This window comes from Dendrobates tinctorius, unplaced genomic scaffold (genome assembly GCF_039654945.1).
Source record: "Dendrobates tinctorius isolate UK_male_01 unplaced genomic scaffold, ASM3965494v1 ptg000051l, whole genome shotgun sequence".
Taxonomy (NCBI): domain Eukaryota; kingdom Metazoa; phylum Chordata; class Amphibia; order Anura; family Dendrobatidae; genus Dendrobates; species Dendrobates tinctorius.
Genome location: NW_027361719.1, coordinates 7,264,622 through 7,408,800, shown reverse-complemented (window position 1 = coordinate 7,408,800; position 144,179 = coordinate 7,264,622). Strand labels below are relative to the sequence as shown.

At 43.5% G+C, this 144,179-nt stretch overlaps 1 protein-coding gene and 1 long non-coding RNA gene across 2 annotated transcripts; both read right to left on the bottom strand.

The window, feature by feature from the left end:
- Nucleotides 1-2,387: 2,387 nt before the first annotated feature.
- LOC141091270 (uncharacterized) lies at nucleotides 2,388-33,525 on the bottom strand. The gene is made up of 2 exons (XR_012232469.1): nucleotides 33,478-33,525; nucleotides 2,388-4,099 (listed from the first exon to the last, which is right to left on the bottom strand). It is a non-coding gene; the product is annotated as an uncharacterized lncRNA (long non-coding RNA).
- A 34,535-nt stretch (nucleotides 33,526-68,060) lies between these two features.
- On the bottom strand, nucleotides 68,061-122,482 carry BIN2 (bridging integrator 2). The gene is made up of 11 exons (XM_073576730.1): nucleotides 122,227-122,482; nucleotides 94,420-94,500; nucleotides 94,192-94,246; nucleotides 92,353-92,447; nucleotides 88,969-89,064; nucleotides 88,376-88,483; nucleotides 87,786-87,871; nucleotides 81,392-81,467; nucleotides 74,403-74,485; nucleotides 69,436-70,688; nucleotides 68,061-68,367 (listed from the first exon to the last, which is right to left on the bottom strand). The coding sequence occupies exons 1-11, from the start codon at nucleotides 122,302-122,304 to the stop codon at nucleotides 68,336-68,338; spliced, it is 2,043 nt and encodes a 680-aa protein (XP_073432831.1). The 5' UTR covers nucleotides 122,305-122,482; the 3' UTR covers nucleotides 68,061-68,335.
- Nucleotides 122,483-144,179: the final 21,697 nt, after the last annotated feature.

Genomic DNA, 144,179 nt, shown 5'->3' with positions numbered 1-144,179 from the left:
GTGGTGAGCTGTGAAAATAAAAGATCACATTTTTTCCCAAAAATTATATTTTAACCCCCAATTTTTTTCACAAGAGTAATTGGAGAAATTGGACCCCAAAAGTTGTTGTACATATTTTCCTGAGTACCCTGATACCCCATATGAGGGAGAAAACTGCTGTTTAGATGCACATCAAGTCCCAGAAGGGAAAGAGAGAGGTTTTGGAATGCAGACGTTGATGGAATGGTCTGTGGGCGTCATGTCACATTTGCAGAGCCCCTGATGTGCCTAAATGGTGGAAATCCCCCACAAGTAGCCCCATTTTGGAAACTAGACCCCCCAAAGAATGTATCTACATGTGTGGTGAACACCTTGAACCCCCCAGGTGCTTCACAAAAAATTAGAAAGTTGAGTTATGAAAATTAAAAAATCATTTTTTCCACAAAAATGTTATTTTAGCCCCAATTTTTTTTCACATGGGCAACAGGAGAAATTGGACCCCCAAAACTGTTTCTCCTGAGTACACTGATAATCCATATTTGGATGAAAACTACTATTTGGGCACACGTCTGGGCTCGGAAGGGAAGAACGTTTTGGAATTCAGACTTTGATGGAATGGTCAGCGAGGGTCATATCAAATTTGCAGAGTCCCTGATGTGCCTAAACAGTAGAAACCCCCGACAAGTGACCCTATATTGGAATCCATTTAGTATTTTCCTGGTATGTGAATTTTATAATGTGGTGGCATATACATAAATTGTGTAGCGTGCATCAGGTTGTCATTCGTGAGTTGTGTAGTGTACGTCAGTTTGGCATACGTGAGTTGTGTAGTTTACGTAAGATTGGCGTATGTGAGTAGTGTAAGTTGGAACTGAACTTTGTAGTCCATGAATGTGTGGTACAGTCTGAAGCATTTATTTTATACACAGGCCAGGTTTGTCGGAGCAGGTGTCGCATTGTCAAAGTATCCTTGCATATCTCCCTTTTGAAACAGACTAGGCACCTTTTTTCGACCTTCCTTTCTTTGCAGTTTGAGAGACCTCACTTGCAAAATGTTGGCTTGGTACAATACGAGCACCTTCAGTTCCAGAAGTACTGAGGCACACTCCTTTGTGACTGTCAAATATCAAGGCCTTATTCACTAACTCCTGGAACTGCAAGTATGATTGATGTAACAGTCTGGCCTACACATCGTCGTAGCACGAAGGCGTTGCACATTTCCATCTGTATGATGTGCACACCCAGCTTCTTTTTACCAAACCTTGGACATTCTCATGGCACTGTACGGCTGGAGGACTTTATCAGAGAGATCAACTCCCCCCATGTTGAGTGTGGTTTATTGACTTGTGTATTGGTACCTCATACAATGGTAGGGGTGCTGCCATCACTATGTATAGTGGTCAAGAAAAGGAGATCCCTCTTATCCTTGTATCCTTGTACTTTGCTCTCGCCCTTTCTGAGCAGCTACCCAATTAGAGACTTAGGGAGTGCGCTCTGATTTTTGCGCACAGTACCGCAGGCTGCGGTAGCTCGATCAGGGAGGGACTTGAAGAGTGGGATGCTGGTATAAATGTTATCTATGTAGAGATGATAACCTTGATCCAGCAGTGGGTGCACCAAATACCATACAATTTTCCCACTTACACCCAGTACAGATGCGCATTCTGGGGATTCAATCCGAGAGTCCTTCCCTTCATAAACCCTAAACTTGTGGGTGTATCCTGAGGAACTCTCACACAGTTTGTACAGCTGGGGAACATACACCTCAGAAAACTTGTTGCTGAAGTGCTCAATGACTGCCGAACTTTGAAAAGTCGGCCAAAGTTGGGGTAATCTCTGAGAGGACATTGTATATTATCATTGTGGTGCAAAAATTTGTGGATGGCTTCAAAACGTTTTTGGGTCGTGGTCTTGCAGAACACTGGAGTGTTATACAAAACGTCAACACTCAAATATTGTAAACTGTAGTGGTTTGTTTGCAGGGGTTAAAGAAATATATATATATAGTGCAATTTAAATGCATAACATTTATAGATTGTGATGGATACAACTTTAGGGCTCGTTCCGATGAGCATATTTTACGTATGTGTGCGTTCTGTTAAATCAGATGGCACACGGACCAATGTTATTCAATGGGGTTGTTCAAGTGACAGATTTTCACAAGCACCGATTATTTGTGTGAGAAAAAAGTCACGACATTCAGTATTCTCTTCTGTATTTGTCCATTCAAGTCTATGAGTGCACAAGTAAAATCAGACCCTATACTGATCATCAGCATAGCATTCGACTTTTACTGATAAATTCTTAACATAATTTACTAATGCCAATACGGATGACAAGCCAACGATTTTTTCAAGCGCTCATCTGAGCTGAGCCTTAGTCTGGCTTTAGACATCTATAACACCAAATTTTCCAGGCAGCAAAACGTTTTATTTCTTGTAGGTCTGTAATACCACATTTGCTTTAATAGAAAATTAGTGACTGTAAACATTAAAATTGGCAGAGCTGTTAGTGTAGCATACATTTTAGGGATCACCTGAGCATCTTATTACAGTATAAATATGAAAAACATATAAAATAAAATGCAAGGGCCCATGTATGATAGGTTGGTTTTTCAAACTATGTAGCATGACTGCATTTTGCAATATGCAGTATTTTGGTTTATTGTGTTTTAGGTTTTAGTTTCAGATGGAACACAATGTTTGTTGCTTTAAAACCACTTCATGCTGTAAATTATGACATTGTTCTTGACACATGAACACTTAGAAAGACATATACAGTGGCATGTAAAAATTTGGGCACCCCTGGTCAAAATTACTGTTATAGTGAACAGTTGCAAATGGGCACCCTGCATGATTAGTACCTAGTAGCACTCCCTTTGGAAAAGTATCACAGCTTGTAAGCACTTTTTGTAGCCAGACAAGAGTCTTTCATTTCTTGTCTGAGGGATTTTCGTCCATTCTTCCTTGGAAAATTCTTCCATCTGTGAGATTTCTGGGTTGTCTTGCATGCACTGCTATTTTGAGGTCTAGCCACAGATTTTCAGTGATGTTCAGATCAGGGAACTGTGAGGGCCATTGTAAAACCTTCAGCTTGCACCTTTTGTGGAAGTCTATTGTTGATTTTGACACGTGTTTAGCACCATTACCCATTTGTACAAGCCACCCTCTTTTCAACTTCAGCTTTTTTTACAGATGGTATTATGTTTGCATCAAGAGTTTGTTTAAATTTTGTTGAATCCATTCTTCCCTCTACTCATAAAATGTTCCCTGTGCAATTGGCTGCAACACAGCCCCAAAGCATGATTTATTGACCACTATGACTAATGGTTGGTGATATGTTCTTTTCCTGATATTCTGTGCCCTTTTTTCTCCACACATACCTTAGACTATTGTGGCCAAAGAGTTCCAGTTTAACCTCATTGGTCCAGAGTACTTGTTTCCAAAATGCATCAGGCTTGTTTAGATGTTCTTTTGCATACTTCTGATGCTGAATTTTATCGTGAGGACGCAGGAGAGGCTTTCTTCTGATAACTCTTCCATGCAAGCTATATTTTTGCAGGTGTCTCTGAAGAGTAGAACAAGGTACCACAACTCCAGTTTGCTAAATTTTTCCGTATGTTTTTTTCAGTCAACTGGAGGTTATGATTTGTCTCTCTAGCAATCCTACGAGCAGTTCTCACTGAAATTTTGCTTGGTTTACCAGACCTTCTCTTAAACTCCACTGTTCCTGTTAATTGCTATTTCTTAATTATATTTTAAACTGAGGAAAGGGCACCTTGAAAGCGCTTTGCTATCTTCTTATAGTCTTCTCCTGCTTTGTGGGTCTCCACCATTTTCATTTTCAGAGTTCTAGGCAGCTCTTAGAAGAACTCATGGCTGCTGTTTTTGTCACAAGGTTTGAGGAGGCTGTTTTTTAAAAACTGGAAAATTTGCATCACCTAGCCTTTCCGAACGATAACAGTGAAAAAAACATAACCCTAACAGGCTAATTAAGGTCTGAAACCTTGGTCAAAGCAATCTGAGCTCAGAAATCTCCAAGTTCCCAAACTTTTGCATCAGTCCACTTTCCTTCTTGTAATTTTTAAAATGAAACAAATGACAGTATTTTTCTTTTTTGCCTGAAATACAAAGAAAATGTATCACCCTTAACTTTAGTCCTTCTAGAGATCATTTCATCTTCAACTTGCTTAACTGTTCACAATAACAGTAATTTTGACCAAGAGTGCCCAAACTTTTACATGCTACTGTATGTCACTCGTATTAAAGCAGCAGCATTTTTTTTTTATTTTACCACTGGAGTGGTGCCGCTAATCTGAAGTCCCTGCCCCTAGTATTCTATATACCAGCCGCCATCATCTTCTGTTATTGCCGCTGCTAAGCGAAGAGCTTGTGACAGTTCCCTCTGACTTCTGGTCAGTCAGAAGTTGCAGTCACAGAATTGTGGTGCGGGACCGGTGCTGCACCAAGAAGAGATAAAGATGGCGGCTTATAAGTATAATACTAGGGTCATGGTACATATAATAATGGCACCACTATAGTGCTGACATGGAAAAACCACTGGAGTGATGCTTTACCCCCTTAATGACCCTCGATACACACTAAAACAGTGGCCGCAAAGGGGTCTTATTCCCTCATCGCCGTTTTAAAATGAAATCGGCTGACATGTACTGGAAAAGTTGCAATACCAATACGTCATAAGTCCTAAAGGGGTTAGAGTCAAAATTAGCATTGTTACTAGGGGGTTAAAAAAGCTTAGCTTTATTAACATTATTAATAAAATTATTTGAATTGTCATTATTAATTGTGTATGCTAATTACGCAGGCTGTTAATAAAACAAACCATCAAATCATAATAACATATGTCAGCATTTAGTGCTGCATCCAGAAAAGTATAGGAAGGGAATGGGACAAGACAACATAGCAACAATCCTTAATATGGCCACACCCAGACTCGGACTGACCCAGGGGAGAACAGGAATATCCCCTGATGGACCCCCATGCAGGAGTGGGCCACCACCCTCTTATATGAGCAGTACTTGGCACAATACACTTGATTCACTATATACATAGGCACCATCCTATTAATTTTACAATCTACTCAGTTTATTGCTATAGAAATTTGTGAATGAGGATAAAGTGATATTTGCATGCAGCTGGGGTTGATGTTACTGGTGGGCCCTCGGCACCCCAGTCCAACACTGGCCACACCTTTTAACTTACTTTATTACAGTTTTCAGCATAAATGAGTACACCACCTTTGAAAAGTAAAATTTTAATGAATATCTCACTGAACACAAGAACAATTTTCAAAATTTTGACAAGACATGAGTTTCTTAGAATTTTTTTAACGAATAACACGAAAGTATGGTTAATAATATAACTTTCATTATTAAAGCTTCAATTTTACTAAAATTAGTTGATGCAAAAATTGATACACTCCAGATAAAAACTCTTAATCTAATATTTTGTTTGACTTCCTTTCATGTTTTAAATGTCCTTTAGTCTATGGGCCCACGTAGTGTTTTAAAACGCACAGGTTGGTCACACTCTTCAAACATAGTGTTTGACAAGTGTGACCAGGTTTTTACTATTGAGGCCGCCTATGCAGCATCAATAGTAAAAGATAGAATGTTAAAAATGAATAAAAAATAAAAAATCGGGGTATATTTACCTTCCGACGTCCTGCGCTGCCATCCCGGGCCTCAGCGTTCCCAGCAATGCCTTGCGAGACCTGTGATGACGTTGGTCTCGCGTTACTATAGCGATCTCGCGAGACCGCGAGAGTCACGTGAGACTACGTCATCACGGAACCTTGCCACAAGGCATTACTGGGAACGCTTAGGCCGGGAATACAGCGCGGGACGTCGGAAGGTAAATATACCCCGATTTTTTATTTTTTATTCTTTTTTTTACAGGGATATGGTACCCAGGGCCTGGAGGACAGTCTCCTCTCCTCCACAGCGTGGGTACCAACCGCACATGAGACGCTTAACTTCGTGCATGGTGGGCATAGCCACATGCGGGAAGTAAGCGATTCTCATGCATTCCTATGGGTGCGGAATCGCGGCAATTCTTTGCGATTCCGCACAAAAGAATGATCATGCTGCGATTTTTTCCACGATGCGATTCCGCCGCGGAAAAAAGTGCAGCATTAGCACAGCATGTGCGGAATGCCATAGGAATGCATGGGGGGCGGTCTGTACACGATTTTTAAACGTTTTCGCGCCGAAAATCGAGGCAAAAACGCTTAAAAATCGCATCGTGGGCACACAGCCTTAAAGTCTCCTTTAAAGTCTTCTAGGCATGTAATGAACAAGTTGCGACAGATTGAAAAATCTATCTTTTCCATTCTTCATGACCTCTTTTTGAGCCTCGATGCTGGATGGAGAGTGAGGCTCAACCAGTCTCTTCAGAATTCCCCATAGGAATTTGATTGGTTTACGATCAGGAAATATACACTACACTCTACCCCGGTGTTAACTTCGGTGATCGGCCTAGATTTCACTGTGAGATGGTTGCATTTCCATCTTTGTTACATTTTTGTATCACTTTTTGTTACAGTATTCTGATAATAAATATCAGAATAAATATTAATTCTTCACAGACTCCAAAAATTACTGACAAAGACTAGTACTACAAAAGTACACAAATAGTAGGGCTAAACAATATGTAGATAACAGAACAATACACAGCGGTAATACCAAGACTAAACAAATAATGTTAATAATGTTCAAAAAAATGTATGAAATGGCAAATAACAATGTGTAAACTACTGACGTAACTAATGTGCAAATATGCAGGTAAAAAATAGAGATGTCATACAGTGTGCAAATAAATGAGATATACCAATACATGCTAACCCATGCTACAATGGCAAAAAAAGAGTGATCCTAGAGATCATTATTTTTATATATGCCATATTGCGTTGTGTTTGAGAATTATTTTTTCTATTTTCTCTTTTGGGATTAATAATTTCTCCATTTAGCATGTGATATTATCAACATATAGTTGATCTATTTTTCTGTAACTTTCTATGGACATGACATTATATATTGAGTGGGATGTACATTATTGTATATTGTATATCTGACTTTCCTTGATAAAATTAATTGGTGTGTGCAGATTCACCTCATTACAACATTGGGAGAGTTATTCTAATTATTGGATAGTATCCATGGTTGATAGGACATATGTTTCTGATAAAAAGAGTCCTGTCTGGTGTTTAAAGTGTATTACCTCTCCTCCCCCTCCTTTCACCCTCTAATAACCCCTATTTTCACTATCACAATTATGGGATTATCCATTTTTCTCGCCGCTGGTCCTATTCCAGCAGCAAGTGTTGATGTGCAACGCATACTGTGCTCCATGAAAAAATGTTCCCATTATTAGGAAGTTGGTCTCCCATACTGTTTGCTTATGCAGTGAATGCAAGGGCTGCCAAAAATTTGGAGGCACTCCAATGCCCCTTGGAAGAGACGTGGAGGAGGCTCCTCATAAATAAATATTCCCATTAGAAAAGAGCGGGTCTCCTATAATTGTAATGCCCATGCACTAAGTGTATGGGCTGACAAACATTTACCCCTGGGGGGTATGCATGAACATACTGTATAGCCATTTTTTTTACGGCCATCATAAACACCCTTTAAAAAAATTATGTGGGTGTTGCATCACGGACCACGGTCATCCTGGTGATATGGTGGTGGAGGATGAGGATAAGGAGAAGGACAAGAGAAAATCGCCAAAATCAGGAAGCGTATACCCATGTCTGGGTGTGAAGAAGTGAATGGGAATAGACCTCCCAAAAAAAGACACTGGATTTAAGTTTATGTTACTCTGCTATCATTCGGTGATGTTCAGAAGGCTGGCCCAATCCAGCCCTTGTTCATTTTTATAAGAGTCAGCCTGTCAACATTTTCAGATTCGCTTATCAGTTATAATAATTCCACCAGCAGCACTAAAAACCCGCTCTGACAAAACGCTAGCGGGAGGGAAGGCCAGAGCCTCCAAGGCATAGAGAACCAGTTCATGCCATGTGTCCAGCTTGGATACCCAATAATTATAAGGCACAGAGGAAACATGGAGGACGTTGGTATGGCCAGCAATGTACTCCCGCAGCATCTTCTGAAACTTTGCACTCCTTGTGAGAGTACCCTGCGCCTCAGGGCCTGTGTGATGGGGGAGTCTGAAAAAACTCTCCCAGAACTTTCACAGTGCTCCCCTGCCTCTGCTGGATTGTAGTTGTGTCTCTCTCGCCTGTACTCCTTGGTTGTCCAATGAACTGTGACCTCTGCCGCCAGCGTTTTCAGATGGAAATTATTTTAATAATTCCGCAACAAGGGCCTTCTGGTGCTGCCCCATTTTAGTAGACCTGTCTGCCCCAGGAATAAGAGATAAAAAGTTCTCCTTGTAGCGTGGGTCTAGAAGTGTCACCAACCAGTAGCGACTGTCACCCAAAATTTTGGGAACGTGAGGGTCATGGGAAAGGCAGCGTAAAACATAAAGCATAAACTCAGCCATGCGTGCCAGACTGCTAACAGGCAAGACATCCGTGTCCTCACCAGGAGGATGACTGACCATGCTGTCCTCCTCCTCCATGTTCTCAGGCCATCCATGCTGAAGAGATGGTATGACAGTTGTGCAGGTAGTACCGTCTATAGTGCATGAAACTAGCTCTTGTTCTTCCTTCTCCTCTTCTTCATTGTCACCTAATCCACATTGGGATGACATGAGGCTGGGCTGTGTGTAATTAACCCATATGGTTTCTTGCTCCATTTCATCGTGCTCTGCCTACAATGCATCCTCTTTTATTGTGAGCAGAGAGCGTTTCAGAACACAGAGAAGATCTTGGTGGAGTCCACAAAGTTTTGGAGGATGGGACATATGTCTGAAATCCATGTCCACACCTGAGGTCTTATGTGTGGAGTCTGAACTGAATACCGACGGTCTTATTGACTATTGATGCTGGTAGTTAAAACTGCCCTCTTCTGCTCACAAATCCTTTCCAACATCTGCAGTGTAGAGTTCCAAAGCATGGGGACATCACACACCAGTCGGTGAACCAGAAGCAAGCACGGCAAGGGCGACGGAAGCTGTAACTGAGTTTCTAAAATGGGCACATTGGTGGCGTACTTTGACAAGCAGATCCGGCAGCTCCGGGTAGGTTTTGAGAAACCGCTGAACCACAAAGTAAAGCACATGGGCCAGGCATGGCACTTGTGTCAGTTCGCCTCTCCTCAGAGCTGCCACTCGGTTCCGACCATTGTCACACACTACCATGCGTGGCTGTAGGTTCATCAGTGTCAGCCACAGATCTGCCTGCTCTTTCAGAGCTGTTCACAACTCTTCAGCATTTTGCGGTTTGTCACCTAAGCATATTAGCTTTAGCACAGACTGTTGCCTCTTGGCTGAGGCAGTGCTGCAGTACTTCCAGCTTGTGACTGATGTGGTCATTTTGGAGATGGAAAGCTGAAGAGGAGGAGTAGGATGAGGTGCAGGAGCTGTAGACTGTGGGGTCAGACTTGATTGACCTAGGGCCCGCAATCCTCGGTGTCGGTTGGACGTGTTCCATCCCAAGGTCCGACTTGGTCCTGACTTCCACTGTTAACTCAGTGTGCCATCAGCGAGATGTACTGTCCCTGCCCACATGGACTTGTTCACGTGTCCATGTTTAGGTAGACTTTCCCTTTAGCTGCACTGATGAGGGCACGGCTAATGTTGTGGGTCACGTGCTTGTGTAATGTGAGGAAGGCACACCGGGAGAAAGAGTTGCAGCTGGGGACCGAGTACTGAGGGACGGCCGTCGTCTTCCGCTTGCGGAAAGATTCCTTCTCTATGAGCCTAAAACGCAACATTTCGAGCACAAGCTATCGCAAAATGTGTGAATTTAGTAGTGTGGCCTGTGGGGTGTTGGCTGCGTATTTGTGCTTGCGTTCCAAGGACTGGGGTATGGACAACTGAATGCTGTGCTAGGACAAGAATGTGGACTTGCTTGCTGATGGTGCTAGTTGAGTGTGTGCAACGACAGATGCAGGGCTGGAGGCATCTTCGAACAACAGAAGAAGCAGTGGTGTCACCTGCAGACACTGTTCCTGAACCCTGGGGTTCGGCGCACAAAGTTGGGTGCTTGCTGTCATGTGCCTGATCATGCTAGTGGTGGTTAGGCTGGTAGTTTTGCTACCCCTGCTGATGCTGGCCTGGCAGGTGGTGCACATGGCCTTTTTGGGGTTATTGGCAGATTCTTTAAAAAGCAACCAGACTCGGGAAGACCTAACAGTTGGACTGGCAACTTCCGTCGTGTTGGTGTTACAGGGAACGGTTGCTCGCCTTCTGTCTGCGGCCGCCACACTGCTTCTTCCTGATTGTTGCGGTGCTACACCTCCCTCTCCCTGTGTGCTGCTCTCCTCGCTCTGCGTGTCCTCCTGCCAGCTTGGGTCAGTTACTATATCATCCACCACCTCATCTTCCACTTCCACACCCTGGTCCTCCTCCTGACTTTCTGGCAATTGTGTCTCATCCTCGTCCACCTCTTGTGACACTTTCCCACTGTTGTCTTCGTGTGACCATGGCTGCTCAAATATTTGGGCATCGCTACATGCAAACTCCTCTTGCCCCACTTCAGGTGGACCATGCGAGAGGTACCCTAATCTATAAATGAAAAAGGGAACAGCTCTTTGGAGTGTTCAAGTGTGGATCAGTTGTCTCCGGGCACTCGGCATGGTGGGAGTAAGGAGGATCAGGGTGAGGAATATGCTGTCCAGACTCCCGGCTACTGAGACTTGACTGTGTGGAAGACAGGGTGGTGGTGGTAGTGACTGGAAGCATTATCCACTATCCAACCAACAAACTTTTGACACAGCTCTGGGTTCAATAGTGGTGTGCTGCGGTTCCCTAATAATTGGGACAGGGAGGTTGGGCAAGAAGATGTGGGTGTTTGTTGTGGCACAATTTCAGCTTGCCCACGGCCTCGGCCTCAACCTCTGCATGCACCATCACCATCACATCCAGTTCATCATCCCTTGCCACGCGCTTTGCCCATTTAAAATGGAGGACGATATTTTCCACGTTCACTTCAAATGGCTGAATTTGGAACAAACTTACATGTTTTAAATAGCTAGCATGTAGGTAACTATTTTTATCAGTAAACTGATGTCAATAACTTCGCTAACACACTACAACAAAATTTAAAGGGAGGCCAGAAATGGCAGAATTTTGTGTGCACTTTTTATCTCTGATCCGTGTGATGGACAAACCACAGTTTTACATAGATGGATTTTTAGCGCTGTAATATGGAAAGGATCTGGCTCTATTCTGCAGTGTCAACAATCAAATGAAGCAGAAAAACGGTGTTCTCTGGATTGCTTTTTAAGGCCAGGGTCACACTTGCGAGAAACTTGCACGAGTCTCGCGTCTCAATACCTCGCACTGCCGCCGGCACTCGGACCGGAGAGCTCAACTACATAGAAATACATGCAGCCGCACACTCTGGTCTGAGTGCCGGCAGCAGTGACGGGTATTGAGACGCGAGACTCGTGCAAGTTTCTCGCAAGTGTGACCCCGGCCTAAGAAAATAATCAGGATTAAGATCCAAAAAAAAAATTATTCCTGGCCCCTGATACCTGGGGCTATGTCTAGAAATATCTGTAATAGCAGGCAGCAGCAGACAGAACTGGAATGGACCCTCTTGCTATATGCACTGCAGTCTGCCACATACACTGTCTGCCTGCCTAGCACTGATATCTATGCAGCTGGATTAGTCCTGAGAAGGACTTTTAGTTGAGATGGATATGTGTCTAATGTATTGTGATATACCTATACTAGCTAAGACACAAGCAAATCTCTCCCTAGTTCAGCAGCAAGTCTCCCTACACTGCTTGATTCCGTAGTAGACTGTGACGAGCATGGTGGCGCAAATTCTTATATAGACCTGATGATGCTGTGTGGCCAGCCAATCACTGTAACACCACAACCAACATGGCTGCGGCATTACAGTATGTGGCAGACAATCCCTGCATGTTCATTGGCTCTCTAAAGAACACCAAACATGCAGGGCAGGGACCTGAGCTCCCGCCGAGCAACCCCGGAAATACTCGGCGGGCTCTGAGCATCTCGGGCAGTGAGATGCTCGGACGAGAAATCATTAGTGGCAAGCATGCTCGCTCATCACCAGTTAAAATGTAATAACAGGAGATCAAAAGATCATAGGTCATATCTACACCAAAATAGTATCAATAAAAATGTCAGCACAACACGCAAAAAATAAGCCCTCAAGCAGCTCCAAATCACAAAAATGGAGACGCTATGGGTCTTGGAAAATAGCGACTATATTTTTTTTTTACAAACTATGGCCAATAATACACTGCTATTGCCATAAAATAGAAAGGATAACAGAAACCCCATCAGAAGCTCTAAAATGTAGCCTGAACATAATCTTCTACATAGAACAAATCCGTAACGTAGCACACAGTATATACTATATATATATATATACACTCACTGGCCACTTTATTAGGTACACCATGCTAGTAACGGGTTGGACCCCCTTTTGCCTTCAGAACTGCCTCAATTCTTCGTGGCAGAGATTCAACAAGGTGCTGGAAGCATTCCTCAGAGATTTTGGACCATATTGACATGATGGCATCACACAGTTGGCGCAGATTTGTCGGCTGCACATCCCTGATGCGAATCTCCCGTTCCACCACATCCCAAAGATGCTCTATTGGATTGAGATCTGGTGACTGAGGAGGCCATTTGAGTACAGTGAACTCATTGTCATGTTCAAGAAACCAATCTGAGATGATTCGAGCTTTATGACATGGCGCATTATCCTGCTGAAAGTAGCCATCAGATGCCTGTTCTTAGCTGAGAGGAGTGGTACCCAGTGTGGTCTTCTGCTGCTGTAGCCCATCTGCCTCAAAGTTCGACGCACTGTGCGTTCAGAGATGCTCTTCTGCCTACCTTGGTTGTAACGGGTGGCAATTTGAGTCACTGTTGCCTTTCTATCAGCTCGAACCAGTATGCCCATTCTCCTCTGACCTCTGGCATCAACAAGGCATTTCCGGCCACAGAACTGCCGCTCACTGGATTTTTTTTCTTTTTCGGACCATTCTCTGTAAACCCTAGAGATGGTTGTGCGTGAAAATCCCAGTAGATCAGCAGTTTCTGAAATACTCAGACCAGCCCTTCTGGCACCAACAATCATGCCACGTTCAAAGGCACTCAAATCACCTTTCTTCCCCATACTGATGCTCGGTTTGAACTGCAGGAGATTGTCTTGACCATGTCTACATGCCTAAATGCACTGAGTTGCCGCCATGTGATTGGCTGATTAGAAATTAAGTCTTAACACACAGTTGGACAGGTGTACCTAATAAAGTGGCCAGTGAGTGTATATATATATATATAGCAAAACAACACATAGACCAGCTAACCTCCGAGCTATGGATAGTAAATACCTGTTTCCTCTGTGTTGCACGGACCAAGACTGGGAACAAGTCCAACAATGTAGAAATCAAGGCAGAAAAGTCCAGCAAGCGGAAACTTCAGGTGGTATAATAAAATCCAAGAATTTTTATTGCAGATAATTTAATTTAGGAGGCGCTGTTGTGACTATGAATGCTGGTCTTTACAAGAAACTCAACCTGCAGGATTTGGAGGATATAAGTACTTATATTGAGTTGAGACAGGATCCTACATCAGATTTCAATAAAAAAATGAATGTCTTGTTACATAAAGGGCTAGGAACGAGTGCCATTACAAACAAAATTATGAAGTATCTGTATGTAGAGAATCCCAGTATTCCAGTTTATCACTCACTTCCTAAGGTTCATAAGGAAATTTTTCCTCTACCTATGAGACCTATAGTCTCTGGTATAAGTTCCTTTAATGAAAGGCTTGGAGAATGGCTGGATCATTTTTTGAAACCTCTAGTCCCATTGACACCTAGTTTTCTTGGGGATTACAGGGATTTTGTTGGAGTCTTGGAGAAAATACAGTGGCAGAATAATTATGTTTGGTTGTTATGTGATGTTGTGGGACTTTATCCCTCTATCCCACATCATATAGCTTTGAGATGCATTAGGTACTATTTACATCGGTACAGCTCATATGATACAAACATTCAAAATTTTATTATTTCTGCAATAGAGTTTCTCCTTGAACACAACTATTTTTCATTTAACAATAGATTTTTCTTACAAACTCAGGGCGTTAGCATGGGAGCATGCTTTTCCCCGTCCCTTGCTAATATAGTCATGGCCACATGGGAGGAAAATTTAATTTTTTGTGATGATAACCCTTATAAATATGGTATTGTCTAACTAGGAAGATATATTGATGATTTGATGTTTATTTGGGATAAAAATGTTTTGGGAGATACTTTTATTAGTGATTTTTCCAACTATCTAGATACCAATGACTACAATCTTAAATTTACCAGCTCAGTACATAATTTTTCGGCCAATTTTCTGGACTTGACTCTAAGGGTACTGTCACACTTAGTGATGTACCAGCGATTCCGACCAGCGATATGACGCAGTCAGGATCGCTGGTACATCGCTAAGTGGTCGCTAGTGAGCTGCCACACAGGCAGATCTCACCAGCGACATCGCAGGGGACGGGGGTCGCTACTTACCTGTCAGACGAGGCGATCCTGCATCCTCCCAGCCGTGTCCACGCGTCGCTCATCTCTCCACAGGAAGCGCCGCAGGAAGCTGACGACGAGAAACAGTCCTGGATGTTCTCGCGCGATCAGCGATGAGCAGCGGGGGAGCCAGTCGTAGGTAAGTATCAGACCCAGAGATATTGCTAGCAATATCGCTATAACGTCACTAGTTATAGCGATATTGCTAGTGATATCTCTTAGTGTGACAGTACCTTAACAGGTGATTTGATCACACATCAGATTAATATTTCATCATACAGAAAAAATACGTATTGTAATAGTATTCTAGCGGCTAATTCCAATCATCCCAAACGGATGATTGCGGATTTAGCCTGCACCAGACTAAGTGAACGAGGTTATCCCAGTTATTATCTGGAAAGAGCAAGAAAACTGGTATATAATATGGATAGAGCCCATTTGTTGTACTCTAAAAATAAAAAGACAAAATGCAATAATATTGGTAATGGTTCAAATAAAGTTACTTTTACTACATCTTTTAGTCCTTAGTATCATAATATTGTTGCGATTATTAAGAAATATCTGCCCATTCTGTGTCAAGATAAAATTTTAAAAACACTGGTAGATAGTGAATCTATTTTGTTTGTTGCCAAACGTGCCCCCATTCTAAAGGTACTGTCACACTTATCGATGTACCAGCGATCCCGACCAGCGATATGACGCGGTCAGGATCGCTGGTACATCACTAAGTGGTCGCTAGAGAGCTGCCACACAGGCAGATCTCACCAGCGACATCGCAGAGGATGGGGGTCGCTACTTACCTGTCAAACTAGGCAATCCTGTGTCCTCCCGCCCGGCTCCACACTCGTCGCTCGTCTCTCCACAGGAAGCGCCGCAGGAAGCTGACGACGAGAAACAGTCCTGGACGTTCTTGCGCGATCAGCGATAACCAGCGGGGGAGCGGGTCGGAGGTAAGTATCACACACAGCGATGTCGCTAGCAATATCGTTATAACGTCACAAGTTATAGCGATATTGCTAGCGATATCGCTTAGTGTGACAGTACCTTTAGTTCACTTTTATCTTCTAGCCTTTTCAGGGATCCCTTGTCCCTTAACTCACAGGATACCAACTGGTTAAAAACCAAAGGTTTTTTCTATGGGTGTGGAGCTAATGTTTGCAAATGTTGCAAGCATGCTAAAAAATCTAAAACATTTATGTCTATGCACAATAATAACATTTTTGATATTTTTTCATATATTAATTGTAATACCAGCAATGTTATCTATTTAATTAATTGTGAAATTTGCAACAAACAGTATGTAGGTTGCGCTATGAATACATTAAAAAAAAGGATCAGAAAACATCTTTCTGATGCAGTTAATTTGCCACCAGCAGAAGCCTCTGTAGTTTCCCGACATTTTTCACAAATACATGGGGGTGATGTCAAGGGTTTTTCTATTATAGGCATTGAACAGGTTAAAAAACCAGAAAGAGGGGGGAATTATCACAAAAAAATTCTTGCAAGAGAAAGCAAATGGATGTTTCTTTTAGATACAAGGTTACCGCATGGATTCAATAATAGAATGGATCTAGCAATACATCATGCTTTTCCAAGTAGTGCTATTATATCTCAGTCATAATGTTTTCATTATATAACACCGTTGTATTAATGTAATAATGTGTGTTTTTAATTATTTCTTTATCCTGGTCAGATAACTTTGTTAGCGCAGGTACTGTTCACATTGATGCTTTTTTTCTCTACTTGTTTCCGGAAGCTATAGAGTTAACATTGAAGGATGTTATCCATACCTGTTACTACTTCTTGATTATGAGGTTAAGAAATGTTTTTTCTACTTAAGAATGTTGTAGTATTTCAGAAGCAGTTTGAGACCGTGAAGAAGGCGGCAGTTGTTACCCCCGAAACGCGTAGTCTGTTCAGCATTATGTCTGCATCTTGTTACTGAACTCTGGATTTTTTATATTATCTGCAATAAAAATTCTTGGATTTTATTATACCACCTGAAGTTTCCGCTTGCTGGACTTTTCTGCCTTTATTTCTATATATACGTACAGTTGTGGCCAAAAGTATTGACACCCCTGCAATTCTGTCAGATAATACTCACTTTCTTCCTGAAAATGATTGCAATCACAAATTCTTTGTTATTATTATCTTCATTTAATTTGTCTTAAATGAAAAACCAAAAAGAATTGTCCTAAAGCCAAATTGGATATAATTCCACACCAAACATAAAAAAGAGGGTGGACAAAAGTATTGGCACTGTTCGAAAAATCATGTGATGCTTCTCTAATTTGTGTAATTAACAGCACCTGTAACTTACCTGTGGTACCTAACAGGTGTTGGCAATAACTAAATCACACTTGCAGCCAGTTGACATGGATTAAAGTTGACTCAACCTCTGTCCTGTGTCCTTGTGTGTACCACATTGAGCATGGAGAAAAGAAAGAAGACCAAAGAACTGTCTGAGGACTTGAGAAACCAAATTGTGAGGAAGCATGAGCAATATCAAGGCTACAAGTCCATCTCCAAAGACCTGAATGTTCCTGTGTCTACCGTGCGCAGTGTCATCAAGAAGTTTAAAGCCCATGGCACTGTGGCTAACCTCCCTAGATGTGGACGGAAAAGAAAGATTGACAAGAGATTTCAACGCAAGATTGTGCGGATGTTGGATAAAGAACCTCGACTAACATCCAAACAAGTTCAAGCTGCCCTGCAGTCCGAGGGTACAACAGTGTCAACCCGTACTATCCGTCGGTGTCTGAATGAAAAGGCTACTGCATGGTAGGAGACCCAGGAAGACCCCACTTCTTACCCCGAGACATAAGAAAGCCAGGCTGGAGTTTGCCAAAACTTACCTGAAAAAGCCTAAAACATTTTGGAAGAATGTTCTCTGGTCAGATGAGATAAAAGTAGAGCTTTTTGGGCAAAGGCATCAACATAGAGTTTACAGGAGAAAAAAAGGCATTCAAAGAAGAGAACACGGTCCCTACAGTCAAACATGGCAGAGGTTCCCTGATGTTTTGGGGTTGTTTTGCTGCCTCTGGCACTGGACTGCTTGACCGTGTGCATGGCATTATGAAGTCTGAAGACTACCAACAAATTTTGCAGCATAATGTAGGGCCCAGTGTGAGAAAGCTGGGGCTCCCTCAGAGGTCATGGGTCTTCCAGCAGGACAATGACCCAAAACACACTTCAAAAAGCACTAGAAAATGGTTTGAAAGAAAGCACTGGAGACTTCTAAGGTGGCCAGCAATGAGTCCAGACCTGAATCCCATAGAGCACCTGTGGAGAGATCAAAAAATGGCAGTTTAGAGAAGGCACCCTTCAAATATCAGGGACCTGGAGCAGTTTGCCAAAGAAGAATGGTCTAAAATTCCAGCAGAGCTTTGTAAGAAACTCATTGATGGTTACCGGAAGTGGTTGGTCGCAGTTATTTTGGCTAAAGGTTGTGCAACCAAGTATTAGGCTGAGGGTGCCAATACTTTTGTCTGGCCCATTTTTGGAGTTTTGTGTGAAATGATCAATGTTTTGTTTTTTGCCTCATTCTCTTTTGTGTTTTTTTCATGTAAGAGAAATTAAATGAAGATAATAATACCAAAGAATTTGTGATTGCAATCATTTTCAGGAAGAAACTGAGTATTATCTGACAAAATTTCAGGGGTGTCAATACTTTTGGCCACAAATGTGTATATACCGGGTGAGTCATAAAGGACGGACGTTTTTAAACTAATCATAAAATCGTTAAATATTTATTAAATATAAATGTATTCACAGATTTGGTTACGTATACTAATAGCATTTGACAAATTCAAGTGTGGAAAACAACATCTGCCATGTGGTGGCCATTATCAGTGATGCATTTCCAAAGGCGTTCTTGGAAGTTGGCATCAACACGTTCCAACACAACTCTGTCGATTTGGGCAACTTCCACTCGAATAGCTTCCTTCAGTTCTTGTAATGATCGAGGCTTAAGCTTGTATACACATGATTTGAGGTGACCCCATAAGTAATAATCGCACATGGACAGGTCTGGGGACCTAGGAGGCCAATTAATATCGCCAAACCTGGAAATGATGCGACCAGGGAAGAGAGGGCGAAGAACGTTCATTGTTGCTCCGGCTGTGTGGGCCGTTGCCCCATCTTGTTGAAACCACACACTAGAGATGGGGATATGTTGCCGTCGTAACTCAGGAACAAAGAAGTTATTTATCATGGCGATATAACGTTGTGAGTTCACGGTAACAGTATTGCCATTATCGCCTTCGAAAAAGTACGGACCGATCACGCCATATTTGCCCATAGCGCACCACACCGTTACCTTAGGGCTGTGCAGCGGTACGTGCCGTTCGTGGAGCCCCCGGTGGTCGTTTGTTCATTAGTGTACCTCGTGTACGGAGTGCTTCAACCCAACGTAGGATAGTGTTACGAGCGGGAACAGCTTGATTTCTGTGAATATTGAAATGACGCCGAAACTCACGCTGAACGGCTGTGATACACTCATTATTCTTGACAAAACTGTCGTACGCAAAAACGCGATGTTCTATCGTCCACGGCACCATAGCTTAAACTGAAACTAAAATAAAAACAATGCTTTCACCTCACAAACATAACCCCGCCTCCCGCACATCTCTACCTCCACCTGGTGGTGAGTTATAGCCACTTCAAATACATCCGTCCTTTATGACTCACCCGGTATATATACTAAATAATATATAGTATTATTCTAAAGCATAAAGAAAAGCAGTATTTAACCCCTTTCCTACATTAGACATACTATTTCGTCCATGTGACCTGGGAACTAAGTCTCAAGCACAGAATAGTACGTCTAGCGCGATCAGCGGCACTCACGGGGGGAGCGCTGCTGATCGCGGCCGGGTGTCAGCTGATTATCACAACTTACACCCGGCACTATGTGTCAGGGGCGGTCATGGACCGCCGCCGACACATTAACCCCCGGCACACTGCGATCAAACATGATCGCAGTGTACCGGCGGCATAGGAGAGAAGCGCGCAGGGAGGGGGCTCCCTCCGTGCTTCCCTGAGACCCCAGCAGCAGCGCGATGTGCAGCGCTGCTGGAGGGGCCTCCTTCCCTGCAGGTCCCCGGATCCAATATGGCGGCGGGGAACTTCGGAGGCCTGCAGGGAGCTGGCTTCCTCACTGCCTGCAGAGCATAGGCATGAGGAAGCCTGTGTAGCGCCTGTGTCAGATCGCTGATCTGTCACAGCGATCTGTTATGAGTTCATTTTCCCCTTCACCATTGAGGTCTGATGAACTCCCTCTTCTGGTGAAGGAAGGTAGTGAGGCTGATTACCAAGCACCTGAGCTGGGAGAGGATGACAGGGCGACGGGGATCTCTGACTGGATATAAGGCAGCCGACGCCCTTCTGCCTCGCTGGTGATTTCTCTGTGGAATTCTAGGAGACCAGTCTGATTCCTGCTCCTCAAAAGCTAAGTTTTCTGCTTTGCCTTTTTGCATTTGTGTTTTGGTTTTAGTTTGCCTTGTTTTTCTGGATTCTGCCATTCCCTGCTGGGGTGAGATGAATTCCTTTTAGTCGGTTTGCTCTGTCTTCAGAAAATACCTGAGTACTGACATAGTCTTTTTGAAGCCTAGTGTCTTCAGGGCCTTTTTCCGTCAGTCTGTTGGCTCTTATTTTGATAGGGTTTTTCGCGGATTGCAGACAGCAGCCTTCCTATCCTGTCCTATCTAGTTAGCTTGGGCCCCATCATTTGCTCAGTCTATCTTTCTATCTGTGTTAGTGTTTTTTCTTCTTGCTTCACCGTCATTATATGTTGGGGGCTGCCTATTGCTTTGGGGTCTGCTCTGGGGCAGTTTAGATTTCCCTTTCTGTCTTTAGGCTAGGCAGTTCTCCTGCTGTGATCGAGGGATCTAGGGCATCGTAGGAACCCCCCACGGCTACTGCTAGTTGCTGTTGATAGGTTCAGGGGTCTGCAATCCGACAGCTGCCAACTTCTCTGGTTTTCTGGACTTAGCTAACATTTCTGTTTTTGCCTCCTACGGTGACTCATTCATAACAGCGATCTGTGATGTGACAGATCAGGGATCTGTCACATGACAGTGATGTCCCCCCTGTGACAATGTAATAAAGTTATGAAAAACTGTAAAAATAATTTATAAAAAAATCGCTAAATAAATAAAAAAAAAATTCCCTAATAAATTCATTTTTTGAAAATAAAAAAAATAAATAAAAGTACACATATTTGGCATCGCCGCGTCCGTAACGACCTGCCCTATAAAACTGTCCCACTAGTTAACCCCTTTATTGAACCCCTTAAAAAATAAAAATAAAAAACGAAGCAAAAAATAATGCTTTATCATCATACCGCCAAACAAAAAGTGCAATAACGCACAATCAAAAAGACGGATATAAATAGCCATGGTACCGCTGAAAACGTCATCTTGTCCCGCAAAAAACAAAACACCACACAGCGTTATCTGCAAAAAAATAAAAAAGTTATAGCTCGCAGGATAAAGCAATGCAAAAATAATTATTTTTTATATAAAATTGTTTTCATTGCAAAAAAACGCCAAAACATAAAGACATAAATGAGGTATCGCTATAACCGTAGTGACCTGAAGAATAAAACCGCTTTATCAATTTTACCGCACGTGGAATGGTGTAAACGCACCCCCCAAAAGAAATTAATGAAACGCTGGTTTTTGTTCATTCTGCATCCCAAAAATCGGAATAAAAACGATCAAAAAATGTCACGTGTCCAAAAATAGTACCAATAAAAGCGTCAACTCGTCCCCCAAAAAATAAGACCTCACATGACTCGGTGGGTCAAAATATGGAAAAATTATAACTCTCAAAATGTGATGATGCATAAACTATTTTTACAATAAAAAGCGCCTTTTAGCGTATGACAGCTGCCAAACATAAAAACCAGCTATAAATAGTAAATCAAACCCCCCGTTATCACCCCCTTAGTTAGGAAAAAATAATAAAATAAAAAGTATTTATTTCCTTTTTCCCATTAGGGCTAGGGTTAGGGATAGGGTTAGGGCTAGGTTTAGGGCTAGGGTTAGGGGTGTGTTGGGGTTAGGGTTGGAGTTAGAATTGGGGGGTTTCCACTGTTTTGGCACATCAGGGGCTTTCCAAACGCGACATGGCGTCCGATCTCAATTCCAGCCAAAAAAGTCAATTGGCGCTGCTTCCCTTCCGAGCTCTGCCATGCGCCCAAATAGTGGTTTACCCCCACATGTGGGGTATCAGCGTACTCACGACAAATTGCACAATAACTTTTGGGGTCCTGTTAAACTTGGGAAACTAAAAATTGAGGGTGAAAAGATCATTTTTGTGGAAAAAATATGATTTTTTAATTGTACGGCTGCACGTTATAAACTTCTGTGAAGCCCTTGGGGGTTCAAAGTGCTCACAGATAAGTTCCTTGGGGGGTCTAGTTTCCAAAATCGGGTCAATTGTGGGGGTTTTCCTCTGTTTAGGTACATCACGGGCTCTCCAAATGTGACATGGCATCCGATCTGAATTCCAGCCAATTTTGCAGTGAAAAAGTCAAATGGTGCTCCTTCCCTTCTGAGCTCTGCCATGCACCCAAACAGTGGTTCCCCCCCACATATCAGGTATCAGTGTACTCAGGACAAATTGCACAATAACTTTTCCAGTCCAATTTCTCCTGTTACCCTTGGTAAAATAAAAGAATTGAACCTGAAGTAATTTTTTTTGTGAAAAAAAGTTAAATGTTCATTTTTTTTTAAACATTCAAAAATTTCCTGTGAACCACCTGAAGGGTTAATAAACTTCTTGAATCTGGTTTTGAGCACCTTGGGGGGTGCAGTTTTTAGAATGGTGTCACTTTTGGGTATTTTTTATCATATAGACCCCTCAAAGTGACTTCAAATGTGATGTGGTCCGTAAAAATAAAATGGTGTAAAAATGAGAAATCGCTGGTCAACTTTTAACCCTTATAACTTACTAATTTTGGTTCCCAAATTGTGCTGATATAAAGTAAACATGTGGGAAATGTTACTTATTAATTTTTTTGCATGCCATATCTCTGTGATTTAAGAGCATAAAAATTCAAAGTTGGAAAATTGCGAAATTTTCAAAATTTTCACCAAATTTCCATTTTTTTCACAAATAAATGCAAGTTATATGAATGAAATTTTACCACTAACATGAAGTACAATATGTCATGAGAAAGCCTTGTAAGAATCACTGGGATCTATGGAAGCGTTCTTGAGTTATTACCTCATAAAGGGACAGTAGTCAGAATTGTAAAAATTGGCCGGGCATTAACATGCAATCCACCCTTGGGAGTAAAGGGGTTAAGAGACAAGCTCTAAGAATAGAAGATCAGAATATGGAGAACATGTGCAGTGTTTATCCTCTAAAATAAATATTCTTTCTAAGGCTGTGTGCACACACTGCGGGATCTGCTGCGGATTGATCTGCGCAGATTTTCAAAATCCGCAGATAAATCCGCAGGTCTGCGGTTTATCTGCGGATTATCCTGTGGTTTTGCCCTGCAGTTTCACCATCTCCACAATGGAGAAGATGGTAAACCGCTGCGGAATCCGCAGAAAGAATTGACATGTCAATTCTTTCTGTGGTTTAGAAACCGCAGAAAATCCGCGTGGAAAATTCTGCAGCATCTGCACTGCGGTTTCCATTTCCCATAGGGAATAATGGTACTGTACACAGCAGCAGTCTCAATCTAATTTTGTAGATACTGCTCTCCCAGTTGTGCAGGGGATGGTAATTCTCTATGGAAACCTTAATCTGACCCTTGACCCAACTTTGGATAACTCCACAGAGAAAGCCTCACTATCATCCGCAGCAATTAAGATGTACCTTTCTTCAGCTTCAGTTATGTGATCCATGGCACCTTTCACATTCATCTGCTAGAGACTACTCCTTTTTTCCTTATTCTCACAACACATGTAGTCAAATCGATTATATCTTGGTGTAGCACCATGCATTACAATGGCAACCAGAAACAGATATTGCCAGCATCCTTTGGTCTGACCATGCCCCCATGTTTTGTTCGTTTTCTATCTCATCACTCTCCAAACCAATCTGGTCTTGGAAGTTAACCTTTTTTTTATTAGACCCAACATACACTCAAAAAATAATAAACATTATCAACAATTTCACACAAAATCACAACACATATACCACATCACAAACAATAAAATGTGAAGATCTAAGGCTATGTGCACACACTGCGGATTCACCAGCGGATTTTTCCGTGCGGATCCGCAAGTAAAACCGCAGGTAAATTGATCTGTGGTTTTCCTGCGGATTGGCCAGCGGTTTTCCCCTGCGGTTTGACACCTGGACAATGGAATAGGTGGCAAACCGCAGCGGAATCCGCAGAAAGAATTGACTTGTCAATTCTTTCTGCGGACTCAAAACTGCAGTTTTTCTCCAGTGAAAAAACTGCAGCATGTGCACTGTGGATTGTAAATCCCATAGACTTACATGGTACTGTGCACTGTCTGCGTAACTGCTGCGGATCCGCACAGGCCAAATCCGCTGCAGATCCGCAGCAGAATCCGCACATACCCTAAAAGTTGCTCTTAGAGAATATTTTATTAAACATGGTTCATGTGTTTGGGAAAATAAACATACTGAAAAGGAACGTGTTTCAATACGCCTCTGCACCATGCAAATATCTCATGGCGCTAGCGGGGATCTCACCGAGGTCACCACAGTTCAGTCCTGCTGGGAAAGCAGAAGCTCATTCACAATTATCCATGCCCCCCGAAGAAACTAAGTAGCGTAACGCGCATTGGGGTCCCACAGTCCACATTACAGCAAGGTTCGTCTCTGACTTTACATGTTTACATTTTGTCAGGACTCTAATGTCAGGACCCTGTCAGCGTCGGCAAACTGCCACGCAGAGCAGGGTGACTTACCCACACTATGGGAGAGCGCGGGGTCCAATACTGTAGTGATGGTTCAAGCAGACAGGACCTGTGGCACTGAAAATAGCAAGGAGTCCCAGGACCTACTATCATGTGACTGCAGGGGGCGGGGCTTAGCGTCCTACTGCTGTAGATGATGTAATGTACCTACTGCAGGGAAACTATAGTAGAGGAGAGGAAAACGCAGGTCAGACAAGCGAGGGTTCGTACACGGAGAGGGCTGTGCGGTACCAGAGGGACGAGCAGAGAATAGTCGAGTAACAGGCAGAAGGTCATACATAGAGAGGTAGCGCAGTACAAGAGGGACAGACAGAACTCGTAACAGGGACAGAACTGGATCAAAACCAAACAAGCAACAAGTTATCAGGCACAAGTCACACGTACGCTCGAGGTCAACTAACTCAGCCGAGGGCAGGAGTATAACTGACACCGGACCTAGGTCAAGTGAGCATTAAATAGCCGCCCTCTGCCAGAGAGAGGCAGAAACAATTAACCCCTGTCTGACCAGGATGGGCCAAAGACAAACCCCATCCTGGATCATGACAGTACCCTCCTCTCAACGGGGGGCCACTGGACTCCCGGGTCTCTCAGGATACTTGGCGTGAAAGGCCCGGACCAACCGATCCGCATGAATCGATCAAGCAGGAACCCACGACTGGTCTTCAGGACCGTAGCCTTTCCAATGTACAAGATATTGAAGGGCCCGATGGACCAACCTAGAGTCAACAATACGTTCCACCTCGTACTCAGACTGCCCGTCTACCAAAACGGGTGGCGGGGAAGACGATGATCCCTCCCCACTGGACCCCGCAGGTTTCAAAAGGGCCCTATGAAAAACATTGGGGATACGTAGAGATGGCGGGAGACGCAACCGAAAAGCCACCAGGTTAACCGCTTTGGTAATTTCATAGGGACCAATAAATTTAGGACCAAGCTTCGCAGAGGGGACCTTGAGTCTTATATTCCTGGTAGATAACTATAACTTATCCCCAACCTGGAACACCGGCCCCACGGACCATTTTTTGTCTGCAAAAAACTTATATTTATCCTGGGCCTTCATAATGTTACTCTGGACCTCCTGCCATACCTCCCCCAAACGCTGGATAGTTTCATCTGCCCCAGGACACCCAGAGTCCAAACAGGAAAACTCTCCAAAATGTGGATGAAACCCATAGTTGCAGAAAAAGGGAGATGTACCCGTAGACTGATTAATGCGGTTGTTAAATGCAAACTCGGCCAAAGGTAACACAATACACCAATCATCCTGTCGGGCTGAGGTCAAGCAAAGCAGAATTTGCTCCAGAGACTGATTGGTCCGCTCAGTCTGCCAATTAGTCTCTGGATGGTAGGCAGATGAAAAGGACAGACCAATACCCAACCTTTTACAAAATGCCCTCCAAAATCTGGAAACAAATTGTACACCCCTATCAGACACTACATTCAAGGGTACCCCATGCAACCGCACCACATGCTCAACAAAAAATCTGGACAACGTTTCCGCATTAGGTAGAGCCGCCAAGGGTACAAAATGTGCCTGCTTACTAAACCTGTCCACCACAACCCAAACGACGGTATTACCCTTGGAGGGGAGAAGGTTGGTGATGAAATCCATGGACAAATGAGTCCATGGTCTCTCAGGAATAGGCAGTGGTACCAATTCCCCGGCCAGCCGGTTATGGGGGGTTTTCGCAAGGGCACAAACATCACAAGCAGACACATATTCCCCAACATCAGAGGCTAAAGAAGACCACCAGAATATTCTAGCGATGGCCTTCTGGGTAGCCGAGATCCCTGGTTGTCCACTCAGAACTGAGTCGTGGAATTCCCGGAGGACCTTGATACGAAATTGAGCTGGTACGAAAAGTTTATCCACCGGCTTAACCGGAGGTGCAAGAGACTGGGCTTCCCGAATCTCCCGTTCCAACATATTAGAAATACCTGCCACCACCACCCCGGGCTGAAGAATGGAGGATGGAGGTTCAGGGGGGACACCGGATCTAAACTGTGTGACAAGGCATCAGCTCTAACATTTTTGGATCCTGGCCGAAAAGTGATAGAGAAGTGAAATCGGGAAAAAAAAGTGACCATCTAGCCTGTCTAGGAGTCAACCTTTTAGCTGACTCAATGTAAGCTAGGTTCTTGTGGTCCGTAATTATGGTTATAGGATGGACCGCCCCCTCCAAAAAATGCCTTCATTCTTCAAAGGCCAACTTCACGGCCAGAAGTTCTCGATTCCCATCATCATAGTTTCTCTCCGCAGGGGAGAATTTCTTCGAGAAAAAGGCGCAGGGTCTCAAATTAGTCAAAGTGGTGGGTCCCTGGGACAATACTGCCCCCACCCCCACCTCTGAGGCGTCCACCTCAACAATAAATGGTTCAGACTGGTCCGGTTGAATAAGAACCGGAGCAGACATGAAATTTTTTTTAAAAAACTGAAACGTCGCTATCGCTGCGGCTGACCAATTTTTGATATTGGCCCCCTTTTGAGTCATGTCTGTGAGGGGTTTAACCATCTGTGAGAACCCCCTTATAAATTTGCGATAATACTTGGCGAATCCTAGGAAACGCTGCAGAGCCTTCAAATCACAAGGTTGAACCCAATCGACAATGGCCTGCACCTTATTAGGATCCATGCGATACCCCTCAGCAGACACAATGAATCCCAGAAAAGACAGTTCCTGAACAAAAAATAAACATTTCTCTAGTTTAGCAAAGAGACAGTTCTCCCGAAGCCTTTGGAGAACTGCCCGAATATGACCAAGGTGAGCCTGTTTATCAGGTGAGTAGATCAGTATGGCATCCAAATACACAACCATAAAACGTCCAATAAAATCAGAGAACACGTGATTAATGAAATTTTGGAAGACCACTGGAGCATTCGTCAGACCAAAAGGCATGACCACATTTTCAAACAACCCTTCAGTAGTGAGAAAAGCAGTTTTCCACTCATCTCCTTCCCGGACTCAGATAAGGTTATACGCTCCCCGTAGATCTAATTTCGAAAGCCACTTAGCTCCGGACAACTGGTTGTACAAATCAGGAATAAGTGGGAGGGGATACGTATTTCTCACAGTTATCTTATTTAACTCTCGAAAATCAAGGCATGGGCGCAAACCACCATCTTTTTTCTTTACGAAAAAGAACCCCGCCACCACGGGAGAGACAGAAGGACGAATGTGTCCCTTACGGAGACTCTCGGAAATGTATTCCTTCATAGCAGCCCGCTCGGGACCCGAAAGGTTATACAAGCAGGCCTTGGTCAATTTAGCACCTGGAACCAGGTCAATGGCACAATCAAATGGGCGGTGTGGTGGTAAAACCTCAGCCTTATTTTCTGAGAAAACGTCCGTATAGTCTTTTAGGTACTCTGGAATACCTTCCAGACCAACGGATGACACAGACACAGAAGCAAGACATTTTTCAGAACAATAGGGACCCCATTTAACAATGTCCCGAGATTCCCAATTAATCACAGGATTATGTAATTGTAACTAGGGGAACCCCAACACCAATCCCGCAGGCAGGTTGTCCATAACAAAGCATGAAATATGTTCCTGGTGCAAGGAACTCACTTTAAGGAGAAACTCCTCTGTCAGAAATATGATGTCATTCTTAGCCAGTGGTGTTTTGTCAAAGGCAACAACATGGATAGGAGTCTCCAGCCTAACTGTCCCTAACTTACACCTGGACACCAAGTCAGAGTCAATAAAGTTCAACGACCATCCGCAATCCACAAAGGCAGAAGTGGATGTAGAGACACTCCCACAACAAAGTTCCACTTGCAGCAACATTTTTGAAAATGGAGAAAATGGTACCTGAGAGCCTGGGTGACCTCCACGACAATCACCCGGGCTCAGTCGCTTGTTGGTCAGTGGACAGGAGGGGCAATCATTTTTCCAATGTCCAGAATCGCCACAGTGAAAACAGCATTTCCCCTGGCGCCGTTGTCTCCTTTCTTTGCCCTTGAGGTCGATGGTTCCCATCTCCATGGTTTCCAATGTAGGACTGGCTCCCCTTCCTTGGGAGAATAACGGGGTCTCAATCTGCATCACTCCCCTCGCCCGTAGCCTGCGATCCATTCGGACGGCCTATGTCATAGCGTCCTCCAGGGAATCAGGCGGAGGGTGGAGAGCCAAGGCATCTTTTAGATGTTCAGACAGGCCTCTACGGAACAAACCCCGGAGGGTGGCATAATTCCAGCAGACCTCAGCAGCCCAGCATCTGAACTCTGAGCAAAACCCTCGGCTGAGAGCTTCCCCTGGCACACACTCATCACCATGTCCTCAGCCGTACGCATCCGATCAGGCTCATCATAAATATGCCCCAGGGCCTCAAAAAATGCATCCACAGTCATACGCTCAAAGGCAGTGGTCGGAAGGGAGAATGCTCAAGCCTGGGGAGGCTCCCCTTAACAGAGACATAATGACCCCCACTGTCTGACTTTCATCCCCTGAAGAGTGTGTTCTCAATGAAAAAAAAGCTTACAGCCCTCCTTGAACACTTTGAATTCCTTTTTATCTCCGGAAAAGGTATCCGGTTACTTAACTGGAGATTCAGGGGAAATTAATGTAACATCCCGAGCCCCCGATGATATAACCCCCTGCACAGTGTGAGCGATCAGCTGCTGAGACTGAGCCAGGGCTAGTTGTTCCCCCAGGAGTCTCTGAGACATCAGAGTCAGGTGCTTTACCTGCTCAGAAAGAGCGTGCATAGGATCCATCACACACACAGGAGAAGGGGAGCGGAGAAAAAAAAATGGCAACGGTCAGTTATAATGTCAGGACTCTAATGTCAGGACCCTGTCAGAGTCGGCAAACTGCCACGCAGAGCAGGGTGACTTACCCACACTATGGGAGAGCGCGGGGTCCAATACTGTAGTGATGGTTCAAGCAGACACGACCTGCGGCACTGAAAATAGCAAGGAGTCCCAGGACCTACGATCATGTGACTGCAGGGGGCGGGGCTTAGCGTCCTACTGCTGTAGGTGATGTAATGTACCTACTGCAGGGAAACTGTAGTAGAGGAGAGGAAAACGCAGGTCAGACAAGTGAGGGTTCGTACACGGAGAGGGCTGTGTGGTACCAGAGGGACGAGCAGAGAATAGTCGAGTAACAGGCAGAGGGTCATACACAGAGAGGTAGCGCAGTCCAAGAGGGACTGGCAGAACTCGTAACAGGGACAGAACCGGATCAAAACCAAACAAGCAACAAGTTATCAGGCACAAGGCACACGTACGCACGAGGTCAACTAACTCAGCTGAGGGCAGGAGTATAATTGACACCGGACCTAGGTCAAGTGAGCATTAAATAGCCGCCCTCTGCCAGAGAGAGGCAGAAACAATTAACCCCTGTGAAAAATGAGGATGAATGAACTCATGGAGATCAACATCCAACACTGCGGAGACACCATCACATGTTTCTCAACACAGTGATGCTAGAGAATTGCCCCCATCCCTTATGGGAAATATGCAAAAACATGTAAATCAAGAGCCGTGGAGACACCATCACATGTTTCTCAACGCAAGCAATGACTAGCCAGGTCTTTCACCGGGAAGGAACAACCACGGGAAGGGCCGTCTCCAATGAAGGAAACCACCTATGCCAAAACATGGTATCCATCCACAGACAGCTGTTTCGGGGTATTGCCCCTCATCAGTGTGGAGTAGGAAACTGGCTAGTAGGAGCAATGCCTAGTAAAAGACTGTGAAAAATGAGGATGAATGAACTCATGGAGATCAACATCCAACACTGCGGAGACACCATCACATGTTTCTCAATGCAGTGATACCCCGAAACAGCTGAATGTGGATGGATACCATGTTTTGGCATAGGTGATTTCTTTCATTGGAGACTGCCCTTCCCGTGGTTGTTCCTTCCCGGTGAAAGACCTGGCTAGTCATTGCTTGCGCTGAGAAACATGTGATGGTGTCTCCGCGGCTCTTGATTTACAATTAACCCCTGTCTGACCAGGATGGGCCAAAGACAAACCCCATCCTGGATCATGACACATTTATTGTTTAAGTCCCATGTACCTTCTCTAGTACTTCTGCTTATACTATTGATTGTCACTTTAGGTATTTGATTATATCTCCCTCTTTTGTGGTCTATCTTTTAGGTCCTTTTCTGATAATTAATATTGCACTATTGCACCTTATATAAGACTACTGAGAGACTTCTACCTCCTCTTTTTGAACTATCTATATACCCTTACTTTTTGGAGGTCAGGATTTATTATTAACCATTTACCAATCTGGTGTCTTTTTATGGATTTATTGTAAGGAAAAATCTTTGGTACATGTGTTTGATATTTACTTATTCAATTTGCCATATATGTACCTAACCTAGTCTGTATGTGGCATCTAGGTGTCGCTGATTCCTTTGTGTATACTACAACTAATTACATACTATTGATTTTTATTTTTCATTTGTGTATAATAAAATTTATATGTTTTTATATATTGCTCCTTGGTCCTTAATTTCTTTTTTGGGTTTCTGTGATATTAATATGGATGAGCTTTTACATTATTAGCCTTTTTTTGGATTCTCATTCATAAGTAGTTCTCAGCCTAGACGGTTGCATCTTGGCACCATCCAGGTTGAAAACTAATTATCCCTCAGCATATATTACGGTGTGGGACAGAACGATGGACAGGTGAGGGATATTGTTGTTTTTTATTTATTTTTTATTACAGAAGACGAGGGCTTTGGTGGAATTAGGCATTAGGTCAGTATCATTGTGATTGTTATTTTTAAATAAAAAGTAAAACTGTGTTTTGTTTTATTTGAAATAAAAGACATTATTCTGCCTGTGTCTTTATTTACAATACAACTGTAGTATTAGTAATGGATAGGTGTCTTATAGACATCTCTCCAGTACTAATCCGTGGGCTTGATGTCACCTGACAATACAAAGGTGACATCAAGCCCACAAATATGAACCCCACTTGCCACTGCTACAGGACAAGTGGGAAAAGTCAGGCAAGTGCCAGAATTGTTGTATCTAAAAGATGCAACTTTTCAGGGCGGCGAGGCCTGCTATCTTTTGGCTGCAGTGCCAATATCCATGGCCCCTTACAAGCCTTAGAATACCAGCCCACAGCTGTCTGCTTTAGCAAGTGTGGTTGTTAAAAATGGGGGGACCCCATGCCGTTTTTTAGCCCACAGCTGTCTGCTTTAGCAGGTGTGGTTGTCAAAAATGGGGGGACCCCATGCCGTTTTTTAAAATTATATATATAAATTATTAAAAAATGCATTGTGGGGACCCCTCTATTCTTGATAACCAGCTTTGCTAACATTGACAGCTGGGAGTTTTGCATGGCTTGTTATACAAAATACAGCGGAACCCATGCAGGTTTTTATTTACAGCGCAAGAGCTGGCTGATAAATACATCCATCAGCGGCTCCTGCTCTCACTATTATTAGCTGCAGCAGGTGTTAGTCCCATCAGCTGACACCAGCGGCCTGTGGTAGAATTTATACCTCCAATCACAGCTGAGCGCTCACGCTGTCTTTTGACAATGTGGGAACTGCAGCTGTCTGAACGGTGGGGATGATTTCACCACCATCAGAAGCAATGTTTGCCACACTGTCATGCACATGGCACACATTGTATTGTTGGGCCCCCCATTCAAGTGAATAGAGTTTGGTCTGCTGCTCAGTGTTTCTGTTGGATGACAGGCTGTATGGATGCATTATGCAACCATGAAGCCTGCCATCTAGATGGAGCAGAGCTGACTGTGAGGTCACATCCTACTGTCCTTGACTTTTCTGCAGCAAATACTCTGCAAAAAAAGTCAACCTGCGTATCTGCAGCATTTTTTTCACCATCCATTCAAGTCAATGGGTGAAAAAATGCTGAAAGAAGCGACATGCTCTATGTCAAAAAAACGCTGCAAAACACAAAATCCAGATGACAAAAATACCAATACCAAAATCTCATAGGCTTTGCTGGTCCTGTAAAAAGCCATTGAAAATTAACATAAATATGCAGCAAAAACGCCCAGTGTGAACATACCCTAAAAGTTACCAGCATATAATGTTCCATCATATTGTTACATTTGATTGACATAACTGGACAACCTCTAAAAAATATCACTTAAAAGTGATGCAGTATATGACCAAAGTAAATAAGAATAATGTATTATACTCTCCACTCTGTGTTTCAGCTCTTTTCATGTAAATGGAACAAAACAGTGATACCACTCACTGCCTATTGCGAGGAGTGTTGCAGAGGAGAACCTTGCTTTCTGTTTTAGCAATGTTGGCAGGAGGCAGAGTTTGCTAGATTATGCCACAGTCTAACTTCCCTCTGTCCATCTTCTTTATATTATATGGCTCACTGGTGGACACAGACAGGAGTTGGCCCCTGTGCAAGAACAATATATGGGTCCTTTGCAGTCCAATAGTTCATCATAATGTACAATTCCACCTTCTTTTGAAGTGGATATGGGCTCCTTTACCCAGTGGGCCCCTGATATGGCTGGTTTGGAGGAAGAAAAATAGCAATATAGTGTCTGTACTGGCTGGCTTATTGCAGTCTGTGTCATACGGAACAAAGCCTGAGCCAGCAGTGTTGAAGTAATCAAGAACCAGTTCAAAGAATCATAGAATATTAGAGTTGGAAGGGACCTCCAGGGTCATTGTGTCCAACCTCCTGCTCAATGCAGGATTCACTAGACCATCTCAGTCAGATGTCTGTTCAGTCTCTGTTTGAAGACTTCCATTGATTGTGATACTTCCTTCTCTCAACCCTATATGGTGAAGTCACTGATCCATCACAAGATTTCATATCTGTCCACTATTTCCTCTCGAAGTAAGAATTCTAGATTGCTTATTTTGCATGTTGAAACTTTGTAAAACCGTTTCTAAAATCACAATCACTTCTTTCTGCTGTGCACAACGAAGAGCAGAATCTTACAATCAGAACACAATCTTATTGTAGTACGTACCTTAGGAGCTGTTCAAGAGCAGGATAAGTCTCGCCTTAATTGTTCCGGGATTTCTGACAATTTTCAATAGTGAGGTTAATGCTTACACAGCTTAAGGCGTTTCCTTACTCTTGACTTTCCAGTTTAACTACATGTGCAATTTGGAACACTCCATGAATGAGGTTAGTTATTTAATTCATTAGAATAATAATCCATAAAAATCAATAAAAATTAGTCATATGTACTTAAGAGAGCTGGACTGGAACTGAAAATCAGCCCTGATATTTGAAAGCACACAGGTCCACCTGCTTTGCAATAATAATAAATAATAAATTTTATTTCTATAGCGCCGACATATTCCGCAGCACTTTACATTTCAGAGGGGACTAGTACAGACGATAGACATTACAGCATAACAATAATCACATAGATCATAACAGATACCAAGAGGAATGAGGGCCCTGCTCGCAAGCTTACAATTTATGAGGAGAAAAGGTAGACACGAAAGGTGGGTGGTAAAAATTGCCCTGATTGTTTGGATCACTCATAATGTTAAGTGAGTAACAGTACAGAAACAGAGGGCTGATATATGCATAAAGCATGTGGGAGCATGATGCGGGGAACCTGGTTATGGTAACACTTTTGACTGTGCCACACAAGGATAGTTAGGTTAATGTGTTGAGGCGGTAGGCAATTCTGAATAAATGCGTTTCCAGGGCACGCTTAAAATTGTAGGGATTGGGGACTAATCGTATTGACCTGGGAAGTGCATTCCAAAGAATTGGTGCAGCACGTGTAAAGTCTTGGAGACGGGAGTGGGAGGTTCTGATTATTGAGGATGCTAACCTCAGGTCATCAGCACAATGGAGGGCACGGGTAGGGTGGTAGACTGAAACGGGGGAGGAGAAGTAGGGTGGTGCTGAGCCATGGAGAGCTTTGTGGGTGAGGGTAATAAGTTTGAACTGGATTCTGGAGTGGATGGGTAACCAGTGTAAGGACTGGCACAAGATAGAGGCATCAGTGTAACGATTGGCGAGGAATATGATCCTGGCTGCAGCATTCAAGACAGATTGGAGGGGGGAAAGTTTGGTAAGAGGATGACCAATTAGAAGAGAGTTACAATAGTCCAGACGAGAATGAATAAGAGAAACAGTAAGAGTTTTTGCGGAGTCAAAGGTAAGAAAATGTCGTGTCGAATTCTAGAAATGTTTTTGAGGTGCAGATGACAAGAGCGAGCCAATGATCGGATGTGGGGGGCAAAGGAAAGCTCGGAGTCAAATATGACCCCAAGACAGCGGGCATGTTGCTGGGGCGTAATAGTGGAACCGCACACAGAAATGGCAGTGTTGGGTATAGGAACATTAGTAGAGGGAGGAAACACAAGAAGTTCAGTCTTTGACAGGTTCAGTTTCAGATACAGTGAGGACATGATGTTAGACACAGTGTTTAGACAATCGCTGGTGTTTTCTAAAAAGGCAGGCGTGATGTCAGGAGAGGAAGCGTATAATTGGGTGTCATCAGCATAGAGATGGTACTGGAAACCAAATCTACTGATTGCTTGACCAATAGGGGCAGTATACAAAGAGGAGGGGGCCTAGAACCGATCCTTGAGGAACCCCAACAGTAAGTGGAAGATGAGAGGAGGAGGAGCCAGCAAAAGATACAGTAAAGGAGCTGTCAGAGAGATAGGAGGAAAACCAGGAGAGAACGGTGTCCTTGATGCGATGGAGCGGAGCATAGTGAGGAGGAGCTGATGATACACAGTGTCAAATGCTGCAGAGAGATCCAAGAGAATTAGCATGGTATAGTGACCATTAGATTTAGCTGTTAATAGATCATTAGAGACTTTAGTGAGGGCAGTTTCAGTAGAGTGTAATGAATGTGAAAAAGGTTTGTACATTTGTGGATTACCATTGAACAAAGTATACATCCCTTTTGTAGAATACAAACTGCTGTAAAGCCAGAGTGACACTCTGCTAAATGAAAAGGTTGCATTGTTTTTATATTGACAAACTATCTTTTAGATAGGTAATCAATATCAGATTGGTGAGGAATTCACGTTCGGCAGTCCCACCAATCAACAATTCTCAGTGCCAGCAGTGGCCAGATACTAAAAGTTGTCGAGATAAAAAGCACAGCTCCATCAGCCGTGTAGTGGTCACTGCCGTGTACTGCAGATCTTGCCCTATACGAATATTCGATTATTCTCAGGCAAAACTAACAGTTCAAGGAAATTCTTATCCTCTCTTGTTGACAACTTTATCTTCCTAAAGGTAGGGGAGAAAACAAGGGGAACTGCTACCTTGGATCTAATCCTTATTAACAGGAAGGAAATGGTTGAGGAGGTAAAAGTGGCTGGTACCCTAGGAGGTAGCGACCGTGCTATTTTAGAATTTTGGATAACTAGAGGAGGAAGACCTGTGAAGACTCAGACGTCAAGGTTAGATTTCAGAAAGGCAGATTTTAAGGGTTTCAGAAAGAGAATTGGAGCGATCCAATGGCTGGATATCCTTAAGGACAAAAATGTCCAGGAAGGATGGGAAATCTTGAAAAATGAAATTCTCAAAGCACAATTGTTAACAATTCCGAAAAGAGGGAAGACTAGGAAGCATTTAAGGAAACCAGGATGGATGAACACAGAACTTAAGCATGCTAAAAAGGAAGAAAGAACTGTTTATAAAATAGAAAGAGGGAGGCATATCTAAAGAAGAATATAATGCTGTCTGCAGAACTTGCAGGGCACAAATCAGATTACTAAAGCTGACAATGAATTGAGGCTTGCAAGAGACGTCAAAAGCAATAATAAAGGATTGTAGCATCAACTGTTCTTCACTGTCCTATTAAGGAAGTAGAATAATCTAGGATATCTATAAACAGAAATATAGTGAGGAAACACTTAGCTAACCTAAATGAATTCAAGTCTCCAGGTCCAGATGAATTACACCCCAGAGTACTGAAGGAGATAGCAAAATAAATTTTTGAACCCCTCTCCATAATCTTTGAAAATTCTTGGAGAACAAGAGAAGTCCCAGAAGACTGGAGAAGAGCAAATGTTGTTCCTATCTTCAAAAAGGGGAAAATGTGGACCCAGGCAACTATAGGCCGGTGAGTCTGACTTCTATACCAGGAAAGATCTTTGAACAAATTATTAAGCAACATGTACAGTTGTGGCCAAAAGTATTGACACTCCTGCAATTCTGTCAGATAATACTCAGTTTCTTCCTGAAAATGATTGCAAACACAAATTCTTTGGTATTATTATCATCATTTAACCCCTTCACGACCCATGACGCCTACGTAGGCGTCATGCTATAAATAGCATTCCTGCGGGTTGGGTGACTGGGGTCACTGAAATGTCACCCGACCTGCAGATACAGGACAACATTGAGTTAAGCCCAGGGGGGGTGGCTTCGCCCCCACGTGGTTAGGATCGCTCTGATTGGCTGTTTCACTTTTAACAGCTAATCAGAGCGAAAGTAGTATTTCATCAATTAAATTTGATGAAATATTACAATCCAGCCATGGCCGATGCTGCACTAGCATCGGACATGGCTGGAGACACTAATTTAACCCCCTCACACCGGCTGGCAGGGGCGATCAGCCCCCGCCACGGACTGATGGCAGCGATGGGCCGTTGCCGTCATGGTCTGCTCCCCCTCCCCTTCCCTCCTGTCTCCCCCGCTGTCCGATCCGCCCTCACCCTCCCCGGTACCTCCTATGTCCCGCTCTGCCTCCCGGTGTCCCGCTGTCCCTCCTGCATGGGCGCTGCCATCTTGGAAAATGGCAGGCGCATGCGCAGTGCGCCCGCTGGCATTTCCCGGCTGCAGAGTCAATTTTTTTTATTTAGATCACTGTGATAAACTCTCACAGTGATCAAAATAAAAAAAAGTAAATCACCGCCCCCCTATCACCCCCATAGGCAGGCACATGTAATAAAATAAAGAAAATATTTTTATTTTTCAATTAGGGCTATGGTTAGAGCTAGGGCTAGGGTTAGGGCTAGGGTTAGGGATGGAATTAGGGTTAGGGTTGGAATTAGGGTTAGGGTTGGTATTAGGGTTAGGGTTGGAATTAGGGTTAGGGTTGGAATTAAGGTTAGGGTGGAATTAGGTTTGGGATTAGGGTTAGGGTTGGAATTAGGGTTTGGAATAGGTTTAGGGGTGGGTTGGGGTTGGGATTAGGGAAAGGCTGGTGGTTAGGGTTAGCGCTGTTTTGGGGTTAGGGTTGTGGTTAGGGTTATGATTAGGGTTGGGATTAGGGTTAGGGGTGTGTTGGGGTTAGGATTGGAGCTAGAATTGAGGGGTTTCCACTGTTTAGGCACATCAGGGGGTCTCCAAACGCGACATGGAGCCATCATTTATTCCAGCCAATTTTGCGTTCAAAAAGTCAAACAGTGCTCCCTCCATTCCGAGCCCCGATGTGTGCCCAAACAGTGGTTTACCCCCATATATGAGGTATCAGCGCACTCAGGAAAAATTGCACAACAACTTTGGGGGTCTAATTTCTCCTGTTACCCTTGGGAAAATAAAAAATAGGGGGCTAAAATAATTATTTTTGTGGAAAAAAAATTATTTTTTATTTTCACTCCTGGGCATTATAAAATTCTGTGAAGCACTTGGGGGTTCAAAGTGCTCACCACACATCTACATAAGTTCCTTGGGCGGTCTAGTTTCCAAAATGGGGTTACTTGTGGGGGGTTTCCACTGTTTAGGCACATCAGGGGCTCTGCAAACGTAACATGACACCCACAGACCATTCCATCAAGTTGGCATTTCAAAACATCACTACTTCCCTTCCGAGCCCCGATGTGTGCCCAAACAGTGGTTTACCCCCACATATGGGGTACCATCGTACTCGAGACAAACTGGACAACAACTTTTGGGGTCGAATTTATCCTGTTACCCTTGTTAAAATAAAATATTGTGGGCTAAATAATCATTTTTTGAGGAAAAATAAATATTTTTTATTTTCATGGCATAGCGTTATAAACTGCTGTGAAGAACTTGGGGTTCAAAGTGCTCACCACACATCTAGATTAGTTCCTTGGGTGGTCTAGTTTCCAAAATGGGGTCACTTGTGGGGGGTTTCCTCTGTTTAGGCGCATCAGGGGCTTTGCAAACGTAACATGACGCCCGCAGACCATTCCATCAAGTCAGCATTTCAAAACATCGCTACTTCCCTTCCAAGCCCAGACGTGTGCCCAAACAGTGGTTTCCCCCACATATGGGGTACCAGCATACTCAAGACAAACTGGACACCAACTTTTGGGGTCCAGTTTATCCTGTTACCCTTGGGAAAATAAAAAATTGTGGGCTAAAAATAATTTTTTGAGGAAAAAAAAATATTTTTTATTTTCATGGCTCTGCGTTATAAACTGCTGTGAAGCATTTGGGGGTTCAAAATGCTCACCACACATCTAGATTAGTTCCTTGGGTGGTTTAGTTTCCAAAATGGGGTCACTTGTGGGGGTTTCTACTGTTTAGGTACATCAGGGGCTCTGCAAACGTAACATGACGCCCGCAGACCATTCCATCAAGTCGGCATTTCAAAACATCGCTACTTCCCTTCCAAGCCCCGACGTGTGCCCAAACAGTGGTTTCCCCCACATATGGGGTACCAGCATACTCAGGACAAACTGGACACCAACTTTTGGGGTCCAGTTTATCCTGTTACCCTTGGGAAAATAAAAAATTGTGGGCTAAAAATAATTTTTTGAGGAAAAAAAAATATTTTTTATTTTCATGGCTCTGCGTTATAGACTGCTGTGAAGCATTTGGGGGTTCAAAATGCTCACCACACATCTAGATTAGTTCCTTGGGTGGTTTAGTTTCCAAAATGGGGTCACTTGTGGGGGTTTCTACTGTTTAGGTACATCAGGGGCTCTGCAAACGTAACATGACGCCCGCAGACCATTCCATCAAGTCAGCATTTCAAAACGTCACTACTTCCCTTCCAAGCCCCGACGTGTGCCCAAACAGTGGTTCCCCCCACATATTGGGTACCATTGTACTCAGGACAAACTGGACAACAACTTTTGGGGTCCAATTTCTCCTGTTACCATTGTGAAAATAAAAATTAGTGGGCTAAAAAATCATTTTTTGAGGAAAAAAAAATATTTTTATTTTCACAACTCTGCGTTGTAAATTTCTGTGAAGCACCTGGAGGTTCAAAGTACTCACTATGCATCTAGATAAGTTCCTTAGGGAGTCTAGTTTCCAAAATGGGGTCATTTGTGGGGGAGCTCCAAAGCTTAGGCACACAGGGGCTCTCCAAACACGACATGGTGTCCGCTAACGATTGGAGCTAATTTTCCGTTCAAAAAGTCAAATGGTGCTCCTTCCCTTCTGAGCCCTGCCGTGTGCCCAAACAGTGGTTCCCCCCACATATGGTGTACCAGCGTACTCCGGACAAACTGGACAACAACTTTTGTGGTCCAATATATCCTGTTTCCCTTGGGAAAATAAAAATTAGCTTGCTAAAATATAATTTTTGAGGAAAAAAAATGATTTTTTATTTTCTCTGCTTTGTGTTATAATCTTCTGTGAAGAACTTGGGGGTTCAAAGTGCTCACCACACATCTAGATAAGTTCCTTCGGGGGTCTAGTTTCCAAAATGGGGTCACTTGTGGAGGAGCTCCAATGTTTAGGCACACAGGGACTCTCCAAACGCGACATGGCAACCGCTAAATATTCCAGCATATTTTCCATTCAAAAAGTCAAATGGTGCTCCTTCCATTCTGAGCCCTGCCGTGCGCCCAAACAGTGGTTTATGAGCGCATATGAGGTATCGATGTACTCAGGAGAAATTGTCCAACAAATTTTAGTTTCCATTTTACCCTGTGGCCCATGTGAAAATGAAAAACACTGAGGCAAAAGAAAATTTTTGTGAAAAAAAAGTGTTTTTTTTAATTACGGATCAATTTGTGAAGCATCTGGGGGTTTAAAGTGTTCACTATGCATCTAGATAAGATCCTTGGAGGGTCTAGTTTCCAAAATGGGGTCACTTGTGGGGGACCTCCAATGTTTAGGCACACAGGGACTCTCCAAATGCGACATGGCAACCGCTAAATATTCCAGCATATTTTCCATTCAAAAAGTCAAATGGTGCTCCTTTCATTCTGAGCTCTGCCGTGCGCGCAAACAGTGGTTTATTACCACATATTAGGTATCGGTGTACTCAGGAGAAATTGCCCAACAAATTTTAGGATTCATTTTATCCTGTTACCCATGTGAAAATGAAAAAATTGATGCTAAAAGAAAATTTTTGTTGGAAAAATTAAAATGTCCATTTTTTCCTTCCATGTTGCTTTAGTTCCTGTTAAACACTGAAGGGTCAATGGATTCAGGTCAATGGATTCACAGCTCTAAAAATCGGCCATGAATTTGCCCTCTGTTGGCAGCAGATTGTCTAAAATGGACAAACCCCAGGAACAGCCCACAATAATGCCTGTGAAGATCACCGTCACCAATGGTCATCTGAATATCAAACTTTCTCACAAAGTATTGTGTGCAAAAGTTTGTGCACCTTTGCAGAATAATTTTGTTCTTGTAAAGTTTGGTAACTCAGCATGGTAAATCTTAATTTGCTGATGAAAAGCTTTATGTGCAACCATAAATAAGGAGATAAATTGTGGCACATGCAAAGGTTTGTGCTCCCCTCCCAGTATGTATATGTTTTTCTTTTGTAATGTGTGAGAACTTGGTGAACTCTTTTCAATGTCTTCACTGTTCTTCACTGTCCTATTAATGGAATAGAAGAATCCAGGATATCTATAAACAGAAAGATAGTGAGGAAACACTTAGCTAACCTAAATGAATTCAAGTCTCCAGGTCCAGATGAATTACACCCCAGAGTACTGAATGAGATAGCAGGAGAAATTTTTGAACCCCTCTCCATAATCTTTGAAAATTCTTGGAGAACAGGAGAAGTCCCAGAAGACTGGAGAAGAGCAAATGTTGTTCCTATCTTCAAAAAGGGGAAGAAGGTGGACCCAGGCAACTATAGGCCGGTGAGTCTGACTTCTATACCAGAAAAGATCTTTGAACAAATTATTAAACAACATGTATGTCAGTACCTGGATAAGAATGATGTGATTAAACAGAGTCAGCATGGGTTTGTAACTAATAAGTCATGTCAGACTAACTTAATTTCCTTCTATGACGGAATCACTGATTGGGTGGATCAAGGAAATGCTGTTGATATAGTATATCTTGACTTCAGCAAAGCATTTGACAAAGTATCTCATACAATCCTTATTGAAAAAATGACTAAGTATGGAATGGACAAGGCAACTGTTAGGTGGATTCGTAACTGGCTTAGTGATCGGACCCAAAGAGTGGTCGTAAATGGCTGCACATCCAGTTGGAAGAATGTCTCAAGTGGTGTACCACAGGGCTCTGTCCTGGGCCCTGTATTGTTCAACATCTTTATCAATGATTTAGATGAAGGAATTGAGGGTAAACTGATTAAATTTGCTGATGACACAAAGCTAGGAGGGATAGCTAATGCTAGAGAAGAGAGAGAGAGGATTCAAAAAGATATAAATGAACTGGAGAAGTGGCAGCAACTAACAGAATGGTTTTTAACAGGGAAAAATGCAAAGTACTACATCTGGGCAATAAAAATGAAAAAAGCATATACAGAATGGGAGGAATAGGCCTAAGCAACAGCACATGTGAAAAAGACTTGGGTATACTAATAGATCACAGACTGAATATGAGTCAACAGTGTGATGCAGCAGCAAAAAAGGCAAATGCAATTCTAGGATGTATTAACAGAAGCATACAGTCTAGATCACGTGAAGTCATTATTTCCCTCTACTCCTTTTTGGTCAGACCTCACCTGGAATATTGTGTCCAGTTTTGGGCACCACATTTTAAAAAAGACATCAACAAACTGGAGCAAGTTCAGAAAAGAGCAACCAGAATGGTGACCGGTCTGCAAACCCTGTCTTATGAGGAAAGGTTGCAGGATTTGGGATTGTTTAGTTTGCAAAAGAGAAGACTGAGAGGAGACTTAATAGCTGTCTACAAATATCTAAAGGGCTGTCACATTGTAGAAGGATCAACTTTATTCTCATTTGCACAAGGAAAGACTAGAAGCAATGGGATGAAACTGAATGGGAGGAGACAGATTAGATATTAGAAAAAACTTTTTGACAGTTAGAGTGATCAATGAGTGGAATAAGCTGCCACGAGAAGTGGTGAGTTCTCCTTCAATGGAAGTCTTCAAACAGAGGCTGGACAGACATCTGACTGGGATGATTTAGCGAATCCTGCTTTGAGCAGGGGGTTGGACCAGATGGCCCAGGAGGTCCCTTCCAACTCTACGATTCTATGATTGTAATCTTCTTGAATGTAGTTTGAGTAGCCCTCAAAGTGACTTCAAATGTGAGGTGGTCCCTAAAAAAATGGTTTTGTAAATTTTGTTGTAAAAATGAGAAAGCGCTGGTCAACTTTTAACCCTTATAACGTCCTAACGAAAAATATTTTGTGTCCAAAATTGTGCTGATGTAAAGTAGACATGTGGGAAATGTTATTTATTAACTATTTTGTGTCATGTAACTCTCTGGTTTAACAGAATAAAAATTAAAATTTTGAAAATTGCGAAATTTTCAAAATTTTTGCCAAATTTCCGTTTTTTTTCACAAATAAAAGCAAAAATTATTGACCTAAATTTACCACTAACATGAAGCCCAATATGTCACGAAAAAACAATCTCAGAATCGCTAGGATGTGTTGAAGCGTTCTAGAGTTATTACCTCATAAAGGGACACTGGTCAGAAATGCAAAAAATGGCCAGGTCATTTAGGTCAAAATAGGCTGGGTCATGAAGGGGTTAATTTGTCTTAAATGAAAAAACACAAAGAATTGTCCTAAAGCCAAATTGGATATAATTCCACACCAAACATAAAAAAGATGGTGGACAAAAGTATTGGTACTGTTCGAAAAATCATGTGATGCTTGTCTAATTTGTGTAATTAGCAGCACCTGTAACTTACCTGTGGCACCTAACAGGTGTTGGCAATAACTAAATCACACTTGCAGCCAGTTGATATGGTTTAAAGTTGACTCAACCTCTGTCCTGTGTCCTTGTGTGTACCACATTGAGCATGGAGAAAAGAAAGAAGACCAAAGAACTGTCTGAGGACTTGAGAAACCAAATTGTGAGGAAGCATGAGTAATCTCAAGGCTACAAGTCCATCTCCAAAGACCAGAATGTTCCTGTGTCTACCGTGCGCAGTGTCATCAAGAAGTTTAAAGCCCATGGCACTGTGGCTAACCTCCCTAGATGTGGACGGAAAAGAAAAATTGACAAGAGATTTCAGCGCAAGATTGTGCGGATGTTGGATAAAGAACCTCGACTAACATCTAAACAAGTTCAAGCTGCCCTGCAGTCTGAGGGTACAGCAGTGTCAACCCGTACTATCCGTCGGCGTATGAATGAAAAGGGACTGTATGGTAGGAGACCCAGGAAGACCCCACTTCTTACCCCAAGACATAAAAAAGCCAGGCTGGAGTTTGCCAAAACTTACCTGAAAAAGCCTAAAACGTTTTGGAAGAATGTTCTCTGGTCAGATGAGACAAAAGTAGAGCTTTTTGGGTAAAGGCATCAACATAGAGTTTACAGGAGAAAAAAAGAGGCATTCAAAGAAAAGAACACGGTCCCTATAGTCAAACATGGTGGAGGTTCCCTGATGTTTTGGGGTTGCTTTGCTGCCTCTAGTGGCACTGGACTGCTTGACCGTGTGCATGGCATTATGAAGTCTGAAGACTACCAACACATTTTGCAGTATAATGTAGGGCCCAGTGTGAGAAAGCTGGGTCTCCCTCAGAGGTCATGGGTCTTCCAGCAGGACAATGACCCAAAACACACTTTAGAAAGCACTAGAAAATGGTTTGAGAGAAAGCACTGGAGACTTCTAAGGTGGTCAGCAATGAGTCCAGACCTGAATCCCATAGAATACCTGTGGAGAGATCTAAAAATGGCAGTTTGGAGAAGGCACCCTTCAAATATCAGGGACCTGGAGCAGTTTGCCAAAGAAGAATGGTCTAAAATTCCAGCAGAGCATTGTAAGAAACTCATTGATGGTTACCGGAAGCGGTTGGTCGCAGTTATTTTGGCTAAAGATTGTGCAACCAAGTATTAGGCTGAGGGTGCCAATACTTTTGTTTGGCCCATTTTTGGAGTTTTGTGTGAAATGATCCATGTTTTGCTTTTTGCTTCATTCTCTTTTGTGTTTTTTCATTTAAGACAAATTAAATGAAGATAATAATACCAAAGAATTTGTGTTTGCAATCATTTTCAGGAAGAAACTGAGTATTATCTGACAGAATTGCAGGAGTGTCAATACTTTTGGCCACAACTGTGTGTCAATACCTGGATAATAATGAAGTGATTAAACAGAGTCAGCATGGGTTTGTAACTAATAAGTCATGTCAGACTAGCTTAATTTCCTTCTATGACAGAATCACTGACTGGGTGGATCAGAGAAATGCTGTAGATATAGTATATCTTGACTTCAGCAAAGCATTTGACAAAGTATCTCACACAACCCTTATTGAAAAATGGCTAAGTATGGAATGGAGAAGGCAACTGTTAGGTGGATTCATAACTGGCTTAGTGATCGAACCCAAAGAGTAGTCGTAAATTGCTGCACATCCAGTTGGAAGAATGTCTCAAGTGGGGTACCACAGGGCTCTGTCCTGGGCCCTGTATTGTTCAACGTCTTTATCAATGATTTAGATGAAGGAATTGAGGGTAAACTGATTAAATTTGCTGATGACACAAAGCTAGGAGGGATAGCTAATACTAGAGAAGAAAGAGAGAGGATTCAAAAAGATATAAATAAACTGGAGCAGTGGGCAGCAACTAACAGAATGGTTTTTAACAGGGAAAAATGCAAAGTACTACATCTGGTCTGCAAACCCTGTCTTATGAGGAAGGGTTGCAGGATTTGGGAATGTTTAGCTTGCAGAAGAGAAGACTGAGAGGAGACTTAATAGCTGTCTACAAATATCTCAAGGGCTGTCACATTGTAGAAGGATCATCTTTATTCTCATTTGCACAAGAAAAGACTAGAAGCAATGGGATGAAACTGAATGGGAGGAGACACAGATTAGATATTAGAAAAACTTTTTTACAGGGTGATCAACAGGCTGCCACGAGAAGTGGTGAGTTCTCCTTCCATGGAAGTCTCCAAACAGAGGCTGGACAGACATCTGTCTGGGATGATTTAGTGAATCCTGCTTTGAGCAGGGGGTTGGACCAGATGGCCCAGGAGGTCCCTTCCAACTCTACAATTCTATGATTCTATGAATACATAGTAGTAGGTGTGCAGTAGCCTACAATGGCCCCTACACAGTTGATGGAGCTCTGCTTTTCAGCTTGTCAACTTCTAACATACAGCCACTGTCAGAACCAAGAACAGCTGATCCATGGGCATGTCGGGAGTCGGACTTCCACCAGTTTGATATTGAGTTAACCAATATAATAGAGGAACAACCCTTTAGTTTCACAATTTAGATTGCTGTTAATGTGAGGCAGAACCATATTTGTAAGGCTGTGTTCACATGTTGCTGCCTATTACACTGCCGTAACTATAAACTTCGGGGCCCCGGGGCAAAACTTCATAGTGGGGCCCCTCAACATTTCAATTACTAGAGGTTGTGCGGAATGTGGTGAAGCCTGCTACGCATTGTTGTATACAACACACAGGCTTCACCACGTTCCGCAAGACCTTTAATAGATTTTGTTTATGATGCAAGTTTTAGAAGTTAAATATTCAGCGAATATGTTTGGAAAATTAATAAGGTGTATAATAATTCCAAATATTGCACAATTTTCAAATAACTGTATATGTTTATTAAATATTAAGTAGTTTTAAACAGTATATATTTAAACTGTGTTCGCTTAAATATAACATTACTTAAACATTACCAATTTGTTCAGTTTTAAACAGCTACTTAAACATTCCTAACTTTCAGAGAAGCGAATTCAATTACTTTGTCAAAGTTGATCTGTTGAGCTCGATCATTCTCAATTGAAAGTGAAGCTAAGCTGCTGAGTCTTTCTTGAGCCATAGTACTTCTCAAGTAGTTTTTTCTGAGTTTAAGCTTAGAGAAGGATCGTTCAACCTTAGACACAGTCACAGGAACAGTCACATACATGACCTCATCTGGCGACTACAGTTTTTTTCCCTTTTTTTTTCGATACCTACCCAGCTCCTAGTATCCCCCCACTCCTAAAATAACACACACTACAATTTTAAATTCTTTGGATAATTTTGGCCACAGCGGACGATTTTATTAACGAACAATAACATTAACAATAAACATCAAAATATTAATCATAATGCAAATAATATGAGGGGAGGGTTCTTGGAGCTAAAAGATCTGGCTATAAAACCTTTTTAGCCCAAAAACCAATGTAAAAACTCGACCACCATGTTACCCTCAGCCGTCCAGCCCAGCTCGAGGGCACCGTAACTCCCGTTCCGGGAGACTAACCACCAGAGCTCCCGAGGTAAAAACCCCGTCCAGAGCCCATAACCAAAAAGCCAGATCACCCATACCATTTTAAAAAACTGTCGGGAATATTACTTCCAACTCCTTCCCCGACCAATCACTGCCAACTCCAAGAACCCCACCCCTTTTTCCCACTATCCAGGCTGCCCCCACCCCAAACTCCTCCCCTGGCCCATCCCAGCCAATCATTTCGAATCGGCCATAACAAGTTTAAAACTGGCCCGCCCATTGCAGTCATGGGGGGCTTCCTTTAGGCTGTGCCCTCCCCAGCCCCCTTCTTGATGCACGCTGTGCAAACGTCTGGATAGCTTGATGAAAGTAAAGAATGCTCGACTATTAGGAAATCAGCAAATTCCTTAACACTTTTCATTTTTTCCAGTTGCTTTTGAAACAAATTTTTCACTGAACATAACTGAAGGAAAGGCTGGAGTTACATCATCTGCAAACTTGTTAACAAAATCAACAGTTTTTTTGTTAACATATCTTTCACTTGCACTGGCCAAAAAATCAGGTTGTGTTACTTCATAAGAGTCAAGAACAGCTTTCATCCCTTCAAAGTGGCGATGAAGTTGACAAACCCCTTTCCATGTCACCTACCCCCTCATGGTGCTGGCACATCCCAATCCCCATATTCCACCCCCCTCCACACGATGCTGGCACATCACCCCTCTCCATGTTTATAGTATATGGAGGACTATGTGGGTGCAGTATACTATATGGAGCACTATCATGCTATGTGGGTGCAGTATACTATATGGAGCACTATCATGGTGTATTATAATGGGTGACTATGGATGATGCACTATAATATACGGAGCCAATTATACTATGTGGAAGCCATTATAATACTGGGAGGGCTCTGTGGGGGGCATGATAATACTTGAAGGACTGTGAGGAAGGCTTTATACTTTATGGAGGGTGATTTAAAGGGACACTGTCACCACTGTCACTTACTGGACTGCTCAGTGTAGTTTTCTTAAAATCACTGTTCAATCAGTTTGAGATTAACATTGTAGGACTAATCAAACAGTCCAGCAAATTTATTAACTGCTAAATATGAAGCAGGGAAAACAGTAATTACATTAAAATTACAGCAAGCAGCTCAGTAAGTGACACATCGCTGGAATCCGGGTCACTAGCTCTACATTATGCTGCTATCAGATAGGATGGCAAAATCCTGATGACAGTGTCCCTTTAAGGCTGTGTGGGGGCCATAATATAGTGTGAAGAGATGTAGGGGCCATTATACTGTATGAAGGGCTGTGTGGGGTTCACAATGGGAATCATACCGTAGAAGAGGGGTAGTCTTATACGGTGAGTATATTCCAAACTCTATATTTTAACTGGAAAAGTTGGGGGTCGTCTTATACGCCCAGTCGTCTCATACGCCGGAAAATAGGGTAATACTAAATACTATCTACCTACACACGCACTACAACTACTATATGCGACACAGACTGCACTGACGATCCGACACTGGCCGCTGACCGATGAGCAATGGCCAATGAGCAGTTCAGCAGTAGGGGGAAACAAGACCTCAGTGTCAGTGCACATCACATCGCGGCCGCTGCCTGAACTATTGGCTGAGTCACCGCCTGGCGCGACACCACACGATCAGCTAACAGTCTACTGTCTGCCATAGAGCTCCTGTTACTAAGCGAAATAGCGTTTCACCGTTTAAAGTATAAATGAACAAAAAACATTTACGCTTGCACTTTCATGGATCTTTTCGTTATTTTTATTAACTTTAAACTCGAATAATATAGGCGCTGGGTATTTTATGAGAAATTAAAGTATTAAAATACAATTTTTTTACCATCAGTTTGGAGCCCCTTGGGTGGTTGGGGCCCCAGGGCAGTGCCCCGGCTGCCCCGGTTGTAGTTACGGCCCTGGCCTACTATGTTAATTCACACTCGAAAGAAGAAGAGAAACCAAGTCCAAGCTACATAAAAGGTATAAGTTTTTTAAGTACAAAAAAGACACATATTGGAACAGACACATTAAAATGATAATATAATTCTAATATAAAACGTTTTAAATGTGTCTCAAAAGACCAAACTTAGCACTGACCCCCCTCCCAAGATAGACCTACTCTTTGTTAGATACTTTGCCTCTTGAAGAATGGAATAAAATGCAATTATGCACACAAAAAAAGTAATAATAATAATAATAATAATAATAAAAAAACTATGACTATTCTTGGACAAAAACTCATTATAATAAAACCTCAGTATTACAATAGAAAATGTTTTTTTTTTTTAAATAATAAAAATGTGTATTCCTTTAAAAAGGAATTTTAAAAGTAACCCATATATATAATTGATTTCACTGTTTTTGTAACTTGAACTATAACTTTATCATGTGCTTTATCCTGTATTGTAAACTCCAGAAAAAATCAATAAAAACAATGATAAAATAATTTAAGGTACTGACCCACAAAATAAAGTTAATATGTTACTTATATCACGTGATTAATGTGAAAAAAAAGGCCTAACTGGGGTAAAAATTTACCTTTTCACTTTTTGCCACCTGCTGTACAATAACTTATGGAACACACTTTTGAGATTCAAATGCTAACTGGAGTTACATCTCAGCTCAGCAAAAAGATTAGGGCCACATGTGGGATTGTTGGCAGCGGATTACTCACGATACTCTCCAAGCATGTGACAACAGAGCTTGTTTATTCAGGAACAAACAGGAACAATATATGATCAGCTTAATAGATCAGGAATAAATCATTTGTGTGTCACTATCTGTGCAGCATCTACAGCAGACTGCTTCTCTCATACACAGACACAAGAAATACAGTTACATGCTCCTCCTGTGTGAGCCTCTGGGAGTTTTTTTTGTTGTTTTTTTGTTCTAACTTTATGAACAGCATACAAATCTAGCAACTAAACATTCATAGATAGGAATGGAGTTGTTGCACCAAACATATTCCAACACCCCCACTCAATAACTACTTATCCTGTTAGGCTGGAGTCAGACACAACGTATAAAAATACGGTCCTTTTTTACGGACGTAATACGCAGAAATGTTCCCTAAATAATGATCTGTATGTCATCTGATTGTCATGCGAGGATGCGATTTTCTCGCATTTAAGCATCCATGTGACATTCGTATGGCATCCGTATGGCGAGATTTTCTCACCGGCTTGCAAAATCGACATACACTGCGTTCCAAATTATTATGCAAATTGGATTTAAGTGTCATAAAGATGTAATTTTTTGTTTTTCAAATAAACTCATAGATGCTATTGTGTATCAGGGCTCTTTGGATCACTGAAATCAATCTCAAACGCCTGTGATAATTAGTTTACCAGGTGAGCCCAATTAAAGGAAAACTACTTAAGAATGATGTTCCACATTATTAAGCAGGGCACAGGTTTCAAGGAATTTAAGAAAGAAAACGGATCTCTCTGCTGCTGAAAATCATCAAATAGTGCAATGCCTTGGTCATGAGATGAAAACATTAGATATTTCCCAAAAACTTAAACGTGATCATCGTACTGTTAAGAGATTTGTGGTTGATTCTGAGCACAGACATGTTTGTGCTGATAAAGGCAGAATGAGGAAGGTTTCTGCCAGGCAAGTTCATCGGATTAAGAGAGCAGCTGCTAAAAAGCCATTACAAACCAGCAAACAGATATTTAAAGCTGCTGGTGCCTCTGGAGTCCCTCGAACCTCAAGGTGTAGGATCCTTCAAAGGCATGCTGTGGTGCATAAACCTACTATTCGGCCACTCCTAAACAGTGTTCACAAGCAGAAATGGTTGCAGTGGGCCCAGACATACATGAAGACTAATTTTCAAACAGTCTTGTTTACTGATGAGTGTCGAGCAACCCTGGATGGCCAGATGGATGGAGTAGTGGATGGTTGGTGGATGGCCACTATGTCCCAACAAAGCTGCGACGTCAGCAAGGAGGTGGAGGAGTCATGTTTTGGGCCGGAATCATGGTAGGGCTCTTTAAGGTTCCTGAAGGTGTGAAAATGACCTCTGCAAAGTATATAGAGTTTCTGACTGACAGCTGTCTTCCATGGTATAAAAAGCAGAAATGTGCCTTCAGGAGCAAAATCCTCTTCATGCATGACACTGCACCATGTCATGCTGCAAAGAATACCTCTGAGTCATTGACTGCTATAGGCATAAAAGGAGATAAACTCATGGTGTGGCCACCATCTTTCCCTGACCTCAACCCTATAGAGAACCTTTGGAGTATCATCAAGCGAAAGATCTATGAGGGTAGAAGGCAGTTCACATCAAAACAGCAGCTCTGGGAGGCTATTCTGACTTCATGCAAAGAAATACAAGCAGAAACTCTCCAAAAAATTCACAAGTTCAATGGATGCAAGAATTGTGAAGGTGATATCAAAGAAGGGTTCCCATGTTAACATGTAACTTGGCCTGTTAGGATGTTTTGGAGTTAAATAGCTTTTTTGTTCGGTGAATGTGACCTCCTAATGCTGCAAATTCCACAAATGAGCATTTTCAGTTCTTTAAAACATATCAAATGTTTAGAAATTCTACTGTGCATAATAATTTGGAACAGTGCAATTTGAGTTTTTATTCATTTTGGAGATTATACTGTTATCATTGGGAGGTTTCTTCAATAAAATTCGATGCATACTCTAACGGGTGATGACTTTTCTTAGACTGACTGTCATTTGTACCGACTATTTAGGAAAATCAGAGAAAAATATCATTTGCATAATAATTTGGAACACAGTGTATAATGGATCCCAATGGCAGGTTTTAAAACACAAACGAAAGAATAGATATATATACATAGAATGCATATATACAGTGCCTTGCGAAAGTATTCGGCCCCCTGGAACTTTTCGACCTTTTCCCACATATCATACTTCAAACATAAAGACACCAAATGTAAATTTTTGGTGAAGAATCAACAACAAGTGGGACACAATTGTGAAGTTGAATGAAATTTATTGGTTATTTTAAATTTTTGTGGAAATTCAAAAACTGAAAAGTGGGGCGTGCAATATTATTTGGCCACTTTACTTTCAGTGCAGCAAACTCAATCCAGAAGTTCATTGTGGATCCCTGAATGTTGTCCTAAATGACTAATGATGATAAATATAATCCACCTTTGTGTAATCAAGTCTCTGTATAAATGCACCTGCTCTGTGATAGTCTCAGGGTTCTGTTTGTTTGAAGCACAGAGAGCATCATGAAGACCAAGGAACACAACAGGCAGGTCCATGATACTGTTGTGGAGAAGTCATTGAGACATATATATATATTTATAGTTCATAGAGTTTTACATAGCATAATAGCCGCTAAATCAATTGCCGACTTCTGTAAAATCATTCTAAAACCCGACATGAAATGACACATGGTTTACATACAGTAAACCATTTCATTTCATTCAGTTTTTTATATGTCTTTGACTAATAATAAGATTAGGGTATGTGTGTAAAATTTTGGACATGTAGGTGTTAAATTAACGGGTAAATTTGTTGAAAAAAAATTGCGTGGGCTCCCACGGTATTTTCTCCACCAGAGAGGGAAAGCCAGCGAGTGAGGGCAGATATGAATAGCCTAGAGAGGGACCATTGTTTTTAGCCCCCCCAGCTAAATAAATCTGCCCCCAGCCACCCCAGAAAAGGCGCATCTTTTTAACCCTTTACTATTCTAGGGTTAATAATGGATGTCTTATTGACACCTCTCCATTATTAACCCGACTTAATGTCACCTTTCAGTAGCAAGGTGACATATACCCTTTATTATTAATCCGTATACCACCGCTAAAGGCAATAGGAATAGAGAGGCTAAGTGCCAGAAAAGGCGCATCTTATAGATGCGCCTTTTCTGGGGTGGCTAGGGGCAGATTTTTTTAGCCAGGGGGAGTGCCAAAAACAATGGTCCCTCGCTAGGCTATTAATATCTGCCCTCACTCACTGGCTTTCCCTCTCTGGTGGAGAAATTACCGTGGGAGCCCACGCAATTTTTTTCAACGAATTTACCCGGCATCAGTCGAACATCCCTTCGGTGGATATTAGCTATTCACAAATGGCACCCTTACAAAATCCAGCTGCTGCAGCATCTCAACGAGGATGACTCAGATTGGCGTGCTGAATTTGCAGAATGGGTAAATCAGTTTACACAGACCATTATGTTCAGTGATGAGGCCAACTTTTTTTGGGTGGGCCATTTATATAGATACACATTAATAAAATGGGAATGGTGACAGTTTTCTTGCATAAGGTGTCTTGCATTGAAATCTGCTGCAATGACCCAGGCACTCTGTTCACCAGACATCAACATAATTTCTATCCATTCCTCACGTGTTAATCTCTGCGACATGTCAATGGCTGTAAACAAAGAGAAACTTGTAAATAACTCATGAAAGAATAAAGTTACATTAAAACCAAGCACACCATTGTTTTTCTTGTGAAATTCTCAATAAGTTTGATGTGTCACATGACCCTCTTTCCATTGGAAAATATAGCTGGATCCAAAATGGCCGACTTCAAAATGGCCACCATGGTCACTCAACACCCATCTTGAAAAGTTTTCCCCCTCCCATATACTAATGTGCCACAAACAGGAAGTTGATATCAATAACCATTCCCATTTTATTTAGGTGTATCCATATACATGGTCCACCCTGTACAGTCACATGCTCTCCCTGTGTGAGCCTCTGGGAGGTTTTTTTTTGCTCAACTTTATGAACAGCATACAGTTAGGTCCATATATATTTGGACAGAGACAACATTTTCCTAATTTTGGTTCTAGAAATTACCACAATGAATTTTAAACAAAACAATTCAGATGCAGTTGAAGTTCCGACTTTCCGCTTTCATTTGAGGGTATCCACATTAAAATTGGATGGAGAATTTAGGAGTTTCAGCTGCTTAACATGTGCCACCCTGTTTTTAAAGGGACCAAAAGTAATTGGACAATTGACTCCAAGGCTATTTCATGGACAGGTGTGGGCAATCCCTTCGTTATGTCATTCTCAATTAAGCAGATAAAAGGCCTGGAGTTGATTTGAGGTGTGGTGCTTGCATTTGGAAGGTTTTGCTGTGAAGGAAACATGCGGTCAAAGGAGCTCTCCATGCAGGTGAAACAAGCCATCCTTTAGCTGCAAAAACAGAAAAAAACATCCGAGAAATTGCTACAACATTAGGAGTGGCAAAATCTACAGTTTGGTACATCCTGAGAAAGAAAGAAAGCACTGGTGAACTCATCAATGCAAAAAGACCTGGGCGCCCACGGAAGACAACAGTGGTGGATGATCGCAGAATAATCTCCATGGTGAAGAGAAACCCCTTCACAACAGCCAACCAAGTGAACACCACTCTCCAGGAGGTAGGCGTATCAATATCCAAATCTACCATAAAGAGAAGACTGCATGAAAGTAAATACGGAGGGTTCACCGCACGATGCAAGCCACTCATAAGCATTAACCCCTTACCTACAATTGACGTAATATTCTGTCCATGTGACCATGGACCTAATTACCATGGACAGAATATTATGTCATCGCGATCAGCGGCGCCCACGTGGTGAGCGCCGCTGATCGCGGCCGAGTGTCAGCTAATTATCATAGCTGACACCCGGCACAATGTGTTAGGGGCGGTCACGGACCGCCCCCGACACGTTAACCCCATGCACACCGTGATCAAACACGATCGCTGTGTACCGGGGGTTAAAGGGAAGCATCGGCAGGGAGGGGGCTCCCTCCTTGCTTCCCCGAGCCCCCCAAGGCAGCGCAATGTGCAGCGCTGCTGCGGGGGACTCCTTTCCTGCAGGTCCCCGGATCCAATATGGCGACGGGGACCTCCGGGGGCCTGCAGGAAGCTGGCTTCCTCAGTGCCTGCAAAGCGCAGGCATGAGGAAGCCTGTGCAGTGCCTGTGACAGATCGCTGATCTGTCACAGTGATCTGTGATGTGACAGATCAGCGATCTGTCACAGGACAGTGATGTCCCACCTGGGACATTGTAATAAAGTAAAAAAAAAATTAAAAAAAAATCGCCAAATAAATTCAAAAAAAAAAAAAAAAATTCCCCAATAAATTCATTTTTTGGAAATAAGAAAAAAAACAAACAATAAAAGTACACATATTTGGTATCGCCGCGTCCGTAACGACCCGCCCTATAAAACTGTCCCAATAGTTAACCCCTTAAGCGAACCCCTTAAAAAATAAAAATAAAAAACGAAGCAAAAAATAATGATTTATTATCATACTGCCGAACAAAAAGTGCAATAACGCGCGATCAAATAGACGCATATAAATATCCATGGTACCGCTGAAAACGTCATCTTGTCCCGCAAAAAACAAGCCACCATGCAGCATCATCAGCGAAAAAATAAAAAAGTTATAGCTCGCAGAATAAAGTGATGCAAAAATAATTATTTTTTATATAAAATTGTTTTCATTGCATAAAAGCGCCAAAACATAAAAAAAGACCTAAATGAGGTATCTCTGTAACCGTACTGACCTGAAGAATAAAACCGCCTTATAAATTTTACCGCACCCGGAACGGCGTAAACGCACCACCCAAAACAAATTCATGAAACGCTGGTTTTTGTAAATTCTGCGTCCCAAAAAACGAAATGAAAAGCGATCAAAAAATGTCACATGCCCGAACACGATACCAATAAAAGCGTCAACTCGTCCCGCAAAAAATAAGACCTCACATGACTCGGTGGGTCAAAATATGGAAAAATTATAGCTCTCAATATGTGGTGATGCAAAAACTATTTTTACAATAAAAAGCGTCTTTTAGCGTGCGACAGCTGCCAAACATAAAAACCGCCATAAATAGTAAAGCAAACCCCCCGTTATCACCCCCTTAGTTAGGGAAAAATAATAAAATTAAAAAAATGTATTTATTTCCATTTTCCCATTAGGGCTAGGGCTAGGGTTAGGGTTAGGGCTAGGGTTAGGACTATGGTTAGGGCTAGGGTTAGGGTTAGGGTTAGGGCTAGGGTTAGGGTTAGGGTTAGGGCTAGGGTTAGGGCTAGGGTTAGGGTTAGGGCTAGGGTTAGGGTTAGAATTGGGGGTTTCCACTATTTGCACACATCAGGTGCTCTCCAAACGCAACATGGCATCTGATCTCAATTCCAGCCAATTCTGCGTTGAAAAAGTCAAATGGTGCTCCTTCCCTTCCAAGCTCTGCCATGCACCCAAACAGTGTTTTACCCCCTCATATGGGGTATCAGCCTACTCAGGACAATTTGCAAAACAACTTTTGGGGTCCTATTTCTCCTGTTGCCCTTAGGAAAATACAAATTTTGGGGCAAAAATATCATTTTTGTGGAAAAAATTTTTTTTGTTATTTTCACGCCTGGGCGTTATAAACTTCTGTGAAGCACTTGGGGATTCAAAGTTCTCACCACACATCTAGATAAGTTCCTTGGGGGGGTCTAGTTTCCAAAATGGGGTCATTTGTAGGGGGTTTCCACTGTTTTGGTACATCAGGGGCTTTCCAAACGTGACATGGTGTCCGATCTCAATTCCAGCCAAAAAAGTCAAATGGCGCTGCTTGCCTTCCGAGCTCTGCCATGTGCCCAAATAGTCATTTACACCCACATATGGGGTATCAGCTTACTCAGGACAAATTGCACAATAATTTTTAGGGTCCTGTAACCCTTGGGAAAATAAAAATTGGGGGTGAAAAGATCATTTTGTGGAAAAAATATGATTTTTTTAATTGTACCGCTGTACATTATAAACTTCTGTGAAGCCCTTGTGGGTTCAAAGTTCTCACCACATATCTAGATAAGTTCCTTAGGGGGTCTAGTTTCAAAAATGGGGTCACTTGTTGGGGGTTTCCACTGTTTTGGTACATCAGGGGCTTTCCAAACGTGACATGGTGTCCGATCAGAATTCCAGCCAATTTTGCATTGAAAAAGTCAAACGGCGCTCCTTCCCTTTTGAGCTCTGCCATGCGCCGAAACAGTGGTTCCCCCCCACATATCAGGTATCAGCGTGCTCAGGACAAATTGCACAATAATTTTTGCTGTCCAATTTCTCCTGTTACACTTGGTAAAATAAAAAAAATTGAACCTGAAGTAATTTTTTTTGTGAAAAAAAGTTAAATGTTAATTTTTTTTAAATATTCAAAAAATTCCTGTGACGCACCTGAAGGGTTAATAAACTCCTTGAATGTGGTTTTAAGCACTTTATGGGGTGCAGTTTTTAGAATGGTGTCACTTTTGGGTATTTTCTATCATATAGACCCCTCAAAGTGGCTTCAAATGTGATGTGGTCCGTAAAAATAAAATGGTGTTGCAAAAATGAGAGATCGCTGGTCAACTTTTAACCCTTATATCTTACTAACAAATAAAAATTTTGTTTCCAAAATTGTGCTGATGTAAAGTAAACATGTGGCAAATGTTACTTATTAACTTTTTTGTGTGCCATATCTCTGTGATTTAAGGGCATAAAAATTCAAAGTTGGTAAATTGCGGAATTTTCAAAATTTTCGCCAAATTTCCATTTTTCTCACAAATAAACGCTAGTTATATGAATTAAATTTTACCACTAACATGAAGTACAATATGTCACGAGAAAACAATGTCAGAATCACCGGGATCCATGGAAGCGTTTCAGAGTTATTACCTCATAAAGGGACAGTGGTCAGAATTGTAAAAATTGGCCCGATAGTTAACGTGCAAACCACCCTTGGTAGTGAAGGGGTTAAGAATGAAAAGGCTAGAGCTGAAACTCCTAAACCCTTCATCCAATTTTACTGTGGATACCCTCAAATGAAAGCTGAAAGTCTGAACTTCAACTGCATATGAATTGTTTTGTTTAAAATTCATTGTGGTAATGTCTAGAACCAAAATTAGAAAAATGTTGTCTCTGTCCAAATATATATGGACCTAACTGTACAAATCTAGCAACTAAACACTCATAGACAGGAATGAAGTTGTTGCAACAAACACTTTCCAACAAGGAAATTTATAATAGCAGGAAACAAAGCATGATAAATAGAGAACTGTGATATCACTGTGATACAAACAGGGTTCAACATATTGGGATTACTAGGTCATGAGTAGAGTTGAGCATTCCGATACCGCAAGTATCGGGTATCGGAATTCCGATACCGACATCCGATATTTTTTCAATATCGGGCATCGGAATCGGAAGTTCAAAGTTGATTGACAGCCGAAATGACGTCATCATGATGCGCGGTGTGTGCGCATCATGATGCGCCGTCATTTCGGGCCTTCCGGGGGGTCTGTAGCGGCCTGCCGGCGGGCTGTGCCGGCCTGCCGGGGGGCTGTGTGGACTGCCCGGGGTCTGTACCGGCCTGCCGGGGGGGCTGTGCCGGCCTGCCGGTGGTCTGTGCACCCTGTGGGGGTCTGTGCCGGCCTGCCGGGGGGCTGTGCTGATGTCCGGGGCTCTGTGCAGGCATCGTCCGATGGGACTACAAGTCCCATTGGGCGATGCCTGCTACCATGACAGTGATTGACACATTAGCCAATGATGGGACAGTAGTAGTCCCATCATCCGGCTAATGTGTTAAATGTAAAAAAAAAAAAAAAAAAAAAAAATACTACATACATACTACATACATACTACATGCATGCTACATACATACCACATATATACTACATGCATGCTACATACATACTACATGCTACATGCATGCTACATATATACTACATACATACTACATGCATGCTACATACATACTACATGCATGCTACATACATACTACATGCTACATACATACTACATATATACTACATGCATGCTACATACATACTACATGCTACATACATACTACATACATACTACATGCATGCTACATACATACTACATGCTACATACATACTACATATATACTACATGCATGCTACATACATACTACATGCTACATGCATGCTACATACATACTACATGCTACATACATACTACATACATACTACATGCATGCTACATACATACTACATGCATGCTACATACATACTACATGCTACATACATACTACATATATACTACATGCATGCTACATACATACTACATGCTACATACATACTACATACATACTACATGCATGCTACATACATACTACATGCTACATACATACTACATGCTACATACATACTACATATATACTACATGCATGCTACATACACACTACATGCTACATGCATGCTACATACATACTACATGCTACATACATACTACATACATACTACATACATACTACATGCTACATGCATGCCACATACATACTACATGCTACATACATACCACATATATACTACATGCATGCTACATACATACTACATGCTACATGCATACTACATGCTACATACATACTACATACATACTACATGCATGCTACATACATACTACATACATACTACATGCATGCTACATACATACTACATGCTACATACATACTACATATATACTACATGCATGCTACATACATACATGCTACATACATACTACATATATACTACATGCATGCTACATACATACTACATGCTACATACATACTACATACATGCTACATACATACTACATACATACTACATGCATGCTACATACAATACATTCATACAATACATACATAGACATACAGTACATATAACATAGAGTAACATACTTACCAATACTTGTCACATTGTTCCCCGAAGCCATTGTCTTTTACGGAATAAATATTAACATAACAAACCACAAAAATACTCACCCATGATCCGAAGCAGTCCACGAGTGTGTCCCACGACGATCTTGGGTAGAGAACTGCAGCATCAGCTAATGCTGCCGCTCTCTACGGGCTGCAGGAATCCAATGACGGAAGGTAGGTATCCTTCCGCACTGTATTCCTCTGCCACTTAAAAAAAACTCCACACTCGTGGACTGCTTCGGATCATGGGTGAGTATTTTTGTGGTTTGTTATGTTAATATTTATTCCGTAAAAGACAATGGCTTCGGGGAACAATGTGACAAGTATTGGTAAGTATGTTACTCTATGTTATATGTACTGTATGTCTATGTATGTATTGTATGAAGCATGCATGTAGTATGTATGTAGTATGTATGTAGCATGTATGTAGTATGTATGTAGCATGTAGTATGTATGTAGCATGCATGTAGCATGTATGTAGTATGTATTTAGCATGTATGTAGTATGTATGTAGCATGTAGTATGTATGTAGCATGCATGTAGTATATATGTAGTATATATGTAGCATGTAGTATGTATGTAGCATGCATGTAGTATATATGTAGTATGTATGTAGCATGTAGTATGTATGTAGCATGTAGTATGTATGTAGTATGTATGTAGCATGTAGTATGTATGTAGTATGTATGTAGCATGTAGTATGTATGTAGCATGCATGTAGTATATATGTAGTATGTATGTAGCATGTAGCATGCATGTAGTATGTATGTAGCATGTATGTAGTATGTAGCATGTATGTAGTATGTATGTAGTATATATGTGGTATGTATGTAGCATGTAGTATGTATGTAGCATGCATGTAGTATGTATGTAGTATATATGTGGTATGTATGTAGCATGTAGTATGTATGTAGCATGCATGTAGTATGTATGTAGTATGTATGTAGTATATATGTAGCATGTAGTATGTATGTAGCATGCATGTAGTATGTATGTAGTATGTATGTAGCATGCATGTAGTATATATGTAGCATGTAGTATGTATGTAGCATGCATGTAGTATATATGTAATATGTATGTAGTATGTATGTAGCATGCATGTAGTATATATGTAGCATGTAGTATGTATGTAGCATGCATGTAGTATATATGTAGTATGTATGTAGTATGTATGTAGCATGCATGTAGTATATATGTACTATGTATGTAGCATGCAGTATGTATGTAGCATGCATGTAGTATGTATGTATGTAGTATTTTTTTTTTTTTTTTTACATTTAACACTTTAGCCGGATGATGGGACTACTACTGTCCCATCATTGGCTAATGTGTCAATCACTGTCATGGTAGCAGGCATCGCCCGATGGGACTTGTAGTCCCATCGGACGATGCCTGCACGGACCCCCGGACATCAGCGCAGCCCCCCGGCAGGCCGGCACAGCCCCCCGGCAGGCCGGTACAGACCCCCACAGGGTGCACAGCCCACCGGCAGGCCGGCACAGCCCCCCGGCAGGCCGGTACAGACCCCGGGCAGTCAGCACAGCCCACCGGCAGGCCGGCAGAGACCCCCGGAAGGCCCGTACAGACCCCCGAGAGGCTGTACAAGGGCAGGAAAGGGTTTTTCCAATTCCGATACCGGAAGTCTCATAGACTTGAATGGGACTTCCGGTATCGGCATCGGCGATACCGATACTTTTTTTAAAGATCGGACGATCCATTCCGATCCGATATTTTGAAGTATCGGACGGTATCGCTCAACTCTAGTCATGAGTCTTCCAGAAAGACAATGACCCCAAACATACTTCAAGAAGTACCCAGAACTGGATGGAAACAAAGCCTTGGTGAGTTCAGAAGTGGCCAGCAATGAACTTAAAATTGTTGTTGGGAGAAGGCGCCTTCAAATATCAGAGTCCTGAATCAGTTTGCAAAAGAAGACTGGTCAAAAATTTAAGTTTATAGTTGTAAGAAGCTTGTTGATGGTTATAGAAAGTGATTGATTGCAGTTATTTATGTCAAAGGGTGTGCAACCAAATATTAAGTTGAGGGTGCCGACAATTTTGTCAGCCCCATTTTGGGAGTTTTGTGTGAAATTATGTCTCAATTTGCCTTTTTTTGCTGTTTTTTTGTGTTGTTCCAATACACACAAAGGAAATAAATGTGTGTATATCAAAACGTGTAATTGCAATAAGTTTTGGGAGAAATAATTTTCTGAATAAATTTCAAGGCTGCCATCGCTTTCCGCTATGACTGTATTTATTAAAAAATTGTAGTTATCACTTTGAATATCCTTGAGGGATGTTGTTTCTAATATGGGGTGAGTTTATTTTCATCCTACAAACTCTGAAATTGCAGGCTAGTGTTATGTATATCACCACATTATTCCTGACGTGCACATGCTGCTCTTTCACTCCTGAATCCTATAATGTCTGGCCAAAAGATTAGTGCCTCATGTAGGGTCTTTCTAATATCAGGAAACAGAACATAATGATTAGTAAACTGTTTGTTTACAGTTGCATGAATGTAGCACAACATAATATTTTCTAGCAAAAAAAATGTCAAAGATGCTGTGCAACACAAAGTTGTGCAAAAATGTGGCGACTTTAGTGTTTTCAAGAGGAGGAGCCTGGACTTTAGTATTATTATTATTATTTATTTACAGTATATAGCCACATTGATTCCATGGTGCTGTACATGAGGGGTTACATCTAAAATACAGATATCACTTACAGTAAACAAACTAATAATGATAGACTGGTGCAGAGGGAAGAGGACCCTGTCTTATGAGGAAAGGTTGCAGGATTTGGGAATGTTTAGTTTGCAAAAGAGAAGACTGAGAGGAGACTTAATAGCTGTCTACAAATATCTAAAGGGCTGTCACATTGTAGAAGGATCAACTTTATTCTCATTTGCACAAGGAAAGACTAGAAGCAATGGGATGAAACTGAATGGGAGGAGACACAGATTAGATATTAGAAAAAACTTTTTGACAGTTAGAGTGATCAATGAGTGGAACAGGCTGCCACGAGAAGTTGTGAGTTCTCCTTCAATGGAAGTCTTCAAACAGAGGCTGGACAGACATCTGACTGGGATGATTTAGCGAATCCTGCTTTGAGCAGGGGGTTGGACCAGATGGCCCAGGAGGTCCCTTCCAACTCTACGATTCTATGATTCTATGATTCTATGATTCTATGACCCTGCCCTTACTGGCTTATATTCTACAGGATGATGGGAAAGGAGACAGTAAGTTGAGGGATGTAGTGGCTCAGGTGGTGCTGAAGTGGGAGCGTGGTCAAGTCAGGTTGTAAGCTTTATTGAAGAGATGGGTTTTTAGGTTCCGTCTGAAGGATCCAAATGTGGTGGCTAATCAGACGTTTTGGGACACAGAATTCCGGAGGATGGGGCATATTCGGAAGAATTCTTGGAGGCGATTGGGAGAGGAACAAATAAGTGTAGAGGAGAGAAGGAGGTATTGGGAGGACAGGAGATTATCTGAGGGAAGATATTGGGAGATTAGTTTGGAGATGTACGGAGGAGGAAGGTTATGGCAGCTTTGTAGGACAGTGTTAGTAGTTTGAAATGGTGGAAATGGAAGCCAGAACATAGGTTGTTGAAGTGCGAGTTAGATGAAAGTGGGAGGAAAGTTCAGTGTGAACATACTGCTCAAAGTATTTGCTCAAAGTATTTGGAAGCGAATGGGAGTAGCGACATGGGGCGATAGCTGGATATAGCGGTTGGGTCGAGTTATGGCTTTTTGAGGATAGATGTGATTGTGACATGTTTGAAAGCATAAGGGAAGGAACTAGAATTTATTGATAGGTTGAAGAGATGGATTAGGGATGGTATAAGTGATGATGAGGATGGGGAGGAGGTGGGATGGGATTAAGTGCACAAGTGGTGAGGTGTGATTTGTAGAGGAGATGAGTAAGCTCTCCTTCAGTGATGTTGGAAATGAAAGTTATGAGATAAGGGCATTGGTCTGGTATACAGAAAAGTTGTAGTGGTCAAACAATAAAGACTTGCCTTGTTTGGTCAATCTTATTTTTGAAGTGTGTGGCAAAGTCCTCAGAGATAAGAGAGGTCAGAGGGGGCAGTAGATGGCAGAAGAGGGAGTTAAAAGTGTTGAATAACTGCTTGGGGTTGTAGGATAAGGAAGACATGAGTTATGTAAAGTAGGCCTGTTTAGCAGAGGTGAGGGCTGATTTGAATGCAAGTGTTGCTTGTTTGAATGCAGTGAACTTATCAGGCAAATGTGCTTTGTTCCAATGCCACTCTGTAACCCTGGACACTTGCCAAAGCTTTTTAGTGAGGTTATTGTGCCAGGGTTGTCTATTGATTCATCACACTCTGCCATGCATGAGAGGGGAAACCGAGTCAATAACTGAAGCGAGAGTAGCATAGTAGAAAGCAGCGGCGCTGTCTATGTTGTGGAGTAAAGATATGGATAACAGTGGTGGAATAGAGTTAGTGTGCGAGTGTCTTGATGTGTGAGTTTTGGCCATGGATGGCAGGTGAGGAGGAGAAGAATGGGTGCCATGGGCACGGGTTTTACGTAGGGGAGATTGTGGTAGTTTATATTTGGTAGGGAGCGATAGGAGGGGGAATTAATGAGAAGTATCAGCTATCGGAGTCCAAGATTGGGAGATATGTTGCCAGCAGTGAGGAGAAGCAGAGAGAGGGAGAGCAGGTGGGAGAAGGAGAGTGGCCAGTTTGTTTTATGTTTTAGTTGGAGTGATCTAAGGTTGAGGAGCATGTCGGCAGTTGAGGTCAGGTGGGGAGGTAAGAGGGAAAGAGAGATAGTTGTTTGGCTAAAGGGTGTTGGGGTTTGCAATTTACAAAATTTATTGTGCAATTTCACCTGTCACCCTATGTGTAAAAGAAAAATATAATTTTTCATTCTGCTTTGTATTAATTCTACTGAAGTACCTGAAGAGTTAACACACTTTTTAAATGCGGTTTTGAATACGTTAAGGGGTGTAATTTTTAAAATGTGGTATTATTTGGGCATTTTCTCACAGACAGCCCCCTAAAAGTTACTTAAAATATAAAGTGGTCGCAATTTTTCTTTTAAATTTTGTGAAAAAGATGAAAAATTGCTGCTAAACTTTAAACCATTTTAACATCTTAACAAAAAAAGACATTTAAAGAATGATGCTAATGTTAAAGTAGACATATGGTAAATGTTATTTATGCTGTGCAATGTGACTGTATGTTTTAATGCCATGAAAAATTCACAGTTTGAAAATTTAGATCTTTTCTACATTTTCATAAAATTTTCAAAATTTTTATAATTAAATGCAAAACGTATTGACCTCAATTTACCATGAATATAAAGTACAACGTATCACAAAGAAAAAATCTCAGAATTGCTGGAATATGTAGAAACATTTATTCTTGAGTTATTTCCACATGAAATGAAACATGTCACAAATGAAAAATTTGACATAGTTAGGAAGTTGAAAACTGGTTTTGGCAGGAAAGGGTTAGAAGAATCCTTGCAAAAAATACTGTGTGAATGTTTTGTAATGATCATGGCATTTAATGGATTGGCTCTCTTTGATATTATTTTGATTCTGCCCTTTCCTAACCTATATTTTACACAGCAAATACTTTTAAACAAAATGAATTGCCTTTTACCATTTTCAATTTTTGAATGCCAATTTTTCAACACCAAAATGACCACAACCATAATATTGATGCACATCCAGTAGAATCATCCACGTGGATTAGATATAATGGAAAATCTTCAGCGTATTGCACTTGGTGTGAGCTTTTGAGCTGCAGAATTTATGTTGTAGAAAATAACCAGCGTTCCCAACCAATGTGGAAGCACTGGAAATATTTTTCAAGTTTTCAAAGGAATCTGTCACCAGGTATTTGCTACCCCATATGAGAATGGCATAATGCAGAGGCAGAGAATCTGATTCCAGCAACTTATCACTTACTTTCCTGGGCGCTGCGGTTTTGAATAAATACTGTTTTAGCTGCTGCAGATCTACCAGTTCTCTGAATGCTGAGCTCTGTATAACCCCGCCCACAACACTGATTGGAAGCTGACTGTTTACACTGTGTATAGGTAGAAAGCTGCCAATCAGTGTTTGGACTGCCTCTTAGCAGGTTTCCTAGTGATAATCTCCTGCTGATAAAACTGTGATTGTATAAAAACAACTCAAGTGACACATTGCCACATTATGTTGCTCACAAATAACGTATTATACTGTACATACTAATTTGGACTAACATTACTTTAACCAAGTAAAGAGAACCACATGAATAAAAATTAATAAATCTTTATTAGAGCCACTTAAAACAATGTAAAATATAAAATATAACAAAGTGCCTAGTAGGGAGGACACCAATCTATCCTATAGAGTTATTATATTTACTGTTATATGACTAAGAGACCAAACAGAATTCAAGCCTAGTGACCTCCCACTCCATAGCATAATATTTGCCAATGTACCATAACAGTCATTTGACATGGAACTTCATATTGCTAATTAAATTATACATATAAGAAAGAAGGACTATAATTCCATTACTAGCAGTATAGACTGACACAGAATTCAACCGACAGTATAAATGTAACCAGTTCAAAACATATGACTATATAGTCAAATCAACATATGTCCAATTAAACCTGGGGCACTTATATAACATCCAATCCCATATGAAGTGCATGTAGGATAAAGAGATCCCAACAATTAGAATATAAAAAACAATATTTTATTAATCACTTTTAAAACCACATATAAAAAAAAGTGCAGCGCTTAGAAACTCGATGTTTACCTTGATTACCAGCTCCCTGCACCAGCGCGCTGGTATCTAACGTACACTGCGGGTAACTAAGCAACGTGCGTCGCTTGTTACCCGCGTGTCGCTGTCCTGATCGCTGCTGAGATCTGCCTGTTTGGCAGCTCACCAGCGATCATGTAGTGACAAGTTCATATCGTTGTCGGGATCGCTGGTGAGTCGCTATGTGTGACGGGGCCTTTAGAAGCAGATGATTGCTGAGTAATACAGTCATCATTTGCCAGCAAAGATACAAGCTCAGTCCCTGTGCCCACATCGTATGTCGTATGTCGGTAAAGGGTTAAAGTGAAGCGGTTTCAAGCCTATAGTTTTACCTGCAGTCCTATGGAAAACTACAGATGAGATATCCTATCACTCTAGGCTGTGCCATATAGCCAACTCTGGTCTGTAACAGCTCTATACCGAACAAAAAAGGCGCCACATACAAATACGTTTTAGAATGAAGGTGAAAGTGTAAATGCGCCTGGCACATTGGGAAGTCTACATTATTTTTGTGATATATTGTACGTTATAGAGGGCACTGAAGGGATAGCAGTACCAGGAGAAAGGAAACATATACCGCAACCAACCAGTCCTCTATTCTACATGCCAACATTTTTTCCGGATTTGATGGACTGTGAATTATTTGTGCCGCCCCTTTGCATTTAAAAGCTTTATGTCCGCACCTTGTAATAGATCGTGAAAGTGGATTTACGGTGAAAAGGCTGAAAATAATGGCACCACCTGCTTTCCTGTCATTTGCTTCCTTTGTTGTATGTGCTGTAGTTCACAAAACAAGTTCATTAACTAAGAATTTGTACAGAAATTTACACCTAAAGCACCAGACTCATACGTACCAAACTCCAGGCAACTGATCAGAAGTATTCAAGTGCAGAGTGCATTGTCTGCTACTGTAGGTGATGAACTTTCAAAATGAAAAATTTGGCTTTCAGGCTTCATTCAGACGTTCGTTTTTCAGGTACAAGTTCTCTCTGTAATTTTCATGGCTAGAACCCATGATAGTTTATTTGGCTGTTCACACCTCTGTGATTTTTTTTGTTTGTGGACTGAGTCGCCTGCCCCCAAAAAACTATTTTAGCATTTTTTATGCTAGTCACAGATCAAACTCACCCTTTCAAGTTTATGGGTCTGTAAAAAAACTCAGACAGTACACTGATACTATCTGTGTTCTGCCCATTTGTTACTGACTGATAGAAGTTTGGGAAACCTCTGTCAGTGTTTTGTTGAAACACTCATGGTAAAATCTGACACTCTGACCAAGCAATGATAAAAATTTGTTCAAAATTGATCCTTTTTTTGCAAACACAAAGAATCACTGACATCTGCATGAGGCCTGAATAAATATAGGCCTCCCATTGTCGTTTTTCTTGGCTCATAGCACTATACCCCTAAACTGACATTATAAAGCTTTGGCTGAAGAAGCTATGATGGAAAGGATGGAAACTAATGAAAACTGACAGGTTCTACTAAGTTTCAGGTTTTATGAAAATAATAGCAAAATTGCTGTTTTTTTGGAAACCTGATAAGAAATCTAATGCGTGTGAGTATAGCCCAAGGTCCACCGTCATTTATTGTAGAAATTTCTAGTAATATGGTAACAGTCAGATATACTGTATGTTGTTATTTTTCTGAAAAATTTACACTCAAACTTGTTTGTAACAATTTATTAACAGTACGTTCATCATACAAAGTGCTGCATGGTCATATCACATCAAAATTGTAAGTATTAATACAAGAAAACAATAGACAATATTTAACGTATATTACGAATTTAATGAATCCAAATAACTAAGCAATAAGCAAAAGCAATACCAACAGGCAGACGGAAAGATGAGATCGTACGCTGTGTAATGAAGGAGATGGGAGCAATTTTTGGAGTAAATGGCTCCAACATTGGTAACTGCCCTCCTTTTGGCATCTGAATTTACAGTTGAGTTATCAACTGGTCTTCACCACCTGCATAAGATAAAAAAAATAATAAAGAAATGAGAATATACGATGCTTTACACTGATTCTGCATCAACACATTGGGTTAATACACATTCATTTCTCTATTATTGCTATGTGATCACAGCAATATTTTGGGCTATAAACTAAAAAAATAAAACAATTAACAGAATTTCTTGCTTGCCTTCTACTACGGTATTTTACATTTTTTAATGTTTATATATTTTAGTTCATATTCCAGAATATTGGTGTTTTGGGATCGCTGAAAAGTTGCGTAAAGACTTGTTAACACATTTGTGAATTTACATGGATGAATGAATGCCACTATTTACCTTTTTAAAATGTTGTCATCATATTGGCTTCCCATCGGGATTTGGTGGTTACTCTATAGTAACTTGCTAAGCAGTTGTGCATTGTTTTTGAGATTTTGCATGTGGAATACTGATTTAATAACGTTTATTACATTTTTATTATTAAATTATTTTATGCTCCGTGTTTGGCACCGTTAAATTAAAAAAAGCTTATACTCAACTTCCGTGCTGGCACAGTTCCAACAGTGTCAGCACTTGCATTCCCGGGGCTCACATGAGCTTTTGACACATGAGCCCTGCGCCCAATAAGCTCTGGTGTGACTGTCTCTGCCTTTTGACTTATCAGTAATGGACAGAAAGTGATTCTCTTGATTACTTATACATCTGAAGGCGGGCACAGTCATGCCAGCGTAGATTGGGCGCAGGGCTCACGTGTCAAAACATCCTCATGTGAGCCTTGAGAATGCAAGTGCCAACACCAATGTAACTATGCCAGCACGGGAGTATAAGCTTTGCTAACAGAGCCAAACATGGGGAATGAGAAGGGGTTGTCCAAGTAGTGGACATCCCATTTAATATTATTGGGGGATGTAAAATACAACAATTTTGTAGTCTTTTGGGGATTTGTTTTACAGCATTCACAGCTGTACAATTCTGCTCAAATTTGACTTCTCAACCTTTAAAACTGAGTAAATGAAAAATACTTGGTGGGGCGAGGGTAGGTGGGCTGTATAATATCGCCCTGTAATTAAACAATGCAGCATACCTGATTCACTTTGGAGCTTTCCAGTTACTTTGTCAGATGTATTATTAGTTAGATTTAGCTTCACGTTATCGATTGGGCATGGAGAGCAGGGATCTGTCACAGATGAAGAAGGCTCATCACTTGGCTTGTTCACCTCACCCTCATCAGTTGGACATGGTTGGATGGGATTTGGTACAGCAGAATAAGGTTCATCACTTTGCTTCTTGTCTTCATCAGCTGGGCACGTTTGGCACAGATTTGGCTTGAAAGAAGGTTCATGGCTTAGCTTCTTCACTTCATCAGCTGGACAGGATTGGCAGGGATTCGGAACATCAGAAGAAGTTTCATCACTTGTCTTCTTCAGTTCATCAGCTGGACATGGTTGACATGGATTTGGAACATCAGAAGAAGTTTCATCACTTGGTTTTTTCACTTTATCAACTTTATCAGTTGGACATGGTTGGTTGTGAGTTGGGGCTGAAGAATGTTGTTTTTTTTGTTTTTCAGAATCATTGTCATCAGATATATTTTCACATTTTGCAGACACTTCTTTACTTAGGACCTCAATTTCAAACTGGTGTTGATCACTCAATATTTTGTCTTCATCAACCTCTTTGATACCTTCTTTGGCATTATCATTTTCCTGTCTAGTCTCTGATTCCACTGAGCCTCTCTTGCAACAATCAATAACATTTTCTTGTGTGTGGTCTATACCTTTCTGATCCCCATGTTCCATGCCCTCAGTGACCAATTGCTTATTGTCCCTTTTATGCTCCTTTTCTTTAATTATTTCAGTAGAGTGGCCTAGAATATCAAGGGTTATCTTGTCTTTAGTTCCATTGTGTGTAAGGTTACTAATATTTTCAGATGTTACATTTTCTGATATCCTTTCATCTAATACCATTTGATGTTTCTGAGCCATTTCCTTTTGATTACAACTTGAGTCATTTCCCATTTTAGCAGTCTCCGTGTCTGCAGTCTCTTTAGGTTCAAATGTATCATTCTGTACAAATTCCTCTGTGTTCTGACTTGTTGATTCTTCTAATTGTTCAACATTTGGAATAATTTGAGATTCCTCATGAGTCATTTCCTCGGTTGAAGAAGTGCTTTCTTCTGTGTTGGAGTCTTGGGTTGAAGATATAGGATTGGTCTCAGATCTTCCATCTAAGGAACCTTTTTCACTAACTGGAATGCTTGTCCCTGGGTCTATTGAAGCCATGAAAAAGGAACTGGAAGAACTTATTGGTGATGAGATCAGCAGAGAATTTCTTTTACTGAAAATTAGAAATGGGTACAGCAATTATGGGGATGCCACATAGAATAAAAGCAGAAAAACAAACACTTTCTAAATGTTTGAAGGAACCCTGAATTATTCTAGAACTGAAAAAAAGAAAACATGAAAATGGCTCTGAAATAATAAAATAGAGCTAGGGCTACATGGCAACATGTTGCGCGACACTCAAATCGCAATGACACATTGCAACATTGGATGTAATAATTTCCTATGGTGTCGTATTGTGACCTGCAACATAATGTTGCATACGTTCCCAAATGTCCTGGATTTTCTGTAGCTGGTCGGAAGTCGCACATGACACACTTCTCATAAACTTTAATATAAGTTGTCCGTGCCTTGCGACTTGTCGGCAACTTGACTGTTTTATTCACGGCAAAATCAGAGCTTTAAAATAGTTGCCCAACAACAAGTCTAGTGATTGGCTGCAGAGGTCATGTGCACATCTGGCCGTAAGAAGATAACCTAAGTGATCAATATGAGATTGGTAATGGGCCGGCACCCACATCAATCAGGTGATATCTGATAGTTTTACAGTATAGAGAACTGGAAGACAACAGCTCCATATACTGTGTAGTAGGTGTTCCTGAGAGCTGCAGCTCAGATTACATTCACTTAAGTGAATATAAGCCCCATGCTTTTACATTATCCCGCTGCTACATATAACAATATTAATAATTAAAACTGTTGTACGGAAATGTCATCAATTCACATTTAATGTACAGTTTTATATCTTTAACTAGATGGAGGCCCGATTCTAACGCATCGGGTATTCTAGAATATGTATGCAGTTTATTTATGAAGTTTTAATAATAATGCAATAATGCACCACCCAATCCTGATATGCATGATCCTCTCACCCCCCAAACCCTGATATGCATGGTACCCCTCCCCCCCATCCTGGTATGCATGGTCCCCTCACCCCCCATTCCTGATATGCATGGTCCCCTCACCCCCCAATCCTGATATGCATGGTCCCCTCACCCCCCAATCCTGGTAAACATGGTCCCCTCACCCTCCAATCCTGGAATGCATGGTCCTCTCACCCTCCAATCCTGGTATGTATGGTCCTCTCACCCCTCTTTCCTGGTAAGCATGGTCCCCTCACCCCCCTTTCCTGGTATGCATTGTCCCCCTCACCCCCATTTCCTGGTATGCATGGTCCCGTCACCCCACTTTCCTGGTATGCATGGTTCCCTTACGCCCCAATCCTGATATGCATGGTCCCCTCACCCCCAATCCTGATATGCATGATCCGCTCACCCCCTAATCCTGATATGCATGGTACCCCTCACCCCCCAATCCTGGTAAGCATGGTCCCCTCACCCTCCAATCCTGGAATGCATGTTCCTCTCACCCCCCAATCCTGGTATGCATGGTCCTCTCACCCCTGTTTCCTGGTAAGCATGGTTCCCTCACCCCCCTTTCTTGCTATTCATGGTCCCCCTCACCCCCCTTTCCTGGTATGCATAGTCCCGTCACCCCCCCTTTCCTGGTATGCATGGTCCCCCTCACCCCCCTTTCCTGGTATGCATGGTCCCCCTCACCCCCCTTTCCTGGTATGCATGGTCCCCCTCACCCCCTTTGCTGGTATGCATGGTCCCCCTCCGTTGCTGGTATGCATGGTCCCGTCACCCCCCTTTCTGGTATGCATGGTTCCCCTCCCCCCCTTTCCTGGTATGCATGGTCCCCCTCCCCCCCTCTCCTGGTATGCATGGTCCCGTTACCCCCCTTTCCTGGTATGCATAGTCCCCCTCCCCCCTTTCCTGGAATGCATGGTCCCATCACCCCCCCTTTCCTGGTATGCATGGTCCCCTCACCCCCCTTTCCTGGTATGCATGGTCCCCTCACCCCCCTTTCCTGGTATGCATGGTCCCCCTCACCCCCCTTTCCTGGTATGCATGGTCCCCCTCACCCCCTTTGCTGGTATGCATGGTCCCCCTCCCCCTCCGTTGCTGGTATGCATGGTCCCGTGACCCCCCTTTCTGGTATGCATGGTTCCCCTCCCCCCCTTTCCTGGTATGCATGGTCCCCCTCCCCCCCTCTCCTGGTATGCATGGTCCCGTTACCCCCCTTTCCTGGTATGCATAGTCCCCCTCCCCCCTTTCCTGGAATGCATGGTCCCATCACCCCCCCTTTCCTGGTATGCATGGTCCCCTCACCCCCCTTTCCTGGTATGCATGGTCCTCTCACCCCCCTATCCTGGTATGCATGGTCACCCTCACCCCCATATCCTGGTATGCATGGTCACCCTCACCCCCCTTTGCTGGTATGTATGGTCCCCCTCACCCCCCTTTGCTAGTATGTATGGTCCCCTTCACCCCCCTTTCCTGGTATGCGTGGTCTCTGTTAAAATAAAAAATAGTTATATACTCACCGTCCAACGGCCCGCGATCTCCACTCCACGCGCCCGGCCTCGAGGTCCCAGTGATGCTTTGCGTGAAACACCGCTGATGACGTTGCGCTCTCGCAAGAGTGATGTCATCTCCGGTGTAAGGCGCAAGGCATCACTGGGACCGCGATGCCAAGCTCGTGGAAAGGAGATCGGACGCCGTCGGAAGGTGAGTATAACCTTTTTTAATTTTAATTCTATTTTTTACAGATGCGCTGCGCCAGATTGAGAGCTGCGCCCAACCGATCTGCGCCGCGGGATTTCGGTTACAGACAGACATGATAAGACGATGATATATATATATATATATATATATATATATATATAGATGAACAAAATATTTTTTTATCTTTTTCTATTGCACCAAAACATAAAAAATATATCTCCTTATAAATAATGTTTATGAAAAATATTCCACTGTTTAGGATATCAGCTCCATTGCAAGTCAATTTGTTTCCATGGTCACAGACTTTATGTAAAATTCTGTTAAGTCCGGTGAAATAATGAAATGTTACTGTGAGCAGTCAATGCTGTCTACGCAGTGAGAGAACTGTAATCACGTCCACTGATCCTCGACTGACAGCTTGCAGGGGTAGAGGGTATGATAACTGTGCTGTTACTGTGTAGAGATATGTGCTGCCCACTTGATTAGAACCAAGCATCTGCAGGGGGGATAGAACTTTATTTTCTCCCTGCAGTTGAACATCCAAACTGCTGCATATGTTTAAAATCACATTTATCGCAGACTAGCACTATTGCTACAGGTACCGTATATCAATTTTTTAAATGAGTAAAACAGTTATCTGCATGTGAGCCTGTAAGTGATGCTTGTCTGCTTTTTTCTTTTCTCCAGTACTTGCTGCTTTTTTTTTTTTTTTTTTTAATTCTGCTCTATTAGGTCAAAGCTGTGACCTGTGACTACCGTTTAGCTACAGCACTTACAGAGTCTAAAATAGTCAGAGATTCAGCTCCTGTTTCCTGTTGGTTCCAGCTGCTCCAGCCTCCTTACCTTACCTTGTCTGATTGGCTGCTGTGCATACATATTGTACAGGCTCAACAGGAAGTAGAGTATATGGAGGTCATTAATGTTAATGCAGAATGATTTAAAAGGACTTATTACTAAGCCACTAGTCATAATATGTGAACACCAGGGAATTACTGCGTGTGTACGAAGCTTAGCAAGCCTTAGCGAGAGGAAACCTGGTGAGTCACTTTAAGGCAATGTTCATCCTTAGTGTTCATTCACACTAACTTTAACTTCAAGAGTCATAATTTTATGTGTTATATTATGTAAACTAAACGTACCTTTTGACTCCTTTAACAACAAAGACTTTGCTGGAATGTTGTTTCTCTAGCTTACTCATAACGTCATATAGGTCATGGTTCAGCTGCAGGGAGGTTGAGAGAGATTCTGAAATTAATTGCTGTGACATGATTGCTATTGGCAGACAAAACAAGGTATTAGGTAAAATTGTAGTTCACTCAAAAGTGGGGCATTGCTGGCTGAGTGCTGTGGACAGCTTGATCCACTTTTTCTGTGCGAGAGGTTTTATACATAATGGCATGTACCACATCTAATAAAGGAGTATACATGCCTCATATAGTTATGGCATATCCACCTAGTATGTCCTAAATGTATAGTACATGTAGCTCCCACCAATGGCACCCACATCTATCTCAAGATCGGGGTCCTGTCTCACACTTCTTTCAGTGGAAAGGTGGTCTTAATTTGAATATCAATGAATGGGAGTTCTAACCACATCTTCATTGACAGTAGCATAAGTCAGGGTCCTGCTCTCAAAATAGCTGCTGGTCCCAACGGCGTCTATACTCCTATGGCATAACTCTAGGACATAACTGGGGTGGGCATGTTCCCAGGGGGCAGTTAGCAGTGGGGCACAGTTATGTACACTTCTGCCATGAGTCATGATGAGTTCTCGCCTTAAGCAGTGGTCTGATGTATCTCCAATAGTGCAGCATTTTGCTGCCCCTCAGAAGCGGTATTCACCTGTTCTCTCAACCAATTGTTAAACTGACAAGTGGCTCAAAGAACCAGTATAATGCCGATCCCTTGCTGTCAATTGTACTCACATCTTTCTGGCACAAATACATTTGAAACTTTCAATGCCAGAACTTCCTGGGTGAAAGCGATGTGCAGCAGCGGGATGAGGCAATTTGATCACGCTGCTGACATTACTGCTGCAAAGTATAAAGGAAGTGAAGAAAACATGGGGAAGGTAAGTGCTTCATGGTGTTGAAGAAGCTAGAAAGTTTTAGCAAGGAAGAGGGAACTACTGTGAGAGTGTGGGGAGGTTGAACTGACGGACAGGTCTGCCTGTGGAGAAAGGCAGAGGGATAGCGCAGTATAGGCTGATATACAGAGAAAGGGGTGTCATGTGGTAGTTTGACCATTAGAGGGCAGTGGGGAGTGTAGGAGAAAGTGACTGTGTAACTGCCATGGGTCGAGGTAACTGTCATTGGTCAAAGGTAACTGTCAGATGATAGTAGGCGGAGCTACCAGGACTGGGAGTATAAAGGCTGAGGGAAGGTTCTGGAAAGTCCAGTCAGCCAGGGGAGCTCACTAGAGAGGAAGATTTGCCGTAGAGAGAAAGACGGTAAAAGCCTTCAGAGAGTGACTGAAAGTGGAGACGGTCATGGGGGGTGACCCAAAAGGACAGTAGCCGCAGACAGAGATGGTCTGGGGTACCAAGTGGACGGTGTACTTTGAAGGGTGAAATGCTGTGGTGGAAGTGCCTAGGGCAGCCATGGTGGGAAGAGCCTCAAAGGACGCCACGACGGTGAAACTAAGAAGTGAAGGTACCCGGGTCTGTGAGCAAGAAAACAGTGAATTTCCTGTGATGAAGTGCTGTGGTCGTCAGAGAGGCGGCCAATAAAAACAGACCTGTTGAATATAACTCCTGTCTCTGTCTCGTGTCTGTCGGCGGCAAGAAGTGGGTCACCCCCCATTCCTGTTGGATCAGCACTTCCCTCGCTCCCCTCGCCTATCCTACAAGAGGACACTATGGGGGAAAAGTATGAGGAGGGCACATAGAATGAGAGGACAGTGTAGGGTACAGCATAGAGAGGGGCAGCCTTGGGGGAGAGTGTGAGGGCACATTGTGGGGGGCACTTAAGATAGAAACTATGTGGCGGTTACAGATAATAAGGGCATACAGTGTTGCTGTTATAGCTAAGAAGATCAGACAATGTGGTGGTTATAGTTCATAAGGGCAGTGTGGCAGGTATAGTTCATAATAAGATATAATGTGGGGGCAATATTTTATAGGAGATTATAGTATGACGGCCATAAACCATAAGAGGGACTGTATGGGAGACATTTTCTGCAGGGAGCACAGTGAGGGAGATTAGGAGACACTTGGCTACCAACTCAATTTCACCCTGTTCTTCAGAAATGCAACAGATATATGTTTTTGCATCTTGTCTTGTCGAGAAGTGCACATCTGCTAAGTACATGTGGTGCCCCTGAGGCTCAGTCGCCACAGAGGCCCTGCACCTTCTCCTAAGCTGCAGTGCCCCACCAACTAGGTAAGTTGGGAACTCCTTTCCACACTCCAACACTCGCATCCCACACAACAGGGTAGTTCAGCACATCCACATTGCGGCTCAGTGCTTAGAGAGTAGCAGAGCACCTCTGGTGGTTTCCTGCATGGAACACTGGATGTGCTGGGAGGTGGGTGGAGTTGAGATCCATATAAAAGGTTGGGAAGGTATAGAATTACAGATCAGTCTGAAGTCAGTCTGAGTGGGGTCTGGACAGTCAGTCAGGAGAGCCTGAGGACAGGTCCAAGGAGAAGGAGTGCTGCTGCTGCCTCAGTGATCTGAGCCAGCTGGCACGGGAAAGGAACAAGAGAGAGAAAGACGTAGAACTGCAACCTAAGCTTCCATAAGAGAGAGAAAGAACAGTGCGGAACAAAGGAGTAGGAGAACAGAGAGGAGACGTGCATTGTAAGAGGAACCCTGCCTATAGGTTCTCGGCGCAGGGCCGGGGCCCGGTCCCCGAGGTAGTATGGACACTTATGGTTCTACAGAAGATACTGGTGGAGTAGTTGGCTGTAAATGCACTACTCCCATCTAAGACTCGGGGCACAACAGCAACTGAATAGAGAGCCAGGACTCCGGAGAAGGGAGTCCCCGAGAGAGGCTACAGCTGTCTGCCATACGAGTAGAGTTGTTAGGAACATCTAACAGGAGGAAATTCAGAGTACCACGTTACTGGAGCTCTTCACACCTTAAGGCGCAATAGAGGAGTTGTTCAGGAGAGGTACATGTTGGTGGAGTGTTGGAGAGGAGAATCCTGACTTGCCCGGGAGGTTGATTGAGTCTCTGCCCCGGAGGACAAGGCACGGAGGCAGGCACCAGTGTGTACCACGGACTGTGAGTAAAGCTTTGGAACTGCAAGCCCTGGTGTCTTCCATTCATTTGTGCGCTAACACCGTCAGCACCGCTACATCTGGGTACCAGCATTCCTCACACCGCCTGTGCCTATTCTCATCTATTGCCATTACACTGCCCTGGGGCTACAGCTTCACCTGTGGGGAGCTACACCATCTATGCTGCAACACACCATTAGCCCCAGAGGATCTGCACGCAGTGTTGGCTTAACATCTTGCTTGCCAAACACCACAGGTGGCGTCACGAACTCTCACATAAACTATATCACAAACCACCATTGATTTGGGCGCCCAGGGCCATGGACCGGGTCACCGCTGCTGTGACACATTTCCCCCTGACACTGGCCCGGTACCGAGTACCTCACAGCCCTGGGAGGGCGACCCACACACTACCACAACAATGTTTCACTGTAGGTACCATGAATTTAGAAAAATCAATTTAAAATGCATGGTGCCTACAGTGAAACATGGTGATGGCAGTGTCCTTGTGTGGAGCTGCATGAGCCCTGCTGGTGTCCGGGAGATACATTTCGTTGATAGTATCATGAATTCACAGATATTGCTCTACATTGAAAGAGAAGATGCTCCCATCACTCAGTGCTCATGGTAGACAAGCACTTTTACAACATGACAATGATCCAAAACAAACATCTATGGACATTGTTGCATTGCTGAAGAAGAATAGGGTGAAATTGATTCAGTGGCCAAGTATATCTCCTGATCTGAACCCAACCAAACACCTATGAGGAATTCTGAAGAGACAAGTTCTCCATCCAGCATCTAGGGTCTAACAAGATCATTCTTGTTACATTATGTTGCCAACTTGTTCATTCCATGCCTTGAAGTCTTGGTGCTGTGCGTAAAGGGAACCTGTCACATTAAAAAATGCTATTAACCTTCAGATATGGGGTTAATAGCGTTCTGAACACATCTGGCGCATGCAGTAAGAACCCTAAATTAACTTTATTCCGTCGCCGGTAGCATACAGTTTCAGTTATGGGGGCCATGCCGGTCAGTGCTGAGAACACGGTTACAGCCACCACTTTCTATACACGGAGTAGCAACTGAAACCGTGCCACCCCATGACTGAAACCTGAACATTTCAGGGAGGAATTAAATTTATTTCTTCCCGACAACAGGAGTCTAAGTGCTGGTGCCGGCCAGGTTCAGAATGTTATTAACCTACAGATTAACCCTATATTTGCAGGTTAATAGCATTTTTTCATGTGACCGGCTCACTGTAAAAATCACGAAGGTCATACGGTGTCTTGGTGGTTAGCATTGCAGCCTTGCAGCACTGAGATCCTGGGTTCCAATACCACCAAAGACAACATCTGTAGAGTTTTCATGCTCTCCCCATGTCCATGTTTGCGTGGGATTCCTCCAACACTCCAAAGACATACTGATAAGGAAACTAGATTGTGAGACCCAATGGGGACATTGCTGCAGATGTCTGTAAAACGCTGCAGAATTAATGGCACTATGTAAGTGAGTAAAATAAATAATTAAAAAATACTAGATGCTGTAATTGTTGAGTAAAACTTAAGATTTTATAATGAAAATTATATTATTAACCTTATTTTCAAATTTTTCTTGTATTTAGTGAGATACTGATTAAAATTAATGATGAACGAACATTCTTGGATACGGCGTTATCTGAGCATGTTCATGTGCTAACCAAGTGTCTTCAGCCTGATATCGAGGAGACACTGAGCTGAGCATCAGAGCACAGCTTCAATGACTAAGGTGATGTCATTGAATTTACTGCAGGTTACTGAAGTTGCGGTTCCCACGGGCAGCTAATTGTGAGCGGCCTGATAAACTACGGTGACCTCAATGAGATCACTGCTAGCACCATTTCTCACTGTACTAGCGGTGACGTAATAAAGGTTACTGCAGTTCATCGGCCGGCTGAAAGTGAACTGAGCGTGGGAACAACTGGCAGTGACTGTCAATAACCTCCATGACTTTACCGCTTGTCACTGAAACTGCACTCTGGAACTCAGCATCTCCTGGATGTCAGGCTGGACAGTCACATCCAGATGAAGCAGATTATGGCATGGGACAAATGGATTATTGTAGGACAGGTGAGGAATATGTTTTTTTTTAAAGTTATTTTAATTTCTACAATAATAAATGGGAAAATGAGGGTGGAATGTGTTTATTTCAATTAAAAGACTTTATTCTTGCTGTGTTTTTCTTTACAAAAAGACTATGGAGTTAGTAATGGGGCTACTTATAGACGCCTCTTAATTGCTATCACTTGGGCTTGATTTCTTCTGACATCAACCCCAACAATATTAACCCACTTGCCACTGCACCAGGACAAGTATGAATAGCGAGGGTAAGCGCCAGATTTAGCGCATCTTATGGATGCGTCATTTCTGGGGAGGCTGAGGACTGATGTTGTTAGCCTGAGAGGGGGATAATATCCCTGACCCCTTTCCAGGCTATTAATATCAACCCACAGCTGTCTGTTTAGCCTTTACTGGTTAGAATTTATAGGGGGAACCTACATCTTTTTTTCTGGGGTCTCCATAAACTAACCAGTAAAGGCTAAGCAAACAGCTGTGAGCTGTTATTAATAGCCTGGGAACCTTTTGGGACATTGTCCCCTTTGCCATATTAATAACATCAGCCCCCAACCATGGGCCTTCCCTCTCTTGGTTATGAAAATTATGTGGGAGCCCAAGCCATTTTTTTTTTTAATTCTTAATTTTACACAGAATGTAGACAGCGGGTGCTGAATACAAATCGCATCATTGTTGCCTTGTCATGCTGATCTCAAGCAGACCAACTGACAATGATCAGAGCTGTCTTCAGCACCTAGTGCCTGGGAATAGCATGAGCTGTACTGCTTTTTCCCATGAGCTGGTACGTGTCACACTGATGACACACGGATGCCATCCATGTGTCATCAGTATGCAGCATGCATTTTGTCCATGGTGCGCGTAAAAAACTGACATGTCTGCGGGTTTTTCACACGGACACACAGTCTGTGTGAAGAACCTAACATATGTGCACCACCATTGGATACACTGGGTTTGCGTGTGTACATATTTGCGGTCCTTAAAAATGGACCACATACGGACGAAACAACAGACGTCTGAAGGGGGCATTAGGAAGTGTCTAGGAGTGTGGTGTGGCCAAGGCTATTTGTAAAATACACCAAATTTACTAAAGGTAGGTGTTCTTTTTTATCGTAAATTTAAACTTGGTGGTTGTTAAACTGTCTGATCTGAGTTTATGATATTACATAAGATTAGTAAATCATACCCAATGTCTGACCCTAATAAAATAAAAAAGCTTATACTCACCTCCTGTGCCAGCGCCGTTCCAGCTGTGTCAGCACTCAGGTTCCTGGAGCTCTCATGTGGTTGTTATGACACGTGAGCCTGGCGCCCAATCAGCGCTGGCATCACTGTCCCAAACTTTGAACATATCAAACATCAAAAGGAGGATCGGGCTGCAGTTGCCCTTTCACCCCCTCTTGATGTTCAATATGTACAAAGGCGGGGTCAGTGACGCCAGCGCTGATTGGATGCCAAGATCAAGTGTGATAACAATCGCACAGGAGCCCCGGGACCGTGAGTGCCGACACCGCTGGAACAGCACCGACACGGGTGGTGAGTATAGGCTTTTTTATTTTATTGGCGCCAGACATTTAGATCAAGAATCTAATACCCAGTACTGCTGCCGGCACTCAAATAAGAGCGTGCGGCTGCATAGAAGTACATGTGTGATCCAGGTCTAATAGTAACTAAATGTGGTGCAAGCATCCCAGTGTTACACAACCAGCAAATATTATGCAAGCATTTCCCCTTTAATTCCATATAAAATGGTTTGCCATTTAAACATTTCTGTAGAAACCATGACACTCACCTTACTCATTTCCTTGTAGAAAACGTCTCTAAGATTGGAAATATTCTGGAAAATGGTCACATAACACCCAATTCGACTATCAGAAAAGGAAAGAGTTATAAGATTAGTGTGAAATAAGAGCAATCTCAGTTCGAGAACGATTCAGTGGCTCCGGTACGTGTAGTAACAGATTCCTCATGTACTGGAGACACTGACACGCATAGACACATTAAAAAGAATGTGTCTCTGCATATGTCAGCGTGTTTTCACAGACACACGGTCCATGTGAAAAACACGGAGACATGTCAGTGTTTGTGGGAGCGCACAGTCCGCAATCTGCTGAACACGTGCACACGGAGAACAGTTCACGGACGGCCGCTGGGGAAGAAGCACTACTGTAAGCGCTGTTCCCCTGTGGCTGGTGCTGAACACGGCTGCCATTCTTCTCTCCTGCTCTGCCAGCAAGAGCGAGCAGGAGAGAAGAATGAATGAAAACCAGACGTGGGTCCCCCTCAGTTTGTGAACCAACCAGACGAAACTTACAGCTGGGGGCTGCAGCCCTCAGCTGTCAGCTTCAGCAAGGTTGGTTCTCAGGAATTGAGGGGTCCCATACTGTTTTTTTAATTATTTAACTAAATAATAAAAAAAAGACGTGGGGTCCCCCCTATTTTTGACAACCAACCTGACTAAAGCTGACAGCTGAGGGCTCATATTCTCAGGCTGGTAAGGGCCCAGGGGCCATTGATGTTGCCCCCCCAGCCTAAAAACAGCAGCCCCCAGCTGCCCAGAAAAGGTGCATCAATTAGATGCGCCTATTCTGGAGCTTTGCCCGGTTCTTCCCACTTTCTATTGTAAGGTGACATTAAGCCCGGATTGGTAATGGAGAGGTGTCAATAAGACACCTCTCCACTACTAATCATAGAGTCAGTCATTCAGTCAAGGGTTAGATAAACACACACACAATAAGAACAAAGTCTTTTAATGAAGGGATACACCACACACATTATTTAAATCTTTATTCTACTCCTAAATCCAAAACGATGCCATCGTTCTCCTGTAAAAAAGTATAAAAAAATAAACCAACAATATACATTACCTGTCTGGCGCTCAGTCACGTTCCACGGTGTATTCTATCTCGGGGGGTTAATCAGTTTACAGGCAGAGCTGTGCTAATGCGACCACTGTGACTGTAAACTACTGGGGAATGAATGGAAGCAGAGCGCAGACTCAGTGATGAGCGGTGATGTCAAGATCAATGGCCCCTTACCAGCCTGCTGAAGCTGACAGCTGAGGGCTGTAGCCCCCAGCTGTAAGTTTCGTCTGGTTAGTCCACAAACTGAGGGGGACCCCACGTCGGGTTTTCATTCATTCTTCTCTACTGCTCGCTGTTGCCGGCAGAGCAGGAGAGAAGAATGACAGCCGCGTTCAGCACCAGCCGCAGGGGAACAGCGCTTACTGTAGCATGGACACGGATAGCTCCGATACCGTTTTTTCTGGTACCGGAATTATCTGGACGTGTGAGACCGGCCTAATATGCAGAACAAAAATTCAAACCACCTTTTAAATTTAATTACACTAATTAAATTTTTAGTTAAACACCATTTATTGACCTTTGGGAACAATTTTCTTTTTTACTTAATAACTTAGGGCTAAAAATCATTTTTTTTAAATTGTCTTTCATTAAAATGTAGCACTGTTTTTGCCCTCTATCATTTCTGTGTTATACTGTATATTGCTGGCTGCAGAATAAGTTGTTCTGATAGTCTTATAGGAGAGTTTATTACTCTTTTATCTGTCTTTTTCTGAGCTTCTATCAATAGATTTATGACCACAGACTACATGAAAGTTGAATGTGTTGAGAAACAAAGATCTTGTCAAATCCAAATGGTGTAAGATTTGTAATGAAACCCAACTGCAACAATTATTTTAAACCCAAAATAAATGCATTAAAGTAAAAAAATAAAAAGCCCCAAAGGCGGCATTAATAGGGAGGACTGTCAAGGAGAAATCAAATTTTATACAAAGGCATTGAATGGATAGGAGACACTGTCTTCAGAGGTTGTATTCTTTCAATGACAATAAATATGGTGTGACGACAAGCACTTCATGAGAACCCCTTTCCCACTGAAGTCACCTGAGAAAGCAGCCACAGAGACTGATATCCCCATGCTTGCTGTTATTTGTGAGAATTGCTTTGGCTAGTTCAAATTGCCGAGTGCTATCATGAAAGTAATGGTTTAATGGTTGTCTATGATGTCACTAGATGGCAACAGTGATATTATAAAAACAATACTAACATAACTTCATAAAATGGAATTGAATTTTAATCATAATGACATTACATTGTGCTATTCAGATTGTACTTGATGGACTAGAGTTTACCTTGGTTACTTTGTGTAGCTCTAACACTGGCAAAGCAGGGGATCATTGTGTCTACGGGGATCACAGAGGGGTCTGCTGGTCAGTCGTGTGAGTGTTGGGCGTCCGTTCGGCTATAGTCGCACAGTAGGTAACTCAGCTTATTCATAATATGCCAATTTGGATTTTCTTTCGGAAGCTGGGTAAAAAATTCCCCCTTTTTCTTTTTATGGCAGGGTTAAATAAGGTGGCTATCTTGATAGTCATCCCTTTGCCTGATGTTAACAATTCTACAAGCATTCTAGCATACAGTTTGGCTTGCTCGTTAGCACGACCAAGGGTCACTTTGGTTCATTTTCATCATCCTTCTGTGACGGTTGGTTGTCATAGCCAGAATTGTCTTTATCATGATTTTCACTCCGTGCCAGGGCTATGTCTCCCTCTACATCAATCAACCTGCTGCTACTCTTCATTCAAATTCTGCAGCATGTAACATGGACCTTGAGAGTCCTCAACAGACACAAATCAGTGATGACCAGGTGCAATTTGCTATTTTTCCTCCATCTCCTATTATATTTCAATGTGTGTTTTTTTGCAGGATAAATATTAGTAGGATTACATAACTGATTCCACAAGTCTCCCTTCTGACAAATTTTGTCCTCTCTTTAAAGAGCGGAAGTAGGTGACATGCGTCCTTCAATAGGTGCCAATGTCTAATCTTAAAGTAACCTATGCTCTAATTTGACTACTGCATGATGTAATTGGTCACCGCTTTACGTTGCTCGTACAGATGCTGCAACATATACAGCAAACCAAAGGCGCGCTGGTAGACTGTTTAGTTTTCGCAAAAAAACAGAAGGTTGTGCTTTGCCACATAGGATTGTTTGAAATGATCTGACACTTTCCACCACCTTCCACAAGCATTTATATTTGTGAAAGAAATGTTGGACAATTAAATTAAGGACATGGTCATACAAGGAACGTAAATTACTTTATCCGACGATAAGGCAGCCATTTAGTTGAATACATTATCACAGGGGCGGACACTGACAGCTTGGGGCCCCTGTGCAAGAAATGTGTCTGGCCCCCCTCCCTGCCCGGGATGCTGCTTATGATGAGGGCAATCTGGCAATGGGACCACCCTTGAGTCTCGGGGTCTAAGAAACAATCCAGATCGCCCTCATTATTACTGCCCTGCCCTTTTTTTTTCATGGAGATGGAGATATATACAGTGGGTATGGAAAGTATTCATACCCCTTTAAATTTTTCACTCTTTGCTTCATTGCAACCATTTGGTAAATTCAAAAAAGTTCTTTTTTTTTCTAATTAATGTACACTCTGTACCCCATCTTGACTGAAAAAAACAGAAATGTAGAATTTTTTGCAAATTTATTAAAAAAGAAAAACTGAAATATCACAAGTTCATAAGTATTCAGACCCTTTGCTCAGACACTCATGTTTAAGTCACTTGCTGTTCATTTTGTTGTGATCCTCCTTGAGATGGTTCTACTCCTTCATTGGAGTCCAGCTGTCTTTAATTAAACTGATAGGACATGATTTGTAAAGGCACACACCTGTCTATGTAAGACCTCACAGCTCACAGTGCATGTCAGACCAAATGAGAATCATAATGTCAAAGGAACTGGCCAAGGAGCTCATAGGGAGCTCATAGACAGAATTGTGGCAAGACACATATCTGGCCAAGCTTACAAAATAATTTCTGCTGTACTCAAGGATCCTAAGAGCACAGTAGCCTCCATAAACCTTAAATGGAATAAGATTGGGACCACCAGAAGTCTTCCTAGACCTGGCCTTCCAGCTAAACTGAGCAATTGTGGGAGAAGAGCCTTGGTGAGAGAGGTAAAGAAGAACCCCAAGTTCACTGTGGCTGGGCTCCACAGATGCAGTAGGGAGATGGGAGAAAGTTCCACAACGTCAACTATCACTGCAGCCCTCCACCAGTCGGGCCTTTATGGCAGAGTGGTTCGACGGAAGCCTCTCCTCAGTGCAAGACATATGAAATCCCGCATAGAGTTTGCTAAAAAACACATGAAGGACTCCCAGGCTATGAGAAATAAGATTCTCTGGTCTGATGAGATGAATATAGAACTTTTTGGTGATAATTCTAAGCGGTATGTGCGGAGAAAACCAGGCACTTCTCATCACCTACCCAATACAATCCAAACAGTGAAACATGGTGGTGGCAGCATCATGCTATGGGGTGTTTTTCAGCTGTAGGGACAGGACTGCTGGTTGCAATTGAAGGAAACATGAATGCGGCCAAGTACAGAGATATCCTGAATGAAAACCTCTTCCAGAGTGCTCTGGACCTTAGACTTGGCTGAAGGTTCACCTTCCAACAAGACAATGACCCTAAGCACACAGCTAAAAGCAAAGAAGTTGGTTCAGAACAACTCTGTGACCATTCTTAATAGGCCCATCCAGAGCCCTGATCTAAACCCAATTGAGCAGCCTCCTTTCCCGACCTCTTCTCTGAGATGCTGCAGTCTGCTGGGAATAGAACAGTTGAGGGAGCAGAAGACACACTGTAAGACCTGCTCTTCCTCCACTGTTGTCCCCTGTGTGCTGTGCTGTCCGGGCCCCCTGACTACAGGTGAGAACGCACCATTGGAATGTGCCATGGTGGAGGACAAAGATGGCAGCAAGTAAGCGCTCTCCTTAGTCTGGTGAGAAAAGCGTTCAGTGGTCAGCGTCTCTCCCTGCATGACATGCCCCCCTTTTGAACTCCTGCACTCTGTGCGCCTCTCTCTCCCCAGCTTTAGGTAGTCACATGATTATGGGAGGGAGTGAGAGGGGCCCAATGCTGCATGACACCGGGCCCCTCTCACTCCCGCCTGTAATCTTGATTCAGTGGCCCAATAGCAGCTGCATACTCTGTCGCTATGGGCAGTACGCCCCTGCCTGCAGGGCCCCCCTCCACCTTCGGACCCCAGTGCCGTTGCACTGGCTGCACCGATGGTATGTCCGCCCCTGCATTATTGCTCACAACGATTCCGAGTTGCAGTTTACAGGGAGTCAGCAAGCGAGTTTCCATTGGATGCAGAGAAGCAAATAATGTTTCATATGTTTTTTTCCCCCCCTTGCTTGGCAGTAGTTTACTTTGCATGAGTAAAAAGAATACGGGCAGTGTGTGGAATAAGTGATGTCCCCTGTGCCTTTTGGGTATGAGGACATGCCAGCTGAGCAGGGTACAGAGGAATATAGGAGGAGAAAAATATCTGCTGTGTGGTGCTGGAAAAAGACGCAGCTCTAAGTCACCTGTCCCAAATGTGACGATGCATCGCTGCTGCTAAGATGATTCACACAGTGAGCTATGAAACTCATGTTTTGTCCCTGTCCTTAGTTGCTGTTCCATTACAGTGCACTTTGGAGCTTACTAACAAGTCCTGGTGACCTACGTTCTCCTGAATGTGTGAGCAGTGAGCAGGCACCTCTTTTAGTGAGAAATAAGGGTATTTTTCAGCCAGCTATGTTAAACAATGAGTTCCAGCAAGGTTGAGTGCACACCATCGTTTTTTGAAAGGTAGCAGAATCCACAAGTCGGTACAACAAGGACTGGACCACCAGCAACTTCACCAGGTGAGAGTTTACTTGGCAAACCAGGTTGAGCAATATTGTATTTAGATTATAATAATTTGTATAAAATGATCACTAAAGGGGTTTTCTCATTTTCATAAATTGGTAAAATTCCCAAATTCTTTTAAAAACAAGAAACTTTGCATTTTACTTTTTATTAAAGAATAGAGGGATTTTTCATTCATAGTTTAGTTTATGTTGCTTTGGTTACTGGCCACCTCTGCAACTCTCCAATCTCCTAAGCAAGGAGTGCAGAACTTACAACCTTTTTGCTTTATAGCTTACAAGTGCTGCTCTGCGCCTGGCTGTATTGCTGCAACACAAAGCTGCCTCTGATTGCAGTATGGGATAGCGCTCAGTTCAGGTTAGCAGGTCAGCCTTGCTGCTGGCACAAATTGTTAATATTCAGGAGTGCACTGCCCCCCGACTGCTCCTGAAGAAAGTAGAAAACCCCTTGTACCTGGAGTAGAGAACTGGAAGCTCTTCTCTTAATTCTTTGTTCAAATCTTCAAATATCATCTGAGCTTTATTAAAGTCCTCTTCTGCCTAAGTGAAATATTGTTTTACTTTAATAATAGACCAAAATTGTGGCACAGTGGCTCAGGGGTTAGCTTTGCAGCCCTGGGGTCCTGGGTTCAAATCCCATCAAGGACAACATCTGCAAGGAGTTTGTATGGTCTCCCCGTTTTTGCGTGGGTTTCCTCCGGTTTCCTCCCACATTCCAAAGACATACTGATAGGGAATCTAGACTGTGAGCCCAATCGGGGACAGTAATGATGTCTGTAAAGCGCTGTGGAATTAATGGCGCTATATAAGTGAGTAAAATATTAATTAAATAATTTGCATTGGTCCCATACAAGCCACAAGTCAAGCTTTGCCTATCTCATGTGAATGGCCTGCTTTATACACATAATTGGTAGCAGACATAAGACTGTGCTTCATATATGATGCCCTGCAGGGCACTTGTGGCATAGAGAGAACCAATGCAACCATACCAAATGGCTTTAGTTGTAGACTTCGATCTATAGTGACTGACCAGCACGCTCTCACCTTTACAATTTTGGCCTCATCTTTCTTCTTAGCACTTTGCAATGCCTCCAGGTGGTGTCTGGCACTGTCATAATCCACCAGTTTTCTCCCTCGTTTAGCAATTCTTTCCTGTACAGTTTATAATACAATATATTAGTTACCAGAGGTGAATTACCGCTAACCATTTAGTCCATTAAAGCTAACAATTTTCTAAGTTTAAATTGAATATTCTCCCATGTTAATGTCCATTATCAATATGGGTGAAGTGTACCTCCAGGGAAACATAAAAACTTTACAGTGTTGTTGCAAACCTCCTCACTTTCCATTTACAAGTTTGCACCGTACATTGGAGATATAAGTTGTGTTAGACTTTGCACTATATATCTGTGGATAAGGTCATGTTAGGTGTAGCAGAAAGGCATTTATTAAGAGCCCAAAAATACATCTATATATTTTGTTGGCTATACCTATATTTTCATGAATGTGATTTCTATGTGACTTATTAATTGTCTGATTTACTAATAAAAAATATAGTTCAGACATATTTTCAGAATTAAGTTATATTTTAAAAATGCAACTACCAAAACTGTGTAATCAATAATGTATTATATCACCTTCATTTCAGAGAACTGAGACATGTAATTCTCCATAATGTGGACAGCCTGGTCAGCTAATTTTTCCTCATAATCATTCCAGAGAAGGTCGTTGTTCTAAAAACAAATCATAAAAGTTTTCATTAAAGTGAAATGTTTTACACAAGTGAAAATAATATATTTCTGGTTTAATTAATAGATAATGCAACTAGAAACAAAACTGAAACAAGTTCCCTCTGCTGACATAGGGGAACAAGATGACAACACCAGGCCGCATGTTCCTCGTGCTCCTGTGAGCAACCTGTATGACCTAAACATGCTACCATGGCCTGCAGCGCCTCTGGACTTGTCTCCCATCAATCACATATAGGACGTCATTAATTGGCATTTGCAAATGGAGCTGCCAGCAGCAGATTTTGGTGATTTGTATGCCCAAGTGCATTTGGTTTGGCAGAACACTTCTGACACAACCATTAATAACCTCATTGATTGTAGCCAAGGAATGTTATTATTTAACAGCTTTGGCTCAATCTCGAGCCATGGCGACTTGATGGATGAACGCTCTATAGGAAGATTGGTCTTGTGCAAGCCTAGATAAATCCACTAGGGCAGTGATGGTGAACCTTTCTGAGACCGAGTGCCCAAACTGCAACCTTAAACCCAATTATTTATGATGAAATGCCAAATGCCTCATCATGATCCCCTTCATGTAGAAATATGCCCCATCATGATCCCCTTCATGCAGATAGATGCCCCATCATGGTCCCCTTCATGCAGAAATCTGCTCCACCATTATCTTCTTCATGCAGAAATGTGCACCATCATGATCCACTTCTTGTAGTAATATGCCCCATCATGATCCCCTTCATGTAGAAATGTAGAAATTGCCCATTCCACCACCTCCATCATTTCCTCCTCTCCATCACCCCATCATTACCCTCTCCCCCACCACCATCGTTGCCCTCTCCCCATCACTCCCATCATTGGCCCTCTCTCCATCATTCCCATCATTGGCCCTCTCCCCATCTCTCCCACTATTGTCCCTCTCCCCATCCCTCCCATCATTCGCCCTCTCCCCAGCATTGGCCCTCTCCCCATCATTGACCCTCTCCCCATCATTGGCCCACTCCCCATCACTCCCTTCATGGGCCCTCTCCCCATCATTGACACATACACATAGACACACACCACACACACCCACACAACACAGCAGCTTCACTGGCACACACACCACAGCAGCTTCACTGGCACACACACCACAGCAGCTTCACTGGCACACACACCACAGCAGCTTCACTGGCACAGTGGCCACACTCACCTCTCTGCGCGCTGGCAGCTTCCTTCCTCTCACTGGCACTGCGGCAACAGAGCTGAATGATGATGTCATCCAGCCGTGGCTGCAGCGCTCAATGTGTGAGCCAGGAAGCAGATCAGAGCTCCGGAACAAGGATGAGGCGATGCAGCATGCCAGCTGAGAGGGCTCTGCGTGTCCTCTCTGGCACGCGTGCCATAGGTTCGCCATCGCTGCACTAGGGTCTTGTCTGATGTCATCTTGATAGTATCATGTCATCTTAGTTGCTGGTCTTCCTCTTTTCTTGTTTCTTCTATTATTCTGAACATGTTGTCCTCCTCCAGTGATTGCTCTCTTTGCATGATATATCCAAAATAGGCACGTCGTAGCTTCATGATCCATGCTTCGAGTGACATGTCTGGCTTGATTTGTTCCAAAATTCATTTGTTTGTTCTTCTTGCCATCGATGGTATTGATAACCTCCTTCTCCAGCAACATTTCAAAGGTGTTATTTCTTTTTCTGTCTTATTTATTTATCATCTAGGTTTCGAACCTCATGTTACCACAGAAAAGACCAAACTATGTACGAACCGTGTCTTCGTCGCCAGTGAATTGTTCTTCGATTTTAAGACCTTGTTCAGTGACTTGATTGTTGATTTGCCCATAGCTTTTCTACAATTGACTTCCAGTGCCATAATTGTGTAACACAGGTAATTGGATGCAGCGACACACAGGCGCAGAGCAAGGGTTAGCAGGAGTAAACAGTTGTCTGATTTAATAGTTACAGAAATAAGTCTCCTCGCAGGGAGCAACAAGAAATAAATCAGATTAATGCTAGAAATTACAAAAAGAACAGAACGACTTAAGGTGGCAGTTTATATGTATGTCTGTTTCACTTAGCGTGAGTCCGATACTTGTTGCTTCCACTGGGATAAATGATGGATGCCGGCTGAGGCCGGTGCTGAGGTTTTCTGGCTTCCCTGCCTAACAAATCAATTTTCTCTCTTCTGGCGGCAGCGGGCGGTCACCGGTCTGACCCGCTGAGCCCCTAGTCTGTTACGCAGTGCTGCAGCCAAGAGTCCTTCACAGCAATCTCCTGCTCAGCGTGCACTCCGCTGCATGCCCAACGATGTCTCCTGGTCCTTTCTGCAACCGACCCTTATCACTGCCGTGCGGCCTATCGTTACTCGTGGCGTGACGCAGGTCCTCATGCAGGTCCTCTCTGGCGGGAACCCTCTCTCGCTTCCCACACAAAGCCTCTTATACTCCTCTGGCTCACCACGCCCCCTCTCTGCAGGTCACGGGTCTCCTCCATCCTCAATTTCCTTCCCCCCTGCAACAAGAGGCTCGGCCCCAGCAGTTCTGGACTCGGTCCTCTGTCAGTACCCACAGCCCGGTCTTCTCCCTCACAGTTGCATTTTGCGTTATCATAGATCCAAGTAGGTTGAAGTTCTTTACATCTTCCAGTTGTCACTGTCCATCTCCAATATGTCCTGGTCGTACCTGGAAGTAGTCAATATCTTTTGTCTTCTTTGTGTTGAGTCGCAGTCCCAAGTTCAAACTTTCCATCTTGACACACCGTAAAAAGTCCTTCATTCCATCTATGCTTGTTGCCATCAATGTTGTATCCTCTGCGTATTTAAGATTTTTTATGATTCATCCAGCAATTTTGATTCCTTTTTCTTTTTCGGCAAGTCCAACATTCATGAAAATAGCTTCTTCATATAAATTGAAGCAAAATGGTGACAGGATGCAGCGTTGTCTGACACCTCACTCTACTTTGAACCATGCCTTGTCATTGTGTTTCATTCGGACTGGTGCTTCCTGATTGATGTAAAGGTTCCTAATGAGGCTGATCAGATGGTTCGACACACCCATATACTTTGTGGTATTCCAAAGTTTCTGGGAATCAACACAGTCGAAGGTGTCTAAGGTATGTAAGTGTGGGTATTTCTGGCCATGGTGCCTCAAGCTCTATACTACTAAATAAATCAAGATGTTTTAGAAATGCTGTTTCCATTTTTCCATTGTTTGCATATCATTAGCTTTAAGAATTGATTGAATTACATAAAGGAAAGCATTTGCAGACATCATCAGGGTACAAGCATAATTACCTCTACAATTGCTTGAAGGCCTTCATATCCATCCCAGTCTGGTCTGTAAATGACTTGAAGGGTTTCTGATAATCTTTTAGAACTTTCATGCATTGCTAAAATAAAAAGGTTGTCACACGTTCTAGTTATTTTCTCTACGCTAAATAGCAAATTTCATAAATTGTATCAACATAAAAATCCTAAAGCCCAAGAAGTGGGGACCTGTGGAATATGTCTGTCAGAATGAATGTGTGACAATGGGTTATATTCCCCATAAATTCAGAAGTTACTGGTAAGCTTTTTACACAAAATGTATTGTTCTTTAAAGAGGACCTGTCACTTACTAAAAAACTGAGTTAAATACCTTTTAAAAATCCCTGAGCTACCCTGATTCTGCCACTGCAGAGATATTCACATTCGTTTCTACTGGAGTGCATTACATGAAATCTCTGCTTTGCAGTCCAACTGGGTGCTTTTGTTCACAGTCTTCTCTGGGGGCATGTGTTTTCACTCCTTCCTCTGAAATTGTCATGCAAGGGCAGGGAAATGCCCAGTGTGTAATGCAAAAGGTGGGGCTGAGGGAGCAGGTAAAGCCCTGATGATAGGATCATAGAATCATAGAATCGTAGAGTTGGAAGGGACCTCCTGGGCCATCTGGTCCAACCCCCTGCTCAAAGCAGGATTCGCTAAATCATCCCAGTCAGATGTCTGTCCAGCCTCTGTTTGAAGACTTCCATTGAAGGAGAACTCACCACTTCTCGTGGCAGCTTGTTCCACTCATTGATCACTCTAACTGTCAAAAAGTTTTTTCTAATATCTAATCTGTGTCTCCTCCCATTCATTTTCATCCCATTGCTTCTAGTCTTTCCTTGTGCAAATGAGAATAAAGTTGAAAGGGGGAAGATGGTGACCACTCAACTCTCACCCTATACTGAAACCTGTGGTCCCTATCCCCCAAGACGGGTCCCCCCCGTGCACTGTCACGTGCCTAGGCCCTGACTTACCCTGCAATTTGCCCTGGCTAGCGTACAGGACAGCAAGACAATAGTCTTACTGCTGTCGTAAAAATAACACATCGAGTGAGACGGACAGGGGAAAAACATGCAAACAAATAGAAATCCACAAGCTTCAAAGAAGCACAACAGTTTCTCCAAAACACCTTCTCCAGAGAAGTCAGGCACAGTATAGTAATTCTATTGCTGGCAAGGGAGGAAGTCAGGAGTGGGTTTAAATAATGAAGGGGGGGATTGATCCCACTGAGCATCAGCTGAGAGAAAAGCCAAATGGAATCTCAGCAGATTTAAACAAGGAACCCTTAACCCCTTCCGTACCATAGAAAACAATAAACCTGCACCACTCATGTTAATGTTTGCATAGACTCCAAAGAAGACTTGTGATCAGCTAATCTCTGTGATTTTCTAATCCCAGATGCACCACCGGTCCCAGTATGTTGCGACACATTCGTGACACAGATGCTGCCAGTTACAGCTCGGCATCATCTGAGACGGCTAGACTGCTTCATCAACTATGGAGCTGTGATTGACCACACCTTGAGGGAAGAATAAAAAAGGCACACCCTCAGAAAACACTGAAGAAATTGAACTGCATAGTAGAGATTTCACATAGTGTGCTCCAAAAGAAATATCTCTACTATGGAATGATGCAGTGCAAAATGGTTAAAAGTGGCAGATTCATGGGAATCCAGGGATTTTTACAAGGAATTTAACTATTTTTTTTAAGGAAGTGACAACTTCTTGTTAATATTGCAAAGGGTAAAATAAGCATCTATTGATACTAGCGGCATGTGTGACGTGAACCTGACCAAGTGTAATATTTAAAGTGTTAGTGTACCTGTCTTACCTTTTACAGCACTGAAACCCGCCTTTAAATCCTTATACAACCTGTTACCTTCATTCTGAAACAAAATAAGCAATGAGAAACAATTTTTCCGACTATAAAATCACAATTAAAATAAATATCTTAATTTGATGGTCAGATTCCTTTCCCCACAGCCAATTTTGAATTCCCACTGTAAACTATATTCTTCTGTTTTATGTGTTTTTATTTGTTTTAGTTCTGTGGAGTTACCTGCTGCTTGTTAAACTCGTATGCACACTGCTCAAATAGCTCATCCTTGGTTTCTATTGTTCTTCCCAACTTTTGTAAAACCTAAATAGAAAACAAAATAAACTGGCTGTGATTCCATCATATAACAATAATGCATTTTTAACCCCTTTGCTCTGCAGCCACTTTTCATTTTTGACTTTTTAGTCATAACTTTTTTGTTTTTTCTGTCAACATAGCCGTATGGGGTTTGTATTTTGCAAGCTGTAGTTTTGAATGAATTTACTGAAAAATGTGAGGAAAATTCTAAATCGGATGAAATGGTGGAAAAAATGTAATTCCGCCATTGCCTTTTAGGTTTAGTTTTATGGCCGTAAAACCATAATCATGATTCTCTAGGTGAGTATGATTACGACAAAACCAAATTTGTATAGATTTTTTTTAATTGACGAGAAACAAATTATTTTAAAAAAATTGATTTGTGCTACCATTTCCAGAGACTCATAATGTTCTTATTTTTCTACCGATTCAGCTGTGTGAGGGCTTAATTTTTGCCAGGAGAGCTGATAGTTTTGTTTATCAATTTTGGGTACAAACTTTTTTTTTACTGCATTTTATTGCATTTCTTGAGCAGTATGTTGTAGAATTTTTATATTTTTTATTTTATAACATTTGAAATACTTTATTTGACTCCTTGGAGGACTTGAAAGTGGGCACATTTTCATATAATATACAGTACAATGCCACAGTATTGCAATTTAGGCCGGGGTCACACTTGCGAGTGTGATGCAAGTATCTCGCATCAATACCCGCCACTGCCGCCGGCACTCGGGACCGGAGTGTGTGGTTCCATGTATTTCTATGCAGCTGAACGCTCGGTCCAAGTGCCGGCGGCAGTGCCGGGTATTGATGCGAGAGACTCGCGCGAGTTTCTCGCATTGCACTCGCAAGTGTGACCCCGGCCTTATACTGAAAATCAGTCTCTTATGAAGTTCATCCTGGGAAGTATAAAGATGGAAGGCCCCGGCAGCCATTGTAATCCATCGGTGACCAGCAACCACATCACAAGGGGACCATTGTTAACTTTTGGATACAACTGCACAATTTAAATATAGCACACAGCTCTGACCACTGCTGAAGTACCTTGGGCCCACCAGTGAAAATAATTCTTGGGGCCCATTATGTAGTTACATAGGAAAATTACAAAACCACCAATTGTGTGGTAACATGTGCTAATATCATGGTGTAATATAAAAACAGTGATTCACATTTATAAAAATCCTAAAAGTCAATGTCGACCCTTTAACGAGCCTTGTTACATGACTTAGGATAAAAGCCCAAACCAGAATCTCAGAGAGGAAGAGGACTGAAGAGACGATTTGCATAATTCCCAGAGGAGAATTACGGCTTAGCATGTCATTCTCCGCAAGGAGAAACGATACCTCTTGGACATCACATTTATAAAAAATGGCTTAATTTCAGCCAAATCTTTAGTGTAGTCACTTCCACTCCATCACTCCACATTTATCAAATGTCACTCCGAAATAATAAATTTGATGCAAATTGTGCAACTTTTTAACCCCTTTCCAACATTGGGTGAAAATTTCATAACAGCAGGTCCATTTTAGCATTTAGTGAGCCTAGTAAAAAAGCCAAACAAAAAACAAGTGTGGGATTGCACATTTTTTGCAATTTCACCACACTTGGAATTTTTTTCCTGTTTTCTAGTACACAACATGGTAAAACCAATGGTGTCATTCAAAAGTACAACTTGTCCCGCAAAAATAACAAACCCTAACATGGCCATATTGACGAAAAATAAAAAAGTTATGGCTCTGAGAAGAAGGGGAGCAAAAAACAAAAACCGAAAATACCTTCGGTCCTGAAGGGGTTAAGCAAGGTAGTGTACACTTCCCATTACTAAAAACAAAGTGGTGTCCAGTATGTTAAGTGTTGCATAGTTGTATAAATTTGTATTCATTTTACTCTATATAGGTCTACTAATTCCACAGCACTTTACAGACATCATCATCATTGTCCCCTGCAGGACTCTGTCAGTATGTCTTTGGAGAAAAAAAATAATTTTGTACAAATTGTGACTTTTTAGGCATGATTGCAATATATGGTAAATGCATTTGTCCATGCATTTTTTAAGGCAGTCAGGGTCGGGACAAGAATGCTCCCCTCCCCATACACAAACATAAAATCAATTCAAAACAACATTAATCCCTTGGCACAGGTGAACCTACCAGTGCGTTTGCACCAGAGTCTGCATGTGAGGAGTTGACTCAGGAGCTGAGTCCGCTTCACAACACAACAGATGCCAACTGCGTTATTAAGCGGGCATGTGCTGTAATAGGAGCAATTGGAGCAAGCTCTGATCACCGCTATTTAACCAGTTAGATGCTACTGTCAATGACTGAAAGTGGCATTTCAATTGATGGGATTGTGGGGTACCATGCATCTGGGAGCTTGAAGACCTCCATCTCTGCCATATTAAAACTCCTATGTAGTCCGGATCCATATGAGACTATTATTTACGCTATATACTGCAATATTGTGGTATTGTGTGTAAGTATACAGAACAAGTGACCAAAGGATCACAGATTTAGGTTCCCTAATAAGGAGGCTAAAAAATAAAGTAGGAATAAAAAAAAAGTTTTAAAAAATTTCAAAATTTAAATCACCCCACTTTTCCCAGGATTGCCTACCCTCTCATTATATAGTGCATTGCAGTCTGGGCCAGTTTTACTAAAAGTATAAACTTGGGTTTAGTTAAAAGTATGGCCATAAATACTAAGATTCATTTACCTTGCATTTGCAAGAACTGATTACAAGTCATTAAATGAACACTTATTGATTATATACACGTTGATTGTTGTAAGTCATTTACTGCAATAATCCAGTCCTCAAGGCCCACTAACAAATTATGCTTTCAGGATCCCCTTAGTATTCTACAGGTACCTGATGTTATCACTGTTAATTTGCTGAGGTTTTTCTACAACAGAAATTCTACTGCAAATACATTATGTAAATGTACCCACTAATAGTGTTCGGGGCCCTAGATCAGTTATGTATGGCATTGGGAGTGATATCGAAAGAGTCCTTTCTCTAACATCCCCCCATACACTTTTTACAAGGGCCACTTTTAGTTAGGGGTGATATGAGTGGTCTGAAAGAAAAGCATTTAGTCAGTTATGGGTGATAGAAAAGAGAGGGTGCTCATTTGATCTCAGATGATACAGGGGAAGGGGGCTCAGTCAGTCAAGAATCAGCCGGACATGCCACGAAAGGTATGAGTAGGCTGACATGACACTGGGAGGGAGGAGTGACAATATGGGAGAAGATGGGGAAGGAGGGGGGGAGTAGCGAGGGGGAATAAAGGCGATCCAGGGTGTAGTGGTCTGAAGGTAGGGAGGAAATGACATAGGTAGAGGTGGGGGTCTTGGGAGAAAAGTGCACAAATAGGACTGAATGAGGATGAAGGGCCCTCTTTGACCGCAGACCACCGGACAGTAAAGTCTCACCCTCCCTCCCAAGGAGAAGAAGAGATTCCAGGTCTCAGCGGCAATCATCCGCGGCTTTACTATGTTCAATAATACTATTGCTATGAGGAGTAATTTTGGCATTTACAATTTTGGCATGTATTTCCTAAGCCCAAGGGAAGGGTAATCCTGCAGCCATGGTTTCCTTGAGGTTTCCTGCACAAGGGGTTTTTCCTCTCCTGAGCACTGTAAGATAACTCTTTGTGGGCCGGAGGCTTTGCTACATTGAGTTACCATAATATTGGGTGGGGCATGGGTGCGGTCCTTGAAGTTGGTTACAAATTCGGGTTTTGGGATTAATTAAATGCGTGGATCCCCTTTATTGGATGATATCCGGAGATGGAACGTTGGGTTCACATTAACGGTATTGGAGGGCAACCTCTTCCCTCGGTTTCACGGTGCTCTTGAGCAGAAAAACACGGCCAGGAGTAAGTCAGGGAAGGAAGGGGCAATGTCATGGCAAAATCACCAGAGTTTGGTAGCTTCGAGGACCTCACCAAGTGTTTTTTAATTATCAATAAATTGGCTGCTGTTGCCATTGTTATCCAAAGAAATGGTTGTTGCGTTTCCTTTTGTTTATAGGAGGGGATTTGGGAGGAACCTCGGGGGAGGGGTAGGATTGGGTAAGGGGTTCAGTCATGAAAAATCGACCTTTCCAGGGTCAAGTATGTTATAGGGAAAGGGTCAATCAGTTAGGCATGATAAATGGGAAGGGAGCTCAGTCATTCAGGGTTGGTACAGGTGGTGGGGGCTCAGTCAGTCAGGGATCATACACGAGAAGGGGGTTCAGTCCATGAAGGGTGATACAGAGGGAGGGGGCTCACTTATTCGGGGTGATGCAAGGGGGGGCTTCAGTCAGGGGTGATACAGGTCAAGGGGACTCAGTCAGTCAAAGGCTAAATAAATCATTTAAAAATAATGGCGTGGGGTCCCCCCCATTTTGACGACTAGTCAAGCTAAAGCAGACAGCTCGGGGCTGGTATTCTCAGGCTGGTAAAGGGCCATGGATGTTGGCCCCCCAGCCTAAAGATTATTAGGTGTGCCAATTCTGGTGCTTGTCCAGCTTTTCCCACTTACCCTATGGCGGTGGCAAGTGGGGTTCATATCTGTGGGATTGATGTCACCTTTGTATTGTCCGGTGACATCAAGCCCACGGTTTAGCAATGGAGAAGTGTCTATAAGACACCTATCCGTTACTAATCCTTTAGTTATATTGTAAATAAACACAAGGGTGAGTATAACTGTGTTTGTTATTTTCAAATAAAAAAGTAAAAGTGTGTTTTTTTATTTCAAATAAAGGACTTTATTATTGATTTTTGTCAAAGGAGACATTAACCCTACAAATATGAACCTCACTTGCCGCCAGGCAAGTGGGAAGAGCTGGACAAAGAACTAGAATTGGTATATCTAATAGGTGCCCCTTTTCTGGGCAGCTGCGGGCTGCTATTTTTAGAATGGGTGGGCCAATATCCATGGCTCCTTTCCAGCCTGAGAATACCAGCACCCCAGCTGTCTGCGTTAGCTTGACTAGTTGCCAAAAATGGGGGGACCCCATGCTGTTTTATTTGTTTAAATAATAATAATAAAAAAATAATATGAGGACCCCTGTACTCTTGATAACCAGCCTTGCTAATGCTGATAGCTGAAGGTTCCAGCCCGCAGCTGTCAGTTTTTCCAAGCTGGTTATCAAGAGTACAGGCAAAACCAAGCCAGTTTTTCTGTTTTAAATTATTTATTTAGAGTGCAGGTACTGGTTGATGAATACTCCCATCAGCCACGCATGCTCTTGCCATTATTGGTGGTAGTAAATGTAGGCTGATGGGAGTAGCAGTCCCATCAGGCGATGACAGTGACCAAAGGTAACCTTTTCACCTCTGATCATGGCTGCGGACTCACGCTATCATTTGACAGCATGGGAACTGCATTTCTCTCACCAGCGGCAATAATTTTACTTCCGATCAAATGCAGTGTTTGCCGCGCTGTCATGCACATGACGGTGTGGCAAACACTGGATGTTCTGGCCCCCCCATTCAAGTGAAAGCAGTCCAGCTTTGGGTACTGTTCTAGTACCCGAGACAAACTTTTTTCAACTGTTTGGCCGAACCCGAACATTCAAGGGTTCATTCACCACTAGTCAAAATTGCTTAGTAGAACTAGCACATGAGCTGCAGGCAGAGCAGCTCACGTGTTAGTGCTATTGATTACTGTTCACTACTCCTCCCAGCATTAGACAACCCAGGAGAGCGTTGCTTGCATCACTGAATCTCTCTTCTGCTGCAGACTGCACTTCTTTCACTGAGCAGAATGCTGGCTCCATCCTTTTGGATTCACTTGTCTTCCGTGCATTGAACAAACTGGGAAAGCAGTGCATGTGTCGCTGATTCTCTCATCTGCTGCAAACTGCACCTCATGTTGTATACTAAATGGAACACTGTTCTGATCAGCTGTATTTTTTTATCACTGCTGTGCCTGCAGCTGTAGACAGTGCCTTCACGTGGGCCCACCGGAGTATCTTCCGGTCCTCCGTCGGGGCAGTCCGACCCTGGATGCCGGCTATGTAATGTAGCCGGCATCAGAATCCCTTTCCACACCCCGGCACCCCTGCAATCACATACATGAACATTCATTTGCTGAAAGGGGTTAATGATTATGGTATGTCATGTGCATGGTAGATAAAGTGAATGTTAATTCAGGAAATGTCTTTCTGGTCTAAACTGTGCTGTATGAATTTCATAGAAAACTGCTAGAAAAAAAGCAATAAACTATATAAATATTTCCTGCCGCTGCTATGTTGCATATAGATGCGGGGTTCACAAAATTTTACATTGTGTAGTGTGATAATGCAAAGAGCCTCCTACTTTCTTCACACTTTCTTAATGAAAGCAAATGTGAGATAAAAGGAGAGATACAGGGCGCATCCACTGTGTGAAATCCGTATAAAACAATTAAAATTGTGGATCAGTGGGGAAGGTGCTCACCTATTGGGGTTGTGAGGAAGTCACAACACCCATGAACGCTTGAGAAGCAGCAGCAAGTCTGCACAGGGTCCTAGGACAGAATTGCAGAAATGACGTGGAAGTGCAATAAGGACTGCGCTTGCTTCTGGTAGAGTAAAGGGTTCTTTATTCAGCCAATGCGTTTCCTGAGCCTGCTGCCCTGATGAAGTGAGCCAGCAGGCTCAGGAAACGCGTTGGCTGAATAAAGAACCCTTTACTCTACCAGAAGCAAGCGCAGTCCTTATTGCACTTCCACGTCATTTCTGAAAGCAAATGTGGAAAGTGAAGCAAAGGACAAGCAATCCTCTTGTGTTATTGGTGGTAAAAAAGTGCTCGGCTCCCAGTATATATGGGGTGTGGATGGGTTGGCGCATGGAGTCAGTGTTGGTCTGGACCTATCCTATCTATCTCCTCTTCTTCCATTTTATAATAATTGTTTGAGAAATTCTTGTTTTGTAGCTGTATAGTACATACACTTCCTGTTGTGTTGCCCTTTTTCTACCTTTTTAGGTTCAGCAGGAAGTTACAACCACAATATCACAATTCAGGCAGCAACAATTTCACAGCTGAATTTTGCACACCCACGTAGCCATAAACAAAGCAGTGGGACTCACAGAAAGAGTCGTTCTCATAGCACAACCTACTGTAGTTACGATACAGGACATGATTATTTTTAGTGCAGTCTGGTAAGGTTATGGGGTTAAACACATGGCATTACATCAGTTTTTGTTACAGCACCTGACAATAAGAAAGTTATTCTCCTCAACCACATCTAGAAATACTTACCAACAATATCATTACCTAAAATATAGCGAAAACTCAGAGGTGCCCAGTTACTGCAACACGATTGCATAATAATTACTGCAGAAAATTGATCAGTAGTTACAACTGATCCTAAGCTACACCATGCAACTTGTCAGCATAGTACTCGCTATCAAAGATTATAGTCCCAGCTGTGTTGGGGCCCATGAGGCCGGCTGGCTCCAGTTTGAATTGATTAATGCTTATTTTTCATAAACCACCAGCAATTTATCCTTTTTTTTTTTACCTACCTGACCAACCACTTTACTTTTATAGACTCGTCATTTTTACGCCAGAAAACCCATCAAATATATGATGAGCAGTGGTATTTCTTACGCCACAAGTCTTACTCCAGTCCCTGACTTGACTAATATTTGGGGTGAAGTGAATGTAACTGTATCGTCGCGATTTGCTTGCCGATACAGTTGCAGTAGCGTAGCTCCTGGTGGGCCCCATCAGAGCATGGGGTCCTGGGCGACCACCCCTCTGCCCCCACCGGTAGCTACGCTACTGCTACCACTATATATCACCATATGGGGGTAATATCAGTGTTGGTCTTTGTATAGAGGTTTACGTTAGTAGTAGCTCTGACATCTGCTGAGGTTCCCCTATACCTACTATTAGGGTGTGCCATCATAGTTGTAATCATGGTTACCTGGCAGTTAGAGGCCCTCTCAGAATTTTCTACCCCTCTGAACCAAAACTCTACCTATGCCTCTGATCCCAGCAATTGTTCCTGGTTGCCTTGAAATGCTAATATTGCGGATGGGGGAATTTCAATGTAGATGATGGAGCATTACTGTTAGGGCTGGCGGAGTGCACCAAATAATAAAGATGGTAATAAGGTGCATTCGCAGCCCGGGGTCCACCGTGCAGGGGTGGTAACCTGCTGCTCAGTAATGGCGGATGCTATATGGCGGTATACTATAAGAACACATGTGGGTTAACGTCACCCGGTGTGTACAGGGGCGGACTCTGTTGCTTCACAGAGCCGCACTACCGCTGAACATAAACCTCGAAGCCCGTTTGTGCTCACAGAGCTCGGCTAAAAGAGCGCACAGTTACGGCCACAGAACTCTACCCCAAGGACACGGGGTTAGAGTCCTTCTAGGCACACTGAACTCGCGGCGTCGCTGCCGCGAGCGCTGCTATGGACGCTGGCTATGGAGCACGTGCACTGAGGCGTGCCAAGTCCCTGGTGAGGCCTGATGCCTGACTCAACCTCAGACCTATATACGCCTAAGCCTGGGCGCTAGCAGACTAGGCTGCACAACACATGCGTACCAAGGGTAGGGGTTTCTTAATGAGTCATTCACCAGAGACATTCATACGTGCATACATCACTCACGTGCATACATCACTCACTTTACATAGTCTGTAAATACAGTCTATCCTAGCGCATGGGCGAGCGGCCAAGCGAACCTTTTATAGCCACGGTCGTCCGGGACCTTCCTGGCTTCTCGAATGGGTCAATCCGAACATGAGCAGGACCTGAACATGTGACCCTCGATCTCCAATGGGAGATCACTCCACGGGTATGCTTAGTGGCCCGACATGAGGACTTGGTCCCCGGAGAATCTCGCTGCTGAACAGCATGCATTGTCATAGCTGTGCCAGAGGTGGCAGCAGCAAGCAAACCCATGGAGTTGGCATGGGCACAGCGCCAGGACCGACGAATCTGCTGAGCAGGCTCCACTGCGGCTGAAGAAGAATGGGAGACCGCTGGGTGCAAGGCTCTGGATTCCTGCTGTGCAGTGGCAGGAACCCGACGCCTAACATTACCCCCCCTAGGGCCCCCTCCCCTCTGAGCCTCGCTACACTCGAACGCCACAATGAGGAGCGGAGCATGGATGTTCTCCACTGGCTCCCAGGTCCGAGCCTCTGGACCATGACCCTTCCAATCCACCAAATAAAACTTTTTGCCCCGCTTCACCTTGCATCCCACGATGGCATTGACCGCAAACTCGTACGAAGACAAGTCTGATGTCCCGACAGATGACTCGGAGAACCGGAACAAGTGATCTGGCTTAAGGAGGGACACGTGGAATGTATCAGAGATAGCCAAGTGTGGTGCAAGGGCCAGACGGTAGACCACAGAGCTGATCCACTCGAGGACCTTGAAGGGGCCAATGTAGCGCGGTGCGAACTTAACGGACTCTACCCGCAGCCTGATGTTTTGGGCGGAGAGCCACACCAAGTCGCCAGGGGCAAAAGTCGGAGCAGGGCGCCGGTGTGTGTCAGCAGAGGTCCTCATTCTCTCCTTGGAAGCCCGGATAGTATCCTGGGTGCGATCCCAAATATCGCGTGCCTCCATCGCCCAGTCTGCCACCCTGGAGTCGGTGGATGACACGGGCATGGGCACAGGGACGCGCAGATGCTGACCGTAATTTAGGAGGAATGGGGTCTGAACGATGGAGTTGGCCACAGCATTTTTCAAAGCGAACTCTGCCCACGGAAGCAAGGATGCCCAGTCGTCCTGCCTGGCCAAGACAAAATGTTGAAGATATGTGATCAGGGTCTGGTTGGCTCTCTCTATGATAGGCCGAGGAGAGATTCAGCTCAATGCTGAGCAGGGAACAAAGCTCTCTCCAAAACCGGGACACAAACTGAGGACCCCGGTCACTGACAATCTTGTCCGGCATGCCATGCAGGCGGAAAACGTGCTTAATGAACAACACTGCCAGGCCCCGCGCAGAAGGTAACCGGGATAGAGGTACCAAGTGCACCATCTTAGAGAAATGGTCGGTGACAACCCAAATGACCATGCTGCCACTGGACTTGGGTAGCCCCACCGCAAAGTCCATACCGACCATCTCCCAGGGCCTGTCCGCTACCGGCAGAGGAAAAAGAAGCCCAGCGGGTCGCTGCCGAGAGGACCTATTCTGGGCGCAAGAGACGTACGCCTGAATATAGTCCCTGACGTCACGGGCCATATGCAGCCACCAGTATGTCCTCACCAAAAGCTCAGAGGTCCGTTTTGTCCCGAAATGTCCCCCCACTCTGGACGAATGAACCCAAGAGAGGACCTCCGGTCGCAGACGGGCAGGGACAAATGTCTTGCCCGGAGGTACCGACTCAAGGGCAACCGGAGCCACAGTCCTCAGGCTCTCGGATGGGACGATGAGCCGAGGCTCCTCCTCCTCTTCCTCCGATGACACCACGGAGCGGGAGAGAGCATCGGCCCGGACGTTCTTCTCCCCGGACAGAAAATAGAGGGTGAAGTGGAACTGGGAAAAGAAAAAGACCATCTGGCCTGGCGAGAGTTTAGCCGCTGGGCTGTTTGCAAATACACCAAGTTTTTGTGGTCGTTGAACACCTGGAAAGGGTGGCGAGCCCCCTCCAGGAGGTGTCTCCACTCCGAGAAGGCCAACTTCATCGCTAGCAACTCCCTTTCCCCGATGGAATAATTCCTCTATGCCGGTGTGAAGGTCTTGGAGAAAAAGAAGCATGGGTGCTTCCGACCTTGCGTGTCCTTCTGAACCAGGACCGCTCCAGCACCTACGGAAGAGGCATCCACTTCCAGAATGAAGGGCTTATCTACATCGGGGCGATGTAGAATGGGAGCGCTAGAGAAATGGGACTTAATGAAGGAGAAGGCCTTGGAGACCGGTTCCGACCACAACTTGGGATTTGCACCCTTCTTAGTGAGGGCTACCAAGGGTGCCACCAAAGTCGAGAAGTGAGGGATGAATTGGCGATAGTAATTTATGAGCCCCATAAAGCGCTGCACCGCTTTGAGAGAATGAGGTTCCTGCCAATCCATCACCGCCTGTAGATTGGCAGGGTCAATGGCCAATCCCCGGGCAGAGATGATATAGCCCAGGAAAGGCAAGGACTCCTGCTCAAACACACACTTCTCCAACTTGGCATAGAGGGAGTTTGCCCGCAGGCGATCGAAAACTTTGCAAACATCTCTCCGGTGGGAGTCAATATCTGGAGAGTAGATGAGAATATCATCCAGATAGACTACAACCGAGGTGGTAAGCATATCCCGGAAGGTATCGTTCACAAATCTTGGAAGACGGCCGGGGCATTACAGAGGCCGTAGGGCATCACCAGGTATTCATAGTGCCCGTCCCTGGTGTTAAATGCCGCTTTCCATTTGTCCCCATCACGGATGCGAATCAGGTTGTAAGCCCCCCGCAGATCAAGTTTGGAAAACACCCTCGCTCCCCGTAGCCTATCAAACAGTTCTGATATCAGGGGCAGAGGATACTTATTCTTAACGGTGATGGCATTAAGACCCCTGTAATCAATGCAAGGACGTAGTTCCCCACTTTTCTTCTGGACGAAGAAGAATCCCGCCCCCGCTGGTGACACTGACTTCCTAATGAATCCCCTTGCCAGTTTCTCCCTGATCTATTGAGACATGGCCTCTGTCTCCGGGAGATATAGGGGATAGTGTTGTGAGTTCATTTTCCCCTTCATTACTGAGGCCCGATGAACTCCCTCTTCTGGTAAAGAAAGGTAGTGAGCCTGATTATCAAACACCTGAGCCTAATGATGATGACTGGCTGAGTGGAGTTACTGACTGGATATAAGGCTGCCAACACCCTTCTGCCCTGCGGGTGATTTCTCTGTGGGATCCTTGGAGACCAGTCTGAATTCCTGCTCTTCTAAAGCTAAGTTTTCTGCTCAGCTCTCGGCATTTGTGCTTTGTCTTTGTTTTTCTGGATTTCTGCCATTCCCTGCTGGGGTGAGCTGAATTCCTTTAGCTCTGTCTTCTGAAAATACCTGAGTGCTGATTTAGTTTTTGAAGCCTAGCTGCTTCAGGGTCTTTTTCCATATCAGCTTGTTGGCTTATGTCTTTGATAGGGTTTTGGCAGTTTGCAGACAGCAACCTTCCTTTCCTGTTCTGTTTAGTTAGCTTGGGCCCCATCGTTTGCTCAGCCTATCTTTCTATCTGTGTGAGTGTTTTTTCATCTTGCTTCACCGTCATTATATGTTGGGGGCTGCCTTTTACTTTGGGGTCTGCTCTGGGGCAGTTTAGATTTCCTTTTCTGTCTTTAGGCTATTTAGCTCTCCGGCTGTGATCGAGGGGTCTAGGGCACCGTAGGAACCCCCCACGGCTACTGCTAGTTGTGTTGATAGGTTTTCTGGACGTAGCTTCTATTTTTGTGTCTGCCTCTATGGTGACTCGTTCATAACAGAATCACCTGCCATACCGCAGATCCTAGGGTACTCATTAGCAGGAAAGATTTGTAAAAAAAAAAAAAAAAGTGTGTATATTTTTTCCTCTATATCTCTGAGGCCGTAGGGGGAATTTTTTTTTTCTCTCAATGGAGATAAAGCAATTGTCTGATCGTGTGGAGCAGCTCGCTGCGGAAGTGCGGGGAATTTCTGCCTACCTTGCTCATTCACATGCTGCTGAACCAAAGATTCCTACACCTGATGTATTTTTTGGGGATCGGTCTAAATTTTTGAATTTCAAAAATAATTGTAAATTATTTTTTGCCTTGAAGCCTAACTCGTCAGGGAGCTCCGCGCAGCAGGTTAAAATTGTCATCTCTTTGCTGCGTGGCGATCCCCAGGATTGGGCGTTTTCTTTGAAACCAGATGATCCTATTCTGACTAATGTGAACGCATTTTTTCAAGCCTTGGGGTTGTTGTATGACGAACCTAATGCCATTGATCAGGCTGAAAAGACCCTGCTGGCATTGAACCAGGGTCGAGATTCTGCACAATTGTACTGTCAAAAATTCCGAAAGTGGGCGGTACTTACTACCTGGAATGATAATGCCTTGGCTGCTCTCTTTCAGAAGGGGTTGTCAGACGCCGTAAAAGATACTATGGTGGGATTTCCTGTTCCCTCTGGTCTTGACGATTCTATGTCATTAGCCATTCAGGTTGATCGGCGTTTGCGTGAACGCAAAACTGCACGAGAAGTGTTGCCACCTGTTGAACAAATGTCTGAACCTATGCAATGTGATAGAGTTTTGTCCAGAGAGCAGCGTCAGGAGTTCAGAAGGCGTAATAAGTTGTGTTTTTTCTGTGGAGATGCCTCGCATATTATTTCTGTCTGTCCTAAACGAGAGAAACGCTTTGCACACACGTTTTCTGTTGGTGGTGTTCAACCTAAGTTTCTTCTGGCTATTACTCTGATCTGCTCCCTGTCCACATTTTCCGCCAAGGCTTTTGTGGATTCGGGAGCAGCCCTAAACCTAATGGATTTGGATTTTGCTAAACGTTGTGGATTTCCGATGACACCTCTGCAGACGCCTATCCCTTTGAGGGGGATTGATGCTACTCCTTTGGCTAAAAATAAACCTCAGTTTTGGACCCAGGTGGTAAAGCGGGTCGCCCCAGACCATCAAGAAAATTGCAGATTTTTGGTGTTGCATAATCTGCATGATACTATTGTTCTGGGGTTTCCCTGGTTACAAATTCATAATCTAGTTTTGGATTGGAAATCTGTGTCTGTGGTGAGTTGGGGTTGTCGGTGTGCCTTTAGTGAGGCTCCGGTGTTTTCCACCTCTCCTCATTCGCATGATGTTCCTGATTATTTGGCGGTCTTTTATGATGTATTTAGTGAGAATGAGTCTGCGTCTCTGCCTCCTCATAGGAGTTATGACTGTGCAATTGAACTGAGCCCGGGGTGTAAATTTCCCAAGGGTCGGCTCTTCAATTTATCTGTACCCGAGCACGAGGCTATGCGATCCTATATTAAGGAGGCGTTGGAGAAGGGTCATATTAGACCATCCTCGTCACCCTTAGGTGCCGTTTTTTTTTTGTAGCCAAAAAGGATGGATCATTAAGACCTTGTATTGATTATCGTGCCCTCAACAAAATTACTGTTAAATATCAGTACCCGTTACCCCTGATTTCTGATCTATTCTCCAGAGTTAAAGGTGCTTGCTTGTTTACCAAGCTTGACCTCAGGGGGGCGTATAATCTTATTCGCATTAAGCATGGGGATGAATGGAAGACGGCGTTTAATACTCCGGAGGGACATTTTGAGTACCTGGTGATGCCTTTTGGGCTCACTAATGCCCCTTCTGTCTTCCAGCGCTTCATGAACGATATTTTCCGAGATTTTGTCGATAAATTTTTGATTATCTATCTGGATGATCTTTTGATCTTCTCCAAGGATTGGGATTCTCATGTGGAACATATTCGGACTGTGTTCTGGATCTTGAGGGAGAATTCCCTGTATGTCAAAGGATCTAAATGCCTTTTTGGAGTACAGAGGATTTCATTTTTGGGATTTATTTTGTCTCCGTCAACTATTGAAATGGACCCGGCCAAGGTACAGGCCATTTACGATTGGGTTCAGCCCACTTCTTTGAAGGCCCTCCAGAAGTTTTTGGGTTTTGCTAATTTTTATCGGAAATTTATAGCAAAATTTTCTAGTATTGCCAAGCCATTGACTGATTTGACTAAGAAGGGTGCTGATGTGTTAAATTGGTCTCCGGAGGCGGTTTCTTCCTTTCAGGAGCTGAAGCGAAGATTCACCTCCACCCCGGTTTTGCGGCAACCTGATGTCTCACGTCCGTCCCAGGTAGAGATGGATGCTTCTGAGATTGGTGCAGGAGCTGTTTTGTCCCAAAAGGATCCTGTAACATCTAAAATGAATCCCTGTGCTTTCTTTTCCCGAAAGTTCTCTCCATCTGAACGTAACTATGATGTGGGGAATCGGGAACTGTTGGCCATGAAATGGGCATTTGAGGAGTGGAGACATTGGTTGGAGGGAGCTAAGCATCAAGTCGTGGTCCTCACTGACCACAAGAATTTGATTTACCTAGAGTCGGCTAAGCGCTTGAACCCTAGACAGGCTAGGTGGGCCTTGTTTTTACACGTTTTGATTTTGTGATTTCTTTTCTTCCTGGAACTAAGAATGTCAAGGCAGACGCCCTCTCTAGGAGCTTCTTTGCTGATTCTCCTGTTGTGACCAAGCCTGCTACCATCTTAGGCGAAGGGGTAGTTCTTTCTGCCATCTCGCCCGATTTGAGACGTGCTCTGGAAGAGTTCCAGGAGGACAAACCTGAGCATTGTCCCAGTGGAAAGTTGTATGTTCCTGACCAGTGGAAGAAGAGAGTGATGTCTGAAGTTCATTGCTCTGCTTTGGCTGGTCATCCAGGTATTTTTTATTACTAGAGATCTGGTGAGTCGGTCTTTTTGGTGGCCCTCCTTGTCTCGTGATGTCAGGAATTTTGTGCAGTCCTGTGGGACGTGCTCCCGGTCTAAATCGTGTTCTCGCTCTAGTGGGTTGTTGATGCCTTTGCCTGTCCCCAAGAGGCCATGGACCCATATTTCAATGGATTTCATCTCTGATATGCCTGTCTCGCAAAGGATGACTGTTATTTGGTTGATTTGTGATAGGTTCTCTAAGATGGTTCATCTTGTACCACTCCCTAAGTTGCCGTCTTCCTCTGAGTTGGTGCCCCTGTTTTTGCAACAGGTGGTTCGCTTGCACGGGATTCCTGAGAACATTGTATCTGACAGAGGAGTTCAGTTTGTGTCTAGATTTTGGAGAACTTTCTGTTCCAAGCTGGGAATTCAGTTGTCCTTCTCCTCTGCTTTTCACCCTCAGACCAATGGGCAGACAGAGAGAACAAACCAGACCTTGGAGTCATATTTGAGATGTTTTAGTTCTGCTGATCAGGATGATTGGGTTTCATTTTTGCCCTTGGCCGAATTTGCTTTAAATAATAGAGCTAGTTCTGCCACTTTGATGTCACCTTTTTTTTGTAACTTTGGGTTTCATCCTCGATTTTCTTCAGGGCAGGTGGAGCCCTCTGCCTGCCCAGGTGTTGACACTGTGGTGGAGAGAATGCACCAGATCTGGGACCAAGTGGTGGATAAGTTATCTCTCTCCCAGGAAAAGGCCCAGCGGTTTTCCAACCGACATAGGACCATTGGTCCCCAGTTTAAGGTTGGTGATATGGTGTGGTTATCATCAAAAAATATTGCTATGAAGGTGGCTTCTCCTAAGTTTAAGCCTAGATTTATTGGACCTTACAAGATTTTGGAGATTATTAATCCGGTCTCTTTTCGTTTGGCTCTTCCTGTCACATTTAAAATCCATAATGTGTTCCATAAATCTTTGTTGAAGAGGTTTGTTGAACCTGTTGTTCCGGGGGTGGCACCTCCAGACCCTGTATTGGTTGAAGGTAACATGGAATATGAGGTAGAGAAAGTACTGGATTCCCGTCTGGCTAGACGGAGACTCCAGTATTTGGTTAAGTGGAAGGGTTATGGTCAGGAGGATAATTCCTGGGTCTCTGCCTCTGATATTCATGCCAAAAGATTGGTGCGTGCCTTTCATCGGGCTCACCCTGATCGCCCTGGTGGCGTGGTTGAGGGTTCGGTGACCCCTCCTCAAGGGGGAGGTACTGTTGTGAGTTCATTTTCCCCTTCATTACTGAGGCCCGATGAACTCCCTCTTCTGGTAAAGAAAGGTAGTGAGCCTGAATATCAAACACCTGAGCCTAATGATGATGACTGGCTGAGTGGAGTTACTGACTGTATATAAGGCTGCCAACGCCCTTCTGCCCTGCGGGTGATTTCTCTGTGGGATCCTTGGAGACCAGTCTGAATTCCTGCTCTTCTAACGCTAAGTTTTCTGCTCGGCTCTCGGCATTTGTGCTTTGTCTTTGTTTTGCTTTGTTTTTCTGGATTTCTGCCATTCCCTGCTGGGGTGAGCTGAATTCCTTTAGCTCTGTCTTCTGAAAATACCTGAGTGCTGATTTAGTTTTTGAAGCCTAGCTGCTTCAGGGTCTTTTTCCATATCAGCTTGTTGACTTATGTCTTTGATAGGGTTTTGGCAGATTGCACACAGCAACCTTCCTTTCCTGTTCTGTTTAGTTAGCTTGGGCCCCATCGTTTGCTCAGCCTATCTTTCTATCTGTGTGAGTGTTTTTTCATCTTGCTTCACCGTCATTATATGTTGGGGGCTGCCTTTTACTTTGGGGTCTGCTCTGGGGCAGTTTAGATTTCCTTTTCTGTCTTTAGGCTATTTAGCTCTCTGGCTGTGATCGAGGGGTCTAGGGAACCGTAGTAACCCCCCACGGCTATTGCTAGTTGTGTTGATAGGTTCAGGGATCTGCAATCTGATAGTTGCCAACTTCTCTGGTTTTCTGGACGTAGCTTCTATTTTTGTGTCTGCCTCCTACGGTGACTCGTTCATAACAGGATAGACTCGACCCCGGGGAGGTTCAGCACCAGGCAAGAGGTCAATAGGACAGTCATAGGGGCGATGCGGTGGAAGGGTCTCCGCCGCCTTTTTGGAGAACACGTCCGCATACTGTTGATAGTGTTTGGGGAGCGAGGAGAGATCAGCGGAAATCTCGGTGGAGGCAACCTGAACGCACTTCCTCAGACATCTACCCTCACGTGATTTGCTCCACCCAATAATCCTCCCTGAGGACCACTCTATATGGGGGGAGTGGTACCGCAGCCAGGGGACCCCTAGAAGTACCTGGTCAATACCCTCGGGCATGACGGGGAGGGATATTGTCTCCTGATGAGATGGAGCCACTGAGAGTAACAAGGGGACGGTCTGGTGGGTTATCTGTGAGGGTAGAGTGGCGCCGTTCACCACTCTGATGGTAACTGGTGTAGACATCATAACCAGGGGTATAGCGTGCCGTTGAGCGAAGTCTGACAACATAAAATTTCCCTCTGCCCCGGAATCCACGCAAACCTCCACCACCAGAGTGGAAGAATCAAACTCAAGTGTACCCTTAAAGGACAGCTTGGAGGAAAACGTCGTTGATTCTAGTGCGCCGCCTCCTACGGTCACTAGGCGCGAGCGTTCTCCCAGCTGCTGTGGGCACTGGTTGGCAAGGTGACCGGACTGCCGGCAAACATGACAGTTTACAGGAGGTCGAGCGGACCGGGGCCTGGATCCCTCACGGGAAGCCCCCTGACGCTCGGACGCCCGATCGGAAGATTCCAGAGGTTTAGCAAAACTATGTGCCAACCTAAACCTCTGCCTACACTGGTCCCGCTCCAACCTTCACTCGGCGAAGCGAAGATCTATTCGGGTGGAGACAGTGATAAGCTCCTCCAGTGTAGCGGGAATCTCCCTGGTGGCCAGAGCGTCCTTCACATGGCCAGCCAAACCTCTCCAGAAAGCCGGAATGAGGACCTTATCTGGCCACTCTAACTCAGAGGCCAGCGTCCGGAAATGGATGGCAAAATGGCTGACCATGGACGAGCCCTGTGACATTGCCAGCAGCCGGAGCGCGGTGTCATGGGTGACTCGTGGTCCCAGGAAGACCTGCTTCAGAGTGTCAAAGAACCGCGAGACACTCTGCATCACATGATCACCGCGCTCCCACAGCGGTGTGGCCCACTCCAAATCCCTGCCTGACAAGAGGGAAATAATAAATCCCACCGCGACCGCAGTAACATCCGCAGCTGAGGCTGAACGCTCGAGAGCCGCCAACCTGTCTGCAGCTGCCGGATGTACTGCAGCAGTCGCTGTTCGTCCGCCATTACTAGCCAGACCCTGGCGCTGGGATAATGTTAGGGCTGGCAGAGCGCACCAAATAATAAAGATGGTAAAAGATGGTAATAAGGTGCGTTCGCAGCCCGGGGTCCACCGTGCAGGGGTGGTAACCTGCTGCTCAGTAATGGCGGATGCTATATGGCGGTATACTACACGAACACACGCGGGTTAACGTCACCCGGTGTGTACAGGGGCGGACTCTGTTGCTTCACAGAGCCGCACTACCGCTGAACATAAACGCCGGAGCCTGTTTGTGCTCACAGAGCTCGGCTAAAAGAGCGCACAGTGTACAGCCACAGAACTCTACCCCATGGACACGGGGTTAGTGTCCTTCTAGGCACACTGAACTCGCGGCGTTGCGGCCGCGAGCACCGCTATAGACGCTGGCTATGGAGCACGTGCACTGAGGCGTGCCGAGTCCCTGGTGAGGCCTGATGCCTGAGTCAACCTCAGACCTACCTACGCCTAAGCCTGGGCGCTAGCAGGCTAGGCTGCACAACACATGCGTACCAAAGGTAGGGGTTTCTTAATGAGTCATTCACCAGAGACATTCATACGTGCATACATCACTCACTCCACATAGTCTGTAAATACAGTCTATCCTAGCACATGGGCGAGCGGCCATGCAAACCTTTTATAGCCACGGGCGTCTGGGACCTTCCTGGCTTCTCGGATGGGCCAATCCGAACACGAGCAGGACCTGAGCACGAGACCCTCAATCTCCAATGGGAGATCACTCCATGGGCATGCTCAGTTGCCTGACATGAGGACTTGGTCCCCGGAGAATCTCGCTGCTGAGCAGCATGCATTGTCATAGCTGTGCCAGAGGTGGCAGCAGCAAGCAAACTCACGGAGTTGGCCTGGGCAGAGCGCCGGGACCGACGAATCTGCTGAGCAGGCTCCACTGCAGCTGAAGAAGAAAGGGAGACCACTGGGTGCAAGGCTCTGGATTCCTGCTGTGCAGTGGCAGGAACCCGACGCCTAACAATTACTAACATTAATGTGCCTTTCAGCAGATGTATGTAATTCTTTGGTTGCATCTTATCTCACATCTTTATGGTTTCAAAATGTGGACAATGCCACTAAGAATGCACATTCATTTTTTCCCTAGTAGGGTACACACAGGGGCGACTCCAGGTTTTCGTGGGCCCCAGGGGAAAGAGTCTCAGTGGGCCCCTTTAACACATACCATGAATTCATGATGCACAGATAAGGCAGAGAAATATAGGCATAGTACAGTGCAAAAGATTTCACTTCTTACATTACATAAATGATATTTATTGTAAATTCTACAATAGCTCAGAAATTAGTCAGTACAGTCCTCTATTCATCATTATCGGACCACATAGTGCTCCACACAGAATAAAGAGACTCATATATTGCTCCATACATAATAATAGACCCAATGTAATGTTCAATACAGTATAATGAGCCACATACATTTCTCCATACAGTATAATGAGCCCCATATAATGCTCCACACAGTATAATTAGCCCTGTATAATGCTCCATACATAATGGGTTGCATATAATGATCCATAAAGTATGTGATGAGCCCCATACAGTTTGATGAGCCCTATATATTGTTCCATACAGTATATGATGGGCCCCATACATAATGGGCTTCATATAATGCTCTAGTATATGATGGGCCCCATATATTGCTCCATATACAATGGGTCTCACATAATGATCCATACAGTATAGGATGAGCCCCATACAGTATAATGAATGCTATATATTGCTCCATACAGTATGAGTACCATACAATGTTCTGTGCAGTATATGATGGGCCCCATATATTGCACCATGCATAATGTTCCCAATATAATGCTACATATATAATGAGCCCCATATAATGATCCATATATAATAGGCCCCATTTGGTGCTCCGTATATAATGGGCCCCATATGATGTTCCATATATAATGGGTCCCATATGATGCTCCAGTATATAATGGTCCCCATATATGATGATACAGTGTATGATGGTCCCATATTATGCTCCATACAGTATAGGATGGGCCCCATACAGTATAATGAGCCCCATATATTGCTCCATACAGTATGAGTTCCATATAATGCTCCATATAGTATATGATGAGCCCCATATATTACTTCATACTTAATGTTCCCCATATGATGCTCCATATATAATGGGCCCCATATGATGCTCTATATACAGTGGGCCCCATATGATGCTCCATTATATTATGGACCTCATATATAATGCTCCAATGTATGATGGGCCCATATAAAGCTCCATATATAATATTCCATATATAATGCTCCAGTATATGTTGAGCCCCATATATTGTTTCAAACATAAAACAAAAATGAAATACTCACCTTTCCTCGCTGGCCGCTGCTCTGTTCGACTTCTCAGCACCAGTGTCTATTGGCTCTCTGCACAGTGACTGTTTAGGCACAGGGTGCACAGACGTGATGCCATCGCGCCCACTGACCTGAACGTCACAGTCAGAAGACGCGGAAGATGCCACAATGGTGGTGCGGGGAGAGCTAAGTATCGCAAGTGCCAGGCCCCCCACCTGCTCCGGACCCTGGCTCTTGCTCGGATGCGCCAGGTGCTGACACCGGCCCTGGATAGACATTAAATTTTTTTCTGTAACTGCATTTGACCTGAATATCGCACACTGACAAGCCTGTCTGGAATTAGGAGGCAAGTTGAAATTGGACTTTTGAGTACATGTTTGGCAGGCATTATATAGGAATATCTTTTGCACTGCTTGGGAATTTCTCTGGTACTCTATAGGGATAGGCTCAGTAGTACATAGGGCATTACAGGCACTGCATGGGGTGATCTTTGAAACATCATTAAGTCATGTCACATACTCATTGGGAAGATCTTTGGAACATTATGGGGCATCTCATGTTATCCATACGGGGCACTTTATTGGAAAATCTCTGGCAATGTTTAGAGGCAACTCTGGAACTGTATCAAAACAACTCCATCACGAGATGATGACATATCTGGCATAGTATGGGGCTTTCTGGAGTGTCTGGCACTCTTAGGGGACCTGTAGCAGACCAGTGGATGTGTGCTGTTACTCCACCCTGCCATTGTGCTGAGGCTTTTTATGTGCTATCCAGGTTGGTTATAATGTGGGGCAAAACAAGAAAACAATAAACATTAAACATTATAGATGATAAGTTAATCTGAAATTCTATATAGTAATACATAGTGGCATGAATGGAATGTACATTTTACTAGGCGGAAATGAGTTATATTTTATTAGCTGTGGTTATACAAAATAATTTAAGTGCAATTAGATCTACTGCACTTACTATAGAATTAGAAATGGTCAGTACGGTTGGATGTTGATTCTAAGCATCGCCAGCCTTGGACATGTACGACCTGAGCAGCAGCACATGTTGCTGATTTCCCGACTGCAGTGGGGGTGATAGTCAGTTAGGATCAAGTTAAGACTCAATAAAGATGGACTTAATTGACATGTACTCAATTAAGATAGACTCAATCCAGACATTTCCAGTCAAAAGAACAATGGGTATATTATTCTAGCGATGATAAACGAAGAAGAAACTGTATCATTTTTTTACTCAACTGAAGATTGTCCGTCACTGTCCTGAAGTACAATGCAGTCAGTGATAGAGTCATCTTGATATGACTACAAGGAGTGCCAATCAATGTCTACAAGTCTACTCACCAACAACAGATGCAGAGGAGAAGACTGTTGAACTATTCTATCAAGCTCAAGAGGAAATTGACAAGACACCAAAACAAGATTAAATGACATTAGAGCGCGGACCACGGGAAACATGGAAACGTTGTTGTAAACTTTGGACTTGGTGAGCGAAACGAGGCCAAAAGAAGATTCATTGGCTTTTTTATGCTAACTAAACTGTCCATCATGAATACCTTCTTCTGGAATCACAATTGAAGACTCTATACGTGGATATCACCGAATGGGACCTATAAAAATCAGATTGACTACATATGTGTTCACCAAAGATGGAGGTTACTGTGTAAACAAGGCCAGGAGATGACTGTGGAACTGATCATTAACTTTTGACAGCAAAGATTATAGTCAAGCTGTGCAAACAGACTAAGGCTAGGTTCACATTGCATTAATGCAGTCCATTCAACGCATAGCATTGACGGACTGCATTAACGCTACTCCCTTAACGCGATCACATTATGCGATCGCGCTTGCACAGATGCTCCATCTGCGTTGGCAGTGACAGACCCCTGAACGCTGCAGACCGCATCCGAGAGTCTGTCACAGAATGATGGCACATCACTAACGCATGCCGATTAAGGCATGCGTTAGCGATGGCCTACATAATGACAGTCTATGGGTGCGTTAACGCATCCGTTACATAGCGTTAATGCTGCTATGTAATAGATGCGTTAAACACAGCCCATTAACGCAATGTGAACCCAGCCTAAGCATTAGACAGTTTCCAATTTCGATTTGACTAACATATCTGAAGTTTTTTGGAATGGTCTGTACAACTGATTTACATAACTGGACATGGATGAAAGAAAGCTTGAGGAATTATGGACATATGTAAACACTATTATTACTGAAGAAGCCAGTAAGACAATAACCAAGAAGCAGAAGAGACCCACACAGCCATGCTTAATAGAAGAGACTCTAAAGATCATGTAAGAAAGACGAATTGCAAAACCAATAGATTATAAGCAGGACATAGACAACATCAGTAAAAGACTAAAGAGAGCTATTCGAGCAGGTAAAGAACTTTATTTCAAAAAGATATGTACAGAGATAGAAAGAGAACACGTGAGGAGCAAGGCCAGGAAGGCATACCTAGAGATCAAAGAGATACGATGAAAGTTCCAACCAAGAGTGTGCTTATTGAAAGACTTCAACGAGAACAAACTAACTGAGCCAGAACAGATCAAGGAAAGATGGAAAGAGTACTCAGAGCACCTATACAAGAACGACTCAGGACATTGTGGTTGGAAAAACTGAAGGAGCATGGTGAGGAGGAAGACTAGCATCCAGGTGGCTTAATACTATCAAAATTATGGCGGAGAAGACCCTGGTGGATCTATATAGACTTGCACAAGATCAGTCTTCCTACAGAGCGTTCATCCATCAAGTCACCATGGCTCGTGATGGAACCAAAGTCCGCTAAATAATAATAAAAATAATATTCAATGATTCTCTGTCCACTGCTAGCTGCAATACCACTGCTGCCATTATGAAAGTCAACCATACCACTGCCGTTCATCCCCGCCAATCACCACTGCATCAGTTTTAGTCTTGCATTCCTGTGTCTTGGTGCAAACCAGTGACATTATCCCTATGATCATACAAGAAAGGGCAAGGGCACTGCGCAGAGGCTCTTCTCCATCTTTTTCCGATGTGAATCCCTGCAATTGAGCAGGGACTCGTGGCCTTCCTCCAGTCAGCACAATTGACATTTTTTATGACAAAAAACTAACATGAAGCAGGTCAATAATTAAATGGGGCACTTTGGCACTGAAGGGATTGGCACCTATAGATGCTAATTTGACATTTATTGCACATCTAGTGTCTTTTTGTTCAGTGCTCTCTTTTTGTACAATATCCAGTTATTGTTCCATTGCTGCCCTTTTTGCCCAATTGCCATTTATTGCCACTTTATTACTCTTCGTATTAATCAGGCAATAAAAGGCAAATGTGTACCAAGGGGGCACTGGTGCTAAATAAGCATTAGGAACTATTTAGATATGAAAAAATGTTGGGCAGTAAATGGTTTCAATAGGTTAACTGACCATATGAAATTAATTAACAAGGTTATGGAAATTTCCATGAAATGATGAGAGGAATGAACTTGCATGGTTATATTACCATTATGCTACCATTTGTTCCCCACTTGGACACAGGGGGGGACACCTCCTCATATGGCACAATGGTTTAACGACCTCTGGTCTCAATATAGGTGTCAGAGCTGGGAGCCACGACATTTAGAGAATATCTTGATGACATGCCATAAAAAAAGGCTAGGATGGGATTTCCCATGTAAATGGGCAGCAGTGGACACTGAATGTGTGCTGTAGGACACTGAATGACATATAAGCACTGCAGGGTTAATGAGTCCCACACAGCTGTGCATTAATAGACATTGAATATTACTAAAAAAAGGAATTCATGTGCAATTTATAGGGATATCACTACTAAATGGCTTTATTAAGGGCTGTGAATGGAAACTAATAAAAATACAATTGAGCACAAAATGGCGCTAATAGAGTGTTGTGTCTGTATATTCTTGAACAAATCAGAGTAAATACAAGAACTGATCTGAGCATTGAGGCAGCCAAACAAGGAATGATAAGTGAGTTAAGCCCCCATACACATTTGACTAAAGTCATCTGAAATCTGGTTAGGCTGATGGACTGATGCGTGTGAATGTGCATAATAACTAAAGGTAGGGAGAGATGCTGATCGCACATGTACTATTTTGGACTGCGGATCACAGTGGTGTCCCGGTGATAAGCCGCCAGCCAACATATCAATTGGTGGCTTTCTCATAGAGAACACAGGAGCGCTCAGCCGTGTGAGCACTCCAGAGAGGCTGTACTTGGTCCCTGGCCTTGAAGGGAGACCGACATGACAGGGTTAAGGTGGGAATATAGTGAGCTGGAGGGACATTTGGAAGAATGGGGATTTACAGATTGTACAGAGGTGGAGCTTGGATCATGTCTTGGGGGAGGAGGGGTCAGAGGTGGGGTTATGGGGCAACAATATAAAAGGGTCAACCATCTTATTTGAGGTAGCCATTTTAAGTACCCTTTAACAATGTTAGGAAGCTTCCACCCACCCTCCCTTATTTGGTTCTGAGGTTCTACGGGGGCGTTTTTTATTTAGGATCAAGGTGATTTAGAGCTATTGTTTTTTTTCAGTAACAATATAAATAAAATGTATGTCATGGCAGTGTGGCATGGGGGGAGGTTCTCAAAGTTGGTGGAGTTAGTTAATGTCGGATCGGAGGGGGAGTGATCTCAAGAGGTCCTGGACCTTCCTTGGGTGAATTCAAGTGAACGGGTGTTTAAATAATCCCGCGGAAAGGATTCAAGGGGACACGTGGTTAATGGTTGTTGATATTGGCCAGGTTGGTTAATAGGTGCCTCTGAGCTGGTGCATAGCGGATAGAGGTAAGACTCGACCTGAGGCCAAGGTGGGATTATTAAACCTGCGGTTTATGGTTTTTGGGGCTTCGAGGACCACCACTTCTGGGAGGTTGTTGTTTAAACTGTTTTGTACTAAATGTTAATAAAAGGCTGCTGTGGCCAATTAATCCAATCTAAGTGTGGTGTGATTACTGGATCTTTTATTATAAAGCCATGTGCACACGCTGCGGTTTTTGCTGCGATTCTGCTGCGGTTTTGGCCCTGCAGAACTGCAGCAGTTCCGCAGACATGGTACTTTACCATGTTAGCCTATGGGTTTTCAAAACCGCAGTGCTCACGCTGCGGTTTTTTACCTGCGGAAAAGCTGCGTTTTTTTTCCGCAGCATGTCAATTGTTTCTGCGGATTCTGCTGCGGTTTCACACCTTTAACATAGTAGAGGTGTGAAACCGCAGGGCAAAACCGCAGGCCAAACCGCAGCAAAACCGCAGGTCACTTTACCTGCGGTTTTACCTGCGGTTCCGTGGGAAAAAACCCGCAGGTGAATCTGCAGTGTGTGCACATAGCCTAAAGGATGAGGTGGGAAGTAGGTGGTCAAAAGGGGGTAAAACATTGACGCTTACATGAATCACAAGTACCCCTTATGTCATGTGTAAGGGAAAGTCGGCTGGGATGGCTGCTGACTGAATGGATGACCAAAGTATCATTCAGATGACAGCCATCCAATGTGTATGACCAGCCTTAAATGCTGATATAAGTAAAGCTGTTGGGAACTGGCAGTTTGAGGACATTGTATGCACAGATAGACCCGCTTTTCTACTTGTATTGTTTCCTTTATAAAACCTCGAAAAATTTCAGTGAGAGGATTCAAATGTTGCAGAAATGAATTAATAAAAATCTGTATATCATTTCTGCATATTGGAGTGCTGCAACTGATATGTTGTAAGCATAAAAATGGGTAAGCAACAAACCTAAAGATACCATTCTTATAAGCACCAAATTATGTGCAGACGACTGGATCAGAGTATCACCAGAAGTTGTAGATGTCAGACGTGTCCACACAGCCAATCAGATCTCTTGTGTTATTTTCAGCCTTACTTTGATGGAAAAAAAAAATCTAGAAACTGTTTGCTTTGAGTAAGAGAATAGAATGAACATATTGTGCATATAAAAATATAAGTGACAAAACAATTCTCCCTACAGCAGTTGTGAAATTTAATTTGGTAATTATGTCAATTATACATTCATAGAACACCTATTTGTAGCACTTTATAAGCTCAAACACAGTTATTGGACATAAGGCAATTCATGGTAATGATACAGCTACATAAAATACATGAGGAATAACATGTACCGCTGTGACATTGTATAACACAGGCTGCATGTTATCGAGTGCAGAATAGCAGAACATTACTGTGTGCATTGTGGATCATAGGTAACATGAAAACTCAATCAATCAATCAATCGAGATACAAGGATAGGTGATAGACAGATGAATAGAAGGATAGATAGAGAGATAGATGATAGATAGTGATGAGCGAGTATACTTGTTGCTCGGGTGTCCTCGGAGTAGTTTGTGTCACCGCAGCTGCATGATTTGTGGCTGCTGGACAGGCTGAATACATGTGAGGAATGCCTGTTTGTTAGGAATTCCACATGTATTCAGGCTGTCTAGCAGCCGCAAATCATGCAGCTGGGTCGACAAACACTAAATCTCCGAGCACGCCAAAATACTCGGAGATCACCCAAGCATGCTCGGGAAAACCCCAGCAACGAGTATACTCGCTTATCACTAATGATAGATGACAGATAGATACATAGATAGAAGATAGACAGATGGATAGAATAGATAGATAGATAGATAGATAGATAGATAGATAGATTATTGACAGAGACAGATGACAGATAGATTACAATACCTTTTCCTGTGCACGGGAGAATCTCTTCTGGACATTTTTGGCAAACACCCCTGCACCTCCTTGCTTAGTTTCTGCCATAGCTGTTTGACAGCATATGTGGTTTCTTAATTCTGTGAGGGGATGTTTGCAGTTGATGTAGTGTCAGCTCCGCCCAACTTTGACATCTTCCGCTGTAAGGTTCCTAAAACCACTTCACTTTTTTTTCCTTCTGAGTTGCACTTAGTCTCTTTACAGCAATCAGGATCGTGCAGAGACGAAAACTACATTCAGCGTAATAATATGCAAAGCCCCATGTTGTGCAATGTAACAAAACCAGTAATACTTTAGGAGATTTGCATCCAGCTTCATAGTAAATGTCACCCTATTGTGAAATATTTTAATATTCCCCAGTGTGTGGTAAGATTTATAAAGTAACTCTGCGTGTCCTAATATCTCAGTCCTGTTTTGCTGCAGTTTTACATTGCTGATTCTTTACTTGCTCCTATATGTGCTAGATAACTATGCAGCCAAATTTGTCATTTAATAAACGCAGAGTGGTCAACTAATGAGCAAAGGCAAGACCCATCCTGTGCCCTGTATATAATATATTACATAAAGTAAGATCAGCGGGACCGATGTACTAAAACAGTCGCATGCGTCATGTTTTCCTATCTCTAACATAGTGGATGCAGGTACATGCATTCGCATACTTTTAGCTGCGTTTTACTACGCATGCGTCATTTTTGGCTTTGTGGCGGGGCACGGCTAACGCAACGTGTTGCAATTTTGGAGGCGGCAATTTGCTGAAGGAATGCATCAAAACAATGCATTATAGTCTATGAAAACGCATGCGTTAGCAAGCACACGCGTTCGTTAGCGTTTCCGTAGGCATGTGTTTTTCCAGAGTAAACATGTCTAGACACTGGTTAGCCACCCCCCATGCCTAGAGAGATAAAAAGATGGGCTGGGCAGTCATTGTCCATTACTCTCAAGACACTGGAGACTGCAAGACAAGAGGAGACACGAGACATCACTGAATTCCAGCCAAATGTAAGTATACAACCCAATGTCTGTGTGTCTTTTTTAATTTTAATCTCTGCAGTCTGTAATGTTCTGTCTCTTTCTTGCAGCATTCTTCAACATGCCCTCTTCAAGCCCTGAGAAGACAGGACAGGATTCAGAAGTGAGTACCTTTGCAACTATGGTTGGTAAGTATCACTGTACATACAGAGTTGCATTTCACTTGTTAAAGACTAAACTTTAGACAGAAAGGCCCACTAACAAACAGCAACTGAAAACCACCGCAGTGAAGGCCTGGCAGAGCATCAAAAAGGAGGAAACACAGCGTCTGGTGATGTCCATGAGTTCAAGACTTCAGGCAGTCATTGCCAACAAAGGGTTTTCAACCAAGTACTAGAAATGAACATTTTATTTACAATTATTTAATCTGTCCAATTACTTTTGGTCCCTTTAAAAACAGGGTGGCACATGTTAAGGAGCAGAAACTCCTAAACCCTTCATCCAATTTTAATGTGGATACCCTCAAATGAAAGCTGAAAGTCTGAACTTCAACTGCATCTGAATTGTTTTGTTTAAAATTCATTGTGGTAATGTCTAGAACCAAAAATAGAAAAAATTTGTCTCTGTCCAAATATATATGGACCTAACTGTATGTGACAAAATCACCTTTTTTTTTTTTTTTTACAGAACACTTCATCAAGTGCCCAGGATCCAGACCAGCAGGAGCAACAGAGGGAGGCAGAAGGATCGGTGGTAAGACGGCGTGTAAGTTTTTTTGGTATTTTCTTGGTGTTTTACTATTTTTTTTTTCTGCGAGTGTTGCTACTTTTTCTGCTGTGGTTTTTTTGTGTTTTTCTTTGAGTTTTGCTATTTTTTCATTTTTTAACATTTTTTTCTGGGAGTGTTGCTACTTTTTCTGCCGTGGTTTTTTGTGTTTTCTTTTCTTGGAGTGTTGCAATTTTTTTTTGGCGATGTTCCTTGTTTTATCTTTAAAACAGTAATGTTTTTTTCATTTCTAGGTTCCACAACGGGAGGAGGACTACATTGACAATGACCTCCTCATCTTCCTCATTCAGGAGAGAGTCACCCTGTGGGACATGCCCGAGTTTCTACACTTGAGCTCGGTTTTCCAGGATGGCATGAAGTCGATGGTAGATAGACTAGAAAGTGTTAGGAGCCATGTTGACACACTTTTCCAGTCTGTCCACCTGCGATTTGACTCTCTGGAAACTGACATACAGAGGCCAGCACATCATTTTTTTATGGCCATTGAATGGGGCATGGCGGAAAACCTTACGCCTGAACTTCAGCTGAATGTGATGCAGGCCTGCAATGCTGCATACGTTCAGGCTATGCAGCAAACTCGGATGTACCCGTTGGCACCGGTTTTTCCCACTGTGCCACCAGTTACCCAGTTCACAGCTCTACTGAGTTCTGATGTATACCCCTGTATGGCCCCCACCATGCCCAGTCCTGCCGCCATCCACTACAGCGCCTCCACCATGCCAAGTGCAGAGGACAACCACTCCACCACCACACCATGCCTACTCCTGCTCCTGCGCGGATTCCCACTGCCACCATCACCCGGAGTCCTGATCCAGCAACACCGTCCACCGCCACAAGCACTTAGGTTTCAGCAGCAGCTATCCTGGCCACCAGCTTCCAAATACCGGGTCCTGCTTCCTCCACCGCCACTACGCCTTCTCGTCACATGACTCAAAGGAGAAGAAGGACAAGCAGTCACCCAACATATGGGAGACAGAAAAAAAAGAGAAAGGAACTGAGGCGGGAAAGGACAGTGGTGCTCCCTCCACCACACTCACCTCCCAATGTGTCTGTTATGTCCAATTTGTCCCTCCCTTCTAATGTGTCTCTTCCATCCCATGTTTCCACTCCTCATGTGTCCACCTCCATCCTTGATCTCCCAGACCCCACACATCTTGTAGTCCCTTCCCCTTGCACCCCTTCAGCGTCCAACCCCAGCCAATCCTCCCATCTGCACACCCCCGTGGTCCGAAACATTTCCCTCTCAGTGTGTAAAAAAAAAATAATTTTTTATTTTTGTAAATAAACCTTTTTTTCTTTGCCCCATACCACTGTTTGGTCTTTGTCTCTTTCGTCGCCGGTAACATACACCGTGCACCGTCAACACACAAATCGTTGTATACACAAATAGTATTTATTTTCCACCTCATAGCTCCATGAAACACAATTTTTGTTTTATTTTTTGGATTTTTCTCTCATGTAAAAGCTGTGAGGTGTAAAAAAACAGAGAGCTTATAATATTCACACCCAAAAAAAAAGGTAAACAACAGAAATGGTCTGTGGTCTGCAATACTCAGGTGTAAATACTATTACAGTCAGGATGCTGTATTTTTTGGCATCCTGATTGCAGTAGTTCTACACACTTGGGGGTGAGTAAAATTATGAGGTACATTTCCTCAATCATCTATTCAGTGTGCATTCATCTATCGAAATATAATGCAGACTGAAGAGATGATGAGAACGAAACATATGACTAACACAGATAACAAGTTAAGTTTAAAGCATGGGAACAAAAACAAAGTAAACATGTGTTTTCAAAAATTATTTTTTATGTAACATCAAAACTTTAAAGACAGGTAAACTTTGAAAAGACCATAACATTACATACAATTTATACATTAAACTATTGCATCTTGACATGCCACACGTCCAACATCAGAAACAAAGTAGTCCGCGAATGCATCCCTCATTTCAGCAAATTCCCTTGTTGTCCTCAGAGGGTGATGCTGGTAATCTGGCAATGGGTTAGCAACTGGTTCATCTAGTTCAAACGATGGTCGCTCTTTAACCATTATGTAATTGTGGAGAACCACACAAGCCTTGAAGACCTCATCCACTGTTTTCAATTTTCAGATTAATTGCTGTACCTAGAATGCACCATTTTGACACAAGAATACCAAAGGCACACTCAACAGTTCTGCGGGCCCTGGTCAGTCGGTAATTAAAAATCCTTTTTTTGTGGTTCAAGTCACGACTGGAGTATGGCTTGAATAGGTTTCCACACATCTGAAAAGCGTCATCCCCTACAGCAACAAATGGCATTGGTGGGGCATCAGTGTTGTGAAGAGGTTGTGGGAGGGGGAAATTAAAAGTATTGGTATACAACTGTTGGTCCAGGTCCGAGTTTTTAAAGGTTTGGGAGTCATTTCCACGGCCAAAAGAACCAATGTCGACGGCAATGAAACTACAGTCTGCAGATGCTATGGCCATCAGCACTATGGAGAAGTATTTTTTATAGTTAAAGTGCTCTGATCCACTTTGAGCCGGTTTGGTTATCCTAATATGTTTCCCATCCACTGCTCCCACACAGTTGGGGAAATTACAAATTTCCCAGAATTTGCCCACATTTTCTAGCCAGATGTCTGTGTTGGGTAGGGGGATAAATTCCAGACAAAGCACATGCCACAAAGCTCGGCAAGTGTCCGCAACAATCCCAGAAAGTGTGGAAAGGCCTATCCGGAACTGAAAATGGAGCGATGATAGGCTCTCTCCGGTAGCTATGAATCTGCCAAACAGAGAAAGAAAAATTTTTAATGAATAAAATAACATTTTTAATGAATAGTTATTATTAAATAACTACAAGGGTTTTTGAAAAAAAAAAAAGGGACATTGCATACAATATGACAGGCGTGCATTTAGTTTTAAATATTGCGTACCTTAGTGTCACCAGCAGACGTTCCTCAGCTGGAATAGCTCTACGGAGCTTGGTGTCCTGTCTGCTGATGGCTCCCTCTACACGACCCAGCAATTCATGGAAGCTCTGTTGAGACATCCTCGTGTAGTCAAAATATTTGTCAGAGGTTTTCACGGCGCTCACCGAATAAGGAGGGGTAGGCTCCAAGGCTCTGCCGGACTTCAAGAATGGGGTGTTGCCAAAAGTGCCAACGGTGTCTTCTCCTTCTTTCTCTTTCCCTTTCTTGATCACAAGCAAATGCAAAAGCAACAGCCAATTTGATATCCAAATCCAGTTTAAACAAGAAACTCTCCTTGGAAATATCCATCTTGACGCAGGATACAGCCTCAAAATCTGCTGTTTTCAGCTCTACAAGGGTCTATATAATGAAATGCTATGAGCCACTCCCATTGGGCATGGCTTGTGTCCCAGAATATCTCCTGGAAAAATGTTTCCAAATGGGAAGCATGTGCTTAAAAAACGCAAACGCATGCAAAAACGCATACCAATGCATGTTTTTTTGATCTCTTATGTAAGATGATGCGGAAAAAAACACTGCGTTATTACGCATTTGCATGTGTTTTTGTATGCGTTCATGAATGCGGACAATACGCAGCGGACTCAACTGCGAATGTGAACTTTACCTTGAGTACTTATGAAAAAAGTGGTTGTGCCTGAACATCCACTGCAGATCAAGATTGTCATCATCTTCCTTCAATGATTAGTGAGCACAGACAGAACAGGATGGAGAAGAATTGGTAAAAGAAAATGGTGTAGGTCTGAAATAAATTGTCCTAATGCTGACTTTGTGAGATTGCCCCAGAGCATTAAATTGTAGTAGAATCATGAATAATGCCATTAGCGCCTTCTCCTGAAATCTGAACTTACAATGACTGCATGAATCATACAGATGAAGGGGAGTGGTTGAGTGACTCCTAAGCCAGTGTCATACTTAGAAGGAACCTGTCATGTCCTCAAACTCTATTAACCTGCTGGAGTGTGATTACAGCCACCGCTCACTCTGTAAAGAATAGTGACTGAAGCCGCTCCGAGCATGCCTGTCTAGCAGAAAGCCAGCGGTAGCTGCACTTCCAGTAAGGCAGCTGGACAGCATTGTAACTCAACCTGCAGATTAACAATATGTCTGCAGGTTAAAGGATTGTTCACTACTTGGACAACGCCTTCTCAATCTCCATGTTTCTGATTTATAAATAACACATACTCACTTCTGGTGCGGGCGCTGTTCCAGTGGTGTTGGTGTGGGGAAGGTGACCAGATGAGCAGACTTGTCAGAAGGAAGAAGGGACGGTTTGTGCACTTTAGACAGATGTTAGTAATGACAGAAGGGAAACAGCTGGGAAAAAGTGTAGAATGGGTACCCTGGTTTGACCACAAGATGGCAGAGGGGAGAGTGAGTACAGGACTTGACAGCAGCTTATGGCTCTAGAAACCGTTCGTTATGGGGGGCGGGGTTACAGGGAACCGGGAAGGTTATAAATAGGACAGGAGGATTCCAGAAAGTTCCAGTCCCGGGAGGTACTCAGTAGGAGAGGAGTCAGCGATGGAGTATGGACAGTGTGAGGAGCTCAACTAGGGGACTGAGGAGAAAAGAAGTCATTGGTTCCATCTGCGGCCTCCCACGCGGCCACTCCGACTTCACTCCCAGAGCTGGCTGCGGCCTACTCATTGGAATCTGCGGCCGCCCCTGCTCCACTCTTGACCACGACCTCAGCCCGCCCACCGGACTCTGCGGCCTACACCGGACCCTCTACTTGGGTTGCGGAGGTCATTGAGGGAAAGAAGGCCAGAGAGCGAGAGATCTGGGGGCTACTCCATGAGAAAGGAGAGGCTGGTATGATGGCTCCACGGTCCACCGGGCGGCTGGTATACACCAATGTGGAAAAAGGCTATGGGTTCATCCGGGACCTCGCCACTGGTCAAAAAGTGTACTTGAATGTTACTTCCATCCGTCACGGCCGGGCTCTGCAGGAGGGAGACTTGGTCTCCTACTATAAGGAGTACTGCCCCTGCGGCTACTACGCTGTTGCAGTGGTCGCCTATCCGACGGCTACGAGCCCCTGTAAAAAGGACTCACAGAGACACCTCAAGTATCCCGGAGACTTCACGGCTGTGGAGTCCCCTGCTGAGTTGGCGGAACATCGGCCATCAGGAGATGGCCCGGACTACCAGGATTGTCGTGCACCATTGTGCAGCCTACAGGACAGTTTTACGTCCACGTTAAGGGAAATGTTTTTTCTGTTGTTGGTTATTTTCTCCAGACATAGCGGGGATTCATACGGGAAAGTGCTATTGTTAAAGGAAGGGGAAGTATGCCTGTTTTGTTTTTTTATGTTGGTTTAAAGAAAAAGTAAAAAAAAAAACACAAAAAGGGGTTACTTATGCTATGAGTAAAATCTGGTTATACAAAAGTTGGTTTAATGTATAATATGCATAAGGAATATGCAACAGGTCCCGGGTATGAGGTATGTGTGACGAAGACGCCGACCATGACTTTTTAAATTGAAGGACAAAGAGATGGAAGATATACAATCAGACAGTGGTCCCAAGCCAGGTCCCTGACACCACGGACACCCCAGAAGACAGTTGAGGGTGACAGAAGGGGAGAGTAGTGGAAGGTACACGCCGTAGAGTAATCCGGGTGTACCTAGCCCAGCTTGAAAGAAGTTGTCATGTGGCGTGCGCACCGGCGAGTAGCAGTAGGCTGCTCGGAGCATGATGCTCCCGGTTTGGTTCAGCCCCTGCATGTGGCGGGTTTGGCCCAACAACCAGTCCGACAACAGAAGTTTCAGGATGACGAAGGTAGGGAATACAATTGTCGGGGACGACAATGGACAAAGAAAGGAGAAATGTGGGGAAGGTGACCGGACGAACGGACTTGTCAGAAGGAAGAAGGGACGGTTTGTGCACTTTAGACAGATGTTAGTAATGACAGAAGGGAAACAGCTGGGAAAAAGTGTAGAATGGGTGCAGTACCCTGGTTTAACCACAAGATGGCAGGGGGGAGTGTAAGTACAGGACTTGACAGCAGCTTATAGCTCTAGAAACCATTAGTTATGGGGGGTGGGGTTACAGGGAACCGGGAAGGTTATAAATAGGACAGGAGGGTTCCAGAAAGTTCCAGTCCCGGGAGGAGCTCAGTAGGAGAGGAGTCAGTGAAGGAGTACAGATAGTGTGAGGAGCTCAACTAGGGGACTGTGGAGAAAAGAAGTCAGGGGGGTGGCCCCGACACGAAGAACCGCAGAACAGACGAGGCCCCGGGGGTACCAAATTGATGACGACCTCTGACCGGTGAAATGCTGGCGGTAGATAGGCCTAGGGTGGCCCCAGTGACAGAGCCATGAGAAACATCACTACGACAGAAGAAAGGTGTGTGTACCCGAGTCTGAATACGAAGAGCTGTGGAAGTGCTGCGGTGTATTGCTGAGGTCGTCAGGAGGACAGCCAATAAACTTGGACCTGTTGTACCCGAAATCTGCCTCCGTCTTGTGTCTGTGACGTCTGGTCGCGGTAAACAAGGGACCACCCCCAAGCTGGGCCACCTTACTACATTGGCGCCTGCTCTTCTGGGGTTCGATTGACATTGTTTTGTCAGACGATCCCTGCAGCCTATCAACAGCTGCTTCCCTCTTTTGGACAAATTAAACAGCGTTGCAGCTGTTTTCTCACTTCATCCATATGTCTGTGCCAACATCACTGGAATGGCGCCAGCACCAGAGGTGAGGATAGGTGTTATTATTTTACAAAGGAAAAACGTGGTCATCGAGAATGAGTTGTCCGAGTAGTGGACAAACCTTTTCATAGCGTTTAGTAACATGACAGGTTCCTTTCAAAGTGATTGTCTGGGCAAAGCATACTCTCCTGTTGTCACCCTCCTGGATCCAGAACAGGCCACTCCTTTGTCTGGGCTGGCTGAGGAAATGATCTCATAGATCAACCAGTCAAAGATCCTCTGCAGCTTGTGATAGTGTTGGAATAATGCTTATTATTGTATTTATTGAAAAAATTACTATTTACTAATTACTATTACTATTTATCTAAGTACTTCTGTTTATCCCCTTCAATGTCACTTTATGTGGTAATAACTCTGGAATGCCTTAACAGATCCTACCAATTCTGAGACTGTTTTCTTGTGATGTATTGTACTTTGTGAAAGTGATAAAAAAATTTTAGGGACCACATTACATTTGAAGTGACTTTGAGGGGCCTATATGACAGAAAATACTCAAAAGTGACACCATTCTAAAAACTGCACCCATTAAGGTGCTCAAAACCACATCCAAAAAGTTTAATAATCCTTCATGTGCTTCACAGAAATTAATGTGACACTGAAGAAAAAAAATTGTCATTTAACTTTTTGTCACAAAATTTTTACTTTTACTAATTTTTATTTTTGCAAGAGTAACAGGAAAAAATGGACCTCAAAATTTGTTGTGCAATTTCTCCTGAGCATGTCTATACCCAAAATGTGGGGGAAAGCCACTGTTTGGGCACATGGTAGAGCTCAGAAGGAATATCATGGTATCCCTGCACAGTATGATGTTCCCTTATAGCCCCTATGTAGTATGATGGTTCAGTCACACAGTAAGATATTCCCGCACAGCCCTCATATAACACGATGGTTCCACCACAGACCCTCATATGCTATGTTGGACCCCCACAGCCACCATACAGAATAATGGGTAGCATGGTGGCTCAGTGGTTAGCACTGCAGCCTTGCAGCGCTGGGGTCCTGGGCTTGAATCCCACCAAGGACAACATCTGCAAGGAGTTTGTATGTTTTCCCTGTGTTTGCGTGGGTTTCCTCTGGGTACTCTGGTTTCCTCCCACATTCCAAAGACTTACTGATAGGGAATTTAGATTGTGAGCCCCATCGGGGACAGCGATGATAACATGTGCAAACTGTAAAGCGCTGCGGAATATGTTAGCGCTATATAAAAATAAAGGTTACTATTATTTATTCTAATAGTCTCCCACAACCCCCACATGGTATGATAGTCTCTCACATCCCTCATGTAGTATGATAGTCCTTCGCAGGCCACAAAAAAAAATATTATTCTCATCTAATACAGTCGTAGCCTCTGTCTCCTCTGCTATCCTGTCTTACTCACTTGGTTGCCAGTGGTGCAATGCAGTGATCAGGAAGTATCCTGTGGCCTGCCAGAGTCAGTGACAGAGCATAATGCCTCCATGCTCTGCACTGCTGTTAACATTATAGGCATCCTGATGATGTGATATTGTTAGTAATGTTGCAATTGATGCGACTACAGCCCAGACTGGCCCATATGGGAATTGACCGATTGCAAGTCAGCCCTGCACATCACCCTTGGTAATGCACCCTTTAATAAAAATAATAATAATAATAATTATTATTTATTAATATAGCACCATTGATTCCATGGTGCTGTACATGAGAAGGGGTTATGTACAAATTACAGATATCACTTACAGTAAACAAACTATCAATGACAGACTGATATAGAGGGGAGAGGACCCTGCCCTTTAGGGCTTACATTCTGCAGAGTGGTGGGAAAGGAGACGGTAGGTTGGGGGGTTGCAGCAGCTCCGGCATTGGTTGAGATGGTAGCTCCGGTAGTGGTGAGGAGGCAGCGGGGTCATTGCAAGCTGTAAGATTTCCTGAAGAGGTGGGTTTTCAGGTTCCGTCTGAAGGATCCGAATGAAGGTTGATAATTGGATGTGTTGGGGGAAAGAATTCCAGAGGATGGGGGATATTCAGGAGAAGTCTTGGAGAGGGTTGGTTGAGGAGTGAAAAAGTGTGGAGGAGAGAAGGAGGTCTTGGGAGATAAGTTCAGAGACATATGGAGGAGACAGGTTATAAATGGCCTTGTAGGTCAGTATTAGTAATTTGAACTGGATACACTGAGGGAATGGGAGCCAGTGAAGAGATTTGCAGAGGAGAGAAGCAGGGGAGTAGCGAGGAGAGAGATGAATTAGTCAGGCAGCAGAGTTAAGGATGGACTGGAGAGGTGAGAGGGTGTTAGCAGGGAGGCCACAGAAAAGGATGTTTCAGTAGTCGAGGCAGGAGATGATAAGGGCATGCACAAGCATTTTAGCAGATTGAGGGTTGAGGAAAGGACGGATTCTAAAAATATTTTTGAGCTGGAGGCGACAGGAGTGGAAAGAGCTTGGATATGCGGTTTGAAGGACAGGGCAGAGTCAAAGGTTATTCCGAAGCAGCGGACTTCCAGTACGGGAGAAAGCGTGATGTCGTTAATTGTGATAGATAGGTCAGGTAAGGAAGATCTATGAGATGGAGGAAAGATGATGAGTTCAGATTTGTCCACATCGACTTTGAGGGAGCGAGATGAGAAAGAGGATATGGCTGATAGACACTCCGGGATTCTGGAAAGCATCTGGGCCAGAGAGGTAGATCTGAGTGTCATCATCAGCACAAAGGTGGTACTGGAATCCTTGAGACTTTATGAGTTGTCCCAGGCCAAGTGTATAGATTGAGAAGAGTAGGGGTCCTAGAACAGAGCCTTGGGGGATTCCAACAGAGAGAGGGTGGGATGAGGAGGTAGTGTGGGAGTGGGAGGCACTGAATATGTGGTTGGAAAGGTATGAGGCGATCCAGGATAGGGCGAGGTCTTTGATGCCAAAGGAGGAGAGGATCTGTTGTAGTAGGCAGTGGTCAACTGTGTCGAAAGCAGAGGACAGGTCTAGAAGGAGGAGTATAGAGTATAGTCTGTTAGCTTTGGCTGTAAGTAGGTCGTTAGTAATTTTGGTCAGGACCCTCTCATTGGAGTGATGGGGGAGGAAACCAGATTGTAGATTGTCAAAGAGCAAGTTAGATGAGAAATGGGTTGGCTTTTTAAGGATAAGTGTGATTGTGGCATGTTTGAAAGCTTGAAAATAAGCTTGAAGGCAGATTCTTATGTAGATCAATGTCCAGCACATAGTCCTGAATAGCTCATTTACATAAAATAAAATTGTGCATTACTCTGGAATGAAACATCAGATCACAGATATCAAGGTATCATTTTATTCACTTTCCTATAACCTGCATGCCCATACAGACGGTTTAGGAGGGTTGATCCTACTGACAGATTCCCTTTAACACCCTTTTTGACATCAGACATACTATTCCATCCATGTGCCCTGGGTCAATTTGACCACTGACGGAATAGTACGTCTCAGCGATCGTCCGCACACAAGTGGTGTGCGGCCGATTGCGTCCGGGTGTCAGCTGATTCTCACAGCTGACACCCGATACTAAGTACCAGGAGCTGTGTTGTGAGTTCATTTTCCCCTCCGTCACTGAGGCCTGGTGAACTCCCTATTCTAGTGAAGGAAGGTAGTGAGCCTGATTATCAGGCACCTGGGACTAATGAAGACGATTGGCTGAGTGGAGTCACTGACTGGATTTAAGGCAGCCTACGCCCTTTCTGCCCTGCGGGTGATTTTCTCTGTGGACTCTTGGACACCAGTCTGATTCCTGCTCTCCTAAAGCTAAGTTTTCTGTTTTGCCTTTTTGCATCTAAGATTTGTTTTTGTTTTTCTTGCTTTTTGGATTCTGCCACTCCCTGCTGGAGTGTGCAGTGTTCCGTGAGCTCTGTCTTCTGAAAGTACCTGAGTGCTGATTTAGTTTTTGAAGCTTAGTCGCTTCAGGGACATTTTTATATCAGCTTGTTGGCTTTTGTCTCTGATAGGGTTTTGGCAGATTGCAGACAGCAGCCTTCCTATCCGTTCCTATCTAGGTAGTTTTTGGGCCCCGTCTTTGCTCAGCCTGTCTTTCTGTCTGTGTAAGTGTTTTCATCTTGCTTCACCGTCATTATATGTGGGGGGCTGCCTATTGCTTTGGGGTCTGCTCTGGGGCAGTTAGATTTCCCCTTTCCTTCTTTAGGCCTATGTATCTCTCCGGCTGTGATCGAGGGGTCTAGGTCATCGTAGGAACCCCCCACGGCTACTGCTAGTTATGTTGATAGGTTCAGGGGTCTGCAATCTGATAGTTGCCAACTTCTCTGGTTTTCAGGACTTAGCTAGCATTTCTGTTTTTGCCTCCTACGGTGACTCAATCATAACAGAATCACCCGCCCAACCGCAGATCCTGGGGTACTCAATAGCAGGAAAGAATTGTGTTTAAAAAAAAAAAAAAAAAAAAAAGGAGTGTGTATATTCTTTCCTCTATATCTCTGAGGCCGTAGGGGGAATTTTTTTTTCTCTCAATGGAGATAAAGCAAGTGTCTGATCGTGTGGAGCAGCTCGCTGCTGAAGTGCGAGGAATTTCCGCCTATCTTGCTCGTTCACATGCTGTTGAACCAAAGATCCCCACACCTGATGTATTTTTTGGGGATCGATCTAAATTTTTGAGTTTCAAAAATAATTGTAAATTATTTTTTGCTTTGAAGCCTAACTCGTCAGGGAGCCCCGCGCAGCAGGTTAAAATTGTCATCTCTTTGCTGCGCGGCGATCCCCAGGATTGGGCGTTTTCTTTGAAACCAGATGACCCTATTCTGACTAATGTGAACGCATTTTTTCAAGCCTTGGGGTTGCTGTACGACGAACCTAATGCTATTGATCAGGCTGAAAAGACCCTGTTAGCATTGAACCAGGGTCGAGAATCTGCAGAGTTGTACTGTCAAAAGTTCCGAAAGTGGGCGGTCCTTACTACCTGGAATGATAGTGCCTTGGCTGCTCTCTTTCGGAAGGGTTTGTCAGAAGCCGTAAAAGATACTATGGTGGGATTTCCTGTTCCCTCTGGTCTGGACGATTCTATGTCTTTAGCCATTCAGGTTGATCGGCGTTTACGTGAACGCAGGATTACACGAGAGGTGTTGCCACCGGTTGAACAGACGTCTGAACCTATGCAATGTGATAGAGTTTTGTCTAAGGCGCAACGTCAGGGATTCAGAAGGCGCAATAAGCTGTGTTTTTTCTGTGGAGATGCCTCACATATTATTTCTGTTTGTCCTAAACGTGAGAAACGCTTTGCACACACGTTTTCTGTTGGTGGGGTTCAGCCTAAGTTTCTTTTGGCGATTACTCTGATCTGTTCCCTGTCCACATTTTCCGCCAAGGCTTTTGTGGATTCGGGAGCAGCGCTAAACCTAATGGACTTGAATTTTGCTAAACGTTGTGGATTTCCGTTGACACCTCTGCAGACGCCTATCCCTTTGAGGGGGATTGATGCTACCCCTCTGGCTAAAAATAAACCTCAGTTTTGGACCCAGTTGGTCATGCGGGTCGCCCCAGACCACCAAGAAAATTGCAGATTTTTGGTGTTGCATGGTCTGCATGATGCCGTTGTTCTGGGGTTTCCCTGGTTGCAGATTCATAATCCAGTTTTGGATTGGAAGTCTGTGTCTGTGGTGAGTTGGGGTTGCCGGTGTACCTTTAGTGAGGCTCCGGTTTTTTCCACCTCTCCTCAGTCGCATGAGGTTCCTGACTATTTGGCGGACTTCTATGATTTATTTAGTGAGAATGAGTCTGCGTCCTTGCCTCCTCATAGGAGTTATGACTGTGCAATTGAACTAAGCCTGGGGTGTAAATTTCCTAAGGGTCGGCTCTTCAATTTATCTGTACCCGAGCACGAGGCTATGCGGTCCTATATTAAGGAGTCGTTGGAGAAGGGTCATATTAGACCATCCTCTTCACCCTTAGGTGCCGGTTTTTTTTTTGTGGCCAAGAAGGATGGTTCTTTAAGGCCGTGTATTGATTATCGTGCCCTCAATAAAATTACTATTAAATATCAGTATCCGTTACCCCTGATTTCGGATCTATTCTCTAGAGTCAGAGGTGCTTGCTGGTTTACCAAGCTTGACCTTAGGGGGGCGTATAATCTTATCCGCATTAAACAGGGGATGAATGGAAGACGGCGTTTAATACTCCGGAGGGACATTTTGAGTACCTGGTGATGCCTTTTGGGCTCACTAATGCCCCTTCTGTCTTCCAGTGCTTCATGAACGATATTTTCCGAGACTTTGTCGATAAATTTTTGATTATCTATCTGGACGATATTTTGATCTTCTCCAAGGATTGGGATGCTCATGTGGAACATATTCGGACTGTGTTCCGGATCTTGAGAGAGAATTCTCTGTATGTCAAAGGATCAAAATGCCTTTTTGGAGTACAGAGGATTTCTTTTTTGGGATTTATTTTGTCTCCGTTAACTATTGAAATGGACCTGGCCAAGGTACAGGCCATTTATGATTGGGTTCAGCCCACTTCTTTGAAGGCCCTCCAGAAGTTTTTGGGTTTTGCTAATTTTTATCGGAAATTTATAGCAAAATTTTCTAGTATTGCCAAACCATTGACTGACCTGACCAGGAAGGGTGCGGATGTGTTGAATTGGTCTCCGGAGGCGGTTGCTTCCTTTCAGGAGCTGAAGCGTAGATTTACCTCCGCCCCGGTTCTGCGGCAACCTGATGTCTCACTCCCGTTTCAGGTAGAGGTGGATGCTTCTGAGATTGGTGCAGGAGCAGTGTTGTCCCAAAAGGATCCGGTAACATCTAAAATGAATCCCTGTGCTTTCTTTTCCCGAAAGTTCTCTTCATCTGAACGTAACTATGATGTGGGGAATCGGGAACTGTTGGCCATGAAATGGGCATTTGAGGAGTGGAGACATTGGTTGGAGGGAGCCAAACATCAAGTTGTGGTCCTCACTGACCACAAAAATTTGATTTACCTAGAGTCGGCTAAACGCTTGATCCCTAGACAGGCTAGGTGGGCCTTGTTTTTTACACGTTTTGATTTTGTGGTCTCTTTCCTTCCTGGAACTAAGAATGTCAAGACAGACGCCCTCTCTAGGAGTTTCTTTGCTGATTCTCCTGTGGTGACCAAGCCTGCTACCATCTTAGGCGAAGGGGTAGTTCTTTCTGCCATCTCGCCCGATTTGAGATTTGCTCTGCAAGAGTTCCAGGAGGACAAACCTGAGCGTTGCCCCAGTGGAAAGTTGTATGTTCCTGACCAGTGGAAGAAGAGAGTGATGTCTGAAGTTCATTGCTCTGCATTGGCTGGTCATCCGGGTATTTTTGGTACTAGAGATCTGGTGAGTCGCCCTTTTTGGTGGCCCACCTTGTCTCATGATGTCAGGAATTTTGTGCAGTCCTGTGGGACTTGCTCCCGGTCTAAATCTTGTTCTCACTCTAGTGGGTTGTTGATGCCTTTGCCGGTCCCCAGGAGGCCATGGACCCATATTTCAATGGATTTCATCTCTGATATGCCGGTCTCTCAAAGAATGACTGTTATTTGGGTGATTTGTGATAGGTTCTCTAAGATGGTTCATCTTGTACCACTCCCTAAGTTGCCATCTTCCTCTGAGTTGGTGCCCCTGTTTTTGCAACAGGTGGTTCGCTTGCACGGGATTCCTGAGAACATTGTATCTGACAGAGGAGTTAAATTTGTGTTTAAATTTTGGAGGACGTTCTGTTCCAAGTTGGGAATTCAGTTGTCCTTCTCCTCTGCTTTTCACCCTCAGACCAATGGGCAGACAGAGAGAACAAACCAGACCTTGGAGTCGTATTTGAGATGTTTTATTTCCGCTGATCAGGATGATTGGCTTTCATTTTTGCCCTTGGCCGAATTTGCTTTAAATCATAGAGCTAGTTCTGCCACTTTGATGTCACCTTTTTTTTGTAACTTTGGGTTTCATCCTCGATTTTCTTCAGGGCAGGTGGAGCCCTCTGCCTGCCCAGGTGTTGACACTGTGGTGGAGAGAATGCACCAGATCTGGGACCAAGTGGTGGATAAGTTATCTCTCTCCAAGGAAAAGGCCCAGCGGTTTTCCAATCGACATAGGACCATTGGTCCCCAGTTTAAGATTGGTGATATGGTGTGGTTATCATCAAAAAATATTGCTATGAAGGTGGCTTCTCCTAAGTTTAAGCCTAGATTTATTGGACCTTACAAGATTTTGGAGATTATTAATCCTGTCTCTTTTCGTTTGGCTCTTCCTGTCACATTTAAGATCCATAATGTGTTCCATAAGTCCTTGTTGAAGAGGTTTGTTGAGCCAGTTGTGCCTAAGGTGGCACCTCCGGACCCTGTATTGGTTGAAGGTAACTTGGAATATGAGGTAGAGAAAATTCTGGATTCCCGTCTGGCTAGACGGAGACTCCAGTATTTGGTTAAGTGGAAGGGTTATGGTCAGGAGGATAATTCCTGGGTCTCTGCCTCTGATATTCATGCCAAAAGATTGGTGCGTGCCTTTCATCGGGCTCACCCTGATCGCCCTGGTAGCGTTGTTGAGGGTTCGGTGACCCCTCCTCAAGGGGGGGTACTGTTGTGAGTTCATTTTCCCCTCCGTCACTGAGGCCTGGTGAACTCCCTATTCTAGTGAAGGAAGGTAGTGAGCCTGATTATCAGGCACCTGGGACTAATGAAGACGATTGGCTGAGTGGAGTCACTGACTGGATTTAAGGCAGCCTACGCCCTTTCTGCCCTGCGGGTGATTTTCTCTGTGGACTCTTGGACACCAGTCTGATTCCTGCTCTCCTAAAGCTAAGTTTTCTGTTTTGCCTTTTTGCATCTAAGATTTGTTTTTGTTTTTCTTGCTTTTTGGATTCTGCCACTCCCTGCTGGAGTGTGCAGTGTTCCGTGAGCTCTGTCTTCTGAAAGTCCCTGAGTGCTGATTTAGTTTTTGAAGCTTAGTTGCTTCAGGGCCATTTCTATATCAGCTTGTTGGCTTTTGTCTCTGATAGGGTTTTGGCAGATTGCAGACAGCAGCCTTCCTATCCGTTCCTATCTAGGTAGTTTTTGGGCCCCGTCTTTGCTCAGCCTGTCTTTCTGTCTGTGTAAGTGTTTTCATCTTGCTTCACCGTCATTATATGTGGGGGGCTGCCTATTGCTTTGGGGTCTGCTCTGGGGCAGTTAGATTTCCCCTTTCCTTCTTTAGGCCTATGTATCTCTCCGGCTGTGATCGAGGGGTCTAGGTCATCGTAGGAACCCCCCACGGCTACTGCTAGTTGTGTTGATAGGTTCAGGGGTCTGCAATCTGATAGTTGCCAACTTCTCTGGTTTTCTGGACTTAGCTAGCATTTCTGTTTTTGCCTCCTACGGTGACTCAATCATAACAGAGCTGCACTTTAACCCCCAAAATGCTGCAATCGAACACAATCGCAGCATGCCTGTAGCAGGCAGAGGGTTGACAGCCCTCTGCCTTTGGATCAGAGACCCCGCGGAGTGACACGGGCTCCCAATCGCTGCCATGGTAACACAATGTTGTCATGATGACATCCGGGTTACTAGAGCTAAGAAACTTCCTGTCATGCGCAGTGCATGATCAGGAAGTCCCGGATCAGTGTGCAGTAAGTACAGCGCTGACAGCTTATATGGCATGCAGAGGCTGCTTCATCTCTCCATGCTATAGAAGCTGTCAGCATGCAAAACATGATTGTCCCATAGTGGGACAAAGTGTAAAAGATAGAATAAAGTAAAAAAAAAAATTTAAATGTAGAACTATTTAAAAAAATAAAAATAAATAATAGAATAATTATTGATTTTTTTATCACTAAATAAATATTTGAATGAAAAAAAAATCTAAACAATAAAAGTGCACATATTTGGTATCGCCGTATCTGTAATGACCCGACCTATAAAACTGTCCCACAAGTTAACCTTTTTACGGAACACCATAAAAAAACAAGGCAAAAAACAATGCTTTATCACCATACCGCCAAACAAAAAGTGGAATAGCATGCAATCAAAAAGACAGATATAAATGAACATGGTACCACTGAAAATGTCACCTTGTCCTGCAAAAAACAAGCCCCCTTACAGTTTCATCACCATAAAAATTAAAAAAGTTATAGCTCTCAGAATAAAGCGATGCAAAAATAATTATTTTTTATACAAAATAGTTATTGTATAAAAGAGCCAAAACATAAAAAAATGATATAAATGAGATATCTCTGCAATCGTACTAACCCGAAGAATAAAACTGCTTTATCAATTTTACCACACGCGGAACGAAATAAACACTTTCCCCCAAAAGAAATTCATGGTTTTTTTCCATTCTGCCTCCCAAAAATTGGAATAAAAAGTGATCAAAAAATGTCATGTTCCTGAAAATTGTACTTTTAAAAATGTCAACTCGTCCCACAAAAAAGAAGACCTCACATGACTCTGTGGGCCAAAATATGGAAAAATTATAGCTCTCAAAATATGGTGATGCAAAAACTGAACCCCTGACGAAGACTGACGCAGGGGTGGGCGCATCCATGGGACCCTCTGCACAATTTCTGGGTAATGATTAATCTGGCGATTTACATATGTTGATCATGATTTGAGCACATAGTGATTATTATTGTAATCTATGCACTCTATATTTGCTATTTTGCACACTGGCATTATTTTTGTTCATTGCACATAATAATAATAATCTTTGCATAGTGCATTTTTCAATCAATTTCTATTTTAATTTTTTCATTTGGCTGCCTTTTGATAATTGTTAATCAACTTATTTATTCAATATTTCACCTACTCAACATCTTATTAAATTGTGCAGTTCCATTTTGTCCCTTGTGCTGTGCCCCATTCTTCCTCTGGTGTTCCCCACTTTTACCATTCACTTCAAATGTTGGACTTTCTGTCGTTTTTTTCTCTGTTTTTAAAGTATGTTCACCAATCATGTTCAATGATTATGTCCATGTGAGCACAAAGCACAATCATAAACCCATAGTGGTTTGATTCACCCACGAGCCACGGCTATTTACCTTATGTGCTCCATACCTATGAGGTTTTCTCTCAAAAACTATTTTTTGCAATAAAAAGCGTCTTTTAGTGTGTGACAGCAGTCAAACAGAAAAACCCGCTATAACACCTCTTTCACACGTCCTGATATTTCCGGTACCGGAGATGTCAGTGTCCGTGTGTGTAATTCTTGCGGCACAGTGTGGCATGCATGTGCCGCATTAGTACCACAAGAACGGATGCCAGGGAAGAAGCATTACAGTAAGCGCCGTTCCCCGGCGCCGGGTGTTGAATACGGCTCTCATCATTCTCCCCTGCTCTGCCGGCGATCGGCACAAGCAGGAGAGAATGATGAGAGCCGTGTTCAGCACTCGGTGCCGGGTAACAGCACTTACTACAACGCTTCTTCCTCGGTGCCGTTGCGTGTCACATGGATGACATCCATGAGTGTTATGGGTATGCACGTGTGCTGGATGTTTTGTGGCCCGTGCTGATATTACAAAAAGGACATGTCAGCAAGTTTTGCCCACGGACACACAGTCCGTGGAAACACGCTGACATGTGCACAGACCCATTCACTTGAATAGGCAACTAGCGCTCCGTTCCTCCCTTGTCTCTCCGCATGGCTGCCCAATGGTATAAAATTCTGTGACACACCCATGGTGTCAATATAATCACTGCACCCCTAGATGAATTCATTGAGAGATGTAGTTCGTAAAATGGGGTCACTTATGGGGGGTTCTGCTGTTTTGGCACCTCATGGGCTCTCCCAGTGGGTCATGGCACCTGCAAATCATAACAGTAAAATCTGGCGCTCCTTCCCTTCTGAGCACTGCCATGTGATCAAAGAGTGGTTTAACCCCACATATGGGTATCAACATACTCAGGACAAATTGCACAACAAGTTTTGGGGTCCAATTTCTCCTTTTACCCTTGGGAAAATAAAAAATTGGGGGCAAAAATATCATTTTTGGGGAAAAAATATGTGTCACGATCCATTTTTGGATTTGTGGCAGCTCTGGTTCCACTCAGTTTAAACTTTTTTTTCTTTTGGACCATCGGGGGTTAATGTAAGTTTTTCCCCACTGGCAACCTGTTGTTACTGCAGTGCTGCTGGGTCAGCTGATGTATGTGGTGACCACTCCCACCATCCTTTATAGAGTCACCTGATGCATCAGCTGACTGTTGGTTATGCAGGTCCTTTCTGGAGACCAGCCTAGCAGAAGCAGCTCTCTGGTGCCTGCCATGTTTGTTGCTAAGAGTCCTGTTGCTGTTGATATCTGTGGTGTGGAGCTTTGCAGCGGTGCACATAAGCTAAGTGTGGTGTTTTTCTCCTAGTCCCTTTTGGTGTTTGTCACTTTCCCTTGTGTGTACTATCTGCAGTGGTAAAGGCTAGTGCTCCTTTTCCGGCCAGTGTATTAGCCAGGGCATCGACAGGTGACCCTAGGGATTAGATTCCTGACGGTGGCAAGGGAAAGGACCTGCATAGAGTGTTAGGGGAGTGCAGGGACAGGCTCAGGCTGAGCTCAGGTGGTGACCGGGATTCCCTATCGCTAGGGTCTTCATTTCGCTTTTTCCATTCCGCTGTGTGTGAGTTGCGCCGTCAATTGACCGACCACCTGTTGGGGTTGAGTCACACTGTGACATTATGATTTTTTATTTTTATGGCTCTCATTTATAAACTTCTGTCAAGCACTTGGGGGTTCAAAGTGCTCAACACACATCTAGATAAGTTCATTGGGGGTCTAGTTTCCAAAATGGTGTCACTTGTGGGGGTTTCCACTGTTTAGGCACATCAGGGGCTTGTGAGCAGGTTGCGGGATGTAGTGACAGACAGGAGGCAGAGCAAGGGTTAACAATTTTTAATAAACAGGGGAATACTCCATGCAGGGAGGTTCACAGTTAATCAGGGGATTAAACAGTGCAATTTGCAAAGGATATTCTTAGTTAAAGAATAAAGGATCAGGTAACGGCAGTTCCAGTGATTAGCAAGTCAGTAGTCCTTAAGACTATGAAGTCAATAGCGCTGGCAACGGCGGGCACGGTGTTTTTTCCAATGGGGTCCAGTGGGCATCAAAGCCCTGTCTTCTGGCAGCAGCGGTCAGTCTCCGGTACCTTCCGCTGTCCCTAGTCCATATGCTGCAGTGGCTGGCAAGGTTGCGGGCCACAGTCCTGCACAAGCCCAACGTGGCTCGTCAAATATACACTGGCAAAGTCAGGGAGCAGGTGTCCCATACCCGGTCCCTCTTATGTGGCACATGTGCTGTATTCACGGACACGGAGCATACGGCACAATTTTCTCTGGTAGTGGACGCTGGCCTGCACGATGCTGATGCTCCCTGGATGGAGCACTCTTTTCTCTGGACTGCTGAACACACGACTCCCCTGAGCGCAGCAGTCTCTATGCAGACGGCGGGGGACTCTCCCAATGTGTCCTGTCACAGCGTCAGTACTCGGTGGGGAGGACAGGGTGCACCGCTCACCTGACTGTGCTCTGCCCCGGATTGGCGCCAAGCTCCCCTCTGCTGCGCGCACTAGCTCCTTTATATTCCCCCACCCCCCACTTTCA

What these genes read in the sequence shown, in the direction of transcription:
- BIN2 (XM_073576730.1), bottom strand. Translation starts at nt 122,304, where the DNA reads ATGGCAGAAACTAAGCAAGGAGGTGCAGGGGTGTTTGCCAAAAATGTC. An exon ending in GGGTTTCAGTGCTGTAAAAG is followed by an intron (nt 92,448 to 94,191) that starts GTAAGACAGGTA and finishes TTTTTATTTTAG; the next exon opens with CAATGCATGAAAGTTCTAAA. An exon ending in TCTACAAGGAAATGAGTAAG is followed by an intron (nt 74,486 to 81,391) that starts GTGAGTGTCATG and finishes ACCTCCCTGCAG; the next exon opens with CTGAACCATGACCTATATGA.